This window comes from Podarcis bocagei, assembly GCF_964188305.1.
Source record: "Podarcis bocagei genome assembly, chromosome: Z".
Classification (NCBI taxonomy): Eukaryota; Metazoa; Chordata; class Lepidosauria; order Squamata; family Lacertidae; genus Podarcis; species Podarcis bocagei.
This window is the reverse complement of record NC_138140.1, coordinates 53,069,873-53,214,051: the sequence shown is the minus strand read 5'-3', so window position 1 is coordinate 53,214,051 and position 144,179 is coordinate 53,069,873. Positions and strand designations below refer to the sequence as shown.

General features: G+C 43.9%; 3 protein-coding genes and 1 long non-coding RNA gene across 7 annotated transcripts in view; 1 reads left to right on the top strand and 3 right to left on the bottom strand.

Annotated features, from left to right (window-relative positions):
- Positions 1-20,079, bottom strand: part of HPRT1 (hypoxanthine phosphoribosyltransferase 1) — a 22,240-nt gene extending 2,161 nt beyond the window's left edge. Inside the window, exons 1-8 of one of the 2 annotated variants that reach the window (XM_081180552.1) lie at positions 19,753-19,968; positions 12,809-12,915; positions 10,920-11,103; positions 8,488-8,553; positions 5,219-5,236; positions 4,565-4,647; positions 2,574-2,620; positions 1,475-1,551 (exon numbers count right to left, since the gene is read on the bottom strand). In XM_081180552.1, the coding sequence (XP_081036678.1) occupies positions 1,475-1,551; positions 2,574-2,620; positions 4,565-4,647; positions 5,219-5,236; positions 8,488-8,553; positions 10,920-11,103; positions 12,809-12,915; positions 19,753-19,800 (630 nt within the window). In that variant the 5' untranslated portion in view covers positions 19,801-19,968. Of the gene's footprint in view, positions 1-1,474; positions 1,552-2,573; positions 2,621-4,564; positions 4,648-5,218; positions 5,237-5,269; positions 6,447-8,487; positions 8,554-10,919; positions 11,104-12,808; positions 12,916-19,752 lie in introns of those variants that run through there. The other variant, XM_081180553.1, reaches the window with a different exon arrangement.
- A 40,293-nt stretch (positions 20,080-60,372) lies between these two features.
- Positions 60,373-95,874, bottom strand: PHF6 (PHD finger protein 6). 3 transcript variants are annotated; one of them, XM_081180529.1, is made up of 12 exons: positions 83,561-83,732; positions 83,147-83,206; positions 71,940-72,113; positions 71,439-71,540; positions 69,263-69,396; positions 69,032-69,075; positions 67,118-67,278; positions 66,837-66,980; positions 66,210-66,314; positions 65,550-65,683; positions 62,456-62,582; positions 60,373-62,149 (listed from the first exon to the last, which is right to left on the bottom strand). In XM_081180529.1, exons 3-11 carry the CDS (start codon positions 72,075-72,077, stop codon positions 62,456-62,458), a joined length of 1,089 nt encoding a protein of 362 aa, XP_081036655.1. In that variant the 5' UTR covers positions 72,078-72,113; positions 83,147-83,206; positions 83,561-83,732; the 3' UTR covers positions 60,373-62,149. The 3 variants fall into 3 exon arrangements, with proteins under 3 accessions (XP_081036655.1, XP_081036656.1, XP_081036654.1); XM_081180530.1 differs by lacking the exons at positions 83,147-83,206; positions 83,561-83,732 and adding an exon at positions 95,851-95,874; XM_081180528.1 differs by lacking the exon at positions 83,147-83,206 and having other exon boundaries at positions 83,561-83,731.
- Positions 87,541-95,922, bottom strand: CCDC160 (coiled-coil domain containing 160; the record flags this gene model as incomplete). The annotated part of the gene is made up of 2 exons (XM_081180531.1): positions 87,541-88,572; positions 95,837-95,922. 2 exons carry the CDS (start codon positions 95,920-95,922, stop codon positions 87,579-87,581), a joined length of 1,080 nt encoding a protein of 359 aa, XP_081036657.1. The 3' UTR covers positions 87,541-87,578.
- A 27,275-nt stretch (positions 95,923-123,197) lies between these two features.
- LOC308579449 lies at positions 123,198-127,462 on the top strand. Its single transcript, XR_014004487.1, has 3 exons — positions 123,198-123,361; positions 126,060-126,220; positions 127,169-127,462. It is a non-coding gene; the product is annotated as an uncharacterized lncRNA (long non-coding RNA).
- Positions 127,463-144,179: the final 16,717 nt, after the last annotated feature.

Sequence of the window (144,179 nt, the reverse complement as noted above, 5' to 3'; positions counted from 1 at the left end):
CTGTTCTTATTTCTAGTTTAGGGGAAAAAATTACTGTGGTGTTGGTGGGGAAACACAACATTGTGGGAGAGGTTCATAAAATTAAGCTTGGAGTACAGAAAATCCCCCCTCAGCTCATAATACTAGAATTTCGGATCCCCTAATAAAACTGACAATAAATTCAGGACAGACAAAGAAGTAAAAGACTTCTTTACAAAACACATAATTAACTTTCCAAATACACAGCAACAGGATATGGGGATGGCAAGTAGCTCAAACAGCTTTAGAAGGGGGTTAGGCAAAGTCCATGGCAGTTCACCATCATAACCAGGTTCAGAGGCAGTGCATCTCTGAGTTACAGCTGCCTGGGGTGGTGCCACAGCAGAAACAGCCTAGTGCCTGGTGGGCTTCGCAGAAGGAAGCCTAGAGACAGACCACTGTGTGAAACAGGGTGATGGAGAAATGGACCTTTCACTGACGAAGCTGCAGGGCTCCTTTTACCTCATTATCATCAGGAATGGAACCTGAAGGGGTAGCTATTCAGTCTAATTACAGCAAGCCACAAAATTATGATATTCTGTAACACTAGCATCAGCTTGGCTGCATGGATATTTAAAACAACAGAAGCTATGTCAGCTGTCTCACCTGCCCACCTCAGTAGATTCTAAAATGGCCATTTATTATTATTATTATTATTATTATTATTATTATTATTATTATTATTATTATTATTTAATTTTATATATTATTATGTATTATATATTATTATTATTATTTATGTTTATATTCCACTTTCATAAAGTATACCAAGGAAGCTTACAACATACAAACTATAATAAAATATAAATATATATAAGTAAATAATTCAAAACATCAATAGAAATTCAGTTGATACTAGTTAGCCTTTCTTGCAAAAACTGCTTTGAGACAGGCTCTCTCCCCATCTCTCCTGGGAAATGTCACACTTGACCAATCAGGCTTAAGGATATAGAATTGAGGTTGGAGGAGAACCTAAACTGCTGTCAGGTTAATGGGGTTGTTTGGGAGCCCAACGGATCTTGGTGGGAAGTACAGGAAACAGCCCTTCTGCATCATGGGGAGTGTGCGTAAGCCCCCTCCACCCCATTATGGCCAGCAGAGCCTGGGGTTCCCCAAGAGCAGAATATGCATCTGCCGAAAACATCATTCTGGCATTTCTCTACCCACCGGTAAAAGAAGCAAAGGAAATGTTGCACCAAGGGGAAGGGGGGCTGTGGCTCAGTGGCAGAGCATCTGTTTTGCATGCAGAAGGCCCCAGCTCAATTCCCAGTATCCCCAGTTATGAATGGAAAAGACCTTCTGCCTTGAACCCTGGAGAGTTCTGTCAGTCAGCACTGAAAATACTGGACCAGTGGTTTGACTCTGCATAAGCCAGTTTCCTACGTCAGGCAGAAGGGGGGGGGGGGGAATACTCTTCCGCAATTTATACAGAAGACAATCTTTGTTCATTACTTACATTTAGATCTCTGAAGTATTCATTGTAATCTAGAGCATATCCCACCACAAACTTATCTGGTACTTCAAACCCAACAACTGAAAAAGAGCCAGAATTCATCAGTATGTTAAATTTGGGCAATGTTTAGATAATCATATTACATTATTTGGACTATTCATAACCAGTTTCCTATTTGATAATGCTGCCTATTGGCATTGTTTAAAAAATGTAACAAGGATAAAACAGGGAGACATAAAACTGATAGTACATTTTGATGCAGGGAAAAGCTACACCATGTCCAAAGGAGTGAGACAGGAGGGACTAGGTGGTAAAAGGTAAAGGGACCCCTGACCATTAGGTCCAGTCGTGGCCGACTCTGGGGTTGCGGCGCTCATCTCGCTTTACTGACCGAGGGAGCTGGCATACAGCTTCTGGGTCATGTGGCTCTGGCAAAGCCAGAGCAGTGCACGGAAACGCCGTTTACCTTCCCGCCGGAGCTGTACCTATTTATCTACTTGCACTTTGACGTGCTTTCGAACTGCTAGGTGGGCAGGAGCAGGGACCCAGCAACGGGAGCTCACCCTGTCACAGGGATTCGAACCGCCGACCTTCCGATTGGCAAGTCCTAGGCTCTGTGGTTTAACCCACAGCGCCACCCGCGTCACGGTAGGGACTAGGTGACAAGGCCCCAAATGAGTGGAAAAACACATACCACTGAAAGGAGTTAAATTATAGCAAAAGCTGCAATTTAAGCTGCAATCCTAAACACATTTAATAGGGCGAAAGCCCCACTGAACACAGTTTGGAGTAAATATGCCCAGGATTGCACCATTACCCATTTCACTTTTAAGTGCTTCAGGTATCTCTACTTAAACACACTGCAAACAAAGTACAGTACATATCCACAGAGGCCAGGTCACTCTCCTTAATTCTGCTCCAGCTCCTATAATTCTTTTCTGTCCTCATTTATCCCTCCCTCCCCATTTTGTAACATTACAGTTGTTCTTTAGGCCAGTGACTCCCTGCAGTCAAAGTTCATCTACTTTCAATCTGAATATAGAGATTTTTACATTGCTTTAAAAATGTATATATTTTAAGGTGCACTGAACAATTCACTTACAGTCAGGACGGTATCCTACACTTCGAGGTGTTCTTTTGACCAACAAGCTGTTAAAAAGACCCCAAAGCAAAAAAAGTAAATCGTGGGTAGAAATTAACTCATGAAATGCACTCCATGCTCCCTGCATGCCAAGCCACTAAGTTCTGTACTCCCCCACTGCTATATCACAGTGGAAACACTGAATCTGGATTACAGTGGCAGTTAGAGGGTTCTTTCTACAGCCAAGTTTTAAGTGAGCATAAAGGCTGCTCTCCCCTTCATGGATCACTGCCTTGCCATGGCAAAGGGGCTTGAATAACTTAGAGAAGCTCAGAGCTATGCCATGCAGGGCCACCCAAGATGGACAGATCATAGTGGAGAGTTTTGACCAAACGTGATCCACCTGGAGCAGGAACCGACAAGCCACTCCAGTATCCCTGCCAAGAAAACTCCATGGACAAAGACAACAGGCATATAAAAGTTATGATGCTGGAAGGTGAGCCCCTCAGGTCGGAAGGTGTCCAACATGCTACTGAGGAAGAGCAAAGGACAAGTACAAGTAGATTCAGAGCTGATGAAGTGGCTGGGATAAGGCCGAAAGGTCGCTCAGTTGTGGATATGCCTGGAAGTGAAAGGAAAGTCCAATGCTGTAAAGAAAAATATTGCATAGGAACCTGGAATGTAAGAACCATGAACCTGGGTAAGTTGGATGTGGTCAAAAATGAGATGGCAAGAATAAATATTGACATCCTGGGCTTCTTGTCCCACATAGAGATTTCTCAGGAGACAGATGAGGTGATCAGGCACTCCCATTTCTTTAAAAACTTGCCATAGTTTGCTGTGGTCAACACAGTCAAAGGTTTTTGCATAGTCAATGAAGCAGAAGTAGATGTCTTTCTGGAACTCTCTAGCTTTCTCCGTAATCCAGCGCATGTTTGCAATTTGGTCTGTGGTTCCTCTGCCGCTTCGAAATCCAGCTTGCACTTCTGAGAGTTCTCGGTCCACAAACTGCTTAAGCCTGCCTTGTAGAATTTTAAGCATAACCTTGCTAGCGTGTGAAATGAGTGCAATTGTGTGGTAGTTGGAAAAGATCCTGATGCTGGGAAAGATTGAAGGCACAAGGAGAAGGGGACGATGGAGGACGAGATGGTTGGACAGTGTTCTCGAACCTCCCAGCATGAGTTTGACCAAACTGCGGGAGGCAGTGGAAGACAGGAGTGCCTGGTGTGCTCTGGTCCAGGGGGCCACGAAGAGTCGGACACGACTAAACAATAACAACAAAGGCTGCTCTTTGACCAATTGTGTATGAGGAGGAGCAGGCATTGAAAAGTATTCTCTTCCTCCTTCAGTGGTGCCAGAAGGGGAAATTCAGCACATCACCGTTCTGTGCCTGAAGCACCTGCCCCCTGTCTAGGTCCCTGCACTGCCATGAAACTTGTGCAGCAGAAAAGTGACTTTACCTATGCTCAAAATATACTGTGGACAGTGGGAGACTTTCCTCAAAATATACAGAATAAATAAAGAAGTTTGTTTAGGAAGGCAGGGTTATTCTGATAATTAAAGTTAAAAATTAGTATTTAAGCTAGCTACTGGGTGAGATGCAAGAGTCATTGTACTAAGAATGCAGAAGGTCTACTAAGAGTAAGTATAATATGTGGGTGTTTAAGAGAGAAGTGATCCAAGATGACACTCATTTTGACTAAACTGTTAAAACCTTTTAATAGAGCAATTTCCCTTAGACTAGTTCTCTTTGTTATTTAGTCTTGGGCAGCTGAAGCATAGGGGGGGGGGATTGAGAGCCCACTGCTATTAACGATGGGCACCTTCATCACAAAGGCAATGATCAATATCCAGCACAAGCAATGGAGAAAAATTAACACCCCCAACCTTGCACCTATTAACTCCTAAATGTAACTGACCTCAAAAGGATACAAAAAGATGTGTAACTGTACCACCTTTTTTCATCATTCTGCAAAAGTTCCTGAGAAAGCACATGCAGGAATTAAACATACCTGGCTACTTTCACCATCTTTGGGTTGTACTGCTTAAGCAGAGACAGAAGAGTCTTCATTGTCTTACCAGTGTCAATTATATCCTGACATTTAAAACAAAAAGAGCCTTGTGAAGTGAAGCTGCAGCCAAGTACCTCTTACAGGTTCATAATTAACTAAATCATACATACGAGGAGGAATAAAATTCAGGGTCATTTGGTGCTCATTTGTGTCTGTCAGTAATTATGGGGGGGGGTGTGTGTGTGAAGGGAACATATCTGCAAATGGATATGGTCCCAGAATTTGAAGTGCACACCAATACTTGATCAGCTCTTTACATGGCCTCCACAAGAACAAGAGCATTTTTGTGTAAAATATTAACAAGCTCTAGCTGAATTAAGTCACAATGCAATTAAGCAGAATCAGTTCAACAATGCATTCTTGGCTATCCATCTTAGTAGTAAAAAGAACTGCATGCGAATTAAGTGCCCCCCGGATGGCAGCTGCTTGAACAAGAGGAATTGCTTTTTCTTTTGAGAGAGCTTTAATCCATACTTTAGCTTAGGGATAGTTGTTGTTCTGGAGTAAAATGGTGCTACATTATTTGTACTGGTTTCACAGAATTACTCCAAATCATACCTATTAAAAAAGGAAAATGTAAACTGTTGTACTTACTTCTACAATCAAGACATTCTAGGAGAAAGAGAAAAATAGAAACTCATGAGTAATTGCTCATGAGTTTAATTAAGTCAACACTTGGTTTCCAATTTATATTTATCCAAACCTTTTCAGGATGCCTGTTTTTCATTTTTCATTTCCCTGATTAACCAGCACACAAATATAGGTGGATACTTCAACTATGAAGCAAACCAGCAGAAAATGGCTACAAAATTATGCCCTGTGGTTAAACGACTCAGGTTTCTACTGTTCATTAGCACAAACTCAAAATTGAAAGTTTATCATAGTTCAGAAATAAAGTACCAATTTCAATGCAACAAGTTTCAGAACCAACTGAGGGGGCAGGGAAGCATTAGTACCAGAGGAAATACAACATGTGCCACATCCTATTCTTTCTAATGCACTGATATTGCTTAGCTAGTTTAGGCACCTTCTCAAGGGCAAGCTAACAACAACAAAAATATTGAACATTCATCATCAGAACAGCTTTGTAAAAATTAGGACGGCCCTGGATCAGTAGCAGAAGGTCCCAATTTCAATGCCTGGCTATCCAGGAGGGGCTGGAAATGTCCCATCTGAAACCCTGCCGAGAAATCGCCAGTCAGGGAAGACCATCCTGAGCTTGATGGATCAATGCCCTGACTATGTATAAGGCAGTTTATAACTAGTGCCACATTAGAATTCAGAACAGGGAGTACTCATTCATATTTTCATGAGTTGTCTTCATATTTAAAGTAGAGAGTGATTTAGAACTGAATCACGTACCTAAATGTGAATGTGCTATCTATCCATGAAGAAGTTGAGTAGGGGGTGAACCCCCCCAACCCCCACATAAACAAAACCTAGAGGTTGCAGAGTGCAAGTAAGGGAGCACCCAAGGCCCTAGAGGCATCATTGGTATGGTCACTTGCAGACAGAACCTCAAGACGTCCTGTGCAATCCTACATCTCTATATCTACTGGGAGGCACAATCGGAAGCCTTCTGTGAAAGCTTAGAGAATAACTGATAGCAGGGGAGGGGTTAAGGGTTTCAAAAATTTTGTATGATCCTTATAGCATTACTTGCTACTGTCATTAATATTTACTGTTAGAAGTGAAACGTTTCACACCTTACATGACAAATGAAAGTTGAATGTCTTGACAAGCAGCTCTGTTTGTACGGCAGAACCAGGAGAGGGGAGACGTAACAGAATATTGCAACAGCCTTTGAGGGACATTTCTTGCTCTATACAGCAGTAGGCACAAAATAGAGGATGAGATGAATGCTCCTCTTAGACAGAAGCAGCACTACAAAGACGACAAGATGCACTTCAGAAGATGTTCGAGTGCAGGAGTGGGGAACCTGTGGCCCTCCAGCGACTGTTGGACTCCAACCCACATCAGCCACTGCCAGCACGGCCAACCGTCAAGGATGATCACAAGGAGTTGTAATCCAGCAGCATTTGGAGGGGAACAAGCTCCCCAGCCCAGAATTATATTTTAAGAAGTCTTATCTTCTCAATACTGTAAAGATAAGGGGAAGGGCTCAATGGTAGGGCAGCTGCATTGCATGCAAAAGGCCTAAAGTTCAACACCCTCCAAGCGCCTTCAGGGTCAGGTTGGTAGGTGATCAGGTGACTGGAAGAGACTCTTTGCTGCCAGATATCCTGCAGAACCATTGCTAACTGGAGCAAACAATGCTGGGTTAGGGGGACAAATACACATACCACATTGGAGATACAGTGGTACCTTGGCTTACATACGCTTCGGGTTACATACGCTTCAGGTTACAGACTCCGCTAACCCAGAAATAGTACCTCGGGTTAAGAACTTTGCTTCAGGATGAGAACAGAAATCGTGCTCTGGCGGTGCGGCAGCAGCTGGAGGCCCCATTAGCTAAAATGGTGCTTCAGGTTAAGAACAGTTTCAGGTTAAGAATGGACCTCCGGAACGAATTAAGTACTTAACCTGAGGTACCACTGTATTGCAGGCTCGGTTCCATACCACCACAATAAAGCTAGTATTGCAATAAAGCAAGTCACACTTGTTGTTGTTGTTGTTTCCATTTGGATATAAAAGCTATGTTTACACTATGCTGTAGTCTAGGCAAGGGGCCCCTGCAACCAAGGGCAGGAGGAGAAAAACCCAGCCCCAGCCCTGGCCAGCTCCACTGCTGTGGCCAGAAAGGGGGGGGGGGCTTTCTTCCATTGCAAGTGAGTGGGCTGCCTGCAGCTGCACCCTGGTCCTCGTAAAGAGCAGTATCTGTGGAGTGCAACAAAGTGAGGCGCGATGAAAGGAGGCATGCCTGCAGTCTGACCTGCAGCTTCCTGTGTTCCTTTGAAGATGTGTCAGACTGCAAGAGCTAATCCTAGAAACAAAAGTGTCAGGGAAATAAAAAACTTGAAACCTGAACCAACAAAATGCCACAAATAAACATAATATGCCTACATCTGTGCCAGGCATATTCTGTTCACAGGTTGCACTTCACTGATTCAGATTTCGAGTCTTATACTTTGGTTTTTAAAATTGTTTCCTTGACTTGATTACTGTAGCATTATGTTTCTTTGGTCACTTCTAAAGTAACAAGACTCCCGAAGAGTATTTGCAGTTTACTTTTTTCAAATTTAGATTGCCTTCCACAAACAGACTTTGCAGCATGGAACACTGGAACAAAAATGAGGGAAATTGCTCCTAAGGTGTTGCATGCAGTTGATATGGCCATGTTCTATTATAATGTTTCTTAGTAGCAAGTGCTACCATTTACAAAAGACAACATAAGCCACATCCATCAGTGGCTACTTGATCAAAACAATAGTCTTGCCTAGTCCTCATTCCAGCAGTGACACTCAGGTGCCTCTGGGGACTTACAAGTTGCGCATGAAGATAATAACCTTCCCCAGATTTTGTCCCCAGCATCTGGTATAGAGAGCTCTGCTGCTTCTGTATAATGAAGTTCTACTTCGCTATAACAGCTAATAGGAATTGATGTGTTTTTTCTCTATGATTTTTTTTTAAGCCCCTAAGGAAGGGGCGACAAAAACATACACAGCAAATGTGCTGTTGCAAAATACAGCCAGTGAGAGAAGAGGACCTTGCAACCTGGTACATGTGTACTCTCACCTTTATTTGCATCTCACAGAATGGATTCAATTGTGCTCTGTCTTTAAGTGTAACTAATTGGTGATGGAAAATTAGTAGCATACAAAAGTGCTTCACAGAAATTTCCGTATCTATCTATCTATCTATCTATCTATCTATCTATCTATCTATCGTCATTTATTACATACCTTGCCAGTCAAGGTTGAGAGGTCATCCCCACCAATTACCTTTATATCACCAGTGGACTGGTCATTCTGATTTTAGAGAGAAAAGAAAAAGAAAGGGTTTGGAGGAGAATAATAATAAAGTGAATCTTCACTAAACACAAAAACAAACAAACAAACAAGCCAAAAGCCCTACTTGAAAAATGAAGCTTTTAAAAAGTTTGTACAGTGGTGCCTCGCAAGACGAAAATAATTCATTCTGTGAGTCTTTTCGTCTTGCGATGTTTTTCATCTTGCGAAGCACGGTCCGTCGCAGGTGCGCCTCTTCAAGTGGCTTTAAGAAAAAAGCGCAAGACGTTTTCGTCTTGCGAAGCAAGCCCATAGGGAAATTCGTCTAGTGAAGCAACGCAAAACCGAAAAACCCTTTCGTCTAGCGAGTTTTTCGTCTTGCGAGGCATTCGTCTTGCGGGGCACCACTGTAAATCCTGGCTGGCAACATTCACCATACAACAGAGGAAGAGGAAAATTTTCCCAATCCTGCACAGAATAAGGCTCCCTCTTTCTTCTTCTTCTTCTTCTTCTTCTTCTTCTTCTTCTTCTTCTTCTTCTTCTTCCTCTTCCTCTTCCTCCTCCTCCTCCTCCTCCTCCTATCAGGTTTTTTTCAGAAATGTGAACTCAAAGCGACTTACAAAGACAGGAGTGCTTTCCCCCCACATTGACTAAGCCTCTTAAAAATGAACATAAAACATCACTCCCACCCACAGTGGAACACAAAGCTGTCTGTCTGGAAGAGACAGTCAAGGATGTACCAGGGACTAAAAAGGTGATTGACAGAATAGATAGCTGAAAGTACATCTACATTATTTTTAAATATGAGGACATGCCAAAGTGTAAAGGTACAAAACATCTAGAAAAGAAGACACTTAATGTTTTCATTTGTAGTTTTAAGAAGAAGGAAGCTGTCATACTTGTATCTGTGCTTTTGACAGCAAACAAGAATTGCCTTTAAAAATTGATGTCTAAAAAGAAATATACTATCACTCATGTGATGCCAATACCCTACTTTGTAAACTTGCCTAATCCCAACCCTCAAAACTCTGTAAACAATTAAATTTCTAATTTCACAGACAACTCAAGCAAATTATAAATTTATGTTTCCAATTAGGTTGTTTCTATATATCTCCCCTCCTTTTTGTGTACTTTAATCAGGTCCTTAGTTAAGGGGAATGGGATCACAGAAGTATAGTGCCCTGATCACCGAAATAATATACTCCATATGTGCTTTTCAAATTCTTAGTTTAAGTTTTTCTTATATGACTTTAAACTCCCAAGTATTTTCTGTTTCCTCAATGATAAATAATGTTACACTGAACAATCACCTACCTTCTTAAAGTAAAAGAAAAACCTTTATAAAAAACAACAAACCAAACACATAATTTCCAAAAGCAAGTTGTTATCCTCCTTGGACCTAAGCCTCGGCTAAATGTTAACATCAATGGTATTCCTCATAGAATCACAGAACTGTAGAGTTGGAAGGTGTAGGATGTAAAAATGTATTGTAGTCAAATACAACATTCCCACAATGCACATGCAATGTATCACTCAGGAAAAAACTTGCTAGTTCCTCCTGAGCTGGGACAGACTTCCTTTGCATGTGACTTAGTGTGGGTGTGGTCTGTTCTTGGACAGATGAGCACATGGCCTCCATGTTCTGCCTTTTTTGTTCTCCATTTTTTGTGTTCCTAAGAGTTAGGAGAAGTGACTGCTGAATCGCAGCCACTTGAGACTATTTCCCTTATGGGATAGTTCACATTGTTATAGGCTGTTCTGTAAATTAAGTCTGCCTTCAGGGATCTTATTGTGAACTGGATGATTGTAAGTAAACTACTTTTATGTTAACTTTAATCATATGGTTGTGTCTATTCTTTTAGGAGGGATATAAAAAGGGAAACCAGGAATCCTAAATAGTGAGGCTCAGACAAGCCTGCAACTAGCTAACTGCTGTGTAATTTAAAAGGGAGATTGTTTAACAACTCTGCTAAGTTATGGAACTTGCTAACGCAAGTTAGGAAGGATATAATAAAATAATATATCCTCTCAAACATCCCCATAGAAGGGGCCTTCAAGAGTCATGTAGCCCAACCCCCCACAATGGAGGAATCACAACTAAAGAATTCCTGTCAGATGGCTATCCAACCTCTGCTTTAAAACCTCCAGCGCCATTTGAATAGGACATGGAAGATGCAGCAGGCTTGTTTCCAGAAGGCAGAACCAGAACTAGCAGGTTCAGATTACAAGAAAGGGGACCCTGACACAACATTAGGAAGAACATTGTGACAGTAAGAGCCGTTCAACAGTAGAACAGGCAGCCTTAGAAGGTGTCAGACTCTCCTTCATTGGTGCTTTTAAACAGTGGTTGGATAGCCATCTGTGTGAGCGACTGCAGACACACTTACACAATAGCTCTTCAGCCTGATGAAGTCAACGGTCATAGGGATAGACTTGTCACTGTTTCGATTCAGGGCTTTGATATAATCCAGCAAGTCAGCAAAGAACTTGTAGCCCCCTTTAAGTACACAGAGAGCCACGATGTGATGCCCTCCCATACTCTGCATGATTTCTCGTGCCAGTCTTTCTGTTCTGTGGAAAGAGAAACAAACTAATTTGCCACACCAAGCCCAGTGCCAGATTCACTTCTCTCTCTCTCTCTCTCTCTCTCTCTCTCTCTCACACACACACACACTTATTTGTACCATTTCTAAACCAGCCTTCCTCCAAGGAGATTCCAGGGCATATACAAATCTATATCATAAGAATAATAAATTACAACATAAAAATATAAAACTATTCCAAAAGACCAACAGTCAGAACATGAGTTAAAATCAAACTGCTACTCTAAGGCCTGCCCAAAAAGATGTGTCTTCACACCACATGGAAAACTCAGTAAGAAAGAAGTCAGCCATAGCTCTCGAGAGAGGAGAAAAAATATATGCAGATGGGGCCTTAAGACTATTTAGACTCTTCCCCACACAACTGCCCACTGAGTAGAAATCACCAGTGGGATTTCAAGAAGGGTGTCCCAATAAGATTTCAACACCCAGACTGACAAGTAACAGGAGAGGCCCTCCGTCAAGGACCTGAGACTGAAAATTATTCTCATTATATCATGTTATTATTCACCCCCACTGGCTTGGACAAACCATGGTAAGCATTCATGTAAAGATAAAGCCAACAGAGCATCTTTCCCTGATATTGTATTTATCTCCCATCTGACAAAATAGGGCTATTTACTGGTCAGTGACATTTCTGCTTTTTCTCACTTGTCAAGGTTAATCTAATAGCAGTACTGCCAAACTCCCTTGATTTTACAGGGCAGCATGTGCCAAAGTAAATCTCAGTCTCTGCCTAGTTACTGGACAACTTTCAAAAGATATGAAGCATACAGGTCTTCAGAAGGTAAATTAATTCACTTTTTAAAGCATATTGCAGCTTGGATTAGTAAGGCATCAACAATACACTCCGGAAATTCAGAAACAAGGAAACAGAAAGCTGTTCAAATTTTTAAAGTTCTGTGCTTTCAAGATTTATACACCAGTGTGTCAGTGAGGAAACTTGTTACCTAATATATACACATGCACACACTTAATTTACAGTATGTCCTTATATCCCTTTTCTCATTAACATATGAATTATGGGCAAATTGCCTGTCTTTTTATGGGTCAGGAACTGGTAACAATTTGCTAGAGGTGCAGAAAATTAGAGCAATGGTTCCCAAACTTCACCACCCCCTTAGACCACCTCAAAATTGCTAATGGACCATTTAAGGATTTTTGTTTGCTGTAGCAATGGTAATGTACTCCACTAGAAGCCATTTGATTTGCAATTGCATTTTTACTTCTTATATATTGTACTTTTTGTATTATAAATTAAAACCCAATATAAGAATTAAAAGACACAATAAAAATACTATTACGAATTAGTATCAATATTTAATGTGATGGATGTGCCATCTCCTGTCTTCAGCCACAATCTACATAAATGCTGTGGACAGGCTGAATGGAGCAGTCATCCGCAGACCACAATTTGGGTTCCACTGAACTAGGAAGTCCAACCCAGGAGGAGCTGTCTGCTCCTCAGAGCATTGTGTTGCTGGCATAGGAAATGTTCCCTTCCACAGCAACTGCCTTTACTGTGTACAGAGGAAATTTATCTACACTCCAGTAAACCAGACACTGCTTCCAAGCAAGCTGCAAGAGCCACCATAAAGTAAAACCTCCTTAGAACAAACATGCAGAGGCTTGCATGCAAATAATCATTTTTGAATATTGCTGAGAGTAAAACAAACCTGTCCATAATAAGCCCATGAGGAATATATACTTTTTCCAAATCTTCTGCATAATGTTTTGGTATGCAGAACAAGTCTAGGTCATATCCTTGTTCATCATCTCCAATCTAAAAGGAAAACAGAAAAGGTGAGGTCAGGTACAATGTTACATATCCTCCCAGAGAACAAAAATATATTAAAAAGCCTCATAATCTTGGATTACTAAAAAATCCAAAGCTATAATCTATTGGCAGAGTGTATGTTTTGCCTGCGTGAGGCTCCAGGGGGCTTCAACTATGGTATTTCCAGTGAAAAAGATACCGGGGAATGGATTTTATTCTGTTAATTAGCTTTGAGATGAAGGAAAAATATTTTGATGCAAAGATAGTTTGTGTAGTTGGGGGTGGGTTATCATTTATAATGGAAAAATGGGAAAAGTTAAATAAAAATAATATTGAGAAAATATCATCTAAGGACTAGGCAAGGCAATGAGAACTTTCAGAGCTACGGAAGAGTCAGTGGGATCAATAGAGGACAATGGCACACCATTTCTGACTTGAATCCTCAAAATACATGACAGCAAAGCTCCACAGCAGAGCATGCAAGTACAGTTTCCTCCTCCCCACCCTCCAGCAAAGAGGGCTCCTCCAGGAAGGCAAGCTGAATGATGTATATTTGCTGCTACTCATGTGTTTACCTGCCACCACAGCCTTCACATCCTACTCAGAGACTCATTGACTCTGGGAGGAATGCACCAGTTGAAAACTGCAGATAACTACAATCTCCTCCCATCTTTGAACTGGGAATCGTGATTCTGCTACAGGCATAATTTAGCACCAAGAGAATGCTGGGCACTGTACAGAACTCACAGCTGACCAGGGACCAGGGAGAGAAAGTGGGGAAGGGTTGAGGGGAATCAAGTGGCAGGGGAGGAAGTAGTTTGGGAGAGGCTGTGGGGAAGAAGTAGACCCTGAGGAGGACAATACAGTATTTGTGATTAGGTATTATGCTGAGGTGGCAAGAATACACAAAGGAACTATACCAGAAAGAAATGGATGTCCCGTACACCCCAGGTAGTGTGGTTGCTAACCTTGAGCCAGACATCCTGGAGAGTGAAGTCAAATGGGCCTTAGAAAGCACTGCTAATAACAAGGCCAGTGGAAGTGATGATATTCCAGCTGAACTATTTAAAATTTTAAAAGATGATGCTGTCAAGGTGCTACACTCAATATGCCAGCAAATTTGGAAAACTCAGCAGTGGCCAGAGGATTGGAGATCAGTCCAATCCCAAATAAGGGCAGTGTCAAAGAATTCTCCAACAACTGCACAACTGCACTCATTTCACGGGCTAGAAAAGTTATTAAGCAAATTCTACAAGCTGGATTTCGAAGAGGCAGAGAAACCAGAGACCAAATTGCAAACATGCGCTGGATTATGGAGAAAGCTAGAGAGTTCCAGAAAGGCATCTACTTCTGCTTCATTGACTATGCAAAAGCCTTTGACTGTGTCGACCACAGCAAACTATGGCAAGTTCTTAAAGAAATGGGAGTGCCTGGTCACCTCATCTGTCTCCTGAGAAATCTCTATGTGGGACAAGAAGCTACAGTTAGGACTGGATATGGAACAACTGATTGGTTCAAAATTGGGAAAGGAGTACGGCAAGGCTGTATATTGTCTCCCTGCTTATTTAACTTATATGCAGAATTCATCATGCGAAAGGTGGGCTGGATGAATCCCAAGTCGGAATTAAGATTGCCAGAAGAAATAGTAACAACCTCCGATATGCAGATGACACAACCTTGATGGCAGAAAGTGAGGAGGAATTAAATAACCTTTTAATGAGTGTGAAAGAGGAGAGTGCAAAATATGGTCTGAAGCTCAACATCAAAAAAACGAAGATCATGGCCACTGGTCCCATCACCTCCTGGCAAATAGAAGGGGAAGAAATGGAGGCAGTGAGAGATTTTACTTTCTTGGGCTCCATGATCACTGCAGATGGTGACAGCAGTCACGAAATTAAAAGACGCCTGCTCCTTGGGAGAAAGGCGATGGCAAACCTAGACAGCTTCTTAAAAAGCAGAGACATCACCTTGCCAACAAAGGTCCGTATAGTTAAAGCTATGTTTTCCCAGTAGTGATGTACAGAAGTGAGAGCTGGACCATAAAGAAGGCTGATCGCCGAAGAATTGATGCTTTTGAATTATGGTGCTGGAGGAGACTCTTGAGAGTCCCATGGACTGCAAGAAGATCAAACGTATCCATTCTTAAGGAAATCAGCCCTGAGTGCTCACTGGAAGGACAGATCGTGAAGCTGAGGCTCCAATACTTTGGCTACCTCGTGAGAAGAGAAGATTCCCTGGAAAAGACCCTGATGTTGGGAAAGATGGAGGGCACAAGGAGAAGGGGACGACAGAGGACAAGATGGTGGGACAGTGTTCTCGAAGCTACAAACATGAGTCTGACCAAACTGTGGGAGGCAGTGGAAGACAGGAGTGCCTGGCATGCTCTGGTCCATGGGGTCACGGAGAGTCGGACACAACTAAACGACTAAACAACATTATGCTGACCCTTTCAGTTTCCACATTTCTGAGGCTTTTTTGAAAACAGCAACAGCAGACTTTTTTTTGGAGGTGGAATTTGATTTAAAAAACCTAAAAGTTTGAGAAAAAGCCAGGATACTCCACTACATGCAGCTCCTAAAATAATATAACCCCAAGATATCAAAAACAAAACACTGTTCGGAATGTTTAAAATCTGTTAGAGAATACTGAAAACCTCAGTTTCAAACAGCAGTAAGTGACTAGACATTATTAGTCCTAGAGATACATTTGGCGACTTTTAAAGGCATGGAGAGGTGCATGTGGCCCTTATCAAAGCTAAGATCAACATACTGATTATGTGTGTGTGGTTTTTTAATTGCTTCTGCTACCAACCACACTTGGCTGTCCTGTATGCTACTGAGCAGCAATACAACTAAAGAATCCCTCGCTGTGAATTATAGTCTCATGAGAAACATTCTGCAGGTAGAAACAACTAATTTGATTGCAGCAGCAAGCCAGACACGCTTTTATGCAATGGCCTTGAGAGGAACACCATGCTCCTTTGCCTCTTCATAAACCAATTGGTTAACACCCACATGGCAGAAAGAAACTGAACCCGGCTTATGATAAATAGATGCTGAAAATGTGTCTTAATATTCCACGGAGATTGTAGCACTTGGAACAGAACAGCCTTCCCCAACTGGTACCCTCTAGTCAAAAACACCTGAAGGGCTAAAATAAATATGCTGCAGCAATCCATAAACAGCAAATGTTTAGATTTATCAGAAGGCTTGTGCAGAACCCTGTTGGCTCTGCATTTATTACTAGGTTCCTCAAATAACATTTTCTCATCTTTCCACTGAACTGAGCATTTCCGTTCATCTGCCAGAGATAGAGGTTCTATCAGTGGGCATTACTGGTGTCTGGAAGACCCCAGATTGGGTTCCCCTACTTGCAGTGCCTACTATGAGAGAATTTATTTATTTATTAAAATTTCTATACTGCACTTCAGCAGAGGATCACAGGTGAAGGGCCAAATACATAACATAGTAAAGAACAAAAACAACAATTCAAAAGGCTGTAGATTGCTAAACTAGCCAAGGCCCTGGGAGAAGAGGAATGTTTTTGCCTGGCACCTAAAGATATATAATGAAGGTGCCAGGTGAGCCTCCCTTAAATGCCACAAACAAGGAGCCACCACAGAAAAGGCATTCTCATGTTGTGGCTTTCTGGACCTCTCATGAAGGAGGCACACAAAGAAGGGCCTCCGATGATGATCACAGGGTCCGGGTAGGCTCATATGGGGAGAGGTGGTCCTTGAGGTATTGCAGTTCTGAGTCAGAACGCAGCAGTTTTAACTGAGCCTGGAAAATATTTGCCAACTGGTGCAGTCAGGCCAGGATTGGTGTAATATGCTCAAACTGGCTTGCCCTGGTGAGCAACCTGGCCACTGAATTCTGCACCAAGTTTCCAAACCGTCTTCAGAGGAAGCCTCACATAAAATGCATTACAGCAATCAAACCTAGAGGTTACCAGAGCATAGACAACAGAAGTAATGTTCTGAATCCAGGGAGGGTTTCTTGGCTGAGTGGTTTCACCACTGCCTCCTTGAAGCGGGCAGGGACCACCTCCTCCTCTCGCAAGACGGTATTAACCACTTCCCTGGCCCAGCCAGCTGTCCCTCCCCTGCTAGTTTCTATCAGCCAGGAGGAGCAAGGGTCCAGAGCGCAAGTGAGTGCCCTGACTGATCCTAGCACCTTGTCCATGTCTTTGAGCCTTACTAACGGAAACTCATCCAACACAACAGGACTAGACTGTGCTCTGGACACCCCTCGAGATTCATCTGCTGTTAACAGTGGCGTCAAGATCCTGGCAGATGTAAGCAGTTTTATCCAATGCTTTGCAACCAAATCACAGTGAGCTACTGTCTGTTCTCCCACCTCCTTTGCTCCCAACTGTAAAAGGTCCGGTACTACCCAGAAAAGCTCTGTACTGGACAGCACAGCGAGGAGGCATACTTTGCTATCATTCACTGCCACTAAGTAAGCTTGATGATGATCGCTCGCCAGTGTTCAATTGCATTCCACTGGAGTTTTCATTCATTTGCGTTCAAGCCACCTCCAAGCTTGTCTATGCCCTAAGCTCTGCAGTATATCAGGGAGCCAAGCTCCGTGCATGGAACTTGACCAGTGTTAAGCAGCAACTGATCAATCCAGACTTTTGTACCCCTTCAATTCAAGAAGTAGGATTCAGGCAGTGGTAGCGGTTCCTCTATGAACATCAGTTTAGAAAGCCTGGGTTCAAATGATAACATAAAAGATGCCATGTTGCTGACATTTCAAAGTATTTCACCAGAGGAAACTTTGAGGTTCCCTGACTTGTGGTGATGTCTCTCTCTCTCCCTACTAAATCTGGCTTTTGACACCCCACCTTAATTCTACCCCTCAAGTTATAATAATAATATAATATAACATAACATAACATAATAATATAATATAATATAATATAATATAATATAATATAATATAATATAATATAATATAGGTATAAGTATTGTATGCAGTTGTATACTGTATACTTATGTATTGCAGAAAGAAAGAATAACTATCATGAGATGAGGAAAACTGAAATTCAAAATCCACTTTCATAGTAAGTAAGGCATTGGGTTAATTTAATGAAAAATGTTCAAACTTATGGTGTTGTCTTTTCCAACTCTAAATAGTGCTGACATGTTCAGTTACAGAAATCAGTTGGAGTCCTTTTTATTTGCATCAAACCCAAATATGGCTAGCTCAAGCTAATGAAGTCAAGGACACACAAGAAACATATTTCAGAACTAGACTCCTTGAACAGGAAATTACTCATCTTCACATGTGTTTGGTGAGCACAGGCCTATGCACATTTACTAGGAAGTAAGCACCACTGAGTTTAATAGGTTACACAGCACAATCCTAACCATGTAAATGCAGAAGTAAGTCCTACTGAATTCAGTGGGGCTTACTCCCAGGCAAGTGGGTTTAGGATTGCAGCCCAAATGTGTCTAAGGCTGCAACATTAAACCACTTACCTAGAAATAAGCTGATTGACCTCAGTAGGCCTAATATATTTTTTTAAGAACACAAAAAATAGTTGCATACTTTTGTAGATATTAACTCTGGCAATATCCATATACAAACAGATAAATTATTGTAATGGTTTGACGCAAAAGGCATAACTTGAGATGAAGGCATTCTGAATATGCCCAGAAACCTGATTGTTTATTGTTGTCTTATACCTCAAAAAATCATCCCTAGTATATTAGAAATACAGATTATGGTCAGTGCTTGTACAAGTTAAGCCTTCTATCCTTTATCAGTAACACTCCTGGAAAACATTGTTTCCCCCCTTTAAAAACCTCTTTTTCCTTGAGACACCAAATGAATATCCCCCTCCACTTTAAACTCTTCAACCCTCCCCAGATTAACCTCTAGTTTAAAGCCATTCACCTTCTCCTTCCTTCCTCTTTGAACCCTATTAGCTGGGGGTGCATATTAATTCCCCCAACTCTCTGAATGTAACAAAATCTTTTTTCCTTCTGTTCCAGGTTATCATTCTCCTCTCCAGAGTTTCCTGAGGAGGAGCTAACCCTGCCCTCCTCCAGCACCCCTTCAAAAAGTAGGGATGTGGGGTATCACAGGGAGGAGGGCTGACCCTGGTCCAAATCAGCCTCCCCAAATTCAGCTGCACAACCAACTGAACGCTCCTTCGCCTGCCCAGCCTGCAACAAAACATGCCTCTCCCCTTTTGGGCTCTGCAGCCACAGCTGAAACCCTCCAAGGCTTCACTCCCAAAGGCAGCACACTCTTCATATGTCAACCAACTGCCCCTTAACAAAACCTGGAATTACCTATATAGCCAGATTTTTAGAAATGCTGGTGGTGTGCCTCTTTATCTGTTTGAGTGTTTTAAACTTCTTGTACATTATAATGCATTGCAATCATCCCCTTCCCCTGATTTTACAGTTTTATCACATTTTGTAAACCGATCTGAGGCTTTTAAATGGGTTTTTCTCTTTTGGGGGGCCATCAATTGGTGTATGAATTTTATGAAATAATATCTGCAAACCATCACAATCATTTTGGGGGTGGCGTGTGGAGGGGATAACTGCGAGGGAGGTGGAGGTCCACAAGGGCCTCTCCCCACTACCTCCTTTTAAGCGGACCCCACATCTCCAGACACCCTCAGGGCCCCCACCGCAGGCCCTTGGCCTTCCAGCACCTTCCCACATTATGGGTCCCCAGGTACCCACTCGGCGGGGTGTGTGTGAGAAAGCCCCGATGCCCCCATGCCTTGCAGGGCGGGGGTTTGAGGGTCGGCCCCCCCCGCCTCATGTGGGGCTATGTCCGCAGCCCCCCCTCCCAGCCCCCTCCCCTCTCGGCCCCTCACCACGATGCAGGCGGCGCTGGCGCGGGGGTGACCGCTGTGCCCGGCCATGGCGGCGTGGGAGGGAGCGGCCGGCCGGCCGGCGAGGCTCTCCTCGGTCCCTCCTCGGTCGCGGGGCTCCGGCAGCGGGGAAGGGCTGCTGGGCGGCTGCCGGCGCGGCGGGGCGGAGAGACGTCCCGGAGAGAAGAGAGGGAAGAAGGAGCGGCGCGCGGGCGGGCGGGCGGGCGGGCGGGCCGGCAGCAACCGCCTCAGCCCAGCCCAGCGCTGCTCGGGAGGAGGACGCCTCCCGCGACGCCCGCCGCGCGCAACATGGCCGCCGCCGCTGCCGCCGCCACCAAGGGAGGGGGGTGCGGGGGCGTCGCCGCCGCCGCCTCAAGGCCTCACCAGAAACAAGCCCTGTGGGATGTCACCCCCATAGGTGAGGGGAAACAACGCCCCCCTCCCCGCCACACATAAATAGATATAAAAGAACAACAGCGCCCATAGATGAAGTACACATATGTATACGTGTGTGTGTGTGTGTGTCTTCATAGAGGAGGGCAAGGAAAACTCATCCACCCCGTATAAAAACGAGGGCGGTCCCCACCCCAAACAAATAATACTAAACGAACAATCAAATAAATAAATCGAAAGTACGTACTCGCAAAGGAGGGTGCTGACACACACACACACACACACATGCACTTAACGGTGCTGAGATTATCTGTCTATCTATCTGTATCTGTATATCTCAGCACCCTCCTTTTTTACGAGTACGTATTTTCGATTTATTCATTTATTATATATATACTTAAAATGAGACTTGTCCCTCCCTTAATAACAATGGGAAGGACCCCAGCACTCTGCCCCTTATTGACAACCTGCTTGCTTTGAGTTCAGTTGACCATTTTATATGTGGCTACTCCAAAGTAACCCTCGCCGAGATCAACGGGGCTGGGGTGGGGGTAGTGTTTTTTTGTTAAGATCCCCTATTTTTCGCAGCACCCCCCCCCCCGCCAGGACAGCGTTTCTTCATCGCCCCCCCTCCACAGAAGGCTCCTGGGGTCGCCCAACCCGCAGCTCCCTCTTCCTCCCCACAAGAGCCCTGGCGGTCCTTTCCCTTCTCCGCCTATTTGCTTTGATAAGAAACCTTCCCAGTTTGCTCATGAGTAAGCCTGAAAGGGCGCAAGGGGCAGGTCTGCTCTAGATATGCCTCACGCAGGCAAGGGGTTGGTTTATTTTCTTCTTCTGTTTCTGCAACATCCGCACAGTGTGGTTGCCATCAGAATGCCACCCTGTACCCGTTCTCCCTCAATTCCACCCCAATTTACGCTTTCTTGGTGGAAAGCTATAAAATTATTAAAAAATTGTCCAGTAGCACCTTAGTTCTGGGTATAAACTTTTGTGTGCATGTTTCAGTGTATCTGAAAAAGTGTTCATGCACACTAAAGCTTATATCCAGAACAAACCAACTGTCTCTAAAGTGCTACTGGACAATTTTTAAATTTATTTTGACTGTGACAGACCAACAGGGCTACCTACATGAATCTAGAATTGGGGGAAAGCTGATAAACTAAAAAGAACAAAGGTACATGTTGCCAAAAACTGCTTTGTGACATCTTAGCCACTTTTTTACAATTTCTGGAAGCACCATTATATGTATTTTAGCTGTCAGTGTGTCTTGCTGTTAACCAGGAGGTTGGTGGTTCAAGCTCACTCAGGGACAGCTGTGGCCAGGATTGCTGCACTGCAGCAGGTCAGACTGGATGATCCCTTCCAGCTCTATAGTTCTGTGATTCTGCTCCAGTCCAATACTAGGCTTCTTTATTCTTTAGAAAACATATTTAGCATTGGAGCCTCAATAACTATATGCAGTGCTTTATTTTTTGGTCAAAAAAGAAAAAAGAGGTGCCCGTATGGCAGCAGGTACCAGTGCTCTTTTATCTCTGGTCGGGTACAGAGGGTGGCACTAGGGAGGGAGTTGTCGTCGCGCCACTCCTTGGTGTGTGGAGTGCCGCAGGACGCAATCCTCTCCCCAATGCTTTTTAAGATCTTTATGCACCCCCTTGCCCAGATTATCCAGAGCTTTGGGCTGGGCTGTCACCAATATGCTGATGACACTAAGCTCTATCTGCTGATGGATGGCCACACCGACTCGATCCCTAACACACTGACCAGATGCTTGGAAGCTGTGGCTGGATGGTCTCGTGGGAGCCGACTGAAACTAAATCCTTTGAAGACAGAGGTCCTATGGCTGGGTCGGGATAGTATGGGGATGAGGGACCAACTCCCTTCTCTTGCGGGGGCCCAATTAGTGCCATTGCCTTCCGTTAAGAGTTTGGGTGTAATCCTTGACGCCTCCCTTTCCATGGAGGCGCAGGTTACAGCAACAGCCAAGGCGACATTTTTCCATCTTCGCCGCATCAAGCAGTTGGTCCCTTACCTTTCCCACCCCGATCTGGCCACAGTGATCCATGCGACGGTCATCTCCAGGCTTGACTACTGTAATTCGCTCTACGCGGGGCTGCCCTTGAAGCTGTCCCAGAAACTCCAGCGGGTGCAGAATGCTGCAGCCAGGCTCCTCACGGGGTCTCTGCCATGGGAGCATATTCACCCAGTGCTTTTCCAGCTGCACTGGCTCCCCGTGGAGTACAGGGTCAGATTTAAGGTGCTGCTTTTGACCTTTAAAGCCCTTCACGGCCTAGGACCCTCGTACCTACGGGACCACCTCACCCGGTATGCCCCACGGAGAACCTCAAGGTCCATATACAGCAACACTCTAGTGGTCCCGGGCCCTAAGGAAGTCAGATTAGCCTCAACCAGAGCCAGGGCCTTCTCAACACTGGCTCCGGCCTGGTGGAATGCTCTGTCTCTTGAGACCAGGGCCCTGCGGGATCTGATCTCTTTCTGCAAGGCCTGTAAGACAGAGTTGTTCCGCCTGGCCTTTGGCTTAGAATCAGTTTGAGTCCCTCTCCGTCTTTCTTTTTCCTTTCTCCTCCTGAGAAGAGGCTGCATCCTAATGTTTTAATGTTGTATTTTAATCTTATTTAAATTGTATTTTAATCAACTTGTTTTTATTATTGGTTTTTAGCCACCCTGAGCCCGGTCTTGGCTGGGCAGGGCGGGGTATAAATAAAAAATTATTATTATTATTACTCTATTCTTACTAGTTGGCAGCTTGAGGGGGAGGGTCCTTCTGGGTTCTCTGCTGTCGTTTGAGGCTCAGTTGGCTTCAGTGATGCGGAGTGCCCTCCATCATCTTCGGCTGCTGGACCAGTCCCCCCCCCCCAATCTGGACATGGACAGCCTATGCTCTATGTTATGTCTATGCTCTGGTAACCTCCAGGAGAACAGGCCTTTTCTGCAGTGGCTCCCCATTTGAGGGATTCTCTCCCCAGGGATGCTCACCTGGTGCCTTCATTATATACCTTTAGGCACCAGGTGAAAACATTCCTCTTCAACCAGGCCTTTGACTGACTAAAACATCCTATATCCTTGTATTTTTTGTGTTGTGAACTGCCCTGAGAACTATGGATGAAGTGCAGTATACAAATTTAATAAATAATAATAATGCTGTCACAAAGTAAGCACAAAATGCATGTTTTTGTTTTTTGTTTTAAAAAGGCCATTGGCTATACTTGGGATGCTTAAGAGAAACAAAACAGAAAGGGCAATCCCCCCCCCAAAAAAATTGCATCACCTGGTGATGGATTCAGATGTATGCACTTCTTTAAAACTGCTTCAGCAACATTTGGCAGACATAAAAGTAGCTAAAAGCAAGTCTCTCCATTCCCACCACCAAAAAGCAAACAAAGGATTGCAGTGTTTCCAGATGGCACATCCATATATTAATTTTTTGTGTTTGCCCTCTGCAGTGTTTATATGAGGGTAATGGGAAAATCTATATTCAGCATGTTTGAGATAGGAGGCATGCATTGTTTATCAGAGAACTAAGTAGGGTAGCCATATATTAATCAGGTATTTTTAAAAAAACATACAAAAAGGAACTGCAGCAAAATGTTGTGGTGTGGAATGTGCTCCAGGATACCCTGTCCTGTTCCTCTTCCACGTTGACTATCAGTCAGTATTCCACACCCACTGAGCATGTTGAGTTCTCCCTGGGTTGCTTCTTCCCTTATTTCCTTCCCACCCCTAAATATTTTTAGCTGTTATGCAGAACTGGCATGTGTGTGTTCCACTTTGACCTTTCACTAGGCAATGCCTTTGACTTTTGCAGAAGATGGCAAAGATGGTTTATACGGAGCTTGTAGGAGGGGGACCTTTTCAAAGCCCCAGACAGCATGGTCAGAGGTCAAGAAGCTCCCCAAGCCCCATCTAGGCTAATATTGCTCTTCTGCAGCAGAGGATAATGTGCTGGACGAAACTCCCACTCAGCCCTCCTAGATCACGCCATGTGCCTATTCAGAGCAGCATCCTGTTATCCACAGTGGTCCATTAGGTGCTTGCCACTTTCCCTTGTCCTGATGTGCCCCACAGGTTAAAATTTTAAGGGGAGAACTATGTATGCCACCCTGAGCTACTTGGAGGAAAGGTGAGATAAAATTGTCTGATATAACTGGTAGTGACTCCCTAGAAACTCAGGTGGGGACCCTACTGGTTCTGCCATTTCTTGCAGTTTATTCATCCTACTAGTGGGAAATGCTGAAACATGGGGATCATCTGCAAATAAATCATGTGTTACAGACCCTCCCACTTCACCTTAGTGGTTACACATGAAATTTGGTTGCCAGTATTTCATTGCCTCAGGAAAATAATTGAATCTCAGTTCCACTTCCCACTTTCTGGTTGACTGATAGCTTTGTTGGGGTGGGTGGTTAACATTATCATCATTCTGCCACACAGCAATTTAAAAGACCTCTTGATTCTGGCAGCATTTGGTAGGGCAACACTCCAAAAGCAGAAATAATTGTTGAAGTTACAGGAAGTTCATTAGCTGGCTTAAAAACATGAGGTTTACTTAAATGATCTATTAACATTAGTGCAGTAATCACTGGGATTTCAGACTCAATGTGGGACATAGCGACAGAAAAGCTGAAAAATTGGCCAGTGCCAGGACTGGTACTTGTTAATTTCAGAAAAGCAAATGAAATGAAATGAAAATGTAGGTGTCAAAGGACAAACTGGATACCCCACGGGTAGAAGACCATGAGGAGCAGGCAGGGCCCCCTGAGTCCAATGCTGATGATTCCCTTGAGGGGTTTGCTGGACTGATGCCCAAAGAACAACCTCAGGACACAACATGTCAGAAGAGGAGGTGGACTCCCAGGCATTGACAGCTCCAGTGCCTGCATCTATGGACACATGCCGGACACATGCATCTATGGACCCTGGAGTCAGCGGGCTACTTGTAACATAAGGGAGCATATTCAATATTAAGCTGCATATTTTCAAGCAAATCCTATTCTTCTTTGCTGTCAGCAGCAGTGGTTTAGGAGGCAAGAGTATAATGTCTCTTTCTTGAGCCTTCTGCTTGCTGGAAACAACACAAGACTCTGACTCCTTCTTGGCAGCTCACTTCCAATATTGCTTTTCCCGTTGTTTTTGCTTTTGATTGCAGTGATTTTATAATCACTGTACCCTGCCCTGAACTCTAGACGGGCAATATGCGGTAACCCATCCACAAAGAAATTTTAACCATTGTCCTTTGCCTCAGGCAGCAAAAGGTCTTGGAGTGGTGCTGAAAGGAGTGGGAAGAAGTAAACATGCATGCAAGCGCTTTGATGCCGAAAACTCCAGACTGCACATACAGGACCAGTAGTTTCAGCCCCTGTGTTTGCCAAGAAGACATGTTTTAATTGGTGCCATCCTGTGATGGGCCAAAAGGGAAATGTTTGTTGCATTCTTTTTTTATATATATAATATTTTTTTATTACATTTTTTCCAGATAAAGATGTACAGTACAAGAAAACAAAACAAAAAAAAAAAACAAGAAAAGAAAAGAAAAGAAAAAGAATAGATCATTTCCAAAGCTTATCTCAATCTTCTATCGGACTTCCCCACATCTCCCGCACAATGCAATCTTGACAATAAATTTATCAGCAAATCATAACTTTGTTTCATGTATTTCTTTTGTACTTTCAATTACATTTTAAGTTTAAATTACTTATTATCCATTTGCTCTATTAACGAATATATTATCATTTTTAAACATTTAAACATTTGTCCTTTCATTGGTATTGTCTAATTTCATATATCTTTCACTCTCATTGCTGGAGCTAACCTTTCAAAATCATGCGAAATCCTATAATTCATATAACTTATAAAATTTTTGCAGATAGTCCTTACATTTTTTCCAATCCTCCTCCATTGCTTCTTCTCCCAAATCTCGGATCCTGGCAGTCATCTCGGCCAACTCTATGTAGTCCATCAATTGCGTTTGCCACTCTTCCAGTGTGGGCAAATCTTGAGTCTTCCAATATTTAGCGATAAGAATTCTTGCTGCTGTGGTTGCATACATAAAAAACGTTCTATCCTTCTTTAACACCTTTTGGCCGACAATGCCCAAGAGGAAGGCCTCCGGTTTCTTAGGAAAGGTGTACTTAAACACCTTTTTTAACTCATTGTAGATCATTTCCCAGAAGGCCTTCACTTTTGGACAAGTCCACCAAAGGTGAAAGAATGTCCCTTCAGCCTCCTTACACTTCCAGCATTTATTGTCAGACAAATGGTATATCTTAGCAAGCTTGACTGGGGTCATGTACCACCTGTATATCATTTTCATAATATTTTCTTTCAGGGCATTACATGCCGTGAATTTCATACCGGTGGTCCATAACCTTTCCCAGTCTTCAAACATAATGTTGTGCCCAATGTCTTGAGCCCATTTTATCATGGCTGATTTAACTATCTCATCCTGGGTATTCCATTTAAGCAGCAAGTTATACATTCTTGATAATAACTTAGTCTTTGGTTCTAGCAATTCTGTCTCTAATTTCGATTTTTCTACCTGGAATCCTATTTTTTTATCCGCCTTAAAAACCTCAAGAATTTGAGCATAGTGAAACCAATCCTGCACCTTATTCTTTAGTTTTTCATAGCTCTGCAACCTCCAATTGTCTCCATTTTTTTCAACCATTTCCCAATATTTCAGCCAGCCGGCCTCCATATTGGGTTTTTTCCGGGCCTTAGCCTCCACTGGTGATAGCCACCTCGGGGTCTTATTTTCTAATAAGTCTTTGTATTTTGTCCAGACCATAAATATTGCTTTTCTGACAATATGGTTTTTGAACATTTTATGTGTTTTTACCTTGTCATACCACAAATACGCATGCCATCCTAACGAATTATTAAAACCTTCCAGATCTAGGACATCAGTGTTCTCTAACAGAAACCAATCTTTCATCCAGCAGAAGGCTGCAGCTTCATAATATAACCTTAAGTCTGGCAGGGCAAACCCCCCTCTTTCTTTTACATCAGTTAGTATTTTAAACTTTATTCGGGGCTTTTTGCCCTGCCAAACAAACTTTGAAATATCCTTCTGCCACTTTCCAAAACAATCCACTCTGTCCACGATCTGTAAGGTTTGAAACAAAAACAACATCTTTGGCAATACGTTCATCTTTATAGCTGCGATTCGGCCCAACAAGGAAAGTTTCAGTCTTGACCAAGTTTCTAAATCTTTTTTAACTTCTGACCAACATTTTTCATAATTGTCTTTAAATAAATTCAAATTTTTGGAAGACAAGTTGACCCCCAGGTATTTCACTTTTTAAACCACGTTTAATTCTGTTTCCCTCTGAAACCCATCTGTTTCTAAAGATGTCAAGTTCTTTCCCAAAACCTTAGTTTTTTGTTTATTCAACTTAAATCCCGCCACCCGACCAAACTCTTGAATCAGTTCTAAAACTCTTTTTGTACTAGATTCTGGCTCCTCTAATGTTAAAACCAAGTCATCTGCAAAAGCTTTCAGCTTGTATTGTTTCGCTCCGACCCGTATTCCTTGTACCTGCCGGTCCTTCCTAATCATGTTCAGGAGCACCTCCAGGACTGAGATAAATAATAGGGGGGAAAGGGGGCACCCCTGCCGTGTTCCTTTTTCAATTTGGAACTCTTCTGTCACCACATTGTTCACTATCAACTTAGCTTTTTGTTCTGAATAAATTGCTTCTATACCATTTTCAAACCCCCGTCCCACTCCTATCCCTTCCAAGTTTTTCTTCATAAACTTCCAACTTGTATGGACAGCTATATCTTCTTCTTCTTCTTCTTCTTCTTCTTCTTCTTCTTCTTCTTCTTCTTCTTCTTCTTCTTCTTCCTCTTCTTCTTCTGCAATCCCTCGTAGCCAAGTAAGATTGTCTTCCATAAACACGGTTTTAACAGTGAGTCCATAAGTGACTGTGGAGGCCAATTCCGGATCCACACGTCCTTTCACAGTGGGGACATAGGTTTCCAGGCAAGAGTTGATCACAGTGAGGGTTTGCCAAGCATGCCTTCCTCTTAGCGCATTTCTCCCTTTCGTCTTGAGTTTGCTCATGACACCTTTGGTCAAGGCTATTCTCCAATTGGAGGCTAGTGTTTCCCAGTTGTCGGTGTTTATACTACATTTTTAAAGATTTGCCTTGAGAGTCTTTAAGGACTTCCGGAGGCGGCACGAACGGCAATGGCGGTCTCCTTCGCGCTGTGAAGGGGAAGCTCCGCAGAAACGGGTCGTCCGCTACGGCGAAGCGGAGACCCACACCGGAAAACCACAGGCAGAGTGAGCCTGTGGCCGTGGGACTCGGCGGGCACCAGAAGCGCCCCCGAAACGAAGAAGGGACCTCGTAAGGGGCTCCGGAACGTGGAAGGGCTGGCGTGGTGCTGTGAGTCGATTGCTCTTTCTGTGGAGTGAAGCTGCATAGCTGCTGTCAGTGAGCGCTGACCTTTTTTCCTGGGAACATTCGGCTTGAAAAGTAAAACCCGTGAGTAAGAGGGACTGAAGAAATTAGAGGCTAAATTAACTTAAAATTCGTCCAAAGTGGGAGACGCAACCAGGAAGTCCGTCTCCTGGCTCAGCTGAAAGACTTAAAGCAAAGGCTTTGATCTCCCTGGAGCCTTTGAAGTGGCGTTAGAGGTTATTTACCCGTGCATCATTTGAACTGTTTTTATGGATACTTGTGGACTAATTTCTTTCTAGATTTTGGACTTTGCTCTACCTCTCCTTTTGGATTTACAAATTTATTAAGAAACCCAGGCAGTCGGGCTGCCAGAGCGATAGACCTGTCAGATTGTGGACTTTGTTACTTTGATAGTTTGAACTGTTACATTTGAGTGATATCTGAACTGCGACACTGAAACATCGTTTCTGGCACTTTTTAGAGACAGTGTTTCATTTTAGAGATTAACTCTGCCAGCTACAAGAGAGCTGAAGGTCTTTTGGAAACTCGAGGCTGTCTGGACAGCGTTTTAAAAACTTTAAAAAACTTTTTATTCGCTTTTTCCCTCAAGATACCCCTGAACTCCCCCTAGAGGACTTTTGGATCTATAACTGCTCTGGACTTGTTTTTTTTTTCTACTTTCCTTCCTTCTTCTTTTTTGTTTATGTTCTGGGCTTGAGGATTCCCATGGGACTGTACACAGTTTGACCTTGGCACATAGACAGAAGTGGAATGAGCAACACTGGGAAAACAAGAGCGGCGAAAGCTAAAGCAAAACAAACAACCCAAACAACTTAAACCTCACAGCTGCGTAGATCATCTGTTCCTGCTATTTTGGTGACACAAGAGGAAGAAACTGAGCAAACTTTGCTGGAAGGTATGGCTTCAGGAGGATCCGCTTCAGTACTAGATAAAATTCTTGAAAAACTAGAAAGTTTGGATAAAAAAGCGGATGAGCAATCGGCTAAGATTGACCAAAATACAGCCAGTGTTAATAAATTGACTGAACAAGTTGCTCTGAATGCTCAGTCAATTGGGAAACTATTTGAAGTCACCACAGAGAATCGTAAATTGGCTGAGGAAGCTAATCAAAAAGCTGAAGCATTAAAGGTGGAGGTAAAACCACTGCATAAGCAGATTGGTGAACATCAGGCCTATCTGTCTATGATAGAGTTACGTAGTAGGGAAAATAATATCAGACTGAGGTCAATCTTAGAACTTGAACAAGGAAATTTATCCGAGTACTTGACAAAAGAATTTACTAAGTTTTGGCCCTTGGAAGAAGATAAGGACTTTAAAATTGTGAGCGCTTTTAGACTTGGAAAAATAGCAAGGAAAGACAGGCCCAGAGACTGTTTGATTACTTTGAGATCTAAGGAGGAAAGAGATAAAATACTGAGTGCACACTATCAAAACTCACTTGAAATTCAGGGTAGGAGAGCAGAGTTTTACAAAGACATCCTGAAACAATTATTGGATCTCAGATCTGCCTATACAGAGCTAGCAAGACTGCTGAAGAGCAACGCAATTCCCTTTAGGTGGGAATTTCCTCAAGGATTATCTTTCACATTCAGAGGGAAGAAGGTGAAAATCAAAACAGCTGAGGACAAAGAAAAGTTCCTGAGTGATTACGGAGAAGACCTTCAGAAAGGGATTGCAGGAATCCCAGGGCCTGGGCCATTGCCTGTACCTAGGCCTTTGGGGCCTGAAGACCAGAAGAAAGAGACGCCACCACCAAAGGAATAACAGATTTGCCCAGGATGTCTCTGCAGCTTCTTAGCTGGAATATTAATGGCTGTAATTCCCCGGAAAAAAGGAGAAGGATATTTCATCTATTAAAGAAAGAACAATTGGACATTATTTGCTTGCAGGAAACACATGTGACTAGGCTCCATAGAAAAGTGCTAATTAATAAGAGACTAGGCCAAGAATTTATTTCATCGGATCGAGTCAAGAAAAGAGGAGTGGTGATATATGCAAAGGAGAGCCTATCACCAACATTTCTTTTTAAAGATGAGCAAGGAAGAATTCTGGCAATTGAAATACAAACACAAGGGGATAAGTTTTTGATATTGGGAATTTATGCACCGAACGAGGGGAAATCGGAATTTTACAAGAAGCTGCATGAGACAATGCTGGACTATCTGGACTATAGCAACATCATTATGATGGGAGACATGAATGGGGTGGTATCTACAAATATGGATAAGGCACAAAACCAAAGCATGACAAAAGATGGCAGACTACCTAAAACCTTTTTTGAACTAACAGACAATATGGACTTGATTGATATTTGGAGGACAAAGAACCCCCTGGGAAGAGAAGGAACATTCTTTTCTGAAGCCCAACTGACATGGACAAGAATCGACCAAATATGGATAACTAGAGGACTGGCACCTAAGACTAGAAAGGTGGAAATCTGCCCAAAAACTTGCTCCGACCATAACGCAGTAAAGATGGATTTGTGATTAACTCCAACCGGCTCCTTTAGATGGAAGATGAATGACACCTTGTTAAGAGACCAGAAGATCATCCAGAAGGCCCAAAAGACTTTGAAGGATTATTTTGAAATAAATTTGAACACTGCAGTGGAAAAAAGAGTAATCTGGGATGCAAGCAAAGCTGTTATGAGAGGGTTTCTGATACAACAGAATACGATAAAGAAAAGAGCACAGAATGAGAAAAAGGACAAGATTTTGGAGAAAATAAAGGAATGTGAGAAAAAACTAAGATCGAAACCAAAGTCACAGGAGATTCTGAGAGAAATTAAACTCTATCAAGCACAATATTCTAAATTGATAAACCAGGAAGTTGAATGGAAAATTAAGTTAATGAGACAAAGGACATTTGAATCAGCTAATAAATGTGGAAAACTGCTAGCATGGCAGTTGAAAAAGAGACAAAAATTAAATACGGTTACCAACTTAGAAATTGAAGGAAGAAATATTCAGAATCCTGCGGAGATTAGAAAGTGCTTCCAGAGATACTTTGAACAACTTTATACTCAAGGGCCGCAAAAAGAGAATGAGATAGACCAATTTTTGAGAAGAAATGGACTACCTAAATCGTCTCAAGAAAAAAGGATAATATTGAATTGTAAAATAACACAGCAAGAAATTGAAGGTGCCATTCAGAATATGCAACTGGGCAAGTCTCCAGGACCAGACGGGCTTACCTCCAAGTATTATAAGACACTGAAAGATTACTTGACACAACCATTAATGGAGGTTTGCAATGAGATTATGGAGGGGAAGAAGGCGCCAGAATCGTGGAAAGAAGCTTTCATCACATTGATACCTAAATTGGAAACTGAGAAGACACAACTTAAGAACTACCGTCCCATCTCTCTCCTAAATGTGGATTACAAAATTTTTGCAGATATTTTGGCAAGCAGATTTAAAAGAGTGTTAAATGAAGTGATTCATAAAGATCAGGCAGGTTTTCTCCCAGGTAGACATATGTCTGACAACACTAGAAATATCATTGATATTCTGGAACTTTTACAAACGAACATTAATACAAAAGCAGTGTTGATTTTTATAGATGCGGAGAAGGCCTTTGACAATATTTCATGGAAGTTTATGAAGAAAAATCTTGAAGGGATGGGAGTGGGACGGGGGTTTGAAAATGGCATAGAGGCAATCTATTCAGAACAAAAAGCTAAATTGATAGTTAACAATGTGGTGACAGAACAGTTTAAGATCGAGAAAGGAACACGACAAGGTTGTCCTATCTCCCCTTTGTTATTTATTTCGGTCCTGGAGGTGCTCTTGAATATGATCAGAGGGGACCGGTTGGTTGAAGGAATCCAGGTCGGAGCTAAACAGTACAAACTTAAAGCTTTTGCAGATGATCTGGTATTGACACTACAGGAGCCAGAATCTTGTACGAAAAGGGTTTTAGAACTGATTCATGAGTTTGGTCGGGTGGCGGGTTTCAAATTAAACAAGCAAAAAACCAAGGTTTTGGGGAAAAAATTGAGTTTTGGAATCAGAAAGGTTTCAGAAAGAGACAGATTTAAATGTGGTTAAGAAGGTGAAATACCTAGGGGTTAACATGACAGCTAAAAATTTGAACCTATTTAAGGACAATTATGAAAAATGCTGGTCAGAAATTAAGCAGGATCTAGAAAGCTGGTCAAGATTGAAACTTTCCTTGTTGGGTCGGATTGCTGCTATAAAGATGAATGTATTGCCAAAAATGTTGTTTCTGTTTCAGACCCTACAGATTGTGGACAGGGTGGAGTGTTTCAAGAAGTGGCAGAGAGATATTTCTAAATTTGTCTGGCAGGGCAAAAAGCCCAGAATAAAATTTAAAATACTAACCGATGCCAAAGAAAGAGGGGGGTGTGCCCTGCCGGACTTAAGGTTGTACTATGAATCAGCAGCTTTCTGCTGGTTGAAAGACTGGCTACTTCTTGAGAACACTGACATTTTGGATCTGGAGGGGTTTAATAATGCTTTTGGATGGCATGCACACTTGTGGTACGACAAGGTAAAAGTTCATAAGACCTTTAAGAATCATATTGTCAGGAAAGCGGTGTTTAATGTCTGGACAAAATACAAAGACCTATTAGAGAACAGGACCCCAAGGTGGTTGTCACCAATGGAAGCTAAGGCTCAGAAAAGACTCAATATGGAGGCCAAATGGCCGAAGTATTGGGAAATATTAGAAAAAGATGGTGATACCTGGAGATTGCAGAGTTTTGAGAAATTGAAGGACAAAGTGCGAGATTGGTTACATTATGCTCAGATTAGGGAGGTCTTTAATATGGACAAAAAAGCAGGCTTCCAGGTGGAAAAATCGAAATTAGAAACAGAATTGTTAGAACCTAAAACTAAGGTACTTTCTAAAATGTATAACTTGCTGTTAAAGTGGAACACTCAGGATGAAACGGTTAAATCAGCTATGATAAAATGGGCACAGGGCATTGGTTATAACATTATGTTTGCTGACTGGGAAAGGTTATGGACCACCGGTGTGAGGTTCACGGCATGTAATGCCTTGAAAGAAAATATTATGAAAATGATTTACAGGTGGTACATGACCCCAGTCAAGCTTGCAAAAATATATCACGTGCCAGACAATAAGTGTTGGAAATGTAAAGAGGCTGAAGGGACATTCTTTCACCTTTGGTGGACGTGCCCAAGGGTTAAGGCCTTCTGGGAAATGATCTATAATGAACTAAAAAAGGTATTTAAATATACCTCCCTTAAGAAACCAGAGGCCTTCCTTCTGGGCATTGTCGGCCAGAGGGTGTTAAAGAAGGACCGAACCTTTTTTATGTACGCAACAACAGCAGCAAGAATACTTATTGCAAAACATTGGAAGACTCAAGTTTTGCCCACTCTGGAAGAATGGCAGACGCAACTGATAGACTATATGGAATTGGCGGAAATGACTAGCAGAATCCGAGATCTGGGAGAAGAGACAGTGGAAGAGGACTGGAAAAAGTTTAAAGACTATCTACAAAAATATTGTAAGCTGTATGAATGTTAAGAAGATGCAGGTTTGAAAACAACATGGCACCAGTAACTTAAGTGTAAGAAATTTGAGAATAAGTGATGTTTTAAAAACAAAGATAAAAATTGGATATATTATGTCTAAATTAATTATTTAAGTATTTGATTAAAACACTTAAAGTTGGAGATATAATATGTGAAAACTATAAAATAAGAGTCGAAATACGGTGATAACTTGCTGACTATAATTTTTTAGTTGGGAACGCATGAAAGGGAGACGCGAGGAATCATAGAATCATAGAGTTGGAAGAGACCACAAGGGCCATCGAGTCCAACCCCCTGCCAAGCAGGAAACACCATCAGAGCACTCCTGACATATGGTTGTCAAGCCTCTGCTTAAAGACCTCCAAAGAAGGAGACTCCACCACACTCCTTGGCAGCAAATTCCACTGTCAAACAGCTCTTACTGTCAGGAAGTTCTTCCTAAGATTTAGAACCTCAAAGCCAATGTGAGAGCATTTGGGTCAAAATTAAGGGAGAGAAGAATAACAGAGACCTCATTGTGGGAGTTTACTATAGATCCCCAAGCCAAACGGAGGACATAGATGATGCCTTCCTGGAACAGATGGCCAAGCATGCAAAAGGAAGGGAGATAGTAGTAATGGGGGACTTCAATTACCCGGATATTTGTTGGGCGTCAAACTCAGCCAAGAGCATAAGGTCAAACAGATTCCTCACTGGCCTTGCAGACAACTTCATTGTCCAGAAAGTGGGAGAAGCAACAAGAGGAACAGCCATTTTAGATCAGGTCCTAACCAATGTTGATGACCTGGTTAGTGGGGTAGAAGTGGAAGGATCATTAGGCGCGAGTGATCATGCTCTTCTGAAGTTTACTATACAGCGGAAAGGAGCAGCCAAGCATACTAGGACTCAATTTCTTGACTTTAAGAAAGCCGACTTCATAAAACTTAGGGAAGTGCTGGGTGAGATCCCATGGACAGCAATACTAAAAGGAAAGGGAGTTCATGATGGCTGGGAGTTTGTTAAGAGGGAGATAGTAAAAGCACAACGTCAGGCAATACCAATGAGACGGAAACATGGAAGGTGCCTAAAGAAGCCAGGGTGGCTATCTAAAGAACTTTTAACTGAATTAAGATTAAAAAAGGATGTGTACAAAAAATGGAAAAGGGGGGAAACCACCAAAGAGGAATTCAAACAAATAGCCAGCACGTGTAGACACAAAGTCAGAAAAGCTAAAGCACAGAATGAACTCAGGCTTGCTAGAGAGGTTAAAAGCAACAAAAAAGGCTTTTATGGGTATGTTCATAGCAAAAGGAAGAACAAAGAAACAGTGGGGTCACTCAGAGGAGAAGATGGCGAAATGCAAACAGGGGACACAGAAAGGGCTGAACTCCTCAATGCCTTCTTTGCCTCAGTCTTCTCCGATAAAGAAAACAATGCCCGACCTGAAGAATTTGGAGCAAATGATTCAGCAAAGGAAACACAGCCCAGAATAACTAAGGAGACAGTACAAGAATATTTGGCTAGTTTAGATGTATTCAAGTCTCCAGGGCCAGATGAACTGCATCCAAGAGTATTAAAAGAACTGGCAGATGTGATCTCAGAACCACTGGCAGTCATCTTCGAGAAATCCTGGAGAACAGGCGAAGTCCCGGCAGACTGGAGGAGGGCAAATGTTGTCCCTATTTTCAAAAAGGGGAAAAGAGAGGACCCAAATAATTACCGGCCAGTCAGTCTGACATCAATAGCAGGGAAGATTCTGGAGCAGATCATTAAGCAAACAGTCTGTGAGCACCTAGAAAGGAATGCTGTGATCACCAATAGTCAGCATGGATTTCTGAAAAATAAGTCATGTCAGACTAACCTGATCTCATTTTTTGACAGAATTACAAGCCTGGTAGATGAAGGGAACTCAGTGGATATAGCCTACCTTGATTTCAGTAAGGCATTTGACAAGGTGCCCCATGATATTCTTGTAAAGAAGCTGGTAAAATGCGGTCTTGACTCTGCTACCACTCAGTGGATTTGTAACTGGCTGACTGACCGAACCCAAAGGGTGCTCATCAATGGTTCCTCTTCATCCTGGAGAAGAGTGACTAGTGGGGTGCCACAGGGTTCTGTCTTGGGCCCGGTCTTATTTAACATCTTTATCAACGACTTGGATGATGGACTCAAGGGCATCCTGATCAAATTTGCAGATGACACCAAACTGGGAGGGGTGGCTAACACCCCAGAGGACAGGATCACACTTCAAAACGACCTTGACAGATTAGAGAACTGGGCCAAAACAAACAAGATGAATTTTAACAGGGAGAAATGTAAAGTATTGCACTTGGGCAAAAAAAATGAGAAGCACAAATACAAGATGGGTGACACCTGGCTTGAGAGCAGTACATGTGAAAAGGATCTAGGAGTCTTGGTTGACCACAAACTTGATATGAGCCAACAGTGTGACGCGGCAGCTAAAAAAGCCAATGCAATTCTGGGCTGCATCAATAGGAGTATAGCATCTAGATCAAGGGAAGTAATAGTGCCACTGTATTCTGCTCTGGTCAGACCACACCTGGAGTACTGTGTCCAGTTCTGGGCACCACAATTCAAGAAGGACACTGACAAACTGGAACGTGTCCAGAGGAGGGCAACCAAAATGGTCAAAGGCCTGGAAACGATGCCTTATGAGGAACGGCTAAGGGAGCTGGGCATGTTTAGCCTGGAGAAGAGGAGGTTAAGGGGTGATATGATAGCCATGTTCAAATATATAAAAGGATGTCACATAGAGGAGGGAGAAAGGTTGTTTTCTGCTGCTCCAGAGAAGCGGACACGGAGCATTGGATCCAAACTACAAGAAAGAAGATTCCACCTAAACATTAGGAAGAACTTCCTGACAGTAAGAGCTGTTCGACAGTGGAATTTGCTGCCAAGGAGTGTGGTGGAGTCTCCTACTTTGGAGGTCTTTAAGCAGAGGCTTGACAACCATATGTCAGGAGTGCTCTGATGGTGTTTCCTGCTTGGCAGGGGGTTGGACTCGATGGCCCTTGTGGTCTCTTCCAATTCTATGATTCTATGATTCTATTCTAATGTTTAGGTGGAATCTTCTTTCTTGTAGTTTGGCTCCATTGCTCCGTGTCCGCTTCTCTGGAGCAGCAGAAAACAACCTTTCTCCCTCCTCTATGTGACATCCTTTTATATATTTGAACATGGCTATCATATCACCCCTTAACCTCCTCTTCTCCAGGCTAAACATGCCCAGCTCCCTTAGCCGTTCCTCATAAGGCATCGTTTCCAGGCCTTTGACCATTTTGGTTGCCCTCCTCTGGACACGTTCCAGTTTGTCAGTGTCCTTCTTGAATTGTGGTGCCCAGAACTGGACACAGTACTCTAGGTGAGGTCTGACCAGAGCAGAATACAGTGGCACTATTACTTCCCTTGATCTAGATGCTATACTCCTATTGATGCAGCTCAGGACTGCATTGGCTTTTTTAGCTGCTGCGTCACACTGTTGGCTCATGTCAAGTTTGTGGTCAACCAAGACTCCTAGATCCTTTTCACATGTACTGCTCTCAAGCCAGGTGTCCCCCATCTTGTATTTGTGCCTCTCATTTTTTTTGCCCAAGTGCAATACTTTACATTTCTCCCTGTTAAAATTCATCTTGTTTGTTTTGGCCCAGTTCTCTAATCTGTCAAGGTCGTTTTGAAGTGTGATCCTGTCCTCTGGGGTGTTAGCCACCCCTCCCAGTTTGGTGTCATCTGCAAATTTGATCAGGATGCCCTTGAGTCCATCATCCAAGTCGTTGATAAAGATGTTGAATAAGACCGGGCCCAAGACAGAACCCTGTGGCACCCCACTAGTCACTCTTCTCCAGGATGAAGAGGAACCATTGATGAGCACCCTTTGGGTTCGGTCAGTCAGCCAGTTACAAATCCACTGAGTGGTAGCATAGTCAAGACCGCATTTTACCAGCTTCTTTACAAGAATATCATGGGGCACCTTGTCAAATGCCTTACTGAAATCAAGGTAGGCTATATCCACTGAGTTCCCTTCATCTACCAGGCTTGTAATTCTGTCAAAAAACAAAATCAGGTTAGTCTGACATGACTTATTTTTCAGAAATCCATGCTGACTATTGGTGATCACAGCATTCCTTTCTAGGTGCTCACAGACTGTTTGCTTAATGATCTGCTCCAGAATCTTCCCTGGTATTGATGTCAGACTGACTGGGCGGTAATTATTTGGGTCCTCTCTTTTCCCCTTTTTGAAAATAGGGACAACATTTCCAACTTCGTTGGACTGGTAATGTTGTGCGGATGCCTGATTATCATCTTCCAACGCAACTACTCTATTCTGAACTTAAAAATGGGAAGCGTAATTCTGGTAGTCAACAAAAGAGGTTTAAAGACTCTCTCTTTTTTTTAAAAAAAAGATATTTATTAAGATTTTTAACAATAAGTCACCAAACACAAAAAATACAATACAAACAATAAACAGAAAAAAAGAAAAAAGAAAAATCAAACAACAGAAGCAAATGTCCAGAAATCATACCTTTCGGACTTCCTGCCAGGGTGGCTATCTAAAGAACTTTTAACTGAGTTAAGATTAAAAAAGGATGTGTACAAAAAATGGAAAAGGGGGGAAACCACCAAAGAGGAATTCAAACAAATAGCCAGCACGTGTAGACACAAAGTCAGAAAAGCTAAAGCACAGAATGAACTCAGGCTTGCTAGAGAGGTTAAAAGCAACAAAAAAGGCTTTTATGCGTATGTTCGTAGCAAAAGGAAGAACAAAGAAACAGTGGGGTCACTCAGAGGAAAAGATGGTGAAATGCAAACAGGGGACACAGAAAGGGCTGAACTCCTCAATGCCTTCTTTGCCTCAGTCTTCTCCGATAAAGAAAACAATGCCCAATGAATTTTAACAGGGAGAAATGTAAAGTATTGCACTTGGGCAAAAAAAATGAGAGGCACAAATACAAGATGGGTGACACCTGGCTTGAGAGCAGTACATGTGAAAAGGATTTAGGAATCTTGGTTGACCACAAACTGGACATGAGCCAACAGTGTGACGCGGCAGCTAAAAAAGCCAATGCAATTCTGGGCTGCATCAATAGGAGTATAGCATCTAGATCAAGGGAAGTAATAGTGCCACTGTATTCTGCTCTGGTCTGACCTCACCTGGAGTACTGTGTCCAGTTCTGGGCACCACACTTCAAGAAGGACACTGACAAACTGGACCGTGTCCAGAGGAGGGCAACCAAAATGGTCAAAGGCCTGGAAACGATGCCTTATGAGGAACGGCTAAGGGAGCTGGGCATGTTTATCCTGGAGAAGAGGAGGTTAAGGGGTGATATGATAGCCATGTTCAAATATATAAAAGGATGTCACATAGAGGAGGGAGAAAGGTTGTTTTCTGCTGCTCCAGAGAAGCGGACACGGAGCAATGGATCCAAACTACAAGAAAGAAGATTCCACCTAAACATTAGGAAGAACTTCCTGACAGTAAGAGCTGTTCGACAGTGGAATTTGCTGCCAAGGAGTGTGGTGGAGTCTCCTACTTTGGAGGTCTTTAAGCAGAGGCTTGACAACCATATGTCAGGAGTGCTTTGATGGTGTTTCCTGCTTGGCAGGGGGTTGGACTCGATGGCCCTTGTGGTCTCTTCCAACTCTATGATTCTATGATTCTATGAAGTTGATGTTGAAGAATCATTGCTTTGACATTGGTGATCTTTGCTTCTTCCAGTACACTGGCATTAGTTCGCCTGTCTTCCTAAGTGATGTGTAAAATTTTTTGGAGATACCGTTGATGGAATCTTTTGAGGAGACAGCTATATAATATATTGTTAAATGCCGTCCCATTCTCTTCTAAGCAGTAGCAAAATTCCAGGGGTTTCAGGTGCTCACGCAGGGGCATTCTGAATTCAGGGCACAGTGGAAGCTGTAGTGTTTTAAGGTATATGATTTGTTTTACACCTATATACACCTGGATCTACATGAAGAAGAGAGTTCACAGCATTTACATATTCAGAGTGTTTTTACTTGCTTCTCTCACAGCTTGAGGCAGCTTGGGTCCAGTCTCTGGATTGCAGCCTCTGTAGTCAGGCAGCCAAGATCCTTCTGGCCTTTGTTTTCCTTTCTTGTTCCCACTCTTTTTGTCAACACACACACCACCATCACCTTGGTAACCTGCCAATTCTCTTGTCTCCATTCCTCATAGCTGGAAGTGGGGAGGACAGTTCTTTTGTATTGCCAATAGCCCTTAATGGCCTACGATTGTTTCTTAAGGGCTCTGTACTTCACTAGCCTATCTAGGTTGGTTTGCATGAGCCAGCCCAGGGATTCCTTGTGTGGCACAGTTCTGTAGCTTGCATTTTCTCTTCCTATTCCAAATATTAGCTGGATACTGACATTCATTAATTTCTTGGGTTGGTGGGGGTCTCCCCTTCAATTTATATCAGCATATTGCATGCAATTTAGTATTTGATGAAGAGTCATATACCATGCAGAGATAACCTCTAATTCTGCTGGGTTGGTGAAGCCAGCAAAACTGTCTTGGGCAAGACCATAGGCGCCGACTCCATGGGGCCTGAGGGGGCCCGAGCCCCCTCAAAAATTCGTTTGGGGGGCTCTGCCCCCCCAATAATCTCAGGCGCCCCTCCAACAGAGCGCCGCCGCCAGTGGCGTAGCGTGGGGGGTGCCAGGGGTGCCAGCCGCACCGGGCGCAACATCTGCGGGGGGTGCGAGTCCAGAGGGAAGGGACAAGTTCCTTCCTCGGCCGGGCTCCCCGCCGCCGCCGCCGCCGCCGCCAGCCTTGCGCCCTAGCGCGCGCGCCCCCCGCCGCCGCTGCGGCTGCGCTCCACTCACTGCTCGCAGGAGGAGCAGCCGCTGCAGCAGCGCTGACGCCGCCACCGACGCCTGGCCGGGCACGTGCAGCCTCCGCACCCCGACGCCGACGCCATCCCTTTTCCCCTTTTTTTCCAGAGCTGGGGGAGGGGGAGGTTTTAAAAGGGGGTCTTGCATTGGCGATCCTGCAGCACTTTGAGCCGCACGACGCGAGCGCGCAGCACGGATCAGCCACGACCCCACCCCGTGCATTTCCCGGGGAAAAGTGCTCCGCGTGGGAGGCGCGTTTCCCCTTCATTCCCTCTCGTGCAAATCCTCCTTGGGTTCCCTCCCCCGTCTTTCCTCTCCCTACCTCACAAAAGCCTCACCTCGTTGCCTCCTCGCTGCCTCTCGCCTCCGCAGGAGCGTTTCCCTCCGCGGAAGAAGGAGCAGGGCGCTTCTGCAACTTTGGATTGCAACTTCCTGCTTCCCTGGGAAACAGAGCCCGGCCGGGTCAGTTGTCCAGCGGAGGGCCAGTTCCCCCTCCCCCCCTCTCTCTGCAACCCTTGCGCCCCCCCGCGTACTACTTGCAATGCAACTTCCGCGCTCCATGCGCTTTCATAGAATCTGTCTAGCTGGAAGGGAGCCGAGGGTCATCTAGTCCCACCCGCTGCAATGCAGTAATACGCCGCTGCCCCCCTACAAGGGATCGAACCTGCAACCTTGGCCTTATCAGCGCCGTGCTCTTAAACTGAGCCATCCGGGCTCCCCTTTCCCCCACCTTCTTGCGTGCCTGAACCTGTCCGCGTTTTGCATTCTAACACTTGCAAGCTCCATCCTCCAGGAGTTCCCTGACGCCGGCTGCGCTTCCTTTCAGGCCAATACTTGGCAGCCATAAACTCGCACCGTGTCCAATATCCTATAAAAAGCATTAATCAGAATACCTTGCAACATTTCATCAAAGAAAATTGAGACGCCCTATTCCATAATAATAATAATAATAATAGTAATAATTTTATTATTTATTCCCTTCCCATCTGACTGGGCTGCCCCAGTCACCTTGGATAAAAATATAATAAAACATGAAACATTTAAAAAAACTTCCCTTCAGGTGACTTCTGAAGTTGTAGAGTTACTTATCTCCTTGGCTTGGGGGGTGTCTAATAAAAATAAAAATAAATTATTTATACCCTTCCCCAGCCACTCTGGGCGGCTTCCAAAAAAATATTAATACGTCAAACATTAAAAGCTTCCCTAAACAGGGCTGCTTTCGGATGTCTTCTAAAAGTCTGGTAGTTGTTCTTCTCTTTGACATCTGGTGGGAGGGCGTTCCACAGGGCAGGTGCCACTACTGAGAAGGCCCTCTGCCTGGTTCCCTGTAACCTCACTTCTTGCAGGGAGGGAACCGCCAGAAGGCCCTCGGCGCTGGACCTCAGTGTCCGGGCAGAATGATGGGGGTGGAGACGCTCCTTCAGGTCTACTGAGCCGAGGCCGTTTAGGGCTTTAAAGGTCAACACCAACACTTTGAATTGTGCTCAGAAACGTACAGGGAGCCAATGTAGGTCTTTCAATGTAACTTCATACATTATTATTGTTGTTGTTGTTGTTATTTAGTCATTTAGTCACGTCTGACTCTTCGTGACCCCCTGGACCAGAGCACGCCAGGCACTCCTGTCTTCCACTGCTTCCTGCAGTTTGGTCAGACTCATGTTTGTGGCTTCCCCTCCCCATCCAGCTTGGTTTCCCTAGCCACTCGGAAACCCGAACCCTATGGAAATAGGGATGTCAAGGTTGCAGGTTCAATCCCCGCACGGGACAGCTGCGTGGTCCTGCATCTTTCCTCAGGGCCTGCAAGACAGAGCTGTTCCACCTGGCCTTTGGTTTGGACTCAGTGGGACCCTTATGTCTTCCCTCCCCTTACAGTTTTGATTTGTGGGCTACTTTTAAAATGAGGCTGCTTTTCAAATTGCATTTTAACCTGTATTTTAAATTGGTCCCTCCCCCATTATGTTTCTATTGTAACTTTACCGGTGTTAGCCGCCTTACGCCCGGCTCTGGCTGGGGAGGGCGGGGTATAAATAAAATGTATCATCATCATCACCACAGGGGGTTGGACTAGATGACCATCGGGTCCCTTCCGACTCTACGATTCTATGATTCTATAAAGTCAAGTGTTACCGGAAAAATCTGAGGGCGCGCTCGCACTCGAGTGATAATATCCACGGGTTAGGGGGCGCAAATTACTTGCCTTGTCCTGGGTGCTGACAACCCACGCTACGCCACTGGCCGCCGCCGATCGCGCGGCTCTGCTCCTCGGCTCAGCCTCCCTCTCGCCTTGACGTCACGGCGCCCAGCTACGGTCTGTCCGCCCCCCCCTCCACCGACACCACCCCCAAACACACACACACACAACCTGCCCAGCGTGCTCCTAACGAGCGCCCACCTGCCAGCCTCAGTGTGGCTTCTCTGGTTCCTATTATGAATGTGATTTCTGCCTCTCTGTGTATAGAAGGCATCGACAAGGGTGTGTGCCCCCCTTTCTTTCTTTCTCTCTCCCTCTCCCCCCTTTCTCTCTCTCTCTCACACACACACCACAGGGAAAGGCGAGTGCTGGGAGGTGGGCGGGGGGGGGAAGCGGGGGGTGAGGGGAGAGGCGGCAGCAGCAGCGGGGAGTAAGGGAGAATAGCGATATAAAATCAATTGCGGCTGGAGGGTGAGCGAGAGTTTCAGCTGGGCTGTAGGGCGGGCGGTGAGGGGGGGAGAGTGTGAATCTGTGGGGAAGGCGAGAAGGAAGGAGGGAGGGATAGGGGTGAGATTGAGAGAGGGGGAGGGAGGAGGGGTGGGGGAAGGAAGGAAGGAAGGGTTGGAGGAAAGGAAAGAAATGAATGAAACAGGAAGCAACGAGAAGAAGGAAGGATGGAAAGGGTTGGAGGAAAGGAAGGAAGGAAGGAAGGAAGGAAGGAAGGAAGGAAGGAAGGAAGGAAGAGAGAGAGGGGTGAGATTGAGGGAGGGGGTGGAAAAGGAAGGAAGGAGGGAAAGAGAGAGAGGGAAGGAAGAAGGGAAAGAAAGAAAGAGCAGGGAAGGGTTGGAGGAAAGGAAAGGAATGAATGAAACAGGAAGCAATGAGAAGAAAGGAAGGAAGGAAAGGGTTGGAGCAAAGAAAGGAAGGAAAAAGGAAGGGAGGGAGGGAGGGTGAGATTGAGGGAGGGGTGGGAAAGGAAGGAAGGAAGGAAGGAAGGAAAGAGAGGGGGAAAGGAAGGAAATAAGAAGCAATGAGACGAAGGAAGGAAGGAAGGAAGGAAGGAAGGAAAGAAAATGAATGAAATAAGAAGCAATTAGACGAAGGAAGGAAGGAAGGAAAGAAAAAGCAGGGAAGGGTTGCAGGAAAGGAAAGAAAGGAATGAAATAGGAAGGGAGGAAGGAGCATTGAAGGGTTGGAGGAAAGGAAGAAAATGAATGAAATAAGAAGGAATGAGACGAAGGAAGGAAGGAAGGAAGGAAGGAAAGAAAGAAAGAAAGAAAGAAAGAAAGAAAGAAAGAAAGAAAGAGGGGAGCAGTGGAAAGAGGGAGGAAATAAAACAGGAAGGAAGGAAGGAAGGAAGGAAGGAAGGAGTACTTAGGCTATGTCTCTTGGGAGAGGTTAGCTGAGCTCCTGAGCAAGCGCCGCGTGCCCCGCCTGCCCTCTTCGCCCCTTGGCCCCGTCTGCCTCCGCCCCTGACTGTATCAGGACCCCCGCCTCCTCCCCACCTGCTCCCTCGCCAGCCAGCCAGCCGCACGCCCTAGCCGGAGAGCCCCGGCCGTCCCCGTCGCGCAATCGGCTGGATCTCCCTTCAGCAGGCCGTGCTCACAACTCGGCCCAGGGACCCCCCAGCAGCGGATCTCCGGCCCAGCTGAAGAATCCGGCAACAAGCCCCCTCCTCCCCCCCAATCGCTCCGCCGAAATACGCTCCAAAACCCCCCAGATAGGCCGCCGGCCGCCAAGTCTCGTGGCGCCCTGAGCGAGGGTCTCTCCCCAACACCGCCACCTCGAACTGCGTTCTCCCGGCTACCCGAGTGAACCAGCGGCAGGACCCCGGTATGGGCCTCCCCAATATTTTTTATAAGTCGGCGCTCCTGGGCAAGACACAGCTCTGTAGGCTCTGTGGCAAAAATGCAGTTGGATCAAAGAGATGTGGCAGGGACCACCAACTAGCTGGTTGGCAGTGCATTGCAAGCCCCAACTACCAGCTTATTGTCAGGAATTGCATAGCTCTGTACAGTGTTATGCAAGAAATGCCTGGTGATCAGCAGGATTGTTAATGAAGGGGGGGAAAGGGTTGTCAGGTGATGGTAATGTCAAGTGATTGACAGGTAGGCAGTCCCACTCACTGGTCAAACTTGGCCTGTAGGGTGGGTAGGGAAGATAAGGCTACAATCCACTGCTTGGATCTTGTTTCCCAGTCCTGCAGTAGAAGGTAGATTCAGATGGTAGAAGTAGTTGTCCTTCCTCACCAAAGTTCAACTGGGAGGTGAATGGGCAATCAGGAAAGATCAGAACAATCATCCTTCTGAGCTGTGCTGGTCATTCTTCTGCCATCGTTCTGTACTGAACTATTGAGAACATTGTGTTACAGCATTTTATTTTTTAAAGGAGAAGGTGCACTTATGAGTGGAGGAAACTGGTCTGCTGCCAGCACAACCTTCTGTAGCTTGAGTCCCATGGGAACTAGTGGCGTGAGTTGTACACAATGCTACTATTTTCTTTGTATGTGCTCTTTTGGACTTCTTTTGGCAGAGCAAATATAGATTGCAAGGTCTCCTTGTGTGGAGAGAGCATGCAGTTTGTCTCCTCTGTGTTGCGTCTTCCTTGCTCAAGCGCTTGCCTCTATAATGACCAAAGTCACAGAACTGAATCAAGGAGGGAATCCTGGCATTGAAAGTATCTGTGGCCACTTAAACCCAAGGAGAGGTTGCCCCAGATTATAATCTACAGACCTTACCAGCAAACTTTATTTTTCTATAGAAAGTAAAACGTTCTGGACGCTCAGATTAAGGAAGCCTTATAGTGGTCTGTTTCCTGCATGCCTTAAAGCAGCCTTCCCCAGCCAGGTGCTCTCCTGTAGTTTTGGACGGTTGCAACCAGCACAGTTGGATGATGCTGGGGCTGATAGGAGTGCAGCTGTACTAGCTGGGGCTGATAGGCAACATGTGGAGAGCAGCAAACTGAAGAAAGTTGCCCTAAGCCACAGGTTTCATTGTCGCAGGAGGAGTTCGTGGTCACCTTGGAGGATAGATGGGCCAGCTAAAATTCAGGGCTATGCACCCTCTCCAGCTATTCAGGCTACTAACTGGTTGTATTTTATTATTACATGTCATAAAGCCACTCAAGGTTGGGGGAAATTGAAGACTGGAACACAAATTCCTTAGTTATAATTAAAACATTGCAAAAGGACAGGAAAACCTTTAACATCTTGTCCTTTCCCCATCCTCTTATTCTATTTCCTGCTAGTAGATTCAGCTCCCTGCTCTGCAGCATGCCAGATGCAATTTAAAATTTTATACTGCTCTCCTCCAGATTCCTGTTGAGTGTGTTTTCAACTGATATGCAAGTAGAGTACAGCTGCTATATCAATATTGCCCTGGAAAAAATAGCACAGGCTTCCTCCTTTCTTGAACGGTTGCTAAGGGGATCTTTAGTTACAAGGTTGCACTGACATCGCTGGTATTGATAAGGGCTTTTTTTTTTAATACTAAAGAATGCAAAACACAATTAAAAGCTGCTTTTGCCTAAGCACTGTAGTAATTAGATAAGCAGGCAATCAGGACGTGGGGAGGGAGGGAGGGAGAGCTTATCTAGTAATGAACTGAGCATTCCTCTTGTGTTCCAATGAGGGGGAGCAGCTTCTGTGGCTTAAACTGGAACAAAAACATGAAAGCCTGTAGGTTGTGTGAAGAACCAAAAACATGTTTCCAAAAGATACAAAGCCCTGTGCAAGAGTAGCAGTGGGGGAGCATCCTGTATAGTTCTTCCAGCAGAACTATACGTTTAAAAATAAAACAATTTTTAAAAGCAGACTTTGGGGCGGGTGGAACACATTTTGAATGCCCAGCATTTCCTGGCAGGGCTAGGGAAGATCTGGCGAGGCACGCCTTGTCAGAGTGTAGTCACTACTGAGCTAGATGGCTGGCTGGTCTGACAGGGTAAAGCAGCTCCCAACTGAAGCCTGATCATTATTGAGAATCATGGAAGAGCTGGAAGAGACTCTGAAGGCAATGGAGTCTGCTCCACCAATCTCAGTCTGCCCTCATCTAGGCCACAGCTGTCTGTCAGCCAGCCTGACTGTCCTAGCAGTCAGCTTCGCCCCCCTCCCCCTTAGACTGTGTACACACTGTACCTTTAAAGTACCGTATTTTTCACTCTATAAGACGCACCAGACCACAAGACGCACCTAGTTTTTGGAGGAGGAAAACAAGAAAAAAAAAATCTGAATCTCAGAAGCCAGAACAGCAAGAGGGATCGCTGCGCAGTGAAAGCAGCAATCCCTCTTGCTGTTCTGGCTTCTGGGATAGCTGCGCAGCCTGCATTCGCTCCATAAAATGCACACACATTTCCCCTTAATTTTTAGGAGGGAAAAAGTGAGACTTATAGAGCAAAAATACGGTATATTCATAGCCCTCAAATAATTCTGGGCTACTGAAGTGTGTTAAAGGTTGCTGGATATTGCAACTCTGTGAGGGGTAAGGTACAGTGACCATAATTCTTTGAGGGAACATATGTGATTTAGAGGTTTGGTGAGTATTCAGCCTGCTTTGCCCTTGTAGAGCTCAGCAGGGAGGAGACGGACAAAATGAGAGCTAGTTGGCTAAGCCTGTTTTGGCTCTGGCTCCACTGAGTGCTGGGCTCCCTGCCTTCTGCCTGACCAGGGCTAATGTGCACCAGCTACCGTTGCTTGAAGGCTTGACCGATCAGCAGCCACCTGCTCAGTGCAGCATCCCAAGCAGACCACCACCCAGCAAAGAAGAACCCACTGCCTCCAAGGCATTCTGTATCTGTCAGACCCTGTGACCTTTAGGAAGCTTTTCCTTTTTTGTTGCTGGCATTTGCTTCCTTGCACTTTCAATCCATTCAACATATAACTTCAGAGGGCAGTTAAGGAAGCACAATTTTGAAAGGTGCCCTATGGAAAAACACATGCAGAGCAGAACACATGTACAGCAGGGAGTGTGCATACAGGGGTTTCTTTTTTTAAAAAATGTGGGTGAGCATTAAAAAAATGGCATCTACCAAGCTCAGGAATAGAGAATGGTGACCCTCCAGATGTTGTTGGACTACAACTCCCATCACTCTCAGCTAGCACAGTGAATGCCCAGGGATGATGGGAGTCACAAGTTCCCCATCCATGCTCCAGCTGCAGTCTGAAGGAGTGCAGTCCAGGTTCCTACCACCTTGTTTTTCTGCTGTAGGGGTAGCCTTAGTCTAAGAATCTGCAGCACAAGCAAGAAAACTGCTGGGTGTCGGGGACTTGTTGGATGCATAAAAATGACTGCAGGAACCATCTGGGGAAACCCCAAGGGAAGAAGGGTCAGAGCCCAGGGATTGGTGATGGGATGACAATGAGTGGTCAGAGGGAGAAGACTGAGAAAAGGTTGCAGAAGCTGAAGAGGTTTTTATGGACCACCAGAATGAAATTCACGGCATGTAATGCCTTGAAGGAAAATATTATGAAAATGATATACAGGTGGTACATGACCCCAGTCAAGCTTGCAAAAATATATCACCTGTCTGATAATAAATGTTGGAAATGTAAGGAGGCTGAAGGGACATTCTTTCACCTCTGGTGGACTTGTCCAAGAGTGAAGGCCTTCTGGGAAATGATCTATAATAAGTTAAAAAGGGTATTTAAATATACCTTCACTAAGAAACCAGAAACCTTCCTCTTGGGCATTGTCGGCCAGAAAGTGTTAAAGAAGGACAGAACTTTTTTTATGTATGCGACTACAGCAGCAAGAATACTTATTGCAAAGCATTGGAAGACACAAGATTTGCCCACACTGGAAGAGTGGCAGACGCAATTGATGGACTATATGGAACTGGCTGAAATGACTGGCAGAATCCGAGATTTGGGCGAAGAAACAATGGAAGAGGATTGGAAAAAGTTTAAAGACTATCTACAAAAACAGTACAAGCTGTATGAATGTTAAAAAATTGCACGATCCAGAAAAATATGGTTCCAGTAACTTGACTATGAGACATAGAAAATTAAGTGATATGTATGAAAAGATCGAAACTTAAAGAAATACTATGTTTAATCTAAGTTACAATTAATTGACAAAAATCACTTTAAGTCTAGAAATATAACATCCGAGAAGTACAAAATAAGGAATGAAACAAGGTAATAATTTGCTGGTATTTTTATTATAGAGAACGCAGGGTAAGGGAGATGTGAGGAAGTCCAGTTAGTTATATAAAAAATGTTATGAATGGTTGTGTTTTTCTTTTTTTCTTCTTTTATACTGTTTGTTGGTGTAATTGTATTTGTTTTTCTGTTTGTTATTTCTTTGGTGAAGGGCTTTTGTGTGTTTGATATGCGATTTTCTATTATATGTTTAAAAACCTAATAAAATATAAAAAAAGAAGAAGCTGAAGAGGTTAGAGGGCTTAGTGAGCAGGGGGAGCCTGTAGCAGAGAAAAGTCCAGAAGCAGAGGCAGAGGGAGGAGGAAAGCCAAGAGGCAGAGATGAGTCAGGCTGGTGAAGATGCCCTGGGGTCTATCCCTCCTGCTGTGACAAGCTCCCCTCCGCCTGGTCTCCCAGAACCAGTAGAGGCATGAATATGGCAGAGGAGAAATTAGCATCATGCAAGCACAGTCTCAGATTGCTTGGGAAAAACCCTGGGGACTTAGGCAGTTGTGGGAAGGCAGTCCCAACAACTGCTTAACGGGGGCAAGACCTGTCGGAGATGAGTTGCTGTGCTCATTTGGCCAGGCACTCCAGTTCAGAACACTTTTTTGCTAATAAAGAGTTAACTCCACTTACTTTGTTTGATTTACTGCTGGCTTGCTCCTGTCACTCTGTCTGTTATTATTAGAAGACCTCCACAACTCATACTATGGGTTGTGTTCCTGGATCAGGGTCCCAGATTTTCACAAACTTTGTATTGAGCACGTTTGTTTCAGGTAAAGAACAGAAGCAGGCCTTTTGAAAATCAGACTTCATGAAGTTCACATGATGGAAAGTTACTGCAGGCTGAAACGGGGCTGGGAAGATAATCTCCTACTGAAATTGCATGTATAGCATCACCCTATTTTTAATCTAGTCCACAACAAGCTGTTTCCATTGCTGTCAGCTTCTCTCGCATATGAGCATTAATTAAACAGGAAGCTGAATTACAGTGAAGATGTGAGGCCTTCGGGTCCACAGGACCTAGAATGTTAGAGTTCTAACAAGTATTTTTCTTCAAAAACTAATAAAAATGGGAGCTGACAACATCAATCAATTGTTGAATATTGTGGCTTTAAGAGATACAGAAACTGAGCATATCATTCCCCCCTTCTGAAAACAATACTCAAGGGAACCAGTACAATTAATACAAAAGAACAAAACCTGCTTCTTGCAGAAAATGTTGAACTACTCCCCCTCTTGATGTAGTTCTTCTTTTCACTGACAAATGCCAAAATTTTTGAAGTAAAAGTCATTAAGTGCAGGCATAACTTTGATGTTTCTTCAACTCTATTATCACAGAGAAGCTCTTTGCAAACTTTTTTGAAGTAAAAGTCATTAAGTGCATGCATAACTTTGATGTTTCTTCAGTTCTGCTGCCTATTTTTCTGTCACAGAGAAACTCTGCAAACTGGTTGAAAAAAGAAGTCAGAATTGCCAGTGTCTAATTAGGATTGCTATCACCTTTCTCATTAGCTATTTCCATACGGAACAAAACACATTCTGGAGGGCCCTCGGGAGAAAGTTTTGTAAGGTGGCAACAAACACCTTTTTGTTTGTGACCCTCTGACCTCCACCCCCCACCAGAGACTGACCGTGGAGGTCCAACAAGCACAACACTATTACCCTGTTGGTGAAAAGCATTTGATGGGATGCCAGCCAGCTACTATATTTTTCTGAATGGATGGTGGTGGGGGGCGGTGTTTGTAAACTGGCAAGTTGGTGGCGAGTTTTATTTCTGAGCAAAAGGACAGTTTTGCATTTTGACTTGGTTTTTTGTCTCCTGCATTTTTTGTTTTCATTCCTGTTGGGTTTAACTCTGTTGTGAGTAGCACTGAGATTGCTTTGCAGAAGGCCTCTAGTCATGGCGTAGCCAGGTTTTTTGTTTGGGGGGAGAGCAGGAGTTTTGTTAGGTGGGGGACAGAACTGACATGATTGGTCAGTTAGTTTAGTATTTATATTGTTTTGCTTGATCTAGGGGAGCTGCTGCTCCCTCGCTCCCCCATGGCTACGCCCATGCCTCTAGCAAATCAAAAATAAAAATGGACCTCATGGGAAGGATTCTGTCACTGTTCTAGTGACCCCCTCAAACATCAAAGGGAGTTTGCCTTAGTATAGTCTTCTAGGGGCTGGCTCCAGATGTTCTGGGCTGCAACACCCAGAAGCCCCAAACAGCAGCTTAAAAAAAAAATTATTAAAGATTTTCTTGTTTTACAGAAGTGTTTGCAATGTCTCTCTTTCGTATTTTTTCTCCCATGTAACATTTTTACAAATCAGTTTCATTTGTTGAGACATTGGGAAGAAAAGGGGGAAAGGTTGGGGTTGGCCTAGGATGTGGTTGTTCATTTGGGGTTGGCTGTGGTGGTCTTTGTTTTCATGTGTGAGTGGGGTGGGTGGGTGTTTTGGATCAGGTTACCCATATTGATTTGTATGCTGTTGGTGGGTTTTTGTCATTGTCTTGTTGGGCTGTGTATGTGATAAAGGGGAGCCATACTGGGGTGAAGGTGTCTTCTTCTGTTTGTCCCCGTGTCAGTTTCAGTTTATTGGTTAATTTTTCTAATAAGGCTGTTTCCCATACTATTTGGTACCATTGGTCCAGGCTTACTCCTGACAGGTCTCTCCAGTGTCTGGCTATGATGCTTCTGGTTGCTGAAAGTAGGTGGGTTACGAGTTCTTTGTGGTGTAAGTGGGCATTATTGTCTTGGAAGATGTTTAGTAAGGCCAATTCTGGGGTGATTTCTAATATTTGCTTATTTTATTTCTTGTATGGTTGTTGTCCAGAATAGTTGGATTTTGGGGCACTCCCACCAAATGTGGAGGTATGTGCTTGTGGAGGTGCACCCTCTTCAGCATTTTGGTGAGGTTCCTGGGCGTATTAACGCTAGTTTTCTTGGTGTTAGGTACCACCTGTAGGTGAGTTTTAGAGAGAGTTCTTTTCTTTTCGTTGATATGGATTTAAAGGGGGGGGGTTAGACCACATTCTGGTCCATTGAGTGGGGTTAATCTCATAGCCTATGTCATTCTCCCATTGTTTTTTGATTGCAAACAGCAGCTATTGAGCCAGTGTCCTGCAGAGCGATTCTCAAGAGGCCTTGGTCCTTATCAGCTTCGCAATCTTCCCTTTCATCTCACCTTTTCTTTGGGTCTGGCTAATATAGGCTTCATCCTGAACTTTCCTCCTCTCCCCACAAAAAAACTGTTGAGCAGGAAATGCTCAGTGGGCGTCTCCCACAGAGTTGCGTGGGGGCAGGCTGGGCATAGCATTGTTGACTATTCTGTTTAGCCTGGTTCACACATCAGGTTGGTGAGCTGGTGCATCCAGCGAGGATCTAGAGTATCCCTTGAAATGGGGACAGGTTTCTTTCCACATTCTCTCCTATCCATGAAGAATGCTGTCCTCCTGCTGGACCAGGAGGTGTGCCCCTTGGCTGTTGCCTCAGTGCCTGCTCCTGGGCTTCTCCTTACAGACCACAAGGAAGCCTTTGCTTGCACCGCATCCCACGGGAACCAGACCCCCATATGCTCAAAGGCTCCCTGCCTCCCTTGTTCTGTACATGCTACTACTTGGCCATGGCCCCACTTCTACCTCCAGGAGCTCTCCTTACTTTTACAGCTAGAAAGGCAGGCTTCAGAGGTGTGTGTGCATTTGGGACCCAAATCCCACCAACTGTGCCTCAAAGGCTGCAGCTTCCCATTTCCCCATGTCATTTTTAAAAATTTTGCCCACAGTGGGACTTGCCTCTGAGGAAACCTTCCTACGATTGGGCCATGCAGCCCACTACCCTTTCCATTTCATTGTTGCAAGGTCTTAACTCTGCAGACCCCTTCATGGATCACTGCCTTGCAGTGGCGAAGGGGCTTGAATAACTCAGAGAAGCTATGAACTATGCCGAGCAGGGCACCCAAGATGAACAGGTCATAGTGGAGAGTTTTGACCAAACGTGATCCACCTGGAGGAGGAACCGGCAAGCCACTCCAGTATCCCTGCCAAGAAAACTCCATGGACAAAGACAACAGGCATATAAAAGTTATGACGCTGGAAGATGAGCCCCTCAGGTTGGAAGGCGTCCAACATGCTACTGAGGAAGAGCGGAGGACAAGTACAAGTAGATTCAGAGCTGATGAAGCGGCTGGGCCAAAGCCGAAAGGACGCTCAGTTGCGGATATGCCTGGAAGCGAAAGGAAAGTCCAATGCTGTAAAGAAAAATATTGCATAGGAACCTGGAATGTAAGAACCATGAACCTTGGTTAGTTGGATGTGGTCAAAAGTGAGATGGCAAGAATAAATATTGACATCCTGGGCATCAGTGAACTAAAATGGACGGGAATGGGCGAATTCAGTTCGGATGACCATCATATCTACTACTGTGGGCAAGAATCCCGTAAAAGAAATGGAGTGGTCCTCATAGTCAACAAAAGAGTGGTGAAAGCTGTACTGGGATGCAATCTCAAAAATGAAAGAATGATCTCGATACAAATCCAAGGCAGACCTTTTAACATCACAGTAATCCAAGTTTATGCACCAGCTACTGGTGCTGAAGAAACTGAAATTGACCAATTCTATGAAGACTTACAACACCTTATAGAAGTGACACCAAAGAAGGATGTTCTTCTCATTACTGGAATGCTAAAGTAGGGAATCAAGAGATAAAAGGAACAACTGGCAAGTTTGGCCTTGGAGATCAAAACGAAGCAGGGCAAAGGCTAATAGAGTTCTGCCAAGAGAACAAGCTGGTCTCACAAACACGCTTTTCCAACAACACAAGAGAAGACTCTACACATGGACATCACCAGATGGGCAGCATCAAAATCAGATTGATTATATTCTCTGCAGCCAAAGATGGAGAAGCTCTATACAGTCAGCAAAAACAAGACCTGGAGCTGACTGTGGCTTAGATCATCAGCTTATTATAGCAAAATTCAAGCTTAGACTGAAGAAAGTATAAGAAACCACTGGGCCGGTAAGATACAATCTAAATCGAATTCCACACAGTGGAAGTGAGGAACAGGTTTAAGGATTTAGATTTGGTGGACAGAGTGCCTGAAGAACTATGGACGGAGGCTCGTAACATTATACAACAGGTGGCAACGAAAACCATCCCAATGAAAAGGAAATGCAAGAAAGCAAAGTGGCTGTCCAATGAGGCCTTACAAATAGCGGGGGAGAGAAGGCAAGCAAAATGCGAGGGAGACAGTGAAAGATACAGGAAATTGAATGCAGATTTCCAAAAAATAGTAAGGAGAGACAAGAAGGCCTTTTCAAACAAGCAATGCAAAAAAATAGAGGAAAACAATAGAATGGGAAAAACCAGAGATCTGTTCAAGAAAATTGGAGATATGAAAGGAACATTTCATACAAAGATTATCATAATAAAGGACAAAAGTTGTAAGGACCTAACAGAAGCAGAAGACATCAAGAAGAGGTGGCAAGAATACACAGAGGAATAATAACAGAAAGATATGGATGGCTTGTACACCCCAGGTAGTGTAGTTGCTGACCTTGAGCCAGACATCCTGGAGAATGAAGTCAAATGGGCCTTAGAAAGCACTTCTAATAATAAGGTCAGTGGAAGTGATAGTATTCCAGCTGAACTATTTAAAATTTTAAAAGATGCTGCTGTTAAGGTGCTACACTCAATATGCCAGCAAATCTGGAAAACTCAGCAGTGGCCAGAGGATTGGAGAAGATCAGTCTACATCCCAATCCCAAAGAAGGGCAGTGCCAAAGAATGCTCCCAACTACCGCACAATTGCACTCATTTCACACGCTAGCAAGGTTATGCTTAAAATTCTACAAGGCAGGCTTAAGCAGCACGTGGACCGAGAACTCTTAGAAGTGCAAGCTGGATTTCGAAGGGGCAGAGGAACCAGAGACCAAATTGCAAACATGCACTGGATTATGGAGAAAGCTAGAGAGTTCCAGAAAGACATCTACTTCTGTTTCATTGACTATGCAAAAGCCTTTGACTGTGTCGACCACAGCAAACTATGGCAAGTTCTTAAAGAAATGGGAGTGCCTGGTCACCTCATCTGTCTCCTGAGTAATCTCTATTTGGGACAAGAAGGTACAGTTAGAACTGGATCTGGAACAACTGATTGGTTCAAAATTGGGAAAGGAGTACGGCAAGGCTGTATATTGTCTCCCTGCTTATTTAACTTATATGCAGAATTCATCATACGAAAGGTGGGCTGGATGAATCCCAAATCGGAATTAAGATTGCCAGAAGAAATAGCAACAACCTCAGATATGTAGATGACACAACCTTGATGGCAGAAAGTGAAGAGGATTTAAAGAAACTTTTAATGAAGGTGAAAGAGGAGAGTGCAAAATATGGTCTGAAGCTCAACATCAAAAAAACGAAGATCATGGCCACTGGTCCCATCACCTCCTGGCAAATAGAGATTTTACTTTCTTGGGCTCCATGATCATTGCAGATGGTGACAGCAGTCACGAAATTAAAAGACGCCTGCTCCTTGGGAGAAAAGCAATGACAAACCTAGACAACATCTTAAAAAGCAGAGACATCACCTTGCCAACAAAGGTCCGTATAGTAAAAGCCATGGTTTTCCCTGTAGTGATGTATGGAAGTGAAAGCTGGACCATAAAGAAGGCTGATCGCCGAAGAATGGATGCTTTTGAATTATGGTGCAGGAGGAGACTCTGGAGAGTCCCATGGACTGCAAGAAGATCAAACGTATCCATTCTTAAGGAAATCAGCCCTGAGTGCTCACTGGAAGGACAGATCGTGAAGCTGAGGCTCCAATACTTTGGCCACCTCATGAGAAGAGAAGACTCCCTGGAAAAGACCAACAACAACTCTGCAGAGGAAGAAATGTCCCTGTAAGTGACAGCACAGGCCATCTACACGTAGGCAGGCCACACTGCTTTTTGTAGTGAACAAGAGGATGAGATTTTCATCCAGAAAATAAATACATTTTAAATAATTTTCTAAACTCTGTCTCACGGCATGTTAGTGTCGGCTGCAATGTGTAAGTATGCTGTGCAAATGCTTCCTGCGCTCCTCCTGGGGCTGGAAAGGGGTTAGTTTAACCTCTGGTTTGCTAAAATAAAAAAATTCCTTCCAGTAGCACCTTAAAGACCAACTAAGTTAGTTCTTGGTATGAGCTTTCGTGTGCACGCACACTTCTTCAGATACCTGGTATCTGAAGAAGTGTGCGTGCACACGAAAGCTCATACCAAGAACTAACTTAGTTGGTCTTTAAGGTGCTACTGGAAGGAATTTTTTTATTTTGACTATGGCAGACCAACACGGCTACCTATCTACTCTGGTTTGCTAGTGAAACTGAATTACTGTGTTGTAATATGATGTATGTCTAAAAGTGTGTCGCTAACATGAAAAGTTTGGAAAGCTCTGACTGAAAGCTAGAACCATCATTCCTTAGTGCCTTTCAGTTGCATTTGAGCTGCTTTGCTTAACAGGCCACACATGCAGCAATTCTGGACAATCCTCATTTCCAAAACAGCAGTGCATCACTTGTCACTATGAAGAATGCAGAAGTAGGGATTGAGGGAAAAAGTAAAACCACCTCAATTATCCTAGTTTAAATACTGCATATCAACATTTGCTAATGCCTTGTCCATTACAAATGGTTTTACTGTGATATTATGGTGGTATTACATGTTACATATTGCACGTTACATATTACATGTGGTAAAATGTAAAAAACCTCTACACCACATAAAGCCTGGAGCAATTGCTAAGAAGTAGCTCTCCTCTGAACCCACCTATGCGGGAATAGGGAACATATTCTGATATCCAGGCATGCTAGTTTGGAGAAAACGGTTCCCACCTTTTATTTGCTGGTAGTTTCCAAACTTCCAAATTAATCATTATTGATAATTTTAACTTTTAATGAACTTTTGAACTTCCTAGCACCACCTATTTCTTCATCAGCTTAGACCAGGCTTCCTCAACCTCGGCCCTCCAGATGTTTTTTGTCCTACAACTCCCATGATCCCTAGCTAGCAGGAACAGTGGTCAGGGATGATGGGAATTGTAGTCTCAAAACATCTGGAGGGTGGAGGCTGAGGAAGCCTGGCTTAGACCAACCCTTGCTGGCTGGGTGACATCCACCTGCTTTAGAACTTCCATCATCTCCAGCAAAAACATCTGGAAGACACCAAGCTGGGGAAACGTGGATTCTGAAATGTCTTTTCAGAATGCTGCTGGCAAGACAGCATTATCAGGTACCAGTTACTTGGAATATAATTGGGCTCCAATTGCTTTCAAAGCCCAACTGAAAATGCTGATTATAAGCTCTAAAGGCTTGAGAAAATAGTGTGCTTGAAGAACTGCCTAGCAATTAAAATCTACAGAGGATTAAGAACATAAATCAGAAGAACCTTGCTGGATGAGGTCAGTGGCCATCTAGTCCAACATTGTGCTCTCAGAGTGGCTGGACAGTTGCCTTTGGGAAAACAGCAAGCGGCCCCCTCCCCTCCCCAGGCTTCCAGCAACTGTTTTTCAGAAGCACTGCTGCCTCCTAGCCCTTATTTGATAGTGATAAGCACAGACCAGTTAACACTGACATGAGAAATGGCTTTCTCCACAGTACCACCTAGGCCTTGGCACTGCCTTCCACTCCACATTGCACAGTAACGGCATTTTTATTTTGATTTGCACTCCCCACTACAAGGTCACCGATACAGCCTCCCACTTTGGTTTTCATATGCTATCTTGATTGCTATACTTTATTGCCTACCTCTATTTTTTAAAAAGGTATAGTCAGTGCTCTCCTGGTCCTGACTAGAGACAGGGAACCTACACCCCTCCAGTTCCAACTCCCATTACCTTGGAGTGCTTGTGCAAATGAGAGTCCACACAGGGGACACCAGGTTTCTCACCCTTGGCCTATAGCTTGTGCATAAAGGAGTTACTGAATTATAGACGTAAATAAAAGTTCTACAATGACAGCAGCCTATTTCACCCCATATAACATTGTGCTAAATTGTTAGATGCTGTGTTTTTAAAGCTAAACTGTGTGGCGTGCTTGTTAAAGGAGGCAGGAGAGAGAAAGCTGTACCAAAAGGGGGTAGAGTTACAATATACAGGCAGCCCTAAAGCCACACATACCTTTAATGAAATGGATCTGCTTTTTTGGATATGAGACAAATTCTGCTCAAGAACATCTAAATATTAACCCTATCACTGCCACCCTTGGGGTGGTGCTGTGTGAATATACTGTCTGTACAGTGGTACCTCGGGTTAAGTACTTAATTCGTTCTGGAGGGCCATTCTTAACCTGAAACTGTTCTTAACCTGAAGCACCACTTTAGCTAATGGGGCCTCCTACTGCTGCTGGAGCACGATTGCTGTTCTCATCCTGAAGCAAAGTTCTTAACCCGAGGTAATATTTCTGGGTTAGCGGAGTCTGTAACCTGAAGCGTATGTAACCCGAGGTACCACTGTATTCCCAAAAAGCACTTGGAACCAGATCTCTCTCACACACTGAAGGATCCAGCAAAAATACTTTTTAAGGCTACCTTTAATACATGGCAATTCGTGTTTCCAACAACCATAAAAATGTCTCTAGGTGTCCATAGCCAGATACTTGGCCCTTGGGTAGCTAATGCTGTGGGGAAAGCACTTTATAGTTATTAAATTCAGCTGCAGTGATGAAATAAGTGAACTGGCAGGCATACCCTGTGTGAGCTTTAAACCTTCCCCAAGCGAGACAGAGTTGTCCCCACGTTCTAGAAACTGGATGGTATCAGCAACTGCCCATATCAATGAATGGGTTGCTCCTCAGTTGGTATCTTGATCAGCCAGTCCCTAAATTCTTCTGTTTCTTCCCTTGAGGAGCAGGAGTAGCTAACACAGGCCCTCCAGCTGCTTTGGACTACCACTCCTATCAGCCACAGCAAATGGCAATGGATGATGGGAGCTGTAGTCCCAATATCCAAGGGGACCACACAACAGCTTCCCCTGCTCTAGAGCAGTGTTTCCCAAACGTTTTTGGGCAACGGCACACCTGTGTACTAAAAAAAAATCTCGCGGCACACCACCATTAAAGCCCCGCCCCGTGACGTCAGCGCGCAGCGTCACGCCGGGAGGGACGCACAAAAGTGAACGTTTTTTCCCTCGGCAGCTCCTCTCAGCTGCGCTCAATCCGCCTCCGCGCAGGCTGAGGGAGGGAGGGAGGGGCGCGTGTGACCCGTCTCTGCTGGGAGACCAAACCCAGCGAGACAGAGTCGCGCGGAGGCGCCCAGGCAGCGCTGCCGGCTGCGAGGAGGAGCGCCAGGCAGCAGCAGGAGGCGTGGCCTCTCCTCGCCGCCCCCGCCCCGCCTCTCGCCGCCCGACTCGCCCGCCTCCCTCCAGGCATCTCGCGGCACACCAGCCGGTGTCTCACGGCACACTCGTGTGCCGGGGAACACTGGTTGGGAAACACTGCTCTAGAGGAAAGTGCCTTTATGGTATATTTAGGCTCAGAAGAGACCCCCCCCAAATATGCTGTACCTCTTCAGTGGAAGCTGGTTTGTTAGCCAATTTTGGCCGAAAAGCAAACAGATGCTGCCAACAAGTGTGCTTCTGTTCCCGAGCAGAGTGAAAGCTTCAACAGCTTATTTACTTCCGAGACTTCTCCCTTTATTTCACAGAAAGGCTGAGTATGATCATGGATTTCAACTTAAGCTTATTCCCATTTATCAATGATCTATAGATGAGCCTTCCTAGGCACTCTGAACTCTGACATGGTCAACATTCTTTGTCCCTGGGTGTCATTACAGAGGTTGGAGGTTGACAGCAGCATGTGTTTTTCTTTGTCTCCCATCCAAGTACTAACCAGGCCCGACCCTGCTTAACTTCCAAGATCAGATGGGATTGGGTGCTTTCAGAGTGGTGTGGTGGCAGGCTTTTTAAAAGAATTGTTTGGAATTTTGCTGGCATTTTTCATGTCCATTCTGAATGCATCACGACTCACACTAGACTTTGAAGCTGCTTCCTAAAAGAAGTAAAATAACCCTAACACTGGTCTAATATAATAAATTATGAGTGTATTTAGAAACGATTACAGGAACAAACAAACACACACAACTCATGCTTTTGAAAGAGCGCAGAGCCTGGCGGAAATCTATTTCAGTACAAGTTGCGCCTTTAATCTTAAATGTTACAATACAAAAAATAATAATAATAATAAAAATTGGTCAATGGCATAAGAGCAGTTAACTTTTATACACAACTTTTCTACGAAAACTGCATTCCTCCAGGAAGTTTTCAAATGCAACTGGATTGAATTCCAATTTGAGGGAGTATTTGTTCTTATACCCAATAGCTAAGTCCCTCAACACATCAATTAAATGCATTTAAAAAAACAATAAAGGATCAAAAATAAAATGAAACTCAAAAAGGCTTCAGAAACGGAAGTCAGAAACATAAATCATATTCATGGAGTGCTTTTTGCCACATCCATGGCTAGTGAACCTTTCTGGTTTTTTGACCAATGGTCAGTATATTTCCTTTTGCAGTTTTGCCTCAAATTCAAAAGAGATAACAACATTTAGAGTGAACTTGCTAGCTTGCAAACAAGTATATATATATATTTTGGTTGTGTTGAAAACAATAGGCTTTACTAGGACAACAGAAGAAATGAATAGAAATACCAAGATTCAATGACATCATAACTGGGATGTTAAGACTTGGCATAAATTAGGCTCCAGCAGAGCATTTGGAAGATTTTAACAGCATTTAACTTGCTGATATGCCAGGAAGCCTTAATCAAATACTAGAACATTCTCATATAGTGGTCACAAGACTCAAAATAAATACTGACCTCTTTCTATATTAAAAAAAGAACACAAAAAAACCAAAACCCAGAATCTTATTGTGCATTCTTCTTACAGCATACGGGATCTGTACATATTTTATTTTTGGACAAAACATGATGTGTTCCACGCAGCACAGAGCAATTGAGGTATGATGTCCAATAAAGGTGGCTAAATTCCATAGTGAGAGTTAAGCAGGAACTCTTAAATCTAAGACAGGTTGAGTGTTCCCCCCACTCCTGCAGCCTCCAGAAGTGAAGACTCGGTTTTCAGTTGCCATTAGCCACAGGTAAAGCAGGGAGACTAGAAGAGGTGGTGAGTGGCTGGGAGCAGGGGGGAAAGAATGAACCACAGCCCTTTGGCATGAGTACTGAAGCTCACAGCTTATAGTCAACAGCAGCTTGAGTCATCTCCAGCAAGGAATGCTAGGCAGTAGAAACCATCTTAACAGGAATAAAGATCCAAATGGTTCAGCACATGCTCTTGGAGCTGCAGGATTCTTTTCTTTTTTTCCTATGCACTGTGTGCTTTTGCAAAAGAGAGGACAACAGTTTCCCTCCATGGTTCTTAAGTGAAGGTAAATGCAAAATGCACTTCTTTACAGTCTTCCTATGGCACAGTCATGTCTGCTTTGCACGTTAAACCTTCTGTCTTTCCCTTGCTGCACAAAATCATTGAACCTAACATATTCCGCATCTTGGAAGATTCATTTAGTCCAGAAACCATGCTTACTATTTCAATGTTTGCTGTTGTTTTGACACTGTACACATTTACATCTCATTTGTATAGTGTTTCAGGGTAGGTGTGTTGTTCTCTCCAAACACTGCAGACTAACTAACTACATAATATTGACATGCCGCTCATCGAAGGCTCACACATGAACACTTCTGGCAGCTCAATGACATTTCTAACAGTCAGGCAGTAAAAAAAGAAAAAGAAAAAAGGGGGGTCCCCAACCCCTTTCAGACTTTATAAAGCCTTTTTTAAAAAACAACAAAACAAAAACAAAAATTAGTAATCATGGATGTCTTATTCATTCCGTTTAACTTCAACCTGTTTAAAAGATGACAGGGAGGAGAGAGCAGATTTTAAAATAGTACAGAATAAAAAAGAGAGAAAAGCAGGTTACTTAACTGAACATGACAGCTACGTTTACTGGCAGAAAGGCAGAGTTTTTCATAAAGTTAGCTAAGGTTGAGAAATATCCCTGGATTCTTTTGCAACAGGGCTCCAGTTTTTTTAAAAGTAACAAAAACTAACCTAATCATTGGCAATTGCTCAACTTAAAATATACCACAAATAACTACACTATTTTAACTGTGGCACCCCTGGAGGGCTGGCAGGTGAGAACTTCCATACCTAGTTTCCATTGAGCTGCTGCGAAACTCCACTATGGTCAGCTATTGACCTCTCGCGGCTTTTACTCTCTCGCTCTTCGTCCTCTTCATCTCGCTCATCGTTCCCACTGTGGTTTTTACAGTAAAGCCTAAGAAGACAATACAAAGTAGGGGTGGGGGTGGGGAACAGCCCATGTCACGGGGTGTTCATCTAGTCCAGGGCGTGCCATCGTGATTATGTTTACGTTTGCTTTTTAATGTATTTCACCAGTTGCGTCTTATGAGCTATTGTAAAACCAACCTGAAAATGTTTAATTTAAGACCAGGGATAGAAATGTTTTAAATAACCTAAATGAATGGGTAAATATTCTTGCCTTAGGGCAAGCCAAACAGATTTAGTGGTTCTAACTTTGAGATAGGCAATGCTCTCGTGTCTCTCACTTGTGCATTGCTTCCTTGTTGTCGTCACCAACTATCTATAAATGGGGCTAAGGTTCCTCAATCACTGTAAAGCTAATGGGGGGGGGGAGAGTAGGCTGGGACTGATCCCTGAAGGTATTAGTAGTGAGGCTGAATTTGACCAAAACCCTTTCTTCCCTTGCAGCAAAATATCTTCCACCAAACTACTGTCCAGAGAATAAAAAGACTTTGGAGTGTTTGACCAAATCTGTGCTAATCCAGTTCTTGCTGGTCTTTCATGGGTCTCTTATACATACAGATAAGGTCACATGCAGATCCCACAATAATTCCCAACCCCTTCAGAGCAGCCAGGCTAATCTAAAAGTCTAATATGCAATTGTGAAATACAATGGACCATTGCCATTTATTTGAGTAGTTACATAAGGGAGTGTGGAAAGTATTCATCTCTGTTCAGTATTCAGTAGCATATAAGGGGTAAAATGGAGACAATAAATATCTAGCATCTATTTGGTATTCAGACAAGTCCTACTCACAGTTAACCAACTGAAATTAATGTACATTAATATTTTAAATCTTTTTTCCCCTGAAAATTTTCCAGTGCCCTATGTCTACTGGAATCTCATTTAGCACTTACTTAGCACTGATTTAATCAACAAAACTAAAAGAAGTATAGCATTTAAATTTTATATGCTATTTAAAATCTCTCAAGATTTCCCAGTAGCCAAAATATTTGTACTGGAATATTTGATTAGGGACAAAAATAAGCACTGTTGAACTACACTAATAGCCCAATCCAAGCATGTCTATTCAGAAGTAAACGGCTCCTTTACTCAATGGGACTTATTTTTCATCAAATGTGTACAGAAACAACCTAATGAATCTTACTTCTAATTAGATACAAAAATGATCACTCTGCGTTATACTCAATCCATTTCAAAGCTTATTTATAAAACACATTTTACTGAAACACTTGTAAATATTATACGCCATGTCAACTCATGGCATGTGTTAGTTTATGTGGCTTAAATTAAGGAGCTTTGGGGGGGGGGGCAGAATGAAGGCACCAAAAACCATTAGAGTACTAATTCTAACATGGCACAAAGCCCTAAGCACACACACACAGACACATACATATATAAATATATCACAGCCACCTGAATAAAGTTCACTACAATTCTCAAGCTGTCCATGTACAGATATATTTATTTGCATACATAATGTATCCCCCCAATGAATACTTCAGTACGTATTCTTGTTCCCAGCATGGCTAACAATAGCAACAAGCATACAACTAAAAATCTATTAAGTTATTTATTAATTTTATATTGGGAATATGTTTTTTCCAAGTCCCAACAAAAAATACATAGCAGCTGAAAGCTTTGTGGAAGCTTTTCTGCTTCACACCACTGCTTGTTAAGATGCTGTCTTTGGCTGTGAAAAGCACTTGTTGCACTCAATCCATTGGCCATGGCTTTCCTTCCAGGTTCCTAATACTGCAAATTCTTTAGGAGGAACTAACTGAATCAGTTGGGCACAAAAAGCCAGAACTAAGTATCATTCTATCCTCCCTGCACTGCAAAGCAATTCAACAAGACTGTGCTCAAGACGTCTGAAGGCACTTTCCAGGTAAATCAAGCTAAGACAATCAAAGAAGGAAAAACAAATAAGGCGACATGAAGCCAAACCACCAAATCTGAAGAGACAGAACTTGCACCACCACTGTTCAGGAAATGCCACTTTGTAACCAACCTTTGGGGTCAGACACAATGGCAATAAGGCCATTAGGCAATTTGGGTGTGAACCTGGGGTGCTGGAGAGCAGTCATCCGTAAGAAGAACTGTCATAGGAAACTGCAGTTGGTGTTGAAACCACCTAGAAAGGGTCAGAAGGCAAGTGATGGCCTGAGCTCCCAGAGAGACAACACTGGGCTGGACAAACAGCCTGGTGTGCTGTCATCTCACTTTGGCCATCACTTTCAGCAAATCCCTTCTCAGCTTCCATTTGCTATTTGCTTTGGGGGGCGCGCGAAGAAATAACTGCATAAGAACTATTCAGCTAATTATAAAGAGGAGTGGGGGCTTGTAGCCCTCCAGATGTAAGTAAACTCAATTCAGCCAAAGCCAGCGTGGCCAATAGATGATGAGAGTTGTAGTTCAGCTACAAGGAAGGTCACAGTTTCCCCATCCCAGGTACAGACAACGTTATTAATACAGACCCACTAAATCAGAGGTTGGGAACCTGTGGCTCTCCAGATGTTGCTAGGCTACAACTCCCATCACCCCTGACCACTAGCTATGCTCAGCAGGGTTGATGGAAGTTAGAAGCCACCTACAACTGAGGACTGCAGACTCCCCACCCCTGCACTACATTTAGGAACACAAAGAACATGGTTGTAGAGCAATGTTTCAAAAGCATGCTTTTTAATACATTAAAACACACGTTTAACTTTGGCAGAATGCCTTGCTAATTTCAAAACAGAGCGCTTACTGGAAACATTATTCTGTGTTAAGCATAGTGAAGAAGTCTACAGTCTTCAGTGGAACAAATTGAAATATACTGCCTCATGTGAGTTTCCTGTTGGCCAAAACATATATGCTATTCACATCAGTTCAACTACATAGAAATGATAACCCCATGGCCAGCCTGCCCTATGCTCCAGTAAAGTGTGTGGCAAAGTAAAAGAGAATGGCATTTACTTGTAAATTCCTCGTGACATGTTCTCAATGTATTTTGCTTTGTCTTGCACTCCACAGTGGTAATGGTAAGTCTTGATACAGGCTTTGATTTCGCATCCAATAGTTGCACCAGACTGACTACAAAGGGTGCATTTCTGTTACACAGAGACATTAGAGGGAGGAGACAGTGACAGAGACAGAGACAGAGACACAGACACAGACACACACACACACAGAGAGAGAGAGAGAGAGAGAGAGAGAGAGAGAGAGAGGGGTAGGGGAGAGAGAGAGAGAGGTATTAATCTATATCTTCCTGCTTCACAATAAATTTCATATTCTTAAAGTTCTCATTTCTGGTAACATTTTTCAATAGCATGCAAGCAGTTTGCTGGGGAATTCATGTTATTAAAACTTTTAAAAGTAGATACAGCCGCTCAACATGCATTACTTTCTATCTGCAGTAGTGGCTAATGTGAGAGACCAGGGGAGACTTGGCTCCAAACCTCTGCTTTACTGCAAAGCTTATTCTGTCACTTTGGGTCAGTCACTGTTCTCAAGTCTACAGTTGCTGTGAGAAGAAAGGGTGCAAGGAATCATGTCTGCAGCACTCAGCTCTTTGGAGAAGAGGCAGGGTAAAAGCCAGGTGGGTGGAGAGGTCAGGCTCAGAGAAGAAGGACATACCATTCTTTTCCCTCGTTTGATTTCTTGAAGTACAGTTTTAATATCAAAATCACCAAACTCTGCCCTTGAAGTTGTTGTCAATTGTACAGTGCCAGAAGAGAACAGCTAGGAAGAAAGGAGAGGCAAAATATTAGGAATGTGGGAAACCTTGGCTGTGTGGGACGTCAAAAAAGGACATGTGACAGGCCGATGGCGATGTGCTGAGGCTTTAAAAGGGGTATGGGCACATTCACTGAGGGGAAAAGAGATCAGTCAATGACTACTAAGTATGCTAGCTATATAGGTTCAGAGGCAGTACACAGTGAGGGGATAAGTCTTGGCTTCAAGGCTTGTTTATAAAGGGATCTTGGAAACATCTGGCTGGTAACTATGGGAAAGAGGATGCTGGACTAGATGAACCTTTGGTTTGACCCTGAAGCACTTTGTGAAGTGTGCAAGAGGTTGTGTCTTCTCCCAACATCACAGTGGATAGGGAAGTGGGCAAGCCCTGGCTGGCAGACGGCTACATTTCAAATTAATGGGAAGCTCTGAGGAGGTGGACACCCAGCTTATGATACTATGTCATGGTAAAGTTTCACTGGAAACGTTTGAACTCCCAGAGAATAAGAACAAAATGACTTTTCTCACCATGCACTTGTAATGTGCAGCTGCCTTTTTGGCATTGAATATGTGAAGCTTCCCTCGAGCTTCATTTTCTTCTTCACCTGCATGACAGAATCCACATTTAGGTTTTGTATCACTGGGGCTGCTTCTGTGTGGCGATCTGTCTCTCTGGAAGAAAAAAACTTTTCTAAAATGTGCCAGAACAAGAAATATGGTTTCAACACAAGGCAACAAAGTAAGTTCATTATAAAAAGGAGACCTAGACTTCTTTGAGAGGTTTATAAACAAACATAGAAGGCACTTACATAAGAACTGCTTTCTACATCATCTGTGCCATGTGAAGATGTGGATCGAGTATCTTCTGGCTGCCCTTTGAGACTCAATTTTCTGGGCCTTCCTTTGCGCCCCTTCTTTTTGGGAGGGGATGTTTCCAACTCATTTAGTTCATTTAAACCTTCTCCTAAATCTGAAGGAAGAAAACCCCCACACATAAAAAGGCTAGAATGGTTTTTCACAAGCTCCTGTAGAGTACACACCCACTGGCACAAAAGATTGCCTGGGGAGGAAAGCAGGGCTTGCTTTGACATGGCAGCAGCAATTTATTGGGCTAAACCCAGGCTACTTTTTAATTATTTGAAAACCTGTGTTATAAGACCCCAATGTTCCCCACTGCCAGAATCACAATAACCTGGGAAAGCAAGTTCCAAATACCTTATGTAAGCTCACTTCCAGTTATAGGGAGGGAGGAACTGATACGGCTAAGTTCTCCCATGTTCACTTCTCCCATTACTTGTGAATATACATAACAGATTCCCAGAATAAGCAGCCAAAGAGCAAAAACAAGTATTTTCTTACAGTGTTCCTTGAATTAAACAGTGCAGTTATTAGAATGTCTACTCAAACCATGAGGGCTTGCTTATTCTGCTTGTTCAATGTACTGTACACTGAATAGAATGTTGTTCTGTTCTTGCTAATAAGTCTTTTGAGACAAGAAAACATGCAGGCTCCCATTTCTCTAGAGGTCAAAGCACACTCTGCTCATGGAGTTTTGATTAAAAATGTGGACACTTTTTCAATGAGCCCAACTTCAGCCACACACCAATAGTGAGGGAACAACCAATGGTGAGGGAACACACCAAAGGCTGGGGGAACAGCCTTTTTGGTATTTTTGAGGGAAAAGTAATTCCACGTGTGCAGACAGGTTAGAATTCACAGTGGAATTTAGGCCAGATAATGGAACATGTTAGGTAAAGGTAAAGGTAAAGGGACCCCTGACCATTAGGTCCAGTCATAACCGACTCTGGGGTTGCGGGAACATGTTATACATGTTATACACAGCCAATTCCTTTTTCTTTCTTTTTTACATTAGTGTGCAAATTAATTCATTCAAATCAGAAACAAAGCTAGACACCACACCTGCAGATAAACTTCGAGGAACTCGTCTCTGTAGTGTTAGGATTTAGTTCAGAAAGAAAGCAACACATCATAAGGTTTATAAACTCTCGCAAATAGTGTTGAAAGTGTGAAAAGAACTTTTCCCTCCTACTCCCATAATACTAGACCATCACACAATGTGCTACTGGTTGCTAGAATAAGATGTGCTGATTGCTTAAATGGCATTAAAAGACAAATTCAGAGAGGATGATAGGCCCATGTGCAACCTCAGTTTTCAGAGGCAATGCTATGCTATGGTTTAGTGCAGAGCTTTCCAAACTTTTCACGTTGGTGACACACTTTTTGGACATGCATCATTTTGCGACACAGTAATTCAGTTTTGCTAGCAAACTAGAGGTTAAACTAACCCCTTTCTAGCCTGGTGAGAAGTGTGGGGAGCATTCATGCGATAAACCCACACACTGTAGCTGACACACTAGTGTGTCACGACACAGTTTGGAAAGCTCTGGTTTAGTGATCCGTGGACAAGCCTCCCATTCTCCTCCTTCTACCACTTTAGCAGAGATTAGTGTCACTTTAGAAGAATAGTGACTTGCCATGTCATAGGACCCAGGAATTCTGGCTCAAACCCTGATTAGCTGAGCTGGCTTTTGGCTTGTTTAAGGACTCTTCTTTGCTTATGCTTGTGATCAAGGAAGGTTTACTCAAAGAGTAATTTATTTCTTATTAACATGCTTCTGCCCTCATCCTATTTTCTCTTGACTGGAAAGCGTGTACTTTTTGATGCGGAACTACTTAAAACAATGAGCTATGAATAATTTTACCTTCAGAGTTGTGTGGTGCTTTCTTGTGTTTTCGACATAATATCCTAGGGATAGAACATTGGAGAGAGCAAAGTCAGCCACAAAGGAAAAGCTTTTATATCTGCTTAGAACTATACCGTCACTAACAAGACTTCAAGGCACTTTGCACTGAAAGAAATCCACCTCAGAAAATCTCTGCTTAAGTACGAAAGTTGGTTCCTTTAATGGTGGAGAAATGCAAGTGGTCCTTACATGTAAATGCCTTGAGAAGGTTTCTCTCGGATCTGAGCTTTATCATGCAACGCACAATAGTAGTGATAAGTCTTGTGGCAGGTTTTTACATCACAACCCACAGTTGCTCCAGGGCAGCGGCATAAGGAGCACACCTGAAAGCAGGAAAAAGACACACGTTGGGAACCAGCAAAGGCAATTAGAGCAGAACTGAGGGAAAGGAAGCTTGTTGCACTGAACTGGTACTGCTATTTCTTTTGCATGATACTTTAGAATGTGAAAAGGAAGCTGCACCAAATTAGAGGCAGAGGAAATGTGTATTCAGTCCGAATAAAAAGGGATTATACTGTACTTCAGTTTCCATGTTAAGTCTGTTACAGCAAAAACACAAGTTAAAGGCACCTTAAAAACCAACTAATTATGGTATAATAGCTTTTGAGCACTATGGTCCACGAAAGCTTATGCCATTGTTGGTCTAAGGTGCCATTAGACTCTGAGATATTCTACACTTATATATCACCTACTAACTCGGATAAGTAGCAAAGCTACACTTCTGAGTTACACTGTGTGTATCTATCTGGCACACACATGATCTTCAGACACTCCACTGAAATCAAGAGGAAATGCAGAAGCCCCAAATACAACTAGCTTTGTATGTTAGGCAAGAAGTGAAACAGTCTGTATTTAAATAGCTGCCAAATTAATCCATGATTTGCAACACAATCCAATCACTTTAGGAAACTTGTGGTTCGAGGACCCGATCCCCGCGTAGTGGAATGAAAACACAAGGACACGTGATATAAGGTTAATGGGCAAGAAAAGGCCACAACTTTATTGATTACAGCAAGTGAAAAGGTATTGGCTTAGGCATTGGATTACGTCAGCTGACTCCACCCCCTCAGAGAGGGGTGAGTCTAAAACAGGGGGGTTTATTCACCAGTAGGTGGAGCCTGTTGATGCTAATCCAACTATAAGCTCTCCCCTGATGTCACCGAGGGTCGTGCCATGGCCTCCCGCCACGCAGGCATCGGACAGAATACACGACCGCCGGATTCCTTTAACGGAATACCCAAAATTGAAGGCGCAGGCGATGGCCACACCTAGCCCTTCGACACACCACAACACATTATACCAATGCCTAACCTACCCACCAATACCACGAAAGTTGTGACGATTGCTACGAGGTAGGCGAAAAAACCAAAAAGCCTAATGCCAAATGGAAAAATTCCTACCAGGCCCCCCCGGACAACCAGGGCGACCAACCTAAGGTCCATAGCAAGGCCAAAAGAAAACTGAGACCCTGAGCTCTAAGGGAGTGGAGGGTGGGTGACTCGCGACGGGACGACGAAAAGTGAGGCCGGAAGGCTGGTGCTGCAGCAATTTAGGCTGCTAAACACGCCCCCTCGCAGGCACCTGGTTGGGTGCCTGCCCGTGGGCGTGGGCACCAGCCAGGTGAGTGGGAGGCAGGGGGCTAACGCCCCCTGCTTGAGGCGGAGTCCGGATCCCGACCACAACCACTCCACTCTCTTGCAGGAGGAGAGTCTTTATCAGTGTACAAAACAACTTCTATTAAAATCTTTTCAAGATCAGATGTTTGGCAATGCAGACAATTCTGTTACTGAAAACAGCTGCAAAACTACTGTTGAGCACAAAAGCAGCATAAGAGAGTGTGCCTATTGCCTTCTCCAAACACTGTTTTGTTGCAGTAGCTGTTCTCCTATGGCAGCTTTCTACACAAATACATTACAGTGTAGTGGTATAGACACACACACACACACACACACACACACACACAAAAGGAGGGGATTTCTTCAAGAACAGTGGCAATTCACTTTAAAGCTCCCAGACCCTGCTGTGCCAGAAAATACATTCACAGGATGGAGCAGAATGACCCAGGGGTGTTGCATCCCGTTTTGCAACTGGAGATGAAATGGAAATGTGCTGCCCCCTTCCTGCTGCCAGCGTCATGTCTCTCTTACCTGAATTGCATGCTGGTGCAAAGCGCTGGCAGTGGTATCACCTTCCAGCAAAACCTTGTGAGATCTCACAATCTCTGGAAGAGCTCACAAGATTTCAGTGAGACCTTGCTGGAAACTGGCACTGCTGCTTCTCTGCTGGCAGTTTTATCAACTTACTGAACAAAATTTCATTTCGAGTTGAGCTTTTTCACCTTCAAGAGCTAGAAATGCCATCTTACCAGCTTGCTACCTCTTTTTATTTCCTTTTCAACGTCTTCAATGGAAAAGCCTCCAAGACTCTCATTATCAGAGTGTGAAGATACCAAAGCAGATGAAAAAAGCTAAAAAGAGACCAAAAGAGAGAACAAGCAAATTGTGACTTCAGGACTGATTAAATTAAAGACAATATCAGAACTTCTAGATTAGAGAGAGGTTTCTTAACATGCAGTACTATAGGAAGTTATGAATATATAATGTTCTGTTCTAAAGCATTTTAATGGGCAGTATGATCCTATGCATAAGCTTACTTGGACATCAGTCCTATGAATTCAACAATGTTGACACCTCCCGGGGGGTGGGTGGGTGGGATCACACTAAAAACAATGAGAGGCAATTGAGGGGAGAATTATCAGGGTGGAGGAAGACTCAAGTACCCCCTCCCACCTGTTAAATTCCTCTTAGCCCACTGCAGCAGTGTTCTGCCCTAAGAGCAGCTTCCAGCAGTGTTTGGGAGCACTTACCATACACTTATGATGTGCTGCCACCTTCTGGTTTTCAGAAAGCAGTAGCTGCCCACATTCGTTATCTTTGTTGGATCTGCAGAAGCCGCACTTGCGCTGCCTGCCAGGTCCCTTTTTCTGTCCAGCTGCTGCCGACATGATTCTTACAGCAGTTCGAAGAATGCTACTTCAAGCCTTGCCAATGCAACACAGAACAGCAAAAAAGAGGGTACAAACAATCATGTTAGCCTCTCTCTAGTTCACCAGCGATTTAGCATTCCTTATCAAAGGCATCGTCAAGATTTAAAACTCCTGGTGGTGGACCATGGCGCTTCCAAGTAAATCTGCATGTTGCCAAAGCAGCCCTTCTGCAAGGAATGAAAACTGACAAAAACCACAACAGAAAGAGTGCCCAAATAAAGAAAGTTGAAAAAAGACAAAGAGCATTTGAGAAGAATGGATATCATACCATCTTGAACTTAGAATGCTATAAATTAGTCTTGAGCCGCACCCTGCTTTTGCTATTGATTTATTTTCAGCTGCCCTAGGAAAGTCAATTGTATTTTAATACAAATTTTTAGAAAATATTGTAATAGAAAGCACTCAACACTGCATCATTTGCATGCTCTGCTTGTAAATAACAGAGGATCAAAATGTATTGTGGCAAACTGCTGATGAATGATTTAATTTGCTCATCCATGGGGTATGCACATTACAGAAAGCATCAACATCTGAGCTTGTCAGGTAGAAATGTTCATCCAATTAGTTAAAATGTGGCTATCTGGTACCAACCAGATTTCCCAATCATTCTAAAATAAGAATATTAGAAGCCTCCAAGTCACCAGGACATCTGCCATTGCGTCATTGAGAGAGTCATGCATGCAGCTACAAACTCATAAACTTGTGCAGTATGATACAGATCAGCACTATGGCATGCATAGCTTTCTCATGTATGTGCAAAGAGCTACAGGAGTTTTGGCCAGAAGACTGAATGAACCACACAAACACTAACAGCACAGTGCTATGCCTCTGAGCAGGTAACACTCTGGTCTTTGGAAGCTGTGCATATGGTTCTGGTCTTGACATCACACTTGTAATCATGTGAAGAACACAGAATGTCAACCATTCTTTGCAGCAGCATCCAGAAGCTGTATGTGCACATGCATGTGTGCGCGCACAAACACACACGTTTTATTCCCCCCAACAAATAAAGTAACTTCTTTGTTGCATCATACCAAGAGCCTACCTCATCCAACATCCTGCTTCTCACAACGGCTGGGCAGATCATTCCAGGAACCCTACAACTGGGGCTCGAAGCCAACTGCCCTCTCATTGTTGCTCCCCTGCAACAAGGTCCAGTGGCATCCTGCAAATGGACATGGGCATTCCTTGTAGCCACCAGGGCTAATAAGCCTTTGATACAATGCTCCATTATTTTGTATAATCCTGTTTTAAGGCTAGAGGCCATCAACACCACAGCTTGTGGCAGCTTGTGCAATGTATTGCTCTGCTTTCCTTTGGACCACATCAGTGAGGCGTGTGTGTGTGTGTGTGTGTGTGTGTGTGTGTCTTGTCGCCTAGGCAGCCCAGGATCTCCATGTCCACTGCCCAGGTTTGTGCCTGGGAAGGTCACTTCAGTGCTACTAACATAGCAGATTGACTTCACTCCTGGAGGCACACTTTATTGTCTCTTGAGACAGATGCTAAGAACTGGTGCTTCTTTGTCTAGCCTGAATCAGTTTCTTTTGATGCTCCAGTCTAGTATTATTTATAATATTATGTATTATGATGCTCCAGTCTAGTATTATTAGTATTATTCTAGTATTATGACAGGTGCAGATAACAACAACAACAACAACCACTCACTTTGCCCACAGCATCATAGCAGGGTGCCCCCCCAAAAAAATCTGGAAAGCATCAGATTTTGGAACCTTTCCTTTTAGCAGAGTGGGTTTAGCTTCATAATAATTTTGGTTGCCTTATCTCAGCTCTAATGTATCCTTTTTGAAATGGAATGACTTCAAACATATTACCACCACCATCTTCTTCAGTTATATCCCACTACTCCTCCAGGTGGTGTACATCAGTGGTTCCCAACTGGGGGTCCGTAACCCACCCAGGGGGTCCATAGCACCATTCACATAACAAAAACTACCATAGAGATATCAAAATTTTCAAAAGTAGGGTTTTTTCAAAAGCTTGGCTTTAGAAAAACGGGTCCACAGTACAGTGGTGCCCCGCAAGACGAATGCCTCGCAAGACGGAAAACTCGCTAGACGAAAGAGTTTTCCGCTTTGGAGGTGCTTCGCAAAACGAATCTCCTATGGGCTTGCTTCGCAAGACGAAAATGTCTTGCGAGTTCCTGCGGTTCCCCCTCCCCCCTTTTCTAAGCCACTAAGCCGCTTATCAGCTGATCCGATAAGCCGATAAGCCGCTAAAAGCCGCTAATCCGTCAATGGGATTGCTTCGCAAGACGAAAAAACCGCTAGACGAAGAGAATCACAGAACGGATTCTTTTCGTCTTGCGAGGCACCACTGTACTTAGCTAATTGGGAACCATTGGTGTACATGTTTCTCCACCTCTCTGCATATCCACAAAATAACATTTTGGAGCTGGAAAAAGTATGTTAAATTTCTAGGGACTGATAACTAGTTTTGTGGCAAATGACTGAAGTGATTTTTTTTCCAGCTCTGGCAAAACATGTCATAGAATCATAGAGTTGGAAGAGACCACAAGGGCCATCGAGTCCAACCCCCTGCCAAGCAGGAAACACCACCAGAGCACTCCTGACATATGGTTGTCAAGCCTCTGCTTAAAGACCTCCAATGAAGGAGACTCCACCACACTCCTTGGCAGCAAATTCCACTGTCAAACAGCTCTTACTGTCAGGAAGTTCTTCCTAATGTTTAGGTGGAATCTTTTTTCTTGTAGTTTGGATCCATTGCTCCGTGTCCGCTTCTCTGGAGCAGCAGAAAACAACCTTTCTCCCTCCTCTATGTGACATCCTTTTATATATTTGAACATGGCCATATTGTCAGTTAGTTCAAAAAAAGTTTTGGGTAGTCTGACATCTGGAGAACCAAGAACCCTCTGGGGAGAGAGGGAACTTTTTTCTCTGAAGCCAAGATGACATGGACTAGAATTGACCAAATTTGGATTACTAGAGGAACGGCACCAAAGATAAAGAAAGTGGAAATCTGCCCCAAAACTTGCTCTGACCATAATGCTGTAAAGATGGAGATGAACCAGATAACAACCGGCTCCTTCAGGTGGAGGATGAATTACACCCTTTTTAGAGATGAAGTTTACAAAAAGGCCCAAAAAACTTTGAAAGACTATTTTGAAATAAATATGGCTACCAACGTTGAAAAAAGAGTAATCTGGGATGCAAGTAAAGCTGTGATGAGAGGGTTCTTGATACAACAGAATGCATTAAAGAAGAGAAGCCAAAACGAGAAAAAAGATAAAATTTTGGAGAAAATAAAAGAAGGGGAGAAAAGATTGAGAGTAAAGCCAAAGTCACAGGAGATTTTGAGAGAAATAAAATTATACCAAGTACAGTATATGGAATTGATGAATCAAGAAATAGAATGGAAAATTAAACAAATGAGACAGAAGACATTCGAATCAGCGAATAAATGTGGGAAATTACTGGCTTGGCAATTGAAAAAGAGACAAAAATTAAATACCATTACAAATCTGGACGTAGATGGAAAAGAGGTACACAACCCAATTGAAATCAGAAACTGCTTCCAGAAGTACTTTAAACAATTGTATGCACAAGGGCCACAGAATGAAATGGATATTGACCGTTTTTTGAAAACAAATGGATTACAAAAAATTTCACAAGAAAGTCAACTAATGTTGAACTGTAAAATATCTGACCAGGAGATAGAAGGGGCCATTCAAAATATGCAATTGGGCAAATCTCCAGGACCGGATGGGCTGTCTTCCAGATATTATAGATCTTTGAAGGACTGGTTAATACAACCTTTGAAGGAAGTCTGTAATGAAATTTTGGAAGGGAAAAGGGCACCAGAAACGTGGAAAGAGGCCTATATTACACTTATACCGAAAACTGAGACTGAAAAGACTCAACTTAAGAACTACCGTCCCATATCCTTATTAAATGTGGATTACAAAATTTTTGCTGATACTTTTGGCTAAGAGACTGAAAAAAGTACTGATTGAAGAGATTCATAAGGACCAAGCGGGCTTTCTTCCGGGAAGACATCTATCTGATAATCTGAGGAATCTAATTGACATTTTGGAAAAGCTAGAAGTGAATATAAACACTAAAGCAGTTCTGATATTTGTGGATGCGGAGAAAGCCTTTGATAATATTTCCTGGAGTTTTATGAAAAAGAATTTACAGGGTATGGGGGTAGGTCAAGGTTTTGAAAATGGTATAGGTGCAATATATTCTGAAAAAAAGGCTAAACTAATTGTAAATAATGTGGTTACGGAACAATTTAAGATAGAAAAAGGGACACGACAGGGGTGCCCAATTTCCCCATTGCTTTTTATATCGGTCCTGGAGGTCCTGCTGAATATGATTAGAGGAGACCGGTTGGTTAAAGGTATACAGGTCGGAGCCAAACAGTATAAATTGAGAGCATTTGCAGATGATCTAGTTTTGACGTTACAGGAGCCAGAATCTAGTACTGAAAGAGTATTAGAATTAATTCAAGAGTTTGGTCAGGTGGCAGGATTGAATAAGCTAAAAACTAAGGTTTTAGAGAAAAAATTAACATTGATGGAAAGAGAGAAGTTTCAGAATGAAACAGGTCTGACTGTGGCTAAGAAAGTGAAATACCTGGGGATTAACATGACAGCTAAAAATGGAAATCTGTTTAAAGATAACTATGAAAAATGCTGGACGGAAGTTAAAAAAGATTTAGAAATTTGGTCAAATTTGAAGCTTTCCTTGCTAGGTCGAATTGCTGTTATAAAGATGAATGTATTGCCAAGAATGTTATTTTTGTTTCAATCATTGCAAATCTTGGACAAAATGGACTGTTTCAAGAAGTGGCAGAGAGACATTTCTAGATTTGTCTGGCAGGGCAAGAAGCCCAGAATAAAATTTAAAATATTAACTGATGCAAAGGACAGAGGTGGATTTGCCCTGCCATACCTTAAACTCTATTATGAATCAGCGGCATTTTGCTGGCTGAAAGAATGACTGCTTCTTGTGAACACATACATTTTGGATTTAGAAGGTTTTAATAATGTTTTTGGGTGGCATGCATATTTGTGGTATGACAAGGTTAAAGCACATAAAGCATTTAAAAACCATATTGTCAGAAGAGCATTGTTCAATGTTTGGACAAGGTATAAAGACTTACTTGAAAATAAAACCCCAAGGTGGTTGTCACCGATGGAAGCAAAAGCTCAGAAAAAGCTCAATATGGAGGCCAAATGGCCGAAATATTGGGAAATTTTGGAACAAGAAGGAGACAAATAGAAACTGCAGAGTTTTGAGAAATTAAAAGATAAAGTGAGAGATTGGCTTCATTATTATCAGATAATGGAGGCATACAATTTGGATAAGAAAGTTGGCTTCCAGGTGGAAAAATCTAAATTGGAAACAGAACTGTTAGAACCCAAAACCAAGATTTTGTCAAAAATGTATAACTTGCTGCTGAAATGGAACACTCAGGATGAGACGGTTAAATCTGTCATGATTAAATGGGCACAAGATGTTGGACATAACATTATGTTTGCTGACTGGGAACAGTTGTGGACCACCGGGATGAAATTTACGGCATGTAATGCCTTAAGAGAAAATATTATGAAAATGATAAGGTGGTACATGACCCCAGTCAAGCTTGCAAAAATTTATCATTTGCCCGATAACAAATGTTGGAAATGTAAAGAAAATTAAGGTACATTTTTTCACCTTTGGTGGACGTGCCCTAAGATTAAGGCTTTCTGGGAAATGATTTATAATGAATTGAAAAAGGTATTTAAATATACCTTCTCGAAGAAACCAGAGGCTTTTCTCTTGGGCATGGTTGACCAGTTGGTGTTAAAAAAGGATAGAACTTTCTTTATGTACGCTACAACAGCAGCAAGAATACTTATTGCAAAGTATTGGAAGATGCAAGAATTGCCCACTTTGGAAGAATGGCAGATGAAGCTGATAGACTGTATGGGACTAGCAGAAATGACTGGCAGAATCCGTGACCAGGGAGAAGAGTCGGCAGAAGATTGGAAAAAATTTAAGGACTATCTACAAAAATACTGTAAAATTAAGGAATGTTGTTGGATTGAAACTAAGTGGTTTCTAGCTGTAATGGTATTAAGGAATATGATAAAATGGTTTTCTTTTTATAAGTAAGAATTTAAGGTTATAATAGCCTAAGATGATGGATAGAAAATAAGGTGTTCTTTTTGTCTTTAAAGCTGTAATGCTTTGAGATATGGATTTGCTGCACAAATAATTTGAACTGGATATACAAGAAGGGGAGGTATGATGAGGTCAGGGAAATATGTTATGAGAAAATAAGTTGTGAAATTTATGTGTTTTTAACTTTTTTCTTTTTATGTCTGTTTTTTCCCCTCTTTGTAAAAAATTGGAAAATTTAATAAATATCTTTATAATATATATATATATATATATATATATATATATATATATATATATATATATATGAGAACATGGCTATCATATCACCCCTTAACCTCCTCTTCTCCAGGCTAAACATGCCCAGCTCCCTTAGCCGTTCCTCATAAGGCATCGTTTCCAGGCCTTTGACCATTTTGGTTGCCCTCCTCTGGACACGTTCCAGTTTGTCAGTGTCCTTCTTGAATTGTGGTGCCCAGAACTGGACACAGTACTCCAGGTGAGGTCTGACCAGAGCAGAATACAGTGGCACTATTACTTCCCTTGATCTAAATGCCATACTCCTATTGATGCATCCCAGAATTGCATTGGCTTTTTTAGCTGCTGCGTCACACTGTTGGCTCATATCAAGTTTGTGGTCAACCAAGACTCCTAGATCCTTTTCACATGTACTGGTCTCAAGCCAGGTGTCCCCCATCTTGTATTTGTGCCTCTCATTTTTTTTGCCCAAGTGCAATACTTTACATTTCTCCCTGTTAAAGTTCATCTTGTTTGTTTTGGCCTAGTTTTCTAATCTGTCAAGGTCGTTTTGAAGTGTGATCCTGTCCTCTGGGGTGTTAGCCACCCCTCCCAGTTTGGTGTCATCTGCAAATTTGATCAGGATGCCCTTGAGTCCATCATCCAAGTCGTTGATAAAGATGTTGAATAAGACCGGGCCCAAGACAGAACCCTGTGGCACCCCACCAGTCACTCTTCTCCAGGATGAAGAGGAACCATTGATGAGCACCCTTTGGGTTCGGTCTGTTTCTTCCAGAAACATCAACAGTAGCAACACAATGGTTTCAGACTAAAGATTGCCACTGCCTATAAATGCATTCCAAAGATACTTAATTCGCCATCCCAGAATCCTAACTTCTTACTTGTAAGACTACTCAGGAATCAAGTTAAACATGTATGTTTACTGAATCAGGGCCTTAAGCATCACCAATATGTTCTAGTGGATTCTTTATGAAGGTTTGATAACTACCATGCTGTATTTAGCAGAATAAAACTGGGGAGGGAACCCCACCTCCTTTCAAAACAATATTCAAGGCTTTATTTCTCCATAGCATGGCTTTATGGGTAGAAACGAAGACAGAAATGTGACCATTTCCCCCTATAAATGCCTATTGTGTCTTAAGCCCTTCTTGTGGCCCCACTGCACTTTTCTGAATGGCTCATTCCTAAGGCATGGGGGGAAAGGCTGGCTCAAAAAAAGCTTTAACCAGCAGGCTATTTATTAAGTACAGGAGGAAAAGTAGCAGTGATGTCACCTAAGCCCTGGAAAGGAGGGAAATTCAAGAGCTTCTCTTCATGCTCCATTGAGCTGCTAAAGTCCTAGCCTGTCATTTCTCCAAGAGGACAGGGCTTCAGAGGTCTCAAAACGACCAAACATTTTAGTATGATTGGGTATACTTCACATTTACGTTATAACAAAAACATGCTTAGGATTTCCTGGGCTTGCAAGAGATCTTGAGAAGTAATGCAGTAGCAACATACAAAGAGGAATGTAGGCAAATGAGCAGGTGCTTTTGGACTGAAAAAAATTGTGGCACTAGCATTATTTCTGAAACTGATCACTGGAAATCTTTATGCTTGGCTTTCAGAAATGTAAACAAACTAACTATGGAACAAATGGCAAAATTCTTTTGGGGACTGCAAATCAGAATGTGTCTGAAAAGGGTTAGCATCCATGGTGCCAACTGTGAATACTATGGCATTCCCCTTTAAAGCCCTGTAACAAAATCCTAGAAAATAGAAATGCTTAACTTGACCTGGATTCTGCTGTGTGTGTGTGTGTTTGTAGGAAAAGATTAATAGTCAGATTCAAAGCAGTAAATGGAAGTCAGATTGATTTAGGCTTCCAGCCCTATGTAAAAATAGCAGACTTTAAAACTGTGTTGCCACTTAAAGATATTTGTGCAATAGGAGCCCTAGTTTTGTTACAATGCACTCAACAGGGAACTTTGGTCAATCCCAGCTAACATGTTCATCCTTTTGATAGACAAGCTGGCAGACACACATTGCCCACTGGCATGCTTTTATATCTTCACAAGTATGTGCAGAATTTTTATCTGCACACCCAAAACAATTATATGCAATGGGCCTCAAACACTTGGGGTGTATTTACTGGGTGAAACAACAATGGGAGCCACAAAACACAAGCCAGAGCGCTACAGATATCCAAAGCAGGCAAATAAGCACCTGTGCTTTTCCCACTTCTGCTGTGTACATACAATTGACAATGGCATTAGCCAGGCACACTCTGTGCCAGTTCTTCAACATATGTGCTTGTTCTCCATTGTCAGTCAGGCACAATTCAACCTTGAAGTCCCTAAATGGCGTTGGTACAATATATTTTAGGGAACTGCTACCTTCCATTATTTGTTTGCTAAATCCACCCAGCTAAGATCATCAGCTGAGCACAACATAGTACACCCTTGCAGTTTGAGTAAGGCATCTTCTAATGGGATACTCACATTTTGACGGAACTTAAGTTAAGACAGAATAGTACAAGCATTCTAATTGCTCTCACCAATACCTGTGTGCATATCGAACCAAGAAATTTCTTGCAGAGGTTTGGGGAGGTGGAGGCAGATGACAAAAGCTTGATTTTTTAAAGTTTTAGGAGATGGCCTGGGAACCAAACATCTCTCTATATAAATAGCCCCTTTCAAGTTTTACACATTACGAGAATTTAATACAAGTGACAACTACTGTCGGTCCCATAAGGAATGAGCTTTTAGTTATTCAAGATGAAGCAAGACAATTACTCAAGACTCAGAATGTTCAGAGAATCGGTGACACTTGGTCAAAGCTCTCCAAAGGTGTTTGTCTTCTACCAAAGGCCAGTGAAACAAAACCCAAATGTGAAGAGGCTACAGAGAACATTAAGAACTTTCATATGGAACTGGATGTGTATGTTTCATGTTGCCTGCTGGGCAGCTATTCATATCCATACATATTTTTCAAGATCTCAGGAAATGTACTTTTCTCTCCTCCTGAGTGCTCTGCAAACACACCGTAGCTACAGGAAAGTAATACTGAAATGAAAATAGAAACAGGCAGGGTGATCAGAAAAATCCATTTCCATAGAACTCCCCTGGTCCACAACCAACATGGGACACTATGTGCCCAGATAGAAATGTTACTATAGCAACATCATCTCACCAAACTCCTTGCTGTACCTTTTTTTACAGATAAATGCACTTCCAATAGACTATGCCTGAAACCAGGAGAGGATTTATTATTGAATTTGTACCCCAATCTTTAGTCAAAGAGCAGCTAACATACAACCAAAACAAGGCAGTCCATAGTTCCAGGCTTAGAATCTTAAAAAACGTGATATGCAAGGGAAGAAGGATGGGAAGGGAAGAGGAAAATAACAACAAAAACTCAGGCACCAGTTTCTAAACACTCATTCCTATAGTGGCTGGCTGGCAGAGAGCAATAGGATAACTTGTAATGGCAGACATAGGAAAGCTGCTTTGTACAGTTAGATCCTTGATGCATCTAGCAGCTCAGTGCTGTCTATAATGATTGGCAGCATCCATCCAGTGCTAAAGACATGGAATGTTTCCCAATCATACCCAGAGTTGTTGGGACTTGAACCTAGAACTGTCTGCATACAAAGCAGAAGCTATACTGCAAAGCTGCAGCCCTTCCCAACCCTTCTACAGCAGAGACAGCAGGCACATTTTAAGAGCTGGAAGTCCCACATTCATCTCACCTCAGCCACAAACTCATTAGAGCTGCAATCCTGAGTATCTACTAGAAAGTAAACTACACTGAACATCTCAGGACTTATTCCCAGGTAAACATACATGGGTGGGCAGCTTAAAGCAAACCATTGTGCCCTAACACTCAGATTTGCAACAAGGGGGAAACCAACTGGCCGTGCAGGGCAAGGACAACTGAATAACACACAAAACCCTGGGCATCTGAAAATGTGCTAGCTTAGTGCAGCTAACAATGAAGCTATTGTGAACATAAGAGCCTGCTGAATCGTTGCAGGAGGCTGCATTAGATGACCGTCAGGAGTCCCCTTCAACTCTACAATCTGGTGATTCTATGAATCAGGCGAAAGGCTCCCCTAGTCCAGCATCCTGTAGTCACGGTGGCCAACCAGATGCCTGTGGGAAACCTGTAAGAAGGATTCTAGCATAAAAGCGCTCTCCACCTCCTGTGGTTTCCATCTACTGGAATTCTGAAGCATTGCTGTATTACAAACACATGAACTCTTGTTTTTATGATGACATCCTTATGAAGCCAGCAAGGCAACACATGGTATCAGGGAATAAGTCTCACTGAATGCTATGGGCTTTCCTTCCAAGAACAGGTGCTTAACACAACAGCTCTACTAGTCAGATATTCTGCTTGTGCATGGGTATGTGTCGGTGGAATTCAGTACAGGTCTGCTTGGGTGTCAGCCCCAGCGACCTCAATGCAGTTTCCCTGTAAGTCAGTCCCATCCCCAAACCGCGAGTTTAGGCCTAGAGCGCACAGGTGTAGACACGAAGACTCAGGACACGTGGGCCCACTCCGCCCAGGTGGGACTTAGTAGCTGACTGACCTTCCACCGCTCCCGCGCCCCACGCCCAGCAGCCCCTTCCCCTTACAGACCCATCTCACAAGGCTCCTGCGAAGAGCGGGAGAGGAACCTTGTACTTGGCGTCGAGCCCCCTGGAAGAGAAAAGTGCGCGGTCAACCTCAGCAAACTCGGCTGCAGGGCCCCCTGGACGCAATGGCCATTGGGGTGGGGGGTGGGGGGTGGGGAAGAGCAGCCTCCCCTTTAGTTCCTGGGCAAGGAGAGAGGGAGGGGAAGGCAGCACCCCCCTCTGGGGATGGCTGGACTAGATGACCCCTGGGCGACCCTCCCAGCCCGGCTCCTCTGAGGGCCGCCGGAGGGGCGGGGGCGGCAGGCCCCCCCCAGGCCCCCCACCCGCAGGGGAAGCGGGTGTCCCGGCCCCCACCCCAGGGCAGCGAGGAGCGGTTCCCATGGCAACCCGGCCCTCCGGGAGGGGGCGTGGGACTCACCCGGTCGGCTGGGCAGGAAGGAGCGCCTCTCGGCCGGGGCGCAGCTCCTCGCTCGGCGTCAGCCGCCCTTTTCCTCCGGAGGCTCCGCAGAAGCAGCAGCAGCAGCAGGAGGAGGAAAAAGACGCCGCCGCCGCCGCCGCCGCGAAGCTTGACGCAAGCACGCACGAACGGCGCCTGACGCCCGCGAGACCGGCGTTTTATGCCACGCCCTCAGCCAAACCAAGCGGCTCGCCTGCCCTTTTGGCCGCTGCGGCGGCCGCTTACTGCGCATGCGCCCTGATTGGGGTGGTTTTTTTAAAAACCCAACTAATATGGCGACTGCGAGGGACTCGACTTTCCCTCACGCGCCTTTGGTGGCGGGATGGAAGGAATAGTAGGGGTTAACCAGTCTCGCGCCTGCGCAGAAAAGGGAGCGGGAAGAGGCGGAGTGGCTAGCGCGCGCTCGTTTCCAATGGAGGAGTCCCGCGCATGCGCTGCTGCTACTGCTGCCGCCGCTGCAGGTTTTGTTTCGTTCGATTTTGTTAAAGAGGAGGCGGCGCGTCCGGCTGTTTGAAAGGGTTGAGCGGTTTTGAGCATGCGCCCCTCTCCCGATTATGAATGTATCTGTTTAATTCCACCCCGGACATTTAGTGGGAATAACGCAGCTGGACCCGTCAGCGCTTAGGGGCATGTGGGAGTGTTTTAAGCACTGGTTGCACGGAATGTGTTTGCGCACCCTCCCCCCTCAGAAAAATACGCCAAGCCAAAGTTTTGTAAAAAAGCAAAGCAAAGCAAAACCTCACTCTCCAAGGGACAAAATAACCAGGACTGTGAACTACCGCATCATGGCCCCTGAAGGCGCGCGGGGGGGGGGGAGTGCTACCTATCACCGGTCAGTGGTACAAAAAAGGAAGGCGACTCCCAGGCTTCTGGTGCATGTTCAGAGGAGAGATGGCATAGGAGAGGGGCCACCACTGAACAAGGCACCCCTTGCGCTCCCGGCCTCGTGGCTTCTTATGGCGGGCGGGCAGCGAGCAGAGCCGCTCCTGATGACCGCAGTGCACAGGTGGGTCAATATATTGGTAGACAACCCCGGACAGTTTAGGCTCTTACCTGCTAATGGCAAGGCCTTGAATTGGGGCCCAGTAGCTTACCAGCAAGCCAGAACAGCACGTCCAAGGTTGGCCGGGCATGAACCCTCATTGGGCCACCTGCCGGGCTGCAGCTTCTGCGCCATCTTCAACAGAAAACGTATTGCAGCAGTCTATCCCAGAAGTTACCATGGGGTGCTGGGACTACGAAACAGTCATAGCTGGTGAATCAGCTGTAGCCAGGCAAAAGTGACCCTTGCATCAGAGGCTGCAGTGATCGTTGGAAGCTGAGGAGCTCCCCAAGCTATGCAGCTGCTCCTTCTGGGAGCATGCTGACCCACTAGCAAAACCGGTCACCTTCCCAATGCTTGGGCCCAAGGACCACCATTCACCCCCAGTGCCATTCAGCTTCAAGTTTATCAGCTCAGCTGCCAGGTAAGAGTGCATAAGTTTGTATCCTGAAGCATTTATGGTTTTTTTGAACTATGTCATATAGCAGACCTGTGAAAATCAATAAACCATGCCCATTAGTTTAAATGGCTCTTCACTGCAAGGGAGAACACCCTAACAACATCCATGGCCCACTCCCTCATTTCTTTTCTCGTATTTCACCACAGAAATCAGGAATATAAAAAGATGTAAAGTGCAAATTGGATACCATTTGCTTAGACGCATCATTCTTCTATAGTCTAAGTTAGAATAAATAACAATACACATTTGACCAAATACAGTAGTTTGGGAAGGTGGTTGTTCCTTTTTTGTGTTTTGTTGTTTTCTTTTGTTTTGTTTTGTATCCAAGTCTTAACAGGAGAGCGGGAATATCCAGCACCCTCCAGAAGTCTTTGTATAAAGCAAGGACATCCTCTCACCCTGCCCCGCAATTTCCCATTAGAACCAAGCTGACCACAGACAATGCAGCCAGCAAATTAAGCCTGTTTTCCCATTCCCTTGAATATGATGAAGTTTCTGGGTGCTAAACAACAAGAAAAGACAAGAGAGGGTGAAAATACTCTATTGCAGGAGATAATAGTGGGTGAAGATTTGGATTAAAAGGTCTGGATGCACATTCCTCACTTGTGTATGAAACTTCCTCAGTGACTTGTGACAGCCACTCCTTTTCAGTGTTCCTTACAGGGCAGTTGGGAAGATAAATTGGGATAACCCAAGCTTGCCACCTTGAAATCTCTAGAAGAGATACACATGACATGATAATGCATTGTCTTAGCTGCTCCCTTAGACAGAAAACAGGTCAAATGGATTCCTGCTCCACTGTTGTTGATTTATCATCACAGTTTATCATTACTGCTGCTAGTGCAAATGTTCCCTAAGCCTACTTTGCATATATCTGAGCTATAAGTGAATTGTCACAGACAACTGCACACTTTGCCTTTGGTTGCTATGTGATCCCACTATTTACCGGTATCTGACTCTCCAAGGGTTGTTGGACTCCAGCTCCCATCAGTCCCAGCCAACTTGGCCCCAGTAATCAAGGATGATGGGAGTTGCAGTCCAGCAACAATTACAGACCCACAAGTCCCGCATCCAAGGGTAATACTCCATGTAGATGATGAAGTCTACAAAAGATTTTGCCATAATAAACTTGCTCACTGGAATTAGTTGTACAGGATTCAGTTATTTTACCTACCACTTACTTCTGGCTGATAAGTTCTGTGTAAGTCTAAAACCTGCATATCCACAGGCTCTCCTTTCATTTGTCTGCACTAGAGGCTAAAAGCACATTATGAAAACCAAAAACAGCTGGGCAAGGACTGCCCCCTACTGGGTAAGGATTAAAATTGCATGTGCTGCTGCCAAACACACTCCAGCAACACACCCTAAAATCTGCAAAAAGAAAAAAGATTGGCCTGAAACCAGGTTACAGAAATAATGGTGGCCTGCTTTATTATCATTTAGGTAAAGGGACCCCTGACCATTAGGTCCAGTCGTGGACGACTCTAGGGTTGCGGCGCTCATCTCGCTTTACTGGCCGAGGGAGCCAGCGTACAGCTTCTGGGTCATGTGGCCAGCAGGACTAAGCCGCTACTGGCGAAGCAGAACAGCGCACGGAAACACCGCTTACCTTCCCGCCAGAGCGGTACCTGTTTATCTACTTGCACTTTGGCATGCTTTCAAACTGCTAGGTGGGCAGGAGCTGGGACCAAGCAACGGGAGCTCATCCCATTGCAGGGATTCGAACCACCGACCTTATGATCGGCAAGTCCTAGGCTCTGTGGTTTAGACCACAGCGCCACCCGCGTCCCTTATTATCATTTAGCAGCAGTTTAATCTGGGGCAATTTCTCCACTACCGCGACCTTAATTTACAGGCAAATTCCAGCATGTTACAATCAAGTTTATCCATCCTTTGTTAATTCACACAATAATAGACAATGAGAGATATAAAATGGTGCATTTGAACTCAGCATCTCAGACATGATTCCCTCAATAAGAATGAGGGTTCATTGGCAAAGTTGTTCTCTTGTTGAAAATCATAGCCTAGTATTGCAAACAGGGGCGACGTAACAGAGGTCTGTGCCTTTAAGACTTACATGGGCTCTCAAGATGGAATCAAACCAGAATCTCCCCCAAACCAAAACTCTACTAAATGAAAGATACACTATTTTATCATCACAGATGACTGCCTTTTAAAAAAAGTTCCCCAGACTAGAGGAAAAGAGGAGAGACTGTCCATGGCATCAAACTTGGGATTTGCAAGCAGTTTGCATAGTGGTTAAGAGTGTTGGACTAGGACTGGGGAGACCCAAATGGAAACCTCTGCTCAGCCAGGAAGCTCCCTGGGTGACCTTGGGTCAGCCATGCTCTCTCAGCCTGAACTACCTAACAGGGTTGTTATGAGGATAAAAGGGAGAAATGGGGAGAACTCAGGGGAGGAAAGGTGGAGCATAATAGATTAGTTAACTAAAATAAATCTTTTAATTTGGATTTGCATTAAATAAAACAAATTCTCAAATTTTGAAGTAAATCATGTGATGGCTGGCCTGAAAAGTGTATTTTCAGCATCTCTAGATCTTTAGCACTCTTTGTATTCAAGGCTTTCTCTGCATCCAGCTCTCCTTTAGCATCCTCCAGCTCTTTTTGTATTTTTCTCATTTCCATATCATGACAGAGCTTCATGTTTTCTGTGAGTAACTTGTTTTGAAAATCTTGCCGCTCTCTGAATTCCTTTAACTCTTCTTGTAAATCCTTCTTCTGCAACTTTAAATGCGTGACTTCTCCTCTTCTTTGTTTCAGTTCCTCCTTTAAACTTCTGATGCTGTCTGATTTCTCAAGTAGGCCTTGTTTAAACACTTCAATCTTGGAATCTCTTTCGAATCTTTGCCTTTGAATCTGCTCCAGCCAGACAGTTTTACACCAAGCTTCTGTTCTGTAGTCACTCAGCTCTTGCGTCGCTTGTTCAGATTCTGCCACTAATGTTTTGTATTTGGCTTTAAGTTCCACCAGCTCCGCCTTGAGAAGGGACACCTGAAGTTTTAAAGAGATATTTTCCAAGTGTTCCTTGCACACCTCTTGTCTTAAAACTGCCAGTTCCTTTGTATTCCAGGTACAATGACCTCCTGTTTCAGCTATCCTTTTTCCTGATTCAACATCTAAATTAGCAGATCCCCTGCGGGTGGAATCCCCATCTTTAAACTCCTTTGAATTTTCTCTCTTTCTTCCCCATAAGTTCAACTCCTGCTCGCTCACAAGGAGTTTGGAGGGAGATCCTTTCCTTTGGAACTGTTGATCCTCATGAAAACTGGCCTTAGCCGTTTTGTTGTAGATTTGCTCAGTCCTTCTTGCCCTCTCCAAAGCAAACTTTTCACAAATCAGAGGTTCTGGCTGATGGGACCCACTGAAGAAATCTTCCTTGCTGAAATGAGGAGGAAACAGCCTCTCCAGCCAAAGTTGGTTTGAGCTCTCGATCGCAAAGGCTGCTTCTGCACTGAATAAAAGAGAAAAGCAATAAAATTAAATCAGTAACTGATTGGAGGCTTTGGGGTCAATTAATTCTTTAAAAAATATGTTTTGCATGGTGTAGTGAGTGGAATACTGAACTAGGTGGTCTGGAGAATCATAGAATCATAGAGTTGGAAGAGACCACAAGGGCCATCGAGTCCAACCCCCTGCCAAGCAGGAAACACCATCCTGACATATGGTTGTCAAGCCTCTGCTTAAAGACCTCCAAAGTAGGAGACTCCACCACACTCCTTGGCAGCAAATTCCACTGTCAAACAGCTCTTACTGTCAGGAAGTTCTTCCTAATGTTTAGGTGGAATCTTCTTTCTTGTAGTTTGGATCCATTGCTCCGTGTCCGCTTCTCTGGAGCAGCAGAAAACAACCTTTCTCCCTCCTCTATATGACATCCTTTTATATATTTGAACATGGCTATCATATCACCCCTTAACCTTCTCTTCTCCAGGCTAAACATGCCCAGCTCCCTTAGCCGTTCCTCATAAGGCATCGTTTCCAGGCCTTTGACCATTTTGGTTGCCCTCCTCTGGACACGTTTCAGTTTGTCAGTGTCCTTCTTGAACTGTGGTGCCCAGAACTGGACACAGTACTCCAGGTGAGGTCTGACCAGAGCAGAATACAGTGGCACTATTACTTCCCTTGATCTAGATGCTATACTCCTATTGATGCAGCCCAGAATTGCATTGGCTTTTTTAGCTGCTGCGTCACACTGTTGGCTCATATCAAGTTTGTGGTCAACCAAGACTCCTAGATCCTTTTCACATGTACTGCTCTCAAGCCAGGTGTCCCCCATCTTGTATTTGTGCCTCTCATTTTTTTTGCCCAAGTGCAATACTTTACATTTCTCCCTGTTAAAATTCATCTTGTTTGTTTTGGCCCAGTTCTCTAATCTGTCAAGGTCGTTTTGAAGTGTGATCCTGTCCTCTGGGGTGTTAGCCACCCCTCCCAGTTTGGTGTCATCTGCAAATTTGATCAGGATGCCCTTGAGTCCATCATCCAAGTCGTTGATAAAGATGTTGAATAAGACCGGGCCCAAGACAGAACCCTGTGGCACCCCACTAGTCACTCTTCTCCAGGATGAAGAGGAACCATTGATGAGCACCCTTTGGGTTCGGTCAGTCATCCAGTTACAAATCCACTGAGTGGTAACATAGTCAAGACCGCATTTTACCAGCTTCTTTACAAGAATATCATGGGGCACCTTGTCAAATGCCTTGCTGAAATCAAGGTAGGCTACATCCACTGCGTTCCCTACATCTTTTAGTATTACTGTCCATGGGATCTCACCCAGCACTTCCCTAAGTTTTATGAAGTCGGCTTTCTTAAAGTCAAGAAATTGAGTCCTAGTATGCTTGGCTGCTCCTTTCCGCTGTATAGTAAACTTCAGAAGAGCATGATCACTCGCGCCTAATGATCCTTCCACTTCTACCCCACTAACCAGGTCATCAACATTGGTTAGGACCAGATCTAAAATGGCTATTCCTCTTGTTGCTTCTCCCACTTTCTGGACAATGAAGTTGTCTGCAAGGCCAGTGAGGAATCTGTTTGACCTTATGCTCTTGGCTGAGTTTGACATCCAAGAAATATCTGGGTAATTGAAGTCCCCCATTACTACTATCTCCCTTCCTTTTGCATGCTTGGCCATCTGTTCCAGGAAGGCATCATCTATGTCCTCCGTTTGGCTTGGGGATCTATAGTAAACTCCCACAATGAGGTCTCTGTTATTCTTCTCTCCCTTAATTTTGACCCAAATGCTCTCACATTGGCTTTGAGGTTCTAAATCTTGGATCTCTTCACAGGTATACACATCCCTGACATATAACGCCACTCCTCCTCCTTTCTTGTCTGGTCTGTTTCTTTGAAATAGATTGTATCCCCCCATTATTACATTCCAATCGTGGGACTTATCCCACCAGGTTTCAGTGATGCCTATTATGTCATATTTAGTTTGCTGTACCAAGAGCTCAAGCTCATCTTGTTTATTTCCCATGCTTTGCGCATTAGTGTACAGACATTGAAGTCCATTAACCATTCCCCCGTGTCTCTTATTTAAGGATTTTTTCCTCCCACCAGTAGGTCCGCGTGCTGTTTGCTCCATTTGGTCTATGACATTTGGATGATCATCTTCATCAATTGATAGACTCCTACCTTCAGGAGCACTGTCTCCCTCCCCCACATTAGTCAGTTTAAAGCCCTCCTGATGAGGTTTCTGAGATTTTTGGCAAAAACATTTCTCCCAACCGTTGTGAGGTGCAGCCCATCGCTTGCCAGAAGTCCATCTTCAAGAAACTGCAGTCTGTGATCTAAGAATCCAAACCGTTCCTGTTTACACCATTTGCGAAGCCAGCTGTTCACTTCCACTATTTTTCCCTCTCTCCCTGGGCCACGTCGTTCAACTGGGAGGACAGATGAGATGACGATTTGTGCATTTAATTGCTTCAATTTCCTGCCGAGAGCCTCGTAGTCTCTTTTGATCTTCTGGAGGCTATTGCTTGCAGTGTCATTGGTTCCCACATGAACCAAGAGGAAGGGGTATTTGTCAGTGGGTTTTATGATTCCTTGCAGTCGTTCAGTTACATCTTGGATCTTAGCCCCGGGGAGACAGCACACCTCCCGAGACATCTTGTCAGGCCTACAGATCACTGCTTCTGTTCCCCTCGGTAGGGAATCCCCTATCACCACTACACGCCTCCTCTTAGGTTTGGTCGGGGTTCTTCCGTGAGCTGTCCGTTCCAAGGTCGCCTGCACATTCCCTGAGGACTGACTTTGCTGCTCGTCTTCATATACCTGATCGACTGTAATGAGGGAGAGATCCTCAAATGGAGTCTGCTCTTTGTCTTCCATGCTAGGGGAGAGGACTTCAAAGCGATTGTGTATTTCTAAACAATCAGAGCGAACCCTGGGCCTCCTACTTCTTTGAGTCACGTTTCTCCATATATCTGGCACCTGTGTTGGTGAACTATCCTCCTTCTCAGGGGAGTCCCCTGTCTCCTCCTTGGTGGAGACGGTGTGCTCTGTTGCTTCCAAGAAGAGCTCCAGCTCTCTAATTCTTTGGAGCGTAGCTACACGTTCCTCCAGTTGCTGGACTTTGTCTTCTAAGAGGGCAATCAACATACAATTGCTGCAGGTAAAGCTGCCTGCAACCTTTGGCAAGATGGCAAACATTGCGCAGGAACCGCAGGCGACTGCAGCTGTTCCCTCACCTTCCATCTTGAGAACGTGTCGTTGGGGGTGGCTACTGATAAGCTCTGATAAGCTCCTCCCACAGCTAATCACCTGACTCAACAGAAACCCTGCCCCCTCTGACCTTTGCACAGGGAGAGCAGCTAATCAGGCACAAAGAAACACACACACAAGAAAATGGATATAAATGCCCACATAGCTATGCACATTCCCCAGTACCAACCAACTTGGTCCTTCTTATTGGCAGGTAAGGCCTTGGGCTAAGCCATCCCAGAGTCATGTTTTGGTCCACCATGTCAGTTCAAAATGACACCTGGTATCTAGGCAAAGAGCACCAGCCCCCACCCCAGGAACCCTTATGCTATGTTTGGCAGTGATATCTCGAGTGGCAGCTGCACCTGTGCCGAAACGATGGGCACCGTCACATTTCGGTCTGGCATCATAATCTATATGACACCCAGCACCCTATCATCTCCCCCATTTTAGGAACTCTCGTGCTGAGTTTGGCAACAATATCTTGAGAGGCAGCCAAATCCATAGAGAACAGACGGACTGACAAATGGACAGACAAAGAGACAAAATTTATAGTAGAAGTCAGTGAGAGCAAATGGCAGTGTATTCAGAGTTTCCCCACAATGCTGCCAGTAGTCCAGCCTGACTTACAGAAATAATCATATTCCATTCCTGATCCTCTTTTGATCACTGGCTTCCCAACTGGGCAGAGATGGCTTATGTATGCAAGACGAGAACTCAGTGTTCATTAAGCACACAATAACTCCTCCTCCACCCCCCACCCCACCCCCATGCTCCCCTCGTTCTCCACTCTGGAATGGAAAGAGTTGTAGATTAAGCCACTTTGCCATTTACTTACAAAATTGTCTGCTTAGCTGTGCTTTTCCTATTATTAAGGAGCTCAAAATTTGAACTTTAGATGTTGCGGGAAGCCAGGAATATTTCAGTTGTATGTTCCAGGGAGCCTTGGTTTAAGGAACAACTTCATTTATTTATTTCTAGCTCTTAATATAGCTGGAAGGGGCTGTGTGGGGGGAAGCAATTTGAATTAATAGGATGCCTTGAGTTATATAGTATGGGATGCCTATAGGTTATGATTTTCAAGCACCACCTGGCTTGCCAGGTCGAAGAGGTTAAAATGCAGGGCATCCCTCCATGTGTGTGTGTGTGTGTGTGTGTGTGTGTGTGTGTGTGTGTTGTGCATGAATTCCAGCTCCAGAAGAGGAGGTTTCCCAGGACTAACTATTCCCTTGTTCTGTTGGTTAGGGGAGAGCAAGAAGTTCTCACCAGGTCCTTTAACTGAAAATCCGTATGCAATAGTTTCTCTTCTCTTTCTCTGTGTATCTGTCACTTCTTCACCTTGTGAGTTTTGTGAATCTTCCCAGTGACGCAGACTGATTCTTCAGTGGCTAAATTTAAACTTTTGTTTTATTTCCTTGTTGTTTCTATTTTCTGCTAAAGACCTCTAAAAATTTATGTGTAAAGTATTTTCTGTGGCTCCCCTCCCCCTCTTCTAAGCCACAAGATAAAACAAAGGCAGAAAAATTGAGACAGCTCCTTCTCTTCCTTCCTCTCTGTTCCTAGAAGAATTTTGACAGTTGCACAGCAACTTTTGAAGGTGCATCTTTTAAAGGCACAAAAGTCCTGCCTGAAAAACAACATGGCAGGCCCTGCAAAAAAAACCCCTTTAGAAGAACCCTTGGCATGGGGCCACTGATACCCCGCTCCAATCCAGCCACCCTTATTTTCTTTAGCTGGTGCCATCACGACAGTGGCAGCAACACCACTTAACTGCCCTTATCTCCAGGCCCCTAGTGCTTAGAGAGTATGTTCCAGATAGATACATTAGGTTCAACCTAGAGACAGGGCATGAGGAGTTGGACATGACCCTTCCCTGTCCTTACTTGGTAATCCTTATCAGTCTATCTCTGTGTGTCTCTGGGTCGTGGGTGTCTGAGTGTATGTACTGGATATGGGGGCCTGCCCTAGATCAACAAAATGGCTTCCTTGCTTAACATTTTAACTCTCAAAATGGCTTCACTGAGCATGTTGCCACAATAATACAGTGGCTCCTTGGGTTAAGAACTTAATTCGTTCCAGAGGTCCGTTCTTAACCTGAAACGGTTCTTAACCTGAGGCATGCTTTTGGTAATGGGGCCTCCTGCTGCTGCTGCACTGCTGGCGCATGATTTCCGTTCTTACCCTGGGGCAAAGTTCTTAACCTGGAGCAACCACTTCCTGGTTAGCGGAGTTTGTAACTCGAGGAACCACTGTAGTAGCCAGATGGGAGCACACACAGAGAGACACTGCTGAAATAGTTGTCTGGGGCCCAACAATGAGCACATTAAGTGGTTTGAGCTGGTGAGAGACCCTTTGGGGGCAGTGAGGCCCTCAGCCAGCGCTTTGCATGGCCAGCTGCAAGCTCTGGCCCTGGGCATTTCTCCCACTACAAGCCAATGAACGCACACAGAATCACACACCGCCTGATGGAGCTATCATTCACATGTCTTCCTCATTCATGCTGTGTGCATACATCTTGAGGGCCAAATTAGATGAGATGACAGAGAGCCAAAGTCAGACCTCTGATCCCTTAAAAAATTTTTTTTTTAGCATATGCAGTAGAGATGGGGGCAGACGTGTTGAGTTGCCCCGGACATGGAAGGGGCCATCATGCATGAATGACATCACATGTGTGCCACCGCCTCCTCCCAACCTGGCCAGGCCAAATTGGGCCCCCACCCACCACCTTACCTTCGTGAAAGGGATGTGCAGGATGAGGATGCTTCACCCTGGCGCATCTTTTTGAGGATCACTGTAGAATTTGGGGAGGGTGGCCCCCGCCTTGAAAATATTGGTGGACCCTGGTCCCCCACCCACCAGATGGTGCCCCAGGACAGGGTGATTTGGTTCAGGGCTGCAACACTTTGGGGAGTGTCACCTCGCACTCCTCCCCAACCCCTCGCTATACGCTCCTCAGTGCTATGATTTGGCCAGTCTGGGGAAACCTTTAGGTGCATGGGGGAAGTGGCTCTTTGGGGATTGGGGTGTTCATCATGAATATAGAGGGGTGGGGGCCGGATGGTTAGCCTTGTTCCCCGGCGTCACAGTCCTGGTTCATTCTCCCTCGCCCCACAGCTTTCCACAAGAGATCTCACTGTGCAGCTGCATGTCTTCTCTAGCTTGGCCCTTGCTTTAATGCTAGAGAAGGGATTAGGGTTCTCAGAACCAGTAGGACTGGTGGTTACACCTGACTGAGGAGAGATTAAGGGGTGATGTCATAATTAAAATGTATCTTGTACCTTTAAACATCGTTTTAGTAAGTCGGCAATGCTAAGAAGCAGAAACACTAGGGCCAACTTGTGTATTTGGCAACCTAGTAAGTTAATGTTCATTACAGACATTTATGCTTATCATATATTCTTATGTAGCGCTTTTAAAAACAGTGGCGGGGGGGTGATTGAGCCCCTCTTTCCCGCATGCTCCTGTTACTGTTAAAATAATGCTGCACCCATCCATCTTTTTCTGTGAATGGAGGAGGCATGTGATAAAAACACACACACACACACACACACACACACACACACACACACACTTTCTAAAGCTTACAGGCCTATACCTGAAGCCTTTTTTGATTTGCCAGCCATTTTAATGATTGTCTTGCACTTTTCTTTAAAAAAATTGATGCTTTATCTCTGTCCACCAGGCTGATACATTATATCAATCCTTTTACAAGTAAGTACATGGATGTCATAGCACCGTCATGGCTGCAGCTGGGCTGCGACATAACATCTTGTCTCATATATATATATATATATATATATATATATATATATATATAATTTCAACAAAAGGGCATGCTAACAATGCTGATGAGAGTCCTGAAGGGGATGATATTGTGTCAAGTCAAAATGCTGCGGCTGCTAAGGAGTAGTAAAAAGATGAAATGAGAAGAATGGTAGGACCCCGGTTCACATGATGCTATGGCAAATAAAAGATGTAAACTTAAAGAGATGCCCTAATGCCATCCTGCCCCCACCCACCTCAAAGGACTCACCTGCTGCCCCTGGAGCTGGCTTCCATTCTCACCGTTGCCCCAGAGGCTGCAAATGGTTGCTAGGGCTCCCATAGCAACAGCGCCGAGGCTGTGCTGAGAGAGGAAGGGCCTCCCATCTCTCAGGGAGTGAGCACCCCCTGCTCTGAAGAGAAGCCCCGCTGCCTGCTTGCCTGCCTTTGCAAAGCAGCCTCCTCCTCCCCCTGGGGCTTTGCAAAGTCTGGTCCAGAGGGATGGTTTTAAAGCACTATGGTACCACTTTTGACAGTCAGGGTTTCCCCCCAAAGGATCCTGGGAACTGTAGTCTCTTCAGGGTGCCAGGAATTGTTAAGAGACCCATTTCCCTCACAGAATGGCAATTCTCAGAGGTCTCGTCCAACTGTCAATCTCTATTTCCAGGAAGCTGGGGGTGGGGATGGTGTCTCTCAACAACTCTTAGCACCCTTAACAAATTTAAGCTCTCAGGACTCTTTAAACCATGGGTAGGCAAACTAAGGCCCCAGATGCGGCCCAATCGCCTTCTCAATCCAGCCTGCGGACAGTCCGGGAATCAGTGTGTTTTTACTTGAGTAGAATGTGTGCTTTTATTTAAAGTGCATCTCTGGGTTATTTGTGGGGCATAGGAATTTGTTCATTCCCCCCCCCCCATATAGTCTGGTCCCTCACAAGGTCTGAGGGATGGTAGACCGGCCCCCTGCTGAAAAAGTTTGCTGACCCCTGAAAAGCTTTTGAAAGTGGAAAGCTTTAAATGTATGTTGTGAACGAGGCTTTGCATAAAGTCAGGGTTAGGGCTATGAATGTGTCTCAAATGCAAACAGGACTTGTCCCTGTTTTACTCTTTCCTGACCCCATCATCACTGCCCCTTATTTTTGTCCCTTTTCAGTGTGTTGGGGGGGGCACACTGTTGATTTTTTGTTAGTTGGTCATTTGGAGGCCAGAACGTGTAAATGATCCTGTTTACTCTGCATCCCCTGCAGTCCCGCTGCTAGCTGCCTGCCGTTGTTACATCTGAAATGAGCAAAAACCTGACAGCAGTTTTTAGCTGCACACCTGCACTTCCATAAGTTTTTCTCCTGTGTAGTTAACATAGTGTTGGTTTTTTAAGAGAAAAGCATACTGTTCAATGCAGTTCAAACTTGTTTTATATTAAATGCTTTAGTTTTCTCAGCAAAAGAAGGCACCAAACATTTCCTGACTCTTCTGCCAAAATTTGCATTTGTGGCAAATATAGACTGATTATTTAATGGCTTGCAACTGCTTTTAAAGTCCTTCTCCTTGCAAACTTTTGCAGAGCAAAATGGTATCTGTTTCTTACCCACCTTTGGTGTCCTTTCAAGCTTTCCTTTTTATATAGGATACTTAAGGGAAAGCAACAAAAGGTTGCACTCTCCCTGACCTTTGAACTCTGTGGCCATTGGGGGACCCAAAGGGTGGGGGCATGGAGGCAGGCTATTGTCCAGGCCAATAAGGGTTCTCAAAGAGCACCAGAAGCTCACAATGTAGCCCAGCGGTCTTTGTGTAGCTGTTTGTGCCTGTGACTTGTGTCGTCAGGATTCTGCTGCTGCACCCGCCTATGACAAAAGTTAAAGACGTACAATCTCCTCAAGAAAGTATAATGTTTGCAGGTGCCACTGCATCTTCAGAAACTAAGCATACAGGCGTGGCAGATGGCGCCTCTGAGGAACTTTGATCTCCTGTGTTCACTTCAGGGAGAGATTTTATGACTACGGTTTCCCAGGAACATCATAGTGGAACCATGCCTCCTCCACATACTTTCCTGTCAGCAATAAGTTTTGAAAGGAATTCAGAAATGTTTTTTTTTTTTTCTGGAGAGAGGGAAATAAAATAACCTTTTGTAGATGGCAATTTTTCCATATGTAATCTGCAGAACATTTCATGTACTGTTCATGAACATCTAATGAGAAGAAGTCCATTCTACACATGTAAAGGTCATATGGTCCAAATTCTCTGCAGATGAAGGCTTTGTCGACGTTGAATTAATAATAATAATTTATTATTTACCATATTATTTATACCCCACCCATCTGGCTGGGCTTTCTCAGCCACTCTGGGCAGCTTCCAACAAAACATACAGTAATGCATCAAACATTAAAAGCTTCCCTAAACAGGACTGCCTGAAGGGCTTTAAAAGTCAACACCAACACTTTGAATTGTGCTCGGAAATGTACTGGGAGCCAATGTAGGTCTTTAAAGACTTGTGTTATGTGGTCTCAGCGGCCACTCCCAGTCACCAGTCTAGCTGCCGCATTCTGGATTAGTTGTAGTTTCCGAGTCCCCTTCAAAGGTAGCCCCACGTAGAGCGCATTGCAGTAGGCCAAACGAGAGATAACCAGAGCATGCACCACTCTGGCGAGACAGTCTGTGGGCAGGGAGGGTCTCAGCCTGCGTACCAGATGGAGCTGCCCTGGACACAGAATTGACCTGCGCCTCCTTGGACAGCTGCGAGTCCAGAATGACTCCTAGGCTGCGCACCTGGTCCTTCAGGGGCACAGTTACCCCATTCAGGACCAGGGAGTCCCCCACACCTGCCCGCCTCCTGTCCCCCCAAAACAGTACTTCTGTCTTGTCAGGATTTAACCTCAATCTGTTAGCCGCCATCCATCCTCCAACTGCCTCCAGGCACTCACATAGGACCTTCACCACCTTCACTGGTTCTCATTTGAAAGAGAAGTAGAATTGGGTATCATCCGCATATTGATGGACACCCAGCCCCAACCCCCTGATGATCTCTGCTAGCGGCTGCATGTAGATGTTGAAAGAAGAAGAAGAAGAAGAGTTTGGATTTGATATCCCGCCTTTCACTCCCTTTAAGGAGTCTCAAAGCGGCTAACATTCTCCTTTCCCTTCCTCCCCCACAACAAACACTCTGTGAGGTGAGTGGGGCTGAGAGACTTCAGAGAAGTGTGACTGGCCCAAGGTCACCCAGCAGCTGCATGTGGAGCGGAGACGCGAACCCGGTTCCCCAGATTATGAGTCTACCGCTCTTAACCACTACACCACACTGGCTCTCCAGTGATGATAATGAATGATGATAATACAAAGGAACCAGGGGAGGCAAGTCAAATAATCCCATAATGTGGGATTAACATTGTGTATACAGTTGTTTTTTTAAAAAATATTATTTAATTTAATGATTTGGTTTTTTGTGAAAACTAAAAAAAATTATACAGTGGTAACTTGGGTTAAGTACTTAATTCGTTCCGGAGGTCTGTTCTTAACCTGAAATTGTTCTTTAAAAAAAAAAAAAAATTATTAAATTTTCCTTTTTACAAATTCGCCATCCCAAACAGTATTCACAAATTTCAACTTTTTGGACTTCCACGAGCTTTTCCACCAATCCATATTTTCTATTTTTATGCATTCTCTAAATTTATATTGCCATTTAATATTATCCTTTCAGTTCTATTTCTTTTTTACAATACATCTTTAACTTTCACAAAGCCTCTTTAAATCCCACTAGCGTTGTCTGTTCGTCACATATGCTTTTCCGATAATCTGTAAACTTTCCCCAGTCCTCGATGAACTTGTGATCCCGTTGATATCTAATCTTCCCAGTCAGTTTATCCAGTTCTGCATAGTCCATAAGTTTCATTCTCCACTCTTCAAGGGTCGGTAGCTCCTCTTGTTTCCATTTTTGGGCCATTAATATTCTTGCCGCTGTTACTGCGTATTGGAAAAGTTTGTAATCCTTTCTATTTATCTCTCTTCCAGTTATTCCTAACAAAAAGGCTTCTGGTTTCCTTACAAATGTGTATTTAAGCATCTTCTTCAACTCATTATATATCATTTCCCAGAAACCCTTTACCTTCTTACATTCCCACCACATATGGAAAAAAGATCCTTCTTTTTCTTTACATTTCCAACACTTATTACATGTTTTGAAGATTTTTGCTAACTTAACCGGTGTTATGTACCATCTATATACCATTTTCATAATATTTTCCTTTTTCCATTTTCATAATATTTTTCCCAGTCAGCCAATTGTATATTATAAACAAAGTCTCTGGCCCAATGTATCATAACCGACTTTACCTCCTCGTCCATCGTTTGCCAATCCAACAACATTTTATACATTTTTGACAATATCTTATAATCATTGTTTATTATCTCTATTTGAAATTTCGATTCTTTTTCCGTATATCCACTCTCTTTTAAATCCTTTTTAAACATTTCATTTACCTGAAAATAATGCAACCAATCAAACACATGTTCTTTTACTTGTTCATATGGCTTCATTTTCCATTTCCCCCCTTCTTTAATTATTAGCTCTCCGTAAGTGATCCAATTCCCTCTCATATTGATTTTCTTTACACTCATAACCTCCAATGGAGACAACCAGTGTGGAACTTTGGGTTCTAATATATTTTTATACCTATCCCATATTTCTATTATGGAGCTCCTGAAAATGTGATTCTCAAAACCCTTGTGACTTTTCTTCTTCTCCAACCACAAATACGCGTGCCATCCAAATCTATTATCAAATCCTTCTAAATCTAACAGTTCATTGTTTTTTAATTTTATCCATTCCCTTAACCAGCAGAGACAAGATGCTTCATAATATAATTTCAAATCTGGCAGCGCAAAGCCTCCTCTTTCCTTTGCATCTGTCAATAACTTAAATTGTATTCTTGGCTTTTTGCCCTGCCAGATATATCTTGAATTTGCCACTCTTTGAAAGTCGTTGTCCCCCTAATTATAGGAATCATTTGGAACAAAAATAACATCTTTGGAAGCACACTCATTTTGATCGTTGAGATTCTACCCCAAAAAGAAAGTTTCATCCTTCCCCAAACTTACAAAACTTTTTTGATTCTGTTCCACACCGGTATATAGTTGTTTTGAAATAAATCAATATTTCTTGGAGTTAACCATATTCCCAGATATTTTACCTTCTTCGCCACTTCAATCCCTGATTCTCGTTGCATTACTTCTATTGCACTCTGGTCCATATTCTTAACCATTACTTTGGTTTTTTTCTTATTTAATATAAACCCGGCCACCTTGCCAAATTGTTCCATCTCCTCTAACACCACATTTAAACTCTTTAAAGGATCTTCTATCGTTATTACCAGGTCATAAGCAAAGGCTTTAACTTTATATTCGTTTTGACCTACTGTCAACCCCTTTTATTAATTCATTTCGTCTAATTGTACTCAAGAGGACTTCCAGAACCATTATGAATAACAGTGGGGAGAGAGGAAACCCTGTCTTATACCCTTCCGTATCTTCACTTCTTCTGTTATTACATTATTCACAATCAATTTAGCTCTTTGCTCTGTATAAATCGCCCTTATTCCATTATAGAAATCGTTCCCCACCTCCATAAATTCTAAATTTTTTAACATAAATTCCCATGATATACAGTGGTGCCTCGCAAGACGAACACCTGGCAAGACGGAAAACCCGCTAGACGAGAGGGTTTTCCGTTTTGGAGGCGCTTCGCAAAACGAATTTCCCTATGGGCTTCCTTCGCAAGACGAAAGCCCATAGGGAAATCTCCGGGACAGCGGGGAAGCGCAGCGCGTCTTCCCCACTGTCCTCGGACCTCCTCCAAAGGCTGGCGGCGGTGTGGAGAGACCTCCTCCCGCCGCCAGCCTTCGGAAGGGGTGGAGGACAGAACCCTGAGGCACTCATCCCCCACCACCACTTTCTGAACACGGCCCAGGAGGAAAGAGCAGAACCACTGTATAACAGTGCCCCCAGCTCCCAGCCCCGCTAGGCGGTCCAGAAGGATGTTATGGCCGATGGTGTCAAAAGCCGCTTGGAGATTCAGCAGAACTAGGAAACAGCTCTCACCTTTGTCCCTAGCCCGCCGGAGATCATCAACCAGTGCGACCAAGGCAGTTTCAGTCCCATGATGAGGCCTGAATCCCGACTGGAAGGGATCCAAATGGTCCGCTTCTTCCAGGCGTGCCTGGAGTTGTTCTGCAACCACCCACTCAATCACCTTGCCCAAGAATGGAAGATTTGAGACTGGGCGATAGTTGGCCATATTGGCCGCAACTAAAGATGGTTTTTTAAGAAGCGGTTTGATAACCGCCTCTTTCAGCGGGTCTGGGAAGGCTCCTTCACAGAGAGAAGCATTCACCACCCTGCGAAGCCCGTTTCCCAGCCCTTCCTGGCTAGCTTTTATAAGCCAGGATGGGCAAGGATCAAGGAGACAGGTGGTTTGTTTTACTCATCCAAGCAGCCTGTCCACATCCTCGGAGGTAAGAGATTGGAATTGATCCCACACAGCTTGACTAGACAGGACTAGCACTCTCCCACGCCGGCCCTGCTCCCATGGTGGAGTCTACCTCTTCCCGAATCTGAGCGACTTTGTCTGCAAAAAACTTTGCAAAATCATTGCAGGAGATCATGTGGCCCATACTGGGCCCCAATGTAGCAGGTGGTTCTGCTAAATTGCGAACCACCTGAAAAAGTCTCCTGCTGCTGTTTTCTGCAGATGCAATAGAGGCGGTGAAGAAAGTCCTCTTTGCCATCGCTATCGCCGCTTGGTAGGCTCAACATTGAGCTCTAACCCATGTCCAGTCAGATTCAGAATGAGTTATCTGCCGGCGGCGCTCTAGCTGTCTCAGTGATGGTTCCTCTTCATCCTGGAGAAGAGTGACTAGTGGGGTGCCACAGGGTTCTGTCTTGGGCCCGGTCTTATTCAACATCTTTATCAACGACTTAGATGATGGACTCAAGGGCATCCTGGTCAAATTTGCAGATGACACCAAACTGGGAGGGGTGGCTAACACCCCAGAGGACAGGATCACACTTCAAAACGACCTTGACAGATTAGAGAACTGGGCCAAAACAAACAAGATGAATTTTAACAGGGAGAAATGTAAAGTATTGCACTTGGGCAAAAAAAATGAGAGGCACAAATACAAGATGGGTGACACCTGGCTTGAGAGCAGTACATGTGAAAAGGATCCAGGAGTCTTAGTTGACCACAAACTTGACATGAGCCAACAGTGTGACGTGGCAGCTAAAAAAGCCAATGCAATTCTGGGCTGCATCAATAGGAGTATAGCATCTAGATCAAGGGAAGTGATAGTGCCACTGTATTCTGCTCTGGTCAGACCTCACCTGGAGTACTGTGTCCAGTTCTGGGCACCACAGTTCAAGAAGGACACTGACAAACTGGAACGTGTCCAGAGGAGGCAACCAAAATGGTCAAAGGCCTGGAAACGATGCCTTATGAGGAACGGCTAAGGGAGCTGGGCATGTTTAGCCTGGAGAAGAGGAGGTTAAGGGGTGATATGATAGCCATGTTCAAATATATAAAAGGATGTCACATAGAGGAGGGAGAAAGGTTGTTTTCTGCTGCTCCAGAGAAGCGGACACGGAGCAATGGATCCAAACTACAAGAAAGAAGATTCCACCTAAACATTAGGAAGAACTTCCTGACAGTAAGAGCTGTTCAACAGTGGAATTTGCTGCCAAGGAGTGTGGTGGAGTCTCCTACTTTGGAGGTCTTTAAGCAGAGGCTTGACAACCATATGTCAGGAGTGCTCTGATGGTGTTTCCTGCTTGGCAGGGGGTTGGACTCGATGGCCCTTGTGGTCTCTTCCAACTCTATGATTCTATGATTCTATGATTCATTGCCCTCAGATCCATGGAAAACCATGGGGCTGTCGGGCTCCATGCAATCGGAGAGGGCGCTTCTGAGCCAAATAGTCAATAGTCCTGTTTAACTGCACATTCCAGCGGGCCACCAGGGAATCAGCTGAAAGGCCATCAACATGGGATAAAACATCCCCTACCACTCTCTGGAAACCATTTGGCTCCATTAAGTGGCGGGGGCGGACCATCCAAATCAGTCCCACATCCCCGCAGAGGTGAAGTGGTGTGGAAAGTCCAGTTGCACCAGGAAGTGATCTGACCATGGCACTGCTTTTGTTTCGCTTTTAGTTAGTGTCAGATCACCAACATCCATAGAGGTGAACACCAGGTCTAAGGCATGTCCGCGGCTATAAGTTGGACCAGACTTATTCAGGGACAGCCCCATGGAGGCCATGCTTTCCATGAAGTCCCGAGCGGCCCCTTATAAGGTTGTGTCGGCATGGATGTTAAAATCGCCTAGGACAACCAAACTAGGTGTCTCCAGGAGAACATCTGCCACGACCTGAAGCAGCTCAGGCAGGGAATCCTTGGTGCAGCAGGGAGGTCGGTGCACCAAAAGGAATCCTGTATTGCCCCTATTGCCCAGCTTCCATAACATGCACTCAGAGAAGTGGGTCTTCCCAATAGGATGCCTGGTGCAGACTAATTACTTCCTAAAAATCACTGCAACCCCCGCCCACTACGCCTGGGTTGCTGCATGTAAGAGAAACCTGGTGGACAAGCAGCGGCAAGGACAGGCCCATCAGCATCATCCAACCAAGTCTCTGTCACACATGCCAGGCCAAATCCTCCATCCATGATCAAGTCTACGCTTCAAAGAATTAGAGAGCTGGAGCTTTTCTTGGAAGCAACAGAGCACACCATCTCCACCAAGGAGGAGACAGGGGACTCCCCTGAGAAGGAGGCTAGTTCACCAACACAGGAGCCAGATATATGGAGAAACGTGACTCAAAGAAGTAGGAGGCCCAGGGTTCACTCTGATTGTTTAGAAATACACAATCGCTTTGAGGTCCTCTCCCCTAGCATGGAAGACGAAGAGCAGACTCCATTTGAGGATCTCTCCCTCATTACAGTCGATCAGGTATATGAAGACGAGCAGCAAAGTCAGTCCTCAGGGAATGTGCAGGCGACCTTGGAACGGACAGCTCACGGAAGAACCCCGACCAAACCTAAGAGGAGGCGTGTAGTGGTGATAGGGGATTCCCTACTGAGGGGAACAGAAGCAGTGATCTGTGGGCCTGACAAGATGTCTCGGGAATTGTGCTGCCTCCCCGGGGCTAAGATCCAAGATGTAACTGAACAACTGCAAGGAATCATAAAACCCACTGACAAATACCCTTTCCTCTTGGTTCATGTGGGAACCAATGACACTGCAAGCAATAGCCTCCAGAAGATCAAAAGAGACTACGAGGCTCTCGGCAGGAAATTGAAGCAACTAAATGCACAAATTGTCATCTCATCTGTCCTCCCAGTTGAACGACGTGGCCCAGGGAGAGAGGGAAAAATAGTGGAAGTGAACAGCTGGCTTCGCAAATGGTGTAAACAGGAACGGTTTGGATACTTAGATCACGGACTGCAGTTTCTTGAAGATGGATTTATGGCAAGTGATGGGCTGCACCTCACAACGGTTGGGAGGAATGTTTTTGCCAAAAATCTCAGAAACCTCATCAGGAGGGCTTTAAACTGACTAATGTGGGGGAGGGAGACAGTGCTCCTGAAGGTAGGAGTCTATCAATTGATGAAGATGATCATCCAAATGTCATAGACCAAATGGAGCAAACAGCACGCAGACCTAGTGATGGGAGGAAAAAATCCTTAAATAAGAGACACGGGGGAATGGTTAATGGACTTCAATGTCTGTACACTAGTGCGCAAAGCATGGGAAATAAACAAGATGAGCTTGAGCTCTTGGTACAGCAAACTAAATATGACATAATAGGCATCACTGAAACCTGGTGGGATAAGTCCCACGATTGGAATGTAATAATGGGGGGATACAATCTATTTCAGAGAAACAGACCAGACAAGAAAGGAGGAGGAGTGGCGTTATATGTCAGGGATGTGTATACCTGTGAAGAGATCCAAGATTTAGAACCTCAAAGCCAAAGTGAGAGCATTTGGGTCAAAATTAAGGGAGAGAAGAATAACAGAGACCTCATTGTGGGAGTTTACTATAGATCCCCAAGCCAAACGGAGGACATAGATGATGCCTTCCTGGAACAGATGGCCAAGCATGCAAAAGGAAGGGAGATAGTAGTAATGGGGGACTTCAATTACCCAGATATTTGTTGGATGTCAAACTCAGCCAAGAGCATAAGGTCAAACAGATTCCTCATTGGCCTTGCAGACAACTTCATTGTCCAGAAAGTGGGAGAAGCAACAAGAGGAACAGCCATTTTAGATCTGGTCCTAACCAATGTTGATGACCTGGTTAGTGGGGTAGAAGTGGAAGGATCATTAGGTGCGAGTGATCATGCTCTTCTGAAGTTTACTATACAGCGGAAAGGAGCAGCCAAGCATACTAGGACTCAATTTCTTGACTTTAAGAAAGCCGACTTCATAAAACTTAGGGAAGTGCTGGGTGAGATCCCATGGACAGTAATACTAAAAGGAAAGGGAGTTCATGATGGCTGGGAGTTTGTTAAGAGGGAGATAGTAAAAGCACAACGTCAGGCAATACCAATGAGACGGAAACATGGAAGGTGCCTAAAGAAGCCAGGGTGGCTATATAAAGAACTTTTAACTGAGTTAAGATTAAAAAAGGATGTGTACAAAAAATGGAAAAGGGGGGAAACCACCAAAGAGGAATTCAAACAAATAGCCAGCACGTGTAGACACAAAGTCAGAAAAGCTAAAGCACAGAATGAACTCAGGCTTGCTAGAGAGGTTAAAAGCAACAAAAAAGGCTTTTATGGGTATGTTCGTAGCAAAAGGAAGAACAAAGAAACAGTGGGGTCACTCAGAGGAGAAGATGGGGAAATGCAAACAGGGGACACAGAAAGGGCTGAACTCCTCAATGCCTTCTTTGCCTCAGTCTTCTCCGATAAAGAAAACAATGCCCGACCTGAAGAATTTGGAGCAAATGATTCGGCAAAGGAAACACAGCCCAGAATAACTAAGGAGATAGTACAAGAATACTTGGCTAGTTTAGATGTATTCAAGTCTCCAGGGCCAGATGAACTGCATCCAAGAGTATTAAAAGAACTGGCAGATGTGATCTCAGAACCACTGGCAGTCATCTTTGAGAATTCCTGGAGAACAGGCGAAGTCCCGGCAGACTGGAGGAGGGCAAATGTTGTCCCTATTTTCAAAAAGGGGAAAAGAGAGGACCCAAATAATTAGCGCCCAGTCAGTCAGACATCAATACCAGGGAAGATTCTGGAGCAGATCATTAAGCAAACAGTCTGTGAGCACCTAGAAAGGAATGCTGTGATCACCAATAGTCAGCATGGATTTCTGAAAAATAAGTCATGTCAGACTAACCTGATCTAGTTTTTTGACAGAATTACAAGCCTGGTAGATGAAGGGAACGCAGTGGATGCAGCCTACCTTAATTTCAGCAAGGCATTTGACAAGCTGCCCCATGATATTCTTGTAAAGAAGCTGGTAAAATGCGGTCTTGACTATGCTACCACTCAGTGGATTTGTAACTGGCTGACTGACCGAACCCAAAGGGTGCTCATCAATGGTTCCTCTTCATCCTGGAGAAGAGTGACTAGTGGGGTGCCACAGGGTTCTGTCTTGGGCCCGGTCTTATTCAACATCTTTATCAACGACTTGGATGATGGACTCAAGGGCATCCTGATCAAATTTGCAGATGACACCAAACTGGGAGGGGTAGCTAACACCCCAGAGGACAGGATCACACTTCAAGACAACCTTGACAGATTAGAGAACTGGGCCAAAACAAACAAGATGAATTTTAACAGGGAGAAATGTAAAGTATTGCACTTGGGCAAAAAAAAATGAGAGGCACAAATACAAGATGGGTGACACCTGGCTTGAGAGCAGTACCTGTGAAAAGGATCCAGGAGTCTTGGTTGACCACAAACTTGACATGAGCCAACAGTGTGACGCGGCAGCTAAAAAAGCCAATGCAATTCTGGGCCTCATCAATAGGAGTATAGCATCTAGATCAAGGGAAGTAATAGTGCCACTGTATTCTGCTCTGGTCAGACCTCACCTGGAGTACTGTGTCCAGTTCTGGGCACCACAGTTCAAGAAGGACACTGACAAACTGAAACGTGTCCAGAGGAGGGCAACCAAAATGGTCAAAGGCCTGGAAACGATGCCTTATGAGGAACGGCTAAGGGAGCTGGGCATGTTTAGCCTGGAGAAGAGGAGGTTAAGGGGTGATATGATAGCCATGTTCAAATATATAAAAGGATGTCACATAGAGGAGGGAGAAAGGTTGTTTTCTGCTGCTCCAGAGAAGCGGACACGGAGCAATGGATCCAAACTACAAGAAAGAAGATTCCACCTAAACATTAGGAAGAACTTCCTGACAGCAAGAGCTGTTTGACAGTGGAATTTGCTGCCAAGGAGTGTGGTGGAGTCTCCTACTTTGGAGGTCTTTAAGCAGAGGCTTGACAACCATATGTCAGGAGTGCTCTGATGGTGTTTCCTGCTTGGCAGGGGGTTGGACTCGATGGCCCTTGTGGTCTCTTCCAACTCTATGATTCTATGATTCTATGATTCTAAGTCATGGATGACAGTGGTCTTATGGATCATTGACCTGGCATTGCACAGCAGCACCTTCAGGTCGTGTGGGTATCCCTTGCTGATTCCAGTATCTGTCCGGACAAGACCAGACCTGGAGGCAGGGGTAGTCCTCAAACAACGACTAAACCTACCTCCTCAGTAATGACATGGTCTGGTCTTAGCATAACTCCTCCTCCTACCTGTGATCACTGAAATTGGTTGTCCCAGTGGAACATTCCTCAACTATTTTGTTGACTGGGACCCACTCCCAGGCAGCCCTGACCCCTCCCTTTAAAATCAAATTAAAACCTATACAAAAAACGAAGTAACAAAATAAAACAAAATCAAATTAAAACCAAAACCAGTAAAAGTTACAAACTCACCAAAATTAAATTCCTACACCTGATTAAACATCCATCCCACCCCACACACCCGAGGCCTCCTTGGAGCCTTATAGGCTGCGGTGGTGAGTATGGGGCCCACTCCCAGGCCCAAGGTGGAAAACGGGCTTCAAGGAGGAGCGGTCCTCCCCAATACTCACAGGCAGAGCAGCAGCAGCAATGGCCAGAGGCCTAAAGATACCCCCCCAAGTGCAATTACTTTTGCATTTGCTGATCAGGAGTGATCCTGTGGATCTACACAGGATGTAAAGTGTCCCATTTGCAAAGTAGTTTGCTGTCATTGTAGTTTAGCAAGGGGGGCAGCATGCTCAAAATGTGTTGACTGCAGAGTCTACTGCAAGAATAAAAACAAACACTTCCCGCCCCCCTCCCCACCCCCTCTACCTGCCAACCCCTTTGCCAGCTGCCCTTCTCTCAGACCTGACCAAGGCCTCCCATCCCCTGCCCTTTACATCTCAGCCCCCTCTATACCCTCACCCCTCCTTCCCTTCCGCTCTTCTCACAGCACCCCCCAGCCCCACTCCCTTTCAGAGGAGGCTTGACAGAGCAGCTTGCTAAACCTGCAGCTGAGTGCCAGGTCCCTTTGGATATGCTTATCAGTGGCTGACTCTCATTGCTTTTTAAAATGGGTTTCCATACCATTCTCCTTTTTATTGGGATAGCCAGGACATGCGCATTTTAACAACGCTAACATTTTGGACGAATGCTTTTTATATTAAACACTTGTTTCCATAAAAAATATTTTGGTTGCCGCACATGCAAAAACTGTTTAGCCTTGGTTTCAAAAACATATTTTTTTAAAGATAATATTTATTAATAGTTTCAGGGTAATAGAAAAAAGAAAAAATGCAAAAACAACAACACTACAATACTTTAAAAAGAAGAAAAAGCGCAAAACATAAAAACCAATACAGCAATACAACAAAGAAAATAATAAAAAAAGAAAAAAGAAAAACACAAATCCCAAATTTAATATCTTTAACTTCTATTTGCTTGTTTCATTGACCTCCTCACACCTCCCTTTTTGTATTCTAATTTAATTAGTTATTTCAGCAAATTCTTTCCATCTTTCTCGATTTTTGTTAAATAATTTATCTTAACAATTTAACCTAATAATTAACTCAACAAATCCTTTCCATCTTTCCCCATATTCTGTTATTCAAATTACCTTAATTTATTTAACCTTATCTTACCATAAAGTACCTTAAAGCTTGAATCTTAATACTCAAATATACATAACCCCTAATATCATTTCTGCTAGAGTCATATAGTTTCATTCCAACATTTTCCTTAATATTCATTGATTTTAGGCTAATTCCCCAAATAAAAAAATTTCTTTATAAATTTTCTTCCAATCTTCATCCACCGTCTCTTGTTCCTGGTTTCGGGTCGTGTCAGTCCTTACTGTCCATTCCATCTAGTCCATCAACCTGGAAGTCTTATGTCCGAGGCCCTTAAGTCTCTTCCATGTCCCTTCTGCAGATCTTCTTCTTGTTGTTTATACTTGCCCTTTTCCTTGTCATTTGTTAGTCTCTTTCTTGATTCCTTTCCTTTCTCATTGAGGAGTAGGTCTCTGGGGGGTTCCAACCCAAAATTGTCTCCATCTCCCTTCATCAAACCCTCCCATTCCCCACAGCCCCACTCCCCACAGTCATCAATGTAATCCAAAAAATATTTATAAACATATTTCAAGGTCTCTCCAAAGTTAGGACCCTCCTCAGCTCCAGACTCCCCCTGGCCCACTCCAACTTCAGTCTTCAATGACAGCGGCTTATACTCCTGTAGGGCCTCAGGTTTCTCCATTTGTATTATTTGAGGTGCAGCCGCATCCTCCTCCATTATCTTCTGCACTTGCCCAGTCAATACAGGTTCATGAGTTGGTCCCTGAATGGTTTCTGTATCAATATTCCCTATTTGTCCACAGTTGTTAACCACAACAGTCATCAAGTCCATTTTCTCATTCATCAAATCCATCTTCATCATTCATTAAATCCATCTTCTCGTGCATCTGTTCCAGCAAGGCACTTGTCTTGCATAAAGCAAGCACCCAATCTTCCTCCCAGCTCATCTTTAGTCAAGGTCAGAAAAGACTGGTCCCACAATCTTAATCTCACAGCTGTTGAGTCCTCAAGTAAGCTGCAGCAACAATTTAACAAGCTCCCTCTAGGGGAGACAATTTCTATTTGTATCCATTTTTTTAAGGTAAGTCCAACAAAAGAAAATTACTTTAATTTTTCAGATATTTTTCAGTCTATTTCTCTTCTTTAGCTATCTGTCAAAGTATTCCATTCACAGTCAATGAACCTCTCCAAATATTTCTGTCTCTGACACCCTGTTCCCAGGTTAGAGACGGTGGAAGTTTATCCTTCTTCACTCCCTCTCCTGCAGGGGTTAAACAAGGTTCTCCCCCCTTTTCTCCTACTTCCAAGGGGGTTTCAGTAATTATAGATGAAGGAAATTAGACTTTTTTCACGGCTTTCCAGGCTTTAGCTTACAAAGTTTTTGCTTTAGTCTATATACAAAAAGCGGAAGGCGGACTTCCTGTTTTGAACCTTCCCGCCTCGATGCCAAATTGCGATATTTCTTGATCCAATTTTCCGTTTCTACTCACGTGTACTTGTTTTGAATCCAATTGTCCACAGGAAAAAGTCAGCGCTCTCCGGCAATGGCTGTGCGGCTTCACTCCGTAAACATAGCAATCAGTTCGCAGCACCGCGCCACTCACCCCACTTCGCTCCGGTGCCCTGAAAAGGGGTTCCCAGTGAGTAGGGGGGGTGCTCCTGGTGCCCTGCCGAACCCCACGTTCCCAGGCTTCCTCCGCCTGGGATTTCTAGCGGGTCCCCACCTTCGCCGCGGCGGGAAGACCCAGTTTCTACGGAGCCCGTTCCTCCGATCGGAGGAACTCCGCCATTCACCGATGGCACTGACCCGGAAGTCTCAAAAACTTATTTTTGTAGTGGCATAAGCAAAAATTGTTTGGTCTCCGTTCTGTTCTCTACCTCCCCTCTGCCTCCAAAAAAACTCTGTAGCAACAAAATATGACTGTAACCAAGACAGTGACCTCCATGGAGCCTCTCGGGAGAGACTCAGTGTGGATCCTAATTAAGTGTCCATGGGTAAGAAGTTTATAAAGGAAATGAGAAAAATAACGTTTACTACTTGCCCACCCACCCCTGTACAACATCCAAGCAGTTCAACTTATACAGCAACGTTAAGAAATGATAAAAAAATTCCTTCCAGTAGCACCTTAAAGACCAACTAAGTTAGTTCTTGGTATGAGCTTTCGTGTGCATGCACACGAAAGCTCATACCAAGAACTAACTTAGTTGGTCTTTAAGGTGCTACTGGAAGGAATTTTTTTATTTTGACTATGGCAGACCAACACGGCTACCTATCTACTGTTAAGAAATGAGATAGCTTATCTGGGTCCTCCTCCCTATCTCTTCTAGCAACTGCAGTCGAAAGTTTCAGCATATAATGCAAACGATAGCAATACAAACTAAATAGTCCCAAACAGTCAGGATACAGGAGAATGCTGTCCATGCTTTTCATGGCTTTCTTACTTTTCTTTGACTTGTGCTGCCATGGCATTGCTCTCCTCCTCCTCCTCCTGTCTCTTCCTGACTGTCTTCTTGCTCTGTGCTTTGAATTCCCAGCTTTTCCAATGCTTATTTGGCTTCTGCATGAATAGTTGCTATTGTTGCCTTTGAATATAATCAGCTTAAATTAAATGGGAATCCCCACCTATATCTCACTCCAGCATCACATAGCAGAGTGATATATATTTTAAAATATCTCTTCTTTTCTGCAGTATTTCTGCACATAAATACTTAAAAATTTAAACTTTTTGCCCTTTACACCTGCTGATTCTCTGGCTACCTTCATAACTCCTTCTTTTAGTGAGGAATGCACAATTTTCAGTTAAATATCATGAGGACATCTTGGAACTGGAAGTACCAGCGCTCTGTGAACACTTTCTGCATCATATAGAACTACATTTGGAGTGGGAAATTGCTGGTTTAACCAGTTCACAACTGGTTTATGCCATGTTGCACCCTGTAGTACGTTATGGAGGTCCTCTTACCTGCAAATTGGTTCTTCAGACCTCCTAGGCCTCCATGCAAACTTGCAGATTTGAAGCCATATTGGTTAGTTTTTTAATGGCAGATTTGTGACACGTTCCTCTTTCCAGGGCTTCATTAGCTAAGGCTAATGATAGGTCTGTGAACTTTATGAATAGGTCTTTCCATTCCATGCTGGTCTTGCTTTTGAAGTCCTTGAATGCAGCGTTCTGTTCTGTTGTGAGATCTTTCTGGAATTGCTTCACAATGTTTTAGAAAGGCACACTTTTCTTTAGAAAAGTGTGCAGATTTCTGGGCCATTGTTGGGCCTGTTTCTTCATCACCTGTTGCTGCTTTTCCAGTGCTGCCTCAAGCATTAAGATAGCTCCATAGCAATTCTTCTTTTGCTGCTTAAGATAAGGTGGGAAGCGTTTCCTGCAAAAACTCTATCTTCACTGGGACTCACGGTACTTTAGGATGCCTAAAAATTGCTGATAGGGAAAAAGATAGTTAGTGACGCCACTATCCCAGAAGAGGACTTCATGTCTGCAAAATAACATTGAATTATTTCTTCTCACAACTTTGAAATTATCCTATTGTTAATGCAGCCTGAAAATTATGACATGAAGCACACTCTTGGAATGTACATACAGTGGTACCTTGGGTTACATACCCTTCAGGTTACAGACTCCGCTAACCTAGAAATACTACCTCGGGTTAAGAACTTTGCTTCAGGATCAGAACAGAAATCGCGCGGCAGCAGCAGCAGGAGGCCCCATTAGCTAAAGTGGTACTTCAGGTTAAGAACAGTTTCAGGTTAAGTACGGACCTCCAGAACAAATTAAATACTTAACCCGAGGTACCACTGTATTTAGTTAGAAGGGGAGCATGCAATGGACTAAAAAATGTATTTGATATTTGGAAATTGCCTTTCAGTGAGGTCATTAGCTGGAGAGGAGGGATCTTGACATAGCCACCCCTCCTTTGGTAACTTCAAGGATTCATTGCACCATGTAAAGTGCTTTACAATAGAGGCTACTCTTGAAGATGGCTCTGAAGCTTCATAGGCAAAAATCTTCAAAATTGCTTGTTACCAGCATGTAGTGCATTTTGCAGATTCTAGCAACTTTGCATTGGCTGACAATTATTAGCTTTAGGATTCAGTTCAAGTCCATGCAGTTACTTCTACTGTACAACAAGGAGTGTCTCCTCATATTCTATAGGAAGCCACCTAATACTGGCTACATTCACACCATCCATTTAAAGCCCTATTATGCCAGTTTAAACAGTAAGGGCTGCCCGCAAAGAATTCAGGGAGCTGTGGTTTGTTAAGAGTGCTGAGAGTTGTTAGGCGGCCCCTGTTCTCCTTCCAGAGCTACAATTTCTATATCGGTTCCTCTTCCCAGGGAACTCCCCCATGCTTAAGTCCACAAGTTCACCTGAAAGGCGCAACATTGACATTCGACTCACTATCACAGAGTTGTGCAAGTTATGACTAAACAATATCACCTTGACATAGTGTGGCTCCCGTTTATAACTTTTATAAACAATAATAGTGTATTGTACAAACCTCCATTGATTCATGCATCCCTCTGGAGGAGGCGTTTGTCTTCCCTCATGGGAGTTCCTTTTGCCTAGCCTAGACCTCCAGCAGACAGCTTCCTTCCTCAGCCAATTAATTTTCTTGCTAATACAGTGGTACCTTGAGTTACAGACGGTTCAGGTTACATACGCTTCAGGTTACATACTCTGCTAACCCAGAAATAGTACCTCGGGTTAAGAACTTTGCTTCAAGATGAGAACAGAAATCGTGCTCTTGCAGTGCGGCAGCAGCAGGAGGCCCCATTAGCTAAAGTGGTGCTTCAGGTTAAGAACAGTTTCAGGTTAAGAACGGACCTCCAGAACGCATTAAGTACGTAACCAGAGGTACCACTGTAGTGCCTGATCTTATTTCAGAGTGAATTATTACAGAGTGATTTAAACCCTGACCAATCATTCCATGTTTATTTCTTAATATTGAAGATGTTGTAAACAAGTTGTGCTTTTATTCTCCTTTTATTGATCTTATCAATTTTTACAACAGTATTTTTTAAAAAGCTGTGTGTATGTAGGTTGCAGGTTATAAGAAAGACCCGCCCCCTGAGACCCTGGAGAGTGGCTGCCCATCAGGGAATACAATGCAGCGGCAGAGAGACCTAGGCTGTGAGTCAGTATAAGGCAGCTTGTTTATGGAATATTTATACCCTGGTTGTCCCCTCCAAAAAGAGAGTGCTCAAAGCAGTTTATAAAATATAAAAACCAGTTATGAAAATAACAACTGTCATTAAAACAGAATTACTATTTTATAACCTCTTGCTCTTCAAAACATTTGAAGTGGCTCACACATGTGCAGGCACCCCCGAAACCCCCCAAATACATACACACAGGTATTAATAACAAGAACATTAAGAAAACCAACAGCAGAAAACAACCTTTCTCCCTCCTCTATGTGACATCCTTTTATATATTTGAACATGGCTATCATATCACCCCTTAACCTCCTCTTCTCCAGGCTAAACATGCCCAGCTCCCTTAGCCGTTCCTCATAAGGCATCGTTTCCAGGCCTTTGACCATTTTGGTTGCCCTCCTCTGGACACGTTCCAGTTTGTCAGTGTCCTTCTTGAACTGTGGTGCCCAGAACTGGACACAGTACTCCAGGTGAGGTCTGACCAGAGCAGAATACAGTGGCACTATTACTTCCCTTGATCTAGATGCTATACTCCTATTGATGCAGCCCAGAATTGCATTGGCTTTTTTAGCTGCCGCGTCACACTGTTGGCTCATGTCAAGTTTGTGGTCAACCAAGACTCCTGGATCCTTTTCACATGTACTGCTCTCAAGCCAGGTGTCACCCATCTTGTATTTGTGCCTCTCATTTTTTTTGCCCAAGTGCAATACTTTACATTTCTCCCTGTTAAAATTCATCTTGTTTGTTTTGGCCCAGTTCTCTAATCTGTCAAGGTTGTCTTGAAGTGTGATCCTGTCCTCTGGGGTGTTAGCTACCCCTCCCAGTTTGGTGTCATCTGCAAATTTGATCAGGATGCCCTTGAGTCCATCATCCAAGTCGTTGATAAAGATGTTGAATAAGACCGGGCCCAAGACAGAACCCTGTGGCACCCCACTAGTCACTCTTCTCCAGGATGAAGAGGAACCATTGATGAGCACCCTTTGGGTTCGGTCAGTCAGCCAGTTACAACATTTGCCCTCCTCCAGTCTGCCGGGACTTCGCCTGTTCTCCAGGAATTCTCAAAGATGACTGCCAGTGGTTCTGAGATCACATCTGCCAGTTCTTTTAATACTCTTGGATGCAGTTCATCTGGTCCTGGAGACTTGAATACATCTAAACTAGCCAAGTATTCTTGTACTATCTCCTTAGTTATTCTGGGCTGTGTTTCCTTTGCCGAATCATTTGCTCCAAATTCTTCAGGTCGGGCATTGTTTTCTTTATCGGATTGATTTGATTGATTGATATTTATTACAGCCATTGGCCTGTCACATTCTTTATCGGAGAAGACTGAGGCAAAGAAGGCATTGAGGAGTTCAGCCCTTTCTGTGTCCCCTGTTTGCATTTCACCATCTTCTCCTCTGAGTGACCCCACTGTTTCTTTGTTCTTCCTTTTGCTACGAACATACCCATAAAAGCCTTTTTTGTTGCTTTTAACCTCTCTAGCAAGCCTGAGTTCATTCTGTGCTTTAGCTTTTCTGACTTTGTGTCTACACGTGCTGGCTATTTGTTTGAATTCCTCTTTGGTGGTTTCCCCCCTTTTCCATTTTTTGTACACATCCTTTTTTAATCTTAACTCAGTTAAAAGTTCTTTAGATAGCCACCCTGGCTTCTTTAGGCACCTTCCATGTTTCCGTCTCATTGGTATTGCCTGACGTTGTGCTTTTACTATCTCCCTCTTAACAAACTTCCGGCCATCTTGAACTCCCTCTCCTTTTAGTATTGTCCATGGGATCTCACCCAGCACTTCCCTAAGTTTTATGAAGTCGGCTTTCTTAAAGTCAAGAAATTGAGTCCTAGTATGCTTGGCTGCTCCTTTCCGCTGTATAGTAAACTTCAGAAGAGCATGATCACTCGCGCCTAATGATCCTTCCACTTCTACCCCACTAACCAGGTCATCAACATTGGTTAGGACCAGATCTAAAATGGCTGTTCCTCTTGTTGCTTCTCCCACTTTCTGGACAATGAAGTTGTCTGCAAGGCCAGTGAGGAATCTGTTTGACCTTATGCTCTTGGCTGAGTTTGACATCCAACAAATATCTGGGTAATTGAAGTCCCCCATTACTACTATCTCCCTTCCTTTTGCATGCTTGGCCATCTGTTCCAGGAAGGCATCATCTATGTCCTCCGTTTGGCTTGGGGATCTATAGTAAGCTCCCACAATGAGGTATAAGTAAACAAAAAATAAAAACGACTCAGAAGCGAAAACATTAAAATGATTGGACTCTGTTGCAAACATAAGGAGAATAAACTCTACATGTTGCAAATGTAGTCTTAACAAAATGTGTTGATAAATATTTAAACGTATGGAAATAATGGCTAACATTTTGCATTTTTGAACTTTACACAATGCATAGGTCATCAAGACATTAGAATACTATTCTGCTATTGATATTGAAGATGCTGTTTATGCGATCTGTGATAAATTAATTTAATTGGTAGGGGGTGGGGAAGTGATTTCACCAGCTATTTTACTGGAGTCAGCAATACCTAAGGTGGCTGCCAGAAGGTGCCCCCCCATCAAATGTGAAAGGCTTCAAGAAAATGACATCTCACTTTTTTTTTAAGAATTACATTACACAATCCTGAATACCCTCTAGTAGCTGCTCATCCATTGCCTTCATACAGTATTCTGAACCTCTAAATTATTTTTAATGGCAGCAAAGATTCCCACAGGGTTCTAGAGCTTTGGGGGTTTTTTCTGCTCCCCTCTTTGAATAGGGAATCTTTATAGGTTTGTATATGAAAAACTTTCCTCCCTGCAATATTGTGATAGTGAGGTGAGGTTGCCTTTATTTTTGCTGCTTTTTATATGCTTTTGTTCCCTTAATATGAATAAGATTTCACCGAGACTAGTTCTCCCCAGCACTAAAACTGTCAATATATTCTTCTCATTCTGAGACTGGAATAGAAGACTCAAGACAATACTTAAAAGAGTGTGAATCCAGCAGGAAAAAGCACATTAAAAACTAGAAAAGAGACACTCAGAATAACTAGAAAATAAGTAGGGAAAAGGTGCTTAAAATCTGTATGTGTATTGTGTATATATCCCTTAACTTCTTAAAATTTAATGTGTTAATATCATTACGTGTTCTTTGAAAGGTTACAAAGAGTGCAAATTAGGCATTCTGAAAAACCCTTCACATAGCATAATTAGACTAGTAAAATTAGCATAGATTAGTAAAATTACTTGGTTTTCTCTGCTAACTTGTTAACTGGGTAAAAACAAAAAGGGTAACTTATATTTATATTAAACGCCTTTTTAAACTGAGGTTCCATTTCATTTGCAAACCCAAAGGATGATATGCTGAACTAGAAGCCAAAAGGGTCTGGGAAGCATATAAAGTTACAGAAATACACATGCTGTCTTTATTAAATTGACATAAACAACTGCTTAATTGATTCCTAAATTGTATTGCATAAACTGTTTTAATATATATTTAAATGCAGCCAGAAAATTTATCTCTTGAAACGTGCAGAGCATTGTTCTAAAATATCTTCAAATAGTTTGTACAGGGGACAAATATTTTTTTCCCTGGGATGTACATCTTTCTGAGAAATATTTTAGCGGGTGTTATCTTTTTAAAAACCGAATTAACTATTTAATCAGGTAAATAACTACACCTAACTTCTAAAGTAGTTTTCTGTTTGCTACTGCACATTCTTAAAACACCCACTGTAGCAAATACACTGCTTGTTTCCATTTGCTCACCACAATGCTGATTTTCTCAAAAATTGACAAATTGCCATGAATAAAAATAACTTTAAAAATACAGTTTTCAATTTCAGTGTTTAAAATTCTTCTCCATTTTGGGGCTCTGGGCTCCCTAAATGATTTACTTCACTTAATAAGGACACATAGATCTTTGGGTGTGTGTATAAAGCAGCAAGTAAACATTTCATCTAGCTGTGAGAAATCTAACACCACACTCTGAGCAACACAAAGGAACATGTCTGCTCAAATTGTTTCAGGACTCAGATCGTTTTTGCAAATGTATCCAGTGACAAAATAGCCTCTTCCCACCTCATCTGTGGAATCTGCTGCATTTGGTGCCTGTTTTCTTAATCTCAGATATGCACACTGGCCAAAACAACAACTGTAATAGAACTGCAGAAGGCTCTCCCTTAAAATATAAATTAAGTTGGCCCTCTAGACTGTAAAAAGAGAAATTAACTGTAGTAAATAACAGTAGTGAACTGTAAATAAACTGTAGTGAATAACAGTTGTACAAAAGCTAATTTCTTCTTGTGTAACAAACAAAGCTTGCTGGTTTCCATGGGGACTGACTCCCCCCCCCCTTTGCTGTTGTTTGAATCTAAGTTGCCAATAGTTGAGGTTAGAAGAGGCACTTAATTTTATTTCAGAATCAAATGGGAGGTTTGTTAATCGTAGAATACTGTATACACCATGTATATATGTACTGCTTGCATCTAATCCTCTCTCAATGCTTGCCAATGCACATTTAAGATCAGCTGCAAATTATGCACACAAATTTCTGTATAAATATGCTTCTCATGTTGTTGACTGAGCTGGCATTCCTTCTTCAGACCCTGTGATCTGAATCAGGTTTAGAAGTCCCTCTCAGAAAAAAGGGTGAATGGGATCTTTAAAAAAACCTTTTGATCTAAAGAGAACAGGTAGTTGTGGCCTCCTTGCTTCCACTTTCCTAGGTATTTACTGTTTCTCAGGTAGTTCCTGATACAGTGAGATGAGAAAAATAATTTGAACCCCTGAAATGCATTTATTGAAAGCACTGTGGGTAATTAGAAGCAAAGACCTAGATTGGAAAGAAAATGTTCGCGCAGTTTAGCACTGGAAACTGGAGGGGAACACCAGCAATACCCCAAAGACTCCACAGCCTCTAACACATTTTGGTTAAACAAGGGCCTTCTTCCCGCTGGTGCCTGGTTCTCTAAGGCTGTGCTCCTCCATGCCCTAGCTTGGGAGGAATTCACACTGAACTTGGTGAGAGTTACGGTATTTTTGAGTACATGTATATAGGATTGCACTGCAGAAGAGGGAGAGAGCAAAAGCTAAACATTGTTCACCTAACAATTTTTTTAAAAGACAACCATCACTAAGTTTTCCCTTTCGTTTTGGAGCTCAGGGCAGTAGTGGCCTGGGAGGAGGGAGGGGAGAGAGACTGAGGGGTCACAAGCTCTTAGCTTTTAGCCTCAGCTTGACCACAGGGTTGGTTAAAAAAGAAGAACAGAAGGGGATCACGTGCTTTTTGCGGGCTGTAGCTGTTTTGAACACATTGTTCTGGGGGGGGGGAGAAGGGTAGAGAATGTGGAGGGAGAGGCTACCTTTTGTTCTGTAGAGATCTCCATTCCCTGAAATAATCTAATCCTCCTTTTTTAATATGTTGTAATTTTTTTATTTCAGTGTGAATAAGAGAATTTTAAAAACCCAAAACAAATTTATTTATTATAATTTACAGACTGCAAATGCAAATATTTTCTGCGTGCTATGCAGTATATTAAAAATGAAACAAAACATAAAACATGTGAAGGAGAATAATCTGTGTCTAGCATAAAAATCGATCTGGACACCAGTGGTGTACATTCTGAATATGGTTAGATCTTTGTGAAACTCCACGAATGTGGCGAAAGGTGCCGAGGACTCAGGCAATTGAGGTGGAGGTGACATTGAATTGCTCCTTTATTAAGAACAACAACAAATAGTCTTGTAGCACTTTAATGGCTAACCAATTTGTAAGAGAGTCTACTACTTCATCCAATGTGTGAAATGCCGTCCTCGTTATGTGTACAGCCCCTGTGTCCCTGTGGGGTAGTGGTTCAAGTGTTGGACATGGGGTGGGGAGATCTGGGTTCAAATCCCCACTCATACATGAGCTTCACTGGGTGAGCCCTGTGCCAGCTACTCTCTTGCAGCCCAAAGTTGCTATGAGGATGTACATTCTTCCTCTGCCTATTGACACTTGGCATAAGACCCCTCCCGCTGTTGCTTAAGCTTCTTATTTCAGTAAGCCTGTCCAGACATATAATTTAGCTATCTATATCGTGAGATGTTGTGATGAAGGGCAGTAAATAAATCTAATTAATAATAATAATAATAATAATAATAATAATAATAATAATAATTTAGTTTTACTAATTTTAGCTCTATTTCAATGACCATTATTTAATGTATATTTGCTTTTTACCAGTTGATTCTGTGGATTTTAGCTGTGCCTCATCTACAGTTTTATCATGTGCACCACTTAGAGAGCTGTTTGATTATCTGATATGCAAAGCTTCCCAAATAAATACATAGAAATAGAAAATAAATGCAGACTGACTTGGGGCTGCAGAGTGGATCAGTCCACTATAGGTATCAATCCTTTCTGACAAGGAGAGGTGTTTGCAAAATGATCATCATCATCATCATCATCAATCAATCAATCAATCCCTACTTTAAAATTATATTGGCATAAAAGGAGAGGGACGTCTAAGGAACGAAAAGCACTAATAGTTCAATCCCCAAGTGTGTTTATTCAGAGGCACTGCACAGCTTTTGCTGGGGTCTCATCCAGTCTGGAACACACTCTGTTCACCAGGCAGAAACTGAAAAGCTTTAAACAACTCCTACAGACCCATCTATTTAAACAGGCATTCCCGGGCTTACAAGGTTCACTACACGCGTCTGTTTTATTGTCTATTGATATTAAACTGAATGTTCCGTTGATGGGTTCTCTGTTCTTTCGGACGTATTTCTTTGTATTCTTGGTTTTAAATGCTGTATATACATTTATTTTCATTTACATATTAAGCAGTAAATGTAAAGCCATCTTCATTTAGAATCCTCTAACTGGAGATTTTAATAAGTCTGTACTGTAACCATAAAGAATGACAAAATGTTTGGCACAACTTAGTAAGTTTATGATTACAGCCTTATTAAAATATCCAGTTAGAGAATTTTAAATGAAGATGGCTTTACATTTTTACCTTGGGAAGGAGCATCAAAACTAAGTTTTTAAAAATGTAATAATAATAATAATAATAATAATAATAATAATAATAATAATAATAATAATAATAATAATGATAATACACGAGGGAGACGTGGTTTCAAATCTCTCTTCGGCCACAAGGTTGTGAATGAAACTGCTGAAAACTTTGCAGAATGCTTATATCATTGCACAGAACGATGTGCCGCCAAATAAAAAAGTTGTTCTTCCTCCAAGATGCGCGGACGGGGCTGGATTTCCTTGGGCTCCTATTGGCCAAGTGGGCTCAACTGCAGGACACAATTAATTATGCTAATTGCGTGGGGAGCGGATGTGCTCCTCCCCCTCTTCTTCATTTGGCTGTCTGGCAAAAGGGGACGCCTCGGGTGGTGGTCACATGACATTGTCTTCGCGCCACTTTCGTAAATCTCTCTTCTTTTTTTTTAATAGCAGCCTTTTGCACCAGGACTTAAAGGTAACGTGTTTATCTTCCTCTCTTGGTCTTTCCAGCAGAACAAGCGGGGCGGTGGTGCAAAGCGCGCGCGCACCTTTGATTTTAAAGCGCCTTCCTTCCTTTGATCTCTGGCGCTTCCACGTACTTTGCAGCTTCCTCCCTTCAAATCTGTGCAAAAGCGGCTGCAAAATCCAGCCTTTTGCAAAGGCCGCCTCTTTCGTGTGAAAAGCCACCTGTAGGAGTGGGACTGAGCGCGTGCACACATTTTGCGCGTGGATCTGCTGACTTTGGGGGGCGCGGCATCGTGCTTTTCTTTGCAAAGTCCGTTCTTACGAGTGCAGCCGCCCAAGGTCGGGGAGGGGGGCGGCGGCAGATACCACTTTTGCAAAACTCGCATGACGCTCATGGCTGCCGTCTCCGGATCTCCAGCAAGCGCAGCAACAATGCAGGCGCTGCCTTTCTTTGCGCAGGGTGAGGGCGCGAGATCCTCCCAGAGCCCCTTCCATCCTTTGCAAAATCCTTCCCTTTGTCCTGGGATCCTTCCCTAAAAATAAAAAAAAGAGGAGCCCGGCTAGATGGGAGGAGAGTGAGGGGTGTTAAATTGGTTTTGCGCGTGCACGCGTCCGAGGGGCGCATCGCTTCCTTCTGCAGGTTCCCACCCGCCCCAACGAAAAATATTCATTTAAAAACGTTATTTCCTTGCATCTCTTAAAAGACGCATTATTGCTCGTGCACATGGCGGGGGTCGGAGGGTGGGTGGGAAGGGAGGTTTCCCCTCTTTCTCTGGGGGGGAGGGGGAGCAAGAAGAGCGTCTGCCCCGCCGCGCATGTGCTTTGCCCGCGAGGTATGCCGGGGCTTGTAGTTCCCTGGCAGGAGGCTCGCAGCACCACGCGCTGGAGGCGAAGGAAGCGGTGCGCCCGGGACTCGAGGAGCCCAGGTTGCAGCCACCGCGCACGCACCGCGCACGCAGGGGAGGCAGCCGCGCACCCGGTGTCTTCGTCGTTCCGCCGCCCCGAGCATCTCGCCTGCGGGGTAACAGCGCAAAGGGTGCGCAAACTTTTTTGGGAAGGCGGGGGGAGGGAGGAGGAGAGCTGGGCTGGCGCACCGACGCTGCCGCCCGCGTCTGCAGCCCAGGCATGGAGACAAAGGGGCCCCTGGCCGCGGAGGCGCCCTCCTTTCTCTCGCTCCGGCTTTGGGTCAGGGGCGGGAGTTGCAAAGCCCTGCGGAAGGAAGGCAGGCAGGGATCGGCGGCGGGAAACTTTTGCAAAAGTATATGCATGTATATAACGAAAGCCAAACGCTATACAGCGACAGTCCCCGAGGAAGTTTATAATTATTTATTTTAGCATTGCGCGCTTCGGAGTTTGCAGGGCGGCAGGAGCGAGATCGAGCCTTCCTGGGGGCAATGCGATGCGCCCGTCACCTCTTCAGAGTCAGAGGGAGCTCGTGCATGGCGTGGCCTTTCATTTTTCGGCTGGGGGGGCCGAGGAAAGGAACGCGCAGTAGAAGTTTGCAGCGAGGATCGGCGGGGTTTGACTGCAGGGGCGGGGGGGTACGAGGGGGGCTCTCCTGAGCTCAGTCGCGCGGGCGGTTGGTGGGTTTCGCAGCCTCTTAGCCCGCGTGGGTTCGCGCGAGTGAGCTGCGGGCTGTCGAGGCGGGGGAGGCCGGGCTTGGCGCGTTTTTGGCACTTTGAATAGCGAGCTCCCTTTCCCACAATGCCTCGGCGGCCCCTTTCTCTTTAATCGCAGCACGAGGGGCGCAAGCCCGGGCGCGCGCTTCAGCTTGCCCTCCGTCCCCGTTTGCACGTGGTGGGCTTTGGAGGAAATGGCTACGGATGCCCCCCCCCCTCGAAATACTGTTTCCAAGCTCTCCCAGGAACTAGCGGTGAGAGCCCCTCATAATGAATCTGCCCCTGTCCGCTTCGTTTAAGGACCTGGCCAGATGCGGAGGGGGCTGCAAAGGGGCAGGGTGCCTGACCTTTTAATTCCCTTCCCCTCACAGTTTCCTTAACTACTCAGATCGTGAAGCTTCAACATTTTTGAAAGCTGCAAAAGCTTTTTATTTCTTTATTGCAGTTTGATGGGGGGGGCGGGGGGAGGAAAGAAGGCAGAGTTGATGTATTTTTCGTTTAGGTTTTCTGTTGATTCGTTATGCGAATCTTTGAAGGAAGCCCAGAAACGCAGCTCAATTAACCTTAGTAGGGTGTACAATTATGAATCTTGCTTGATTAATTCAGGCAGCCTTTTCAAAGGATTGAGCTTTTGTCGGAATTATGCACTTTGTCAATATTAAAAAGAACAAATTCAGCAGCATTAAGAGGGCGGAATGCTACTTGTGCAGGGAAGAGGAGTTTGTGATTGGGTTTATAATCTCCCTAAAATGCGACACCCCTTCATTGATCTGTAGACTTCATATTCTCTAAGCAGAACCTACAGGATTGACCTGAGGTTGGTGTTTTGGGTCTGAGAGCTGGCTTGGTCTTTGGCATCATCTTTAATTATTGTATGCAAGAAACTTTATAATCTTTTCAGAAGAAGCAATTCCGTATCTCCATGTTGTAGGGAAAATATTAGAAGTGTGCAGTGATGCTATATAGCTAAAATGTAGTGCAGAATAATTCTGAATTTCTTCTTTGCCTTGACTCCCACTTCTCTTAAGAAGATGGTGAAACTGAGCCTTGGAGAGCGTAGGTGTAACTTGGAATAAAGGCTGGAAAAGGTCCTGTGAAGCCTTGAACAAAAGACATTGGGCTTGTACTAAACTTACAATGAAAGTAGAAGCTTTCATCTAGTTCTTTTTGCAAAGAAACATCTAACTATAAATGGGCATGTTCCAAGACAAAGCGTGTTTGCATTTTGTCACAGCTTAATGACACGATTGCCAGTTCAATGAGTACCTGCCATTTGCCCCTAAGGAAGGCACAAGCTTACAACTGTTGCTAACCATTAGAAGCTGTTATAGACAATGAAAAATGGGTCAGGAGAAGGAGACTCTGATTAGGAACTCAATTGCACAGGGCAGATTCATGGGATTGTTGCAGATAGGACCTGGTCACAGTGAGTTTCATGCAGGAGTGGGGATTTGAATCCTAGCCTAAAACAACATTCAGGGCTCCAGAATGATTTGTAAACCTGATTTATCTCCTGTGAAATGTATAAATAGCAACTCAACTGGAAACCTTGAGTACCACCACCCTATATTTTTCTCCTGGTAACAGTTGTTAAAAAAACAGCAAGGGGTCGTCTGCTGCAGGACCAGTTGCACTCGAAAATCAGTTGCTGATAGAGAGGAGAAGGTCAGTCAAAGTGTAATGAGCTGCCTGTTGATACAGTGGTACCTCTGGTTATGTACATAATTCGTTCCAGAGGTCTGTCCTTAACTTGAAACTGTTCTTAACCTGAAGCACCCTTTAGCTAATGGGACCTCCCGCTGCTGCCGCGCTGCTGGAGCATGATTTCTGTTCTCATCCTGAAGCAAAGTTCTTAACCCGAGGTATTATTTCTGGGTTAGCGGAGTCTGTAACCTGAAGCGTCTGTAATCTGAGGTACCACTGTACTGAGCTCAGACCCTTGATAAACTGCTTGCAACCAATTTCTTGCAAATTTCCCTTTTACTGAAAATTAGTATTTGGGTGGGGGAGAGGGTCTTTGAGAGTTTATTGGGCATTTTTTTTCTTAGTGCAAGTTAGTGCTAACTTAGTTCTGTTTTTCTCTCTTCTCTCACCCTCCCTTTTTTTATTAAAAAGACCCCAACAGTTACTCCCTGGAATAGAGCAGCAATGGTCCTTCGGACAACCAACGGATGCCAGTTTATCAGTGTTTGCAGAAGAATTTTGCAGCAAGGAAGTTTCTGAGTCTTCTGCATTCTGCACGAGCCGCCAGTGGTGCAAAAGTGCTTATAGTGCAGGTAGTATTTCATCACCTACTGCAGTTTTTGCACTTCAGCATCACTGTGGCAGTCTGTGTGATGGCTGCCCCCCCCCCTTGCTCAGGTGGAGGAGCAGGCTGGCCCTCTTTCCCTTTCCATCTGCCTGGGGATACTCTAAGGCTGTTTGTGTTAAGGTGCATCTAGTGCAGTGAGTGGAATAGCTTAGAATCTACTGCCCTGGATGCGCCTTCTGGCACACGCAGCTGGCAGTGAGTCTTGACTGAAGTCACAGGGACAGGAAGACAGCCGCCGTCTTTCAGAACCAGAAGGCTTTAAGTCAACCTTGCAGAAAATGTGGGAGTGCAGCATTACTCCACCAGTGGAAGCACTGTTAGAAACTCAGGTATATAAGCCAGGTGCCAAATGGCTCCTTAAACCAGGGTTACACTCTCCAAAACGGAATGCCTAGTTGCCATTTTGGGGCCAGTCAGCTTGAAAGTCGTATTTTTCAACTGTTTGGTTCCAGAAATTCATTCTGATTGTGCAGGTGGATAGAATTTTACAGGATGGGGTATTAGTGTGTGAAAACAGGGAAAATCCAAGGATCCCCGGGCATGGTGGAGATGGCAGGTGCCATTCTGGTGCCCAGTCATCTTCACTTGGTTGCAAGTGGCCAATAGCCAGATGGAAAATGTGCCTGGTGAATTCTGAATGCTGAATGAAAGGTTATTGAAAAGAGTGGAGTGGGGAACCTTTGGCACTCCAACCTGCTGGGTTTGAAACTACATCTGCCCCCTACCCGATATGCACCACGTTCTCAGTTTTCTTGCAGAACAACAACTGCCTAATAGAAACTGTAAGCAGTAATTGCTCCTATCCACATATCCCGTAGAAATGCACCTTAACTTGCAAACTGCGTCCTGGACCCTGTTTGGTTTCTCTGGCTTCTGTAGATTGACTGTATTCCTACCCCACCTTTCCTCCTAGGAGCCGAAGGTGCTGCACATGGCTCTCTTCATTTTGTCCTCACAGGAACTCTGTGAGGGAGGTTAGGCTGAGCGACCGTGACCAGCCCTGGGTCACCCAGTGAGCTTGATGGCTGAGTGAAGGTTAGTCCAAAACTCTAACCACCGCGCCACCATGAGCTCCCCCTTTTTATTGCTCGCCTCTGAAATGGTTATGGAGGGCTGATTTTTTTTAAAGCATTCTTTTATTTATGTTTGTATTTTTGTGTGATGTTTTGCATGCTTTTATGCAATAAACTGGGAACTTGGTATCGCAGACCTTTTATATCTGAGCTGCTTCAGCCCCTTGGGAGTTTTGCAGTAACTCAGACTCTTCACCAGCTTGCCTAAATTCTATTGGGTGTGCATTTTTCTTTTTTAAATCTGGTGTGCTTCTCAGGAGTATGAAAAGTTAATGGTATTTGGATACCACCTGCACTTTCTGACACAACAAATGCTGTTTCGTTTAAATTTAAATTGGTTTACAGCAATAAGTTGCACAATATACAAAATTTAAAACCAATTAAACCTCCAAAATTTTAAACTTAAATGAATTTAAAATCTGTTTAAAAATAAATAAACATAAAACACCTGAGAACCATTTAGGGATCAAAAGTCTCCTGAAACAAAACAGTTCTGACCAGGTGTGTGAAACTCAGGGGTGGTGCCTGCTTAACTTCTTGTGGGAGGATGTGCCATAACTTTGAACCCACAACACCCAAGGCTTGACTCTTCATTGACATGAGGACAGTGGGCTTGGCTCAGTGACCAGTGCCAGATCTTTTAACCGTGGCGCCATGCGTTGGTGGAAGCATGTTCATGTCATCTGCACCAGCTGAAGCCCCACATAGAACCCACATGCAGTGCATTGCAATAATCCAGTCTAATATCCAGTGGGATAGCAAAAGTCATTTTTGGTGTTGCAGTGTAGGTCACCCAACTCTGAATCAAAACAATTTTGCCCCTTTCACTTGATATTTTATTTAATGAAATTTATATGCCGTTTAATTGATGCAAACCCTTGCCTTGTAACGTAGGATGCTACCTTAATGTTGCCCCAGTCCATTGGTCCATCTAGCTCAGCATTCTCTACACTGACTGGCAGCAATGGCTCTCGGGGGTTTCAGGCAGGGAGTCTGTCCCAGCCCCATCTGGAGTTGCCCTTGGGGATCGAATCCAGGGCCTTCTGCATGCAAGTCAGGTGCTCTGCTGCTGAGCTGTGGCCTTCAAATACGTGGACATATGAGAATGGAAACAGTAATATTGCCTGGCAGAATTCACAAACATATCCCATATAAAGCTGAAACAGGTCCATGGTTTAGGGTGTTTAAATTCAAGTCTGCAAAACTCTTTCCATAATTCATATGGGGGAAAGCAAAAATAACTAAAGTGTGCTTTCTCCACTCTTAAAAAAAACCTTTGGTTCATTTCAAGATGCATAGGGTGAGGACTTAAAACACATCACTGCCCATTTAGGACAGGGATAGGGAAACCTGTGATTTTCCTGTACCACAATTCCCATTATCCCTGTTACTGGCTACACTGGGTGAGGCATAAGGGAGCTTAGAGCCTGTCAACATTTAGAGGGCCACAGGTCTCCCAAAATTGATTTAGAAGGCTTACTGATACTAATTGATAAGCACAAGAGTTCCTGAGAGTAGAACTCACAGGTAGGCAATGAACCTGAGTGTTGAAAGATTCAGGATACATAGAAGTCTGATTCACACAGTGCGTAGTTCCCCGGCAGGAGGCAGGGATGGCCGCCCCCTTGGATGGCTTTGAAAGAGGCTTGATAAATCTATGGAGGCAGCAAGGCTTCTTGGCTGGAAACCATGGGAGGTGGAGGGCTTCCCATGGGCTGGACTGGATTAGCCATTGGCCTGTTCCAGAAGTCACTCTTGTGTTCTCAGGTTTAGGGCTCAGTGCTCATCTAGCATCCTGTTTGCCACAGTGCTCGGGCAGATAGGCTTCCATGTTCCACACTAGCTTTTAAAAGTGCCTTGGCATCTTGGGAACACAGGAAGACCTTTTCACCAAGTCAGGCAAAAGGCCCACCCAGCTCACTATGGTCTGCATTGAGTAACAGGCTTTCCTCACTTTTAGACCTGGTCCTTCCCAGCCCTGTCTGGTGATTTTTTTCTGTTCATAAAATTTACTCCCTTGTAAAAAACAACAACCCAAAAACCTCGGAAGTGAATTACAAAAAACCCCAATGTCATAAAATTTTCAATAAAAACAGTTAAAACAGCTACAGTGGTACCTCGGGTTACATACGCTTCAGGTTACAGACTCCACTAACCCAGAAATAGTACCTCAGGTTAAGAACTTTGCTTCAGGATGAGAACAGAAATCGTGCAGTGGCAGCAGGAGGCCCCATTAGTTAAAGTGGTGCTTCAGGTTAAGAACAGTTTCAGCTTAAGAATGGACCTCCAGAACGAATTAAGTACTTAGCCCGAGATACCGCTGTAGGAGAAGGGGACGACAGGACGAGATGGTTGGACAGTGTTCTCGAAGCTACCAGCATGAGTGACCAAGCTGCGGGAGGCAGTGGAAGACAGGAGTGCCTGGCGTGCTCTGGTCCAGGGGGTCACGAAGAGTCGGATACGGCTAAACAACTAAACAACAACAGCACCACTGTACTAAAAAAATTATGTGATAAGTGAAACACCAGATTAAAATGCATGTCTGGGTAAGTTTGTCTAAACAAAGCCTTAGCTGAGAAGACTAGTAGAGTCACCTGCGAGCCTCCCTATCCAAAATGCTTTCCCGAAGGATTCCCAGCAATCTCTGCTTTGTCTTGGCAGTGGCAAAGTGCTCATAGTGCAGGTAGTTGTGCATCTAGATCTACTGCAATATGGGCACTTACAGTACTGTTGGACGGCAAACGCCACGTTGGGTCCGGTGGGGGGCGGAGTAGCGCCTGAGGAGACCATGTGCTGATCTACAGTCCGTTTTGCAGGTTTGCATCCCAGCTTGGTGTCCATTGCTGTGCAAATCCATGCAAAACTGACGGTGGTGGTGTGAGCAGAGAGGAGCTCCGTCCCCCCAGGGCTGGGAGGGAAGAGACGGGGCAGGCTTTCCCCCCTGTCCTCTTTATTCTCACTTTGCTTTCAAAGGCAGCTTTAGAAAACTGGCTTCTCCCTGGGTTGGGATTTGTTGCATTACTTGTGGGTTCTCTGGACAGTATTGCACTTGTCCCGGCCTGTGGAGAGGGAGAGAAATTCTTCGGGAGCAGAGGGTAAGAGGGAGGAGAGGACCGGGAGCCCGTGTTCTGCTGTTGTCGGGTGGATTACGATGCAATTTTGATTAGACTAGCAGGACGAAAATTGCACGGTATCCATCTGTAAACCGCAGGACCTTTGGTGTTCTCTAGTCTTCTCTAGGCTGGAAGGGGAAGAGGAGTTGAGGGCTGTCCTTGGGGAGAGAGGCCTGAATGTGTTTGACAGCCAGTGGGATGTAGCGGTTGGGGATCCCGGCTAGGATCTGGGAGACCTGGATTCAGATCCCTTCAACCATGAAGTCCACCAGTGGATGTATCCTAGGGCCAGTCACCACCTCTCATTCTAACCTACCTTCAAGGTTTGTTTGTGGGGATTAAGTAAGGAAGGGGGAAGACCTTGTATGCCACCTTGTGGTTCTTGGAGGAAAAGGTGGGGTATAAATCCAATAAAAAAACAAATTGCAGCAATGGCTGTGCTGCTGCTGCTGAAATATCAGAAAGGAATTTGTAAGACTGCTGCATGTGGTTATTTGTTGCAAAAAATAAAGTGGAGATTTTAAAAAAAATGGTTTCTGCCTGTTGAATTTGAGCTGGGATCTTGTGCCTTTTCAGTCCGAGCAAATCAGTAACTTTGAAGCAGGAGGTAGCTTACCAAACCAAAGGGCGCTATCCCTAAATTTTTCCATTCTCCCAGAATAGGTGATGTTGAATGAGGGATGGAGGCAGCAGAAACTTTCTCCTGCTGACGTCTTTGATTCCATGTAGTTGGTGGCTGCATGTGTTCTGAAATGCTGATATTTTTAGAAATCAAAACCCCCTCAAGAGGAGAGCTGCACAGAAAGAAAGAAAACCTTCCAACGGCTTTATGCAACCTGGTGCCCTTAAGATTTTTAGGCTCCAGTGTACCCATTCTTCCTGGCCGTGGCCCTGGTTGCAGGGGCTGATAGGAGTTGGGAGTGTTGATGTCCAGCAGAAGTGAAGGTGTTGAAAAGAACAGTCAGCCTGTGCTGCTTGAGACTTGCTGCTGCATGATGCTTTTTCAGTGCAGTCATCATAGGCAGGCTGCTGAAGAGTTCTGCAGAATCTGAAAGCTTGCTTGACTAGTGGATTTCTTTAGCAACTACAGCACTGATGTTTGAGATGGGTTTACTCTGTCATTGCAGCTTGGGCTGCTGGGGAACCACTTGCCTATAAATCACACAGGCTTATGCAGAGACATTTCCTTTGGCTTTAGACATGCATAGAAAGTAACCAATGTTCTCAGAGGAAAAGCATGCTTCCAGAATCCGACCTGGAAGAGGAGAACTGGGGGTCCACCCTCTGTCAGGCTTGCTGAAGGCAGACATATTCTTTTTTCTTTTACATCTTTTCATATGGAGGCTATTGGGGCATATACTATATTACCACATATTCTCGTTGGTCCTAATAAAGGTTCTGGTTTCCTGACAAGGGTGATGCTCTTCCTAGGTGGCACAGTGCATTCTACCATTTCAGGACTATTCCTTGTGGAGGTTGCCATCTCAAGCCACTGGAAGATTAAAAATGAAGGTGCCAAGATGTGATAAACCTTGCAGAGGACTTTGCAATGGTGGCATAATGCCTTTCATTGATCTAGCAGAAGTTTACCAGTTTTGGAGAAGGTGCAAGTAAATTCTTTGAATTCGAAATGTCCTGCATCTTTAAATCTGTTGTGTTAACTGGCAGCTGCAATTGTTTGGCTGCTTGCCAACCATTTAATCATTCAATTTGTATAGCTCCCCCGATACCCACAGGTCTCTCGAGGTTCACAGGATGCACAGCTCTGTTTGCACCTTTGCCACCTTTTTCATTTTGGTGACACTTTTTAGACATTAATCATTTTGCAACACAGTAATTCAGTTTTACTAGCGAAGCGAAGGGAGCGATTGTGCAACACACCTGCACACAGCATTGTGTCACAGTTTGGAAAGCTCTGCTTTAAACAGCCTAGCAGTAAAGAAAATGCCCAAGCAGAATGGCAGTTGCAATGACTGGTCATTGTGTGTCCTGTTTGTGTAAGCACCCACCTGCCAATAGGATATGCTTTCATTAACTGATAGAAGTAAACATTTTTAAAGTACTGTATTTTATTTTTAATTTCTCACTTTCCTCCTAAAGAAGCACCAGGGCATTTAAAACAATAGGATAAAAAACACACACTAAAACAGAAATGAGAGACCTCGTACCAAATATAAATAACTTACTAATAGAAGAGGGGGGGGGGATTCAGACTCCCGGATTTGAAAATCTACTACAAGGCCTCTTGCCTCTGCTGGATCAAAGAATGGATTTCATCGGACAATACTGATATATTAGATCTAGAGGGACAACAATAGACATGGGTGGCATGCCTGCCATTTAGATAACAAGACAAAGGTACAAGACAAATGATTATGAATCATATAATTGGGAACTCATTAATAAAAATTTGGAGGAAGTATAGTTTATTAGAACCCAAGACCCCTTGGTGGGCAGCACCACTTGAAATGATTTCAGTTAAAAAGAAAAACGGGGGGGGGGGGGAATTGGAGTTACTTCTAAAGACCTAAAAGAAGAACAAGGGACAGCTAAAGCTGAAACTTTATGAAGAACTTAAACAGTTTTGTACCAGCTGGTTACAATATTACAAACTTAATGATAAATTCATCTCTGCATGAGTCCAAATTTCAGTCAGAATTTCTGAATAGTTCTAAGAAGAATCTATCAAAAATGTATAACATTACTTGAATGGGAATTAAAAGATGAGCAGATTAAAGAAGTCATGATTAAATGGGGACAGGATTTTGGTTACGCGATTTGGCTAGACAAATGGGAAAAGTTTTGGAAAACCTACCAATTTTACCGCCTGTTGCACTATTAAAGAATATATGAAGATGTGTTACAGGTGGTACATGACTCGTTAAATTAGCAAAAGTTTATAAATTGCCATCAAATTTGTGTTGGAGATGTAAAGTATCAGAAGAATCACTCTACCACCTGTGGTGGGATTGTACCAAAATAAAAATATTCTGGAATAACATATATGAGGAATTGAAAAAAATGTTTAAAGTAAATTTTGGGTGTTTCTCTTGGGGATAGTCTCAAATGACAGTCCAAAAGATAAAATTAGAATCTTTTTGTATGCTACAGCTGCCGCTAGATTATTGGTTGCTAGAAATTTGAAGTGTGAAGAAATACCCTCAGTGATAGATTGGCAACTTGAATTTTTTGAATTGGCTAAAATGACAGCAATAATCAATACAATCCAACCAGAATCTTAGAAAGAAATGGAAATGTGTTGATGACTACATGACACAAAGATGTTCCAACAGTAATTTATTGATAAGAATAGATTCATCTCAGAAAGATAAGATTTATGAAATGAAAGAAGGAATTTTGAATGTGCTTGATAATAAATATAAACACAATAGTAATATTATAAAATAGAATTAAAGATGCCATGCACAGGGGAGAGGGAAGTCACAAGGGAATATGTGAAAAGGGAAATGTGTACAAATACTTGACTAATGTGAATACAGTGGTACCTCGGGTTAAATACTTAATTCGTTCTGGAGGTCCGTTCTTAACCTGAAACTTCTTAACCTGAAGCACCACTTTAGCTAATGGGGCCTCCCGCTCCTGCCGCCGTGCCACCGGAGCACAATTTCTATTCTCATCCTGAAGCAAAGTTCTTAACCTGAAGCACTATTTCTGGGTTAGCAGAGTCTGTAACCTGAAGTGTATGTAACCTGAAGCGTATGTAACCCGAGGTACCGCTGTATGTAATTTGTAATGTTAAAGTTGAAGAATGTGTTTTGTTTATAATACCTACAGTATTTGAATATGTGTGTATATGTATAAATAAATAAACAGAGGGAAATAAATATGAAGGCTGCATCTATTCCATTTTAAATAGCAAACTTCTGAACTGGGAATTGGAAGGAAGATGTAAAAGTTTAAGTCAAACCATTGTTTAAAATAATGAAAGATGCCTTACAAGTGCATTTTCCCTTCAAGGTCTCTTTCCTTTCTGCCACACGATGGCAGTCTATTCCTAGAAAACTCATTGCAGTGCTGAAATGAAAACTTGAGAACAGCCTTTCTTGACCTTGGGTTCCCAGATGTTGGACAATCTTTCCCACTGAAAAAGACACGGCAATAACTGCTTCTGGCCCTTACGGGACACGGTTCTTCTTCTTCTTCTTCTTCTTCTTCTTCTTCTTCTTCTTCTTCTTCTTCTTCTTCTTCTATCCCTCGTAGCTGAGTAAAATTATCTTCCATAAGCACTGTTTTAACATTGAGTCCGTAAGTGACTGGAGGCCAATTCTGGATCCCCACATCCTTCCACAGTGGGGACATTGGTTTCCGGGCGGAGTTGATCACGATGTGGGTGTGCCTTCCTTTCAGTACGTTTCTCCCGTGCATCCTTGTGTGGTTTCCGCGGCCAGAGAGGAGTAAAAACGGACACCATCCAGAGTAACCTGAAGCAAAGTGGCTTAAGAAGCCTGACCTTTATTTGGTATAAAGCAAACTGCTATAGCATAAGGTTACCAGACAACCCTGTTTCCTGGGGACAGTCCCTGGATTTACAAATCAGTCCCCATACAAAATCCATTGACATTGAAAAGTCCCCGGATTCATTGAAAAATATCTGGTAACTGTACTATAGCAGGGTCCTACCTAATCCAACGGAGAGGCAAGACCCCGAACAAAAGAAGACATTGACTTTTAAAAGTTTTCCCCATATCCCAGAATACAGTTCAGACATCATCATCAATACATCATTGCTACATCACTAATTTGTCACACAAGGGGAGGTCCAGGGGTTGTAACCTGAGTTTCAGGTACCTGCCCCTCCCTCCTGACAGTCACCAGACACCCATTGATGATAGAAAACAAAGCTATTTACCCTTGAGCTAAGTAAATCACAGTCTCTTTGTGTCCTGGTCTGAATCCATTCCTGGTTTGACCACCTTTGTGATTGTGATGGGTGGCAGCTTGACACCTGGACTTGACACTCTCTAGGGCGAGGTTCACTGAGTACGTGACTTCATGCCTTGGGATCCATGGCATCTAGAGTCATATTTCCCAATCCCTTTTCAGAGTGGAACAAAAGTGGAATGGAGAAGATCTGTTGGAACGTTGATTTTTAGTGAATTTATATTAGTTTACCTTAGTCTGTGCGATGTAAGGCTGCAGTACCCGTGATTTGTACCCCAAGTGGCGCTGGCTGCTAACTTTTGATTGGCCAAAGCTTGACAGATCATTTTGAATACAGTGTTTTGCACAAACGGTCTACCCACGTTATTGAATCAGTGGCACTTCTGTGATCATTTGGTGGTACTGGCTGCTCTTATGTATGGGGGCTGTGTAATAACAAAGTTATTAATATCAGCCTTAGGATAATAGCAGGTAAGTGTTCATAACAAGCATACCATGAGGCAACTTGTGGTTTTCTTGTGTGTAAAGCCTGCTGGAGGCACTAATTGTTTTTCCTGTTTGGAACAAGTCTGGGCATATGCTAGTGTTTTGCATAACCATTTATCTCAGGCTTAAGCCCACATCCTTGCTGATAGGGGGTGTGAATAAAATGTGTGTTTTTTCCTTATCACTGCCTTGCTGGTTGTTATTTTGTCTTGCTTGTGTGACTCTTTTAACAGAAACAATGTTAAGGAGTACAGCCATGGCTACAAACACATTAGAGTCTATGGGTGTGATTCCCTGCAATGAAATAGGACCTTGGACCATAGTGCAACTGTTCTTCCGATGGCATAACTGAACATTACCATACAAAATTCCAAAAGGTCAACCCTCCCCCTTCCGTCTGTTTAGAACACCATCATCAATAGCTAGCAGGGGCAGCAGTCAGGGATGATGGCAGTGGTAGTCCAACAATACAGTGGTACCTCGGGTTACAGACGCTTCAGGTTACAGACTCCGCTAACCCAGAAATAGTACCTGAGGTTAAGAACTTTGCTTCAGGATGAGAACAGAAATTGTGCTCTGGCGGCGCAGCGGCATCAGGAGGCCCCATTAGCTAAAGTGGTGCTTCAGGTTAAGAACAGTTTCAGGTTAAGAACAGACTTCCAGAATGAATCAAGTTCTTAACCCAAGGTACCACTGTATCTGGGAACCCCGGGTTGAGAGATGCTGCCTTAGAGCAAGTGGGGAAGCAGTGAGCTAGATGGAACTCCCATGTACTACATAATTTTATAAACTTCTCTCGTGTCTCCTATTGCCTTTCCCCTGAAAGGTCTCAAATGCTGCAACCTTTTGTCGTCATCTGAGATTCCACATGCCAAAGGAGCAGGCTTTCTTGATGGGGATGACCTAGTTTTGGAACCCCCTCCCTTCAAAGGTGTACCTGACATCTGGTTTACAAGGTGTCTTTATTTACATTTCAGTGTGTCTCCTTTGCAATTTTACCTGTTGCCTTTTAATATGTTGCTATCACTTCCCCATTTGTTCCAGCAGAAAAATCTATTTATTTTGTCTTGCCAGCCCACCTGTTCTGCATGAAGGTCACAACTTTTTCTCACCCGCCTTTCCCTTCTGTCAAATGGACACATTTTGACTTTCAATTGGCTTCTTGGCAACTATTTTTCAAGAATAGTACCTAGAAGGCCTTTTGCAGAAGCTTCCCCAGATAGCCTGATAATGCACTGGTCATCATTTGGAATCATAAGCTGTCAGTTTGCATTTCATAGAATCATAGAGTTGGAAGAAACCACAAGGGCCATCGAGTCCAACCCCCTGCCAAGCAGGAAACACCATCAGAGCACTCCTGACATATGGTTGTCAAGCCTCTGCTTAAAGACCTCCAAAGTAGGAGACTCCACCACGCTCCTTGGCAGCAAATTCCACTGTCAAACAGCTCTTACTGTCAGGAAGATCTTCCTAATGTTTAGGTGGAATCTTCTTTCTTGTAGTTTGGATCCATTGCTCCGTGTCCGCTTCTCTGGAGCAGCAGAAAACAACCTTTCTCCCTCCTCTATGTGACATCCTTTTATATATTTGAACATGGCTATCATATCACCCCTTAACCTCCTCTTCTCCAGGCTAAACATGCCCAGCTCCCTTAGCCGTTCCTCATAAGGCATCGTTTCCAGGCCTTTGACCATTTTGGTTGCCCTCCTCTGGACACGTTCCAGTTTGTCAGCGTCCTTCTTGAATTGTGGTGCCCAGAACTGGACACAGTACTCTAGGTGAGGTCTGACCAGAGCAGAATACAGTGGCACTATTACTTCCCTTGATCTAGATGCTATACTCCTATTGATGCAGCCCAGAATTGCATTGGCTTTTTTAGCTGCTGCGTCACACTGTTGGCTCATGTCAAGTTTGTGGTCAACCAAGACTCCTAGATCCTTTTCACATGTACTGCTCTCAAGCCAGGTGTCCCCCATCTTGTATTTGTGCCTCTCATATTTTTTTTTGCCCAAGTGCAATACTTTACATTTCTCCCTGTTAAAATTCATCTTGTTTGTTTTCCCCCAGTTCTCTAATCTGTCAAGGTCGTTTTGAAGTGTGATCCCATCCTCTGGGGTGTTAGCCACCCCTCCCAGTTTGGTGTCATCTGCAAATTTGATCAGGATGCCCTTGAGTCCATCATCCAAGTCGTTGATAAAGATGTTGAATAAGACCGGGCCCAAGACAGAACCCTGTGGCACCCCACTAGTCACTCTTCTCCAGGATGAAGAGGAACCATTGATGAGCACCCTTTGGGTTCAGTCAGTCAGCCAGTTACAAATCCACTGAGTGGTAAGCATAGTCAAGACCGCATTTTACCAGCTTCTTTACAAGAATATCATGGGGCACCTTGTCGAATGCCTTGCTGAAATCAAGGTAGGCTACATCCACTGGATCCCTTCATCTACCAGGCTTGTAATTCTGTCAAAAAAGGAGATCAGGTTAGTCTGACATGACTTATTTTTCAGAAATCCATGCTGACTATTGGTGATCACAGCATTCCTTTCCAGGTGCTCACAGACTTTTTGCTTAATGATCTGCTCCAGAATCTTCCCTGGTATTGATGTCAGACTGACTGGGTGCTAATTATTTGGGTCCTCTCTTTCCCCCTTTTTGAAAATAGGGACAACATTTGCCCTCCTCCAGTCTGCCGGGACTTCGCCTGTTCTCCAGGAATTCTCAAAGATGACTGCCAGTGGTTCTGAGATCACATCTGCCAGTTCTTTTAATACTCTTGGATGCAGTTCATCTGGCCCTGGAGACTTGAATACATCTAAACTAGCCAAGTATTCTTGTACTATCTCCTTAGTTATTCTGGGCTGTGTTTCCTTTGCTGAATCATTTGCTCCAAATTCTTCAGGTCGGGCATTGTTTTCTTTATCGGAGAAGACTGAGGCAAAGAAGGCATTGAGGAGTTCAGCCCTTTCTGTGTCCCCTGTTTGCATTTCACCATCTTCTCCTCTGAGTGACCCCACTGTTTCTTTGTTCTTCCTTTTGCTACGAACATACCCATAAAAGCCTTTTTTGTTGCTTTTAACCTCTCTAGCAAGCTTGAGTTCATTCTGTGCTTTAGCTTTTCTGACTTTGTGTCTACATGTGCTGGCTATTTGTTTGAATTCCTCTTTGGTGGTTTCCCCCCTTTTCCAGTTTTTGTACACATCCTTTTTTAATCTTAACTCAGTTAAAAGTTCTTTAGATAGCCACCCTGGCTTCTTTAGGCACCTTCCATGTTTCCGTCTCATTGGTATTGCCTGAAGTTGTGCTTTTACTATCTCCCTCTAACAAACTACCAGCCATCATGAATCATAGAATCATAGAGTTGGAAGAGACCACAAGGGCCATCGAGTCCAACCCCCTGCCAAGCAGGAAACACCATCAGAGCACTTCTGACATATGGTTGTCAAGCCTCTGCTTAAAGACCTCCAAAGTAGGAGACTCCACCACACTCCTTGGCAGCAAATTCCACTGTCAAACAGCTCTTACTGTCAGGAAGTTCTTCCTAATGTTTAGGTGGAATCTTCTTTCTTGTAGTTTGGATCCATTGCTCCGTGTCCGCTTCTCTGGAGCAGCAGAAAACAACCTTTCTCCCTCCTCTATGTGACATCCTTTTATATATTTGAACATGGCTATCATATCACCCCTTAACCTCCTCTTCTCCAGGCTAAACATGCCCAGCTCCCTTAGCCGTTCCTCATAAGGCATCGTTTCCAGGCCTTTGACCATTTTGGTTGCCCTCCTCTGGACACGTTCCAGTTTGTCTGTCCTTCTTGAATTGTGGTGCCCAGAACTTGACACAGTACTCCAGGTGAGGTCTGACCAGAGCAGAATACAGTGGCACTATTACTTCCCTTGATCTAGATGCTATACTCCTATTGATGTGGCCCAGAATTGCATTGGCTTTTTTAGCTGCCGCGTCACACTGTTGGCTCATATCAAGTTTGTGGTCAACCAAGACTCCTAGATCCTTTTCACATGTACTACTCTCAAGCCAGGTGTCACCCATCATGTATTTGTGCCTCTCATTTTTTTTGCCCAAGTGCAATACTTTACATTTCTCCCTGTTAAAGTTCATCTTGTTTGTTTTGGCCCAGTTCTCTAATCTGTCAAGGTTGTTTTGAAGTGTGATCCTGTCCTCTGGGGTGTTAGCCACTCCTCCCAGTTTGGTGTCATCTGCAAATTTGATCAGGATGCCCTTGAGTCCATCATCCAAGTCGTTGATAAAGATGTTGAATAAGACCGGGCCCCACTTCCGGGTTAGCGCGATCAGCTAATGGCGGATCCCCTCCGAGCTCTGGAAGGAATCGGCTCTGTGGAAGAGGGGTCCTGCCGCGGCAATGACGCGGGGACCCTCAGAAACCACAGGCGCTGAAGCCTGTAGACTTGGTGACTTGGCGGGCACCATTTGCGCCCCCTCCGACCCGCGAAGAAGTCTTTTTAAAGGCTTCGGAGTGGGGGATGGAGAGCGGCGTGGTGCTGTGAGTAGACCGCTTCTTCCACGGAGTGAAGCCGCAAGTCATGGCTGGAGAGCGCTGACTTCTTTCCTTGATCATTTGGACTACAAAAGTAACAACCTGTGAGTAATACGGAAATCGGAGTTTAAAATTCCTTTTAATTTAATTCGGTACAACCGGGGGAGGTGTCAAAAGGAAGTCCACCTCCCCCCCCCCTTGCAGACAATTTAAAGCAAGAATTGGATAACGAAGGTCGAGAGACTGTCTCTCTGCGAGACAAAAAATTTTAATTTCACGACTTGGCTATATAAGTTTTCTGCTGGAGGATTAGAATTGATCGTTAGAGCCGAAGTGTAACCCCCCGGATCCGGGAGCGATCCGCGAGAGAGCCTGTGGAGGATATATACAGAGTTTGACAGCTGTCAAATGAGCTGTCAAAGTCAGGAAATTTTGTTTTTTTGCTACCTTTGCCGGTTATTTTTGTTACATTGGACTTTAAGCTTTTGAAAACAAAGAAGAAATAAGAACAAAATAACCTGATTGTTGGAGAAAGAACATTAGTAACCAGAATCCCTCTAGAGGGGGTTCTGAGATATTACAATGGCTGCAGATGGAAAAATACAGGCAGAGTTGGATAGAGTGTTTCACTTCCTGAGAAAGCTGCAAGAGCAGAGTGAAGTTATGGCTACAAATCTTACAACCTTGAACTTTAAAGTAAACAAATTTGCTGATGCTGTTAAGGACTTGACTCAAGAAAAGTTTGCAGCTGGAAAAGAAGAAACATGCGCTGTTTCAGAGGAGTGGGAAGGAGGAGCTGAAATGCTGCAGGTGAAAAAGGACAACCAGAGGCCTGTTAAGATGGAATATAAGGAAAGCAAGGTTTGGATGATGAAAATTTGGTTTGAAATGGAGAATGAAGATTGGGGACTTTTCCCTATGGGGAGTTCGGAAGACCTATGGATTACAAATTCGATTAAGGTGAAAACTGGAGTGTTTGGGGCATTTGGGACATTTGGACTTAAAAAGAGTAAGAAGCAGGATCTGGACTCCTTCTTTGAATATGGAGGTCTGGTTGGAAAAAATATAGATCCTAGTGGGTCAAAGCTGCTCCGAGACTTGATGTTCAACATAAAGGACTGTCAACAAAACCGGCTGAGAGGGATTGAGAGAGACTTAAGGGCCTCGGACGTGAGAGATCCAGGCTGAGAACTGATAGACTGAAGGATAATTTCTGGGGATCGAAACTGGGGAGGGGGGGGGAGTTTTGGAATCCAAAGGGGTATAATTATATGCTTTTATTTGTTAGGTTGTTTTGTAATTATTATAAAAATTGGGAAACTCGTGAAAGGGAACTTGGGTCGACCTTAGAAAAAGGGGTAAATGTTGAGTATTAAAATGAGGTCTAGAAGTTTAAAATTGGTTAATTAAGACGAATTAAGTAAAATGTTAATAAGGGATAATTTGGGGATAAGAACTTGCTGAGTTAATTATTGGAATTGGGATGCAAGAAGGGGAGGGGGGAAGTCTGGGAAAGTGGTTAAGAAATTAAGGATTTAAAATTATACTTGTTATTTGTGTGTAGTGTTGGTTTGTAGTTGTTTATGTTTTTGTGTTTGTCTAAAAAAAATGTGAAAACCCTAATAAAAATTTTATTTAAAAAAAATGAATAAGACCGGGCCCAAGACAGAACCCTGTGGCACCCCACTAGTCACTCTTCTCCAGGATGAAGAGGAACCATTGATGAGCACCCTTTGGGTTCGGTCAGTCAGCCAGTTACAAATCCACTGAGTGGTAGCATAGTCAAGACCGCATTTTACCAGCTTCTTTACAAGAATATCATGGGGCACCTTGTCAAATGCCTTGCTGAAATCAAGGTAGGCTACATCCACTGCGTTCCCTTCATCTTTTAGTATTACTGTCCATGGGATCTCACCCAGCACTTCCCTAAGTTTTATGAAGTCGGCTTTCTTAAAGTCAAGAAATTGAGTCCTAGTATGCTTGGCTGCTCCTTTCCGCTGTATAGTAAACTTCAGAAGAGCATGATCACTCGCGCCTAATGATCCTTCCACTTCTACCCCACTAACCAGGTCATCAACATTGGTTAGGACCAGATCTAAAATGGCTGTTCCTCTTGTTGCTTCTCCCACTTTATGGACAATGAAGTTGTCTGCAAGGCCAGTGAGGAATCTGTTTGACCTTATGCTCTTGGCTGAGTTTGACATCCAAAAAATATCTGGGTAATTGAAGTCCCCCATTACTACTATCTCCCTTCCTTTTGCATGCTTGGCCATCTGTTCCAGGAAGGCATCATCTATGCCCTCCGTTTGGCTTGGGGATCTATAGTAAACTCCCACAATGAGGTCTCTGTTATTCTTCTCTCCCTTAATTTTGACCCAAATGCTCTCACTTTGGCTTTGAGGTTCTAAATCTTGGATCTCTTCACAGGTATACACATCCCTGACATATAACGCCACTCCTGCTCCTTTCTTGTCTGGTCTGTTTCTCTGAAATAGATTGTATCCCCCCATTATTACATTCCAATCGTGGGACTTATCCCACCAGGTTTCAGTGATGCCTATTATGTCATATTTAGTTTGCTGTACCAAGAGCTCAAGCTCATCTTGTTTATTTCCCATGCTTTGCGCATTAGTGTACAGACATTGAAGTCCATTAACCATTCCCCCGTGTCTCTTATTTAAGGATTTTTCCCTCCCATCACTAGGTCTGCGTGCTGTTTGCTCCATTTGGTCTATGACATTTGGATGATCATCTTCATCAATTGATAGACTCCTACCTTCAGGAGCACTGTCTCCCTCCCCCACATTAGTCAGTTTAAAGCCCTCCTGATGAGGTTTCTGAGATTTTTGGCAAAAACATTTCTCCCAACTGTTGTGAGGTGCAGCCCATCACTTGCCAGAAGTCCATCTTCAGGAAACTGCAGTCCGTGATCTAAGAATCCAAACCGTTCCTGTTTACACCATTTGCGAAGCCAGCTGTTCACTTCCACTATTTTTCCCTCTCTCCCTGGGCCACGTCGTTCAACTGGGAGGACAGACGAGATGACAATTTATGCATTTAATTGCTTCAATTTCCTGCCCAGAACCTCGTAGTCTCTTTTGATCTTCTGGAGGCTATTGCTTGCAGTGTCATTGGTTCCCACATGAACCAAGAGGAAGGGGTATTTGTCAGTGGGTTTTATGATTCCTTGCAGTTGTTCAGTTACATCTTGGATCTTAGCTCCGGGGAGACAGCACACCTCCCGAGACATCTTGTCAGGCTCACAGATCACTGCTTCTGTTCCCCTCAGTAGGGAATCCCCTATCACCACTACATGCCTCCTCTTAGGTTTGGTCGGGATTCTTCCGTGAGCTGTCCATTCCAAGGTCGCCTGCACATTCCCTGAGGACTGACTTTGCTGCTCGTCTTCATATACCTGATCGACTGTAATGAGGGAGAGATCCTCAAATGGAGTCTGCTCTTCGTCTTCCATGCTAGGGGAGAGGACCTCAAAGCGATTGTGTATTTCTAAACAATCAGAGTGAACCCTGGGCCTCCTACTTCTTTGAGTCACGTTTCTCCATATATCTGGCTCCTGTGTTGGTGAACTAGCCTCTTTCTCAGGGGAGTCCCCTGTCTCCTCCTTGGTGGAGACGGTGTGCTCTTTTGCTTTCAAGAAGAGCTCCAGCTCTCTAATTCTTTGGAGCGTAGCTACACGTTCCTCCAGTTGCTGGACTTTGTCTTCTAAGAGGGCAATCAACATACAATTGCTGCAAGTAAAGCTGCCTGCAACCTTTGGCAAGATGGCAAACATTGCGCAGGAACCGCAGGCGACTGCAGCTGTTCCCTCACCCTCCATCTTG

Bases quoted from the DNA above. Each gene is read 5' to 3' on its own strand.
- PHF6 (XM_081180530.1), bottom strand. From the start codon at position 72,077: ATGTCGGCAGCAGCTGGACAGAAAAAGGGACCTGGCAGGCAGCGCAAG. The intron at 71,541-71,939 runs GTAAGTGCTCCC...GTCTCTTTTTAG, and splicing joins CAGCACATCATAAGTGTATG to CTTTTTTCATCTGCTTTGGT. The intron at 69,397-71,438 runs GTAAGATGGCAT...TCCTGCTTTCAG, and splicing joins TAAAAAGAGGTAGCAAGCTG to GTGTGCTCCTTATGCCGCTG.